This window comes from Ranitomeya variabilis, chromosome 3, assembly GCF_051348905.1.
Source record: "Ranitomeya variabilis isolate aRanVar5 chromosome 3, aRanVar5.hap1, whole genome shotgun sequence".
NCBI classification, from domain to species: Eukaryota; Metazoa; Chordata; class Amphibia; order Anura; family Dendrobatidae; genus Ranitomeya; species Ranitomeya variabilis.
Window position 1 is genome coordinate 548,776,980 of NC_135234.1, and position 144,179 is coordinate 548,921,158.

A 144,179-nucleotide genomic window follows, 5' to 3' on the forward strand; every position below is an offset into this window, starting at 1 on the left:
GGGTGCTAGTTCTGCTGTAGTAAACTAATAAGAGGCTGTTCAGCGTACCTGATATAGTGTGGAAAAGCAGCTAGTTGGCGCGGTGCACTACATATAACAGTGAGCTTAGTGCAGTACAATTCAAATAATTAGCACCCATTTCTACCCTGAAAGGTAGGTGTGGGAGAGACTGTTCAGCAGCATTTTGTGGCTGGTCTGCATCTTTCTAGGAATTGAGAACATGATATTCAGACTTCTCATATGGTGGCCCTGGATCAGCCATCCACGGAGTCTTCATACTTCATTTTATATAACCCATTAGATGGACATTTAGTATAACACATACACATCAGGTGTTTCAGTTTTATTTTCTCCACCGATACATTAATAAATATTGCAGATTATTCAGTAAAGACATTTTCCCCTATAACAGAATGTTTCTTTATCAAGTTTGATGTTGCGGTATCACAGTAAAAATTTTTTGAGAATTTCAAATTTTCTACAGTAGCCAAGTTTGACCGTGGCGTAACTAGCAGAATTTGAGAGGATTAGGCATGGGAAGTACAGTACAACACATGTGAGCGAGGCTCTAAAACGCTCATTCACATGTATCAGATTTTCCCATGAATATGAAAGGTAAAATGGTAAGAAAGAACACTGGACAATCTCTTTCATAATAATAAGTTAACTGGTGATGCACATGGACAACTGTAAGGACAAAATGTATGGTCTAATCCATTTATGAGTTTATTTGTTCTTCAAGTAGAATTCCAGCACATTAATGGACGCTGTAAAGAAATTATGTTTAAACAGCTCAGACATGTTCTACACAGACAGAACGCGGAGAAAAAAGCCACCGCGCAATGTCCAGATCCATTAAATCAACTACTGCAAACACATCTATAACCGATATCATCCATGGTAATGGGTCCACCGTCTGAGGCACATTTGGCAACTGTCAACATCTGCCCACAACGTAACAAACACAATTACGTAGGCAAAAAAGAAAAAGAAAAAAATGTATACGGTAAGACACAAGCCCCCACCAGTCGGACTGGATTAGTAGGAAATACATTGTGAAGGAATTACTGAGGGATCCATACTTCTCATCTCCATCATGTAACTTTGTCATTCAGTTTTTCTTTTAGCTGTAGTTAATGAGCCTCAAAACAATAATTAATTACGGTAAGTCATGAATTAAGCGACATCTTATAGCTATAAAATAAATCGGGAAATGTCACCCTGCCAAACACACATGGAGATGGAGGAGCTATACAGCCAGGTGTGTGCAATGTGCGCACATGCCTCTCCCCGCCTGTGGAGCCCTTTACAAAAACTAGACAGAGGCTTTTAGCTCATCAACTGCAAGATTTCTGATCAGGTCTCTTGCATATAAGCAGAGTTACGATCCAGGCACAATATGCCATAATCACATGCTAAGGCTGCCTAATCACCAGTGTTGGACCGGTCACATGCAGTGGCTTCGCACACTGCAACAACTGCTGGAAGCAGGAAAAATATGGTAACTGTTAGGTGTGTGCCTGCAGCAATACAGGCGGCGCTGTCCTGCCATCCCGCAGTCCGCACTGTGTGCCAGCTGACGTTCTACCTGGCAGCAGTGACTGAACTGCACCATGCACATGAGACTTGGCACACTTAATGACAACTCTTAGCCATGTCACATTTTCGAGACATTATTTAAAGCAGTCAAAGAGGCTTAAAAAAAAAAAAAAAAAGTATAAAACCGCATGATAAATTCAGTACATGCTCTGTACGCTAACTCTTTGGTGCTTACTACAATTCTCCCACTTTGTCTTGCCGCTGTGGTAGATTACTGACAAGTACATCAGGATCATGATTAAGATGTAATTAAGACTTTCATGATATTTGACTCTTCGTTATGAGATTCCCAAACACTGAGTAATAAATCTTCAATATAACACTACAATCTGACAACACATTGGTAATGGGGTGCAGGAACACCCTGAGGAACTACACAAAGGCTTATTAGCCCCAGTGCGGGCATGCTGGATCATAAAGATCGGGGACATAGATCTACACATACATCTACCCTCATTTCATACGTTTGGAAAGTAGCGTAATGTATGCAGCACTTCCTTTGTGAACGGCTTAGTTATGAAGTCTTGGCACAGCTTGATACTGTCACTTAAATGTAACTTGGTATCCCTGATCAGTCCTTAAATGACTACAGTCTTTGGAGTTGTCCCTTTTTACAGATCATTCCTGAATGAAAAAAAATTCACTATTTCTCCAGAAATGCTGTCATTTGCAAAGATCGGGAAGAAAAAAAAAAGCTGAACACTACTTCAAGTCTGTCTTCAGTACTCAGAAAATAACGTTTTCTTGACAACATATTCAAACAAGTAATTGTCTGGTTGACTTTACTGCACTTGACTGGAAGCCTGCACAGCAGCCATTCCACGCAATCTCCTGGGAACGTTGTACAGCTCTGTAACAAAACATTTCATTTTCTTTGCTAGCAAGGTGCGTGAGAGTGCCACCACTTTAGTCTAGTTGAAGTTGAATTTGAAATTAAAAGGTCCTCCTGAGCCGAATGGATTAAATCCCTGCCACTGGTTCCATCGATGGAAGTGTCCTCCACCCCCTCCTTGCTGGCTCTCAGGGTCCAAGGGGTCTTCACCAGCATCAAATCGACTTCTCTTCTCTATAAAAATAAAACAAACACCACAACATTTAGGACTTCAAGAAACTCTCATAACCGCATAAACTATAACACACACATGAAAACCAGCAGTTCTGCTGTTTAGCTGAGAAACATATACCCAGCATACATACATCTAATGCTGTGAATTATGCAGTTTTACATAACACATTAAACAAATAAATCCACAACATTCTTTCCATCTCATTCCCATTATCGAGCCACTCAAGGGGCTAATATCCTGTGTATATGGAAAAATTAGTAATGCCACAAAAGCAGTAGGAAGCCCGGATAATGCAGTAACCTGATGCATCAGTGATCATAACAAAACAAGGTCACCTGGATCTGTTAACACTTCTTTGGCAGATGCAATATCAATGAATTTCTTCTCTGCCTTCTTTTTTTCCTCCTCATTTAGGAAGTTATCTGGGTGCCATTGCTGAGCCAGCTTTCTATAAGCTTTTATGATTTCTTGTTTCTTGGCATTCCTGTGGATTTCCATGAAAAAGGGAAGCGTGAAACAGCTTTCATATTCGTACAGTCATCTCTTAATACCACCAGACTAGGAAATGACATGCTCTGCAAGTAACCAGTACAAGATAAAACTAATTTGGATTCAAAACATTCACACACTGCAGAATCGTTCCTCTTCTCTCAATTATTGCACAAACACTTGTTTTCGTACAAGTCTATAAACCGATCTCACAAGCTACAGACACCATTCTTTGTCATTGCTGCCCCTTAAAGATGACCCCACTTTCAACAAGCAAAGTTCCTTTAAGATGTAACCCCCCCCTCTTTTCTATTAGGATTGATATGGCAATATGTTGTCCAAATGTTAAAAAAAAAAAAAAAAAAAAAAAAAAAAAGTGGTATCACACCATGTGTCGTACAAGGGTATGACCAGCTTTGGTATCATACATAGCGCCCTGATCTCAACATCAATGTTTTTGTCTTGGTTTATACAGTGGGGGAAAAAAAGTATTTAGTCAGCTACCAATTGTACAAGTTTTCCCACTTAAAAAGATGAGAGAGGCCTGTAATTGGCATCATAGGTAGACCACAACTATGAGAGTCAAAATAAGTAAATCCAGAAAATCACCTTGTCTGATTTGGCAAGACTTTTTTTGCAAAATATGGTGGAAAATAAGTATTTGATCATTAGCTAAAGTTCATGTTAATATTTTGTTATACAGTGCCTACAAGTGTTATTCAACCCCCTGCAGATTTAGCAGGTTTACACATTTGGAATTAACTTGGCATTGTGACATTTGGACTGTAGATCAGCCTGGAAGTGTGAAATGCACTGCAGCAAAAAAGAATGTTATTTCTTTGTTTATTTTTTTTTTAAATTGTGAAAAGTCTTTTCAGAGGGTCATTTATTATTCAACCCCTCAAGCCACCAGAATTCTGTTTGGTTCCCCTAAAGTATTAAGAAGTAGTTCAGGCACAAAGAACAATGAGCTTCACATGTTTGGATTAATTATCTTTTTCCAGCCTTTTCTGAATATTTAAGACCCTCCCCAAACTTGTGAACAGCACTCATACATGGTCAACATGGGAAAGACAGAGGAGCATAGCAAGGCCATCAGAGACAAGATCGTGGAGGGTCACAAGGCTGGCAAGGGGTACAAAACCCTTTCCAAGGAGTTGGGCCTACCTGTCTCCACTGTTGGGAGCATCATCCGGAAGTGGAAGGCTTATGGAACTACTGTTAGCCTTCGACGGCCTGGACAGCCTTTGAAAGTTTCCTCCCGTGCTGAGGCCAGGCTTGTCCGAAGAGTCAAGGCTAACCCAAGGACAACAAGGAAGGAGCTCCGGGAAGATCTCATGGCAGTGGGGACATTGGTTTCAGTCAATACCATAAGTAACGTACTCCACCGCAATGGTCTCCGTTCCAGACGAGCCCGTAAGGTACCTTTACTTTACAGTTTGCTCATGATCACTTGGAGGACTCAGACTGACTGGTTCAAGGTTCTCTGGTCTGATGAGACCAAGATCGAGATCTTTGGTGCCAACCACACACGTGACGTTTGGAGACTGGATGGCACTGCATACGACCCCAAGAATACCATCCCTACAGTCAAGCATGGTGGTGGCAGCATCATGCTGTGGGGCTGTTTCTCAGCCAAGGGGCCTGGCCATCTGGTCCGCATCCATGGCAAGATGGATAGCACGGCCTACCTGGAGATTTTGGCCAAGAACCTCCGCTCCTCCATCAAGGATCTTAAGATGGGTCGTCATTTCATCTTCCAACAAGACAACGACCCAAAGCACACAGCCAAGAAAACCAAGGCCTGGTTCAAGAGGCAAAAAATCAAGGTGTTGCAGTGGCCTAGTCAGTCTCCTGACCTTAACCCAATTGAAAACTTGTGGAAGGAGCTCAAGATTAAAATCCACATGAGACACCCAAAGAACCTAGATAACTTGGAGAAGATCTGCATGGAGGAGTGGGCCAAGATAACTCCAGAGACCTGTGCCGGCCTGATCAGGTCTTATAAAAGACGATTATTAGCTGTAATTGCAAACAAAGGTTATTCCACAAAATATTAAACCTAGGGGTTGAATAATAATTGACCCACACTTTTATGTTTAAAATTTATAAAAATTTAACTGAGCAACAAAACTTTTTGGTTTGTAAGATTTATGCATCTGTTAATAAATCCTGCTCTTGTTTGAAGTTTGAAGGCTCTAACTTATTTGCATCTTATTAAACCTGCTAAATCTGCAGGGGGTTGAATACTACTTGTAGGCACTGTATATCCTTTGTTGGCAATGACAGATGTCAAACGTTTTCTGTAAGTCTTCACAAGGTTGGCACACACTGTTGGTGGTATGTTAGCCCATTCCTCCATGAGCTTTGATATTTTGGGCCTGTCGCTGGGCAACATGGACTTTCAACTCCCTCCAAATGTTTTGCTATGGGGTTGAGATCTGGAAACTGGCTAGGCCACAACAGGACCTTTTAATACGCTTCTTACGAAGCCACTCCTTCGTTGTCCTGGTGGTGTGTTTGGGATCATTATCATGCTGAAAGACGCATAAACATTTCATCTTCAATGCCCTTGCAGATGGAAGGAAGTTTGCTCTCAAAATCTCACGATACATGGCCCCATTCATTCCTTAATGTACACGGATCAGTCCTCCTGGTCCTGCTTTACAGTAGGTATGGTGTTCTTTTGATGCAACTCTGCATTCGGTCTCCTCCAAAACACGACGAGGTTTGTGTCTACCAAACAGTTAGACTTTGGTTTCATCAGACCATATGACATTTTCTCAATACTCCAAATCCAAATGCTCTCTAGCAAACTTCATACAGGCCCAGACGTATGCTGGCTTAAGCAGGGGGACACGTCTGGCACTGCAGGAGTCCCTGGTGGCGTAGTGTGTTACTGATGGTAGCCTTTGTTACGGTAGTCCCAGCTCTATGCAGGTCATTCACTGGGTCCCCCCATATGGTTCTGGGATTTTTGTTCACCGTTCTTGTGATCATTTTGACCCCACGTCGTGAGATCTTGCTTGGAGCCCCAGATTGAGGGAGATTATCAGTGGTCTTGTAGGTCTTCCATTTTCTTATTATTGCTCCCACAGTTGATTTCATCACACCAAGCTGCTTGCCTATTGCAGATTGAGTCTTCCCAGCCTGGTGCAGGGCTACAATTTTGTTTCTGGTGTCCTTCGACAACTCTTTGGTCTTCATCATAGTGGAGTTTGGAGTGTGATTGTTTGAGGTTGTGGACAGGTGTCTTTTATACTGATAAGTTCAAACAGGTGTCATTACTACAGCCAATGAGAGGAGGACAGATGAGTCTCTTAAAGAAGAAGTTACAGGTCTGTGAGACAGAAATATTGCATGTTTTTAGGTGACCAAATACTTAATTTTCCACCATATTTTGCAAAATAAATCTTGCCAAATCAGACAAGGTGATTTTCTGGATTTGTTTTCTCATTTTGACTCACATAGTTGTGGTCTACATATGATGTCAGTTACAGGCCTCTCTCATCTTTTTAAGTGGGAGAACTTGCACAATTGGTCACTAACTAAATACTTTTTTTCCCCCACTGTATGCAAAGACAGATATGTGCAAGTCTACATCCACGGAAGATCTGTGATTAGTTCTCCAAGACGTTTGGAACAAATTCCCTGCCAAGTTCCTTCAAAAACTATGTGGACATGTACATAGGATTGATGATGTTTTGAAGGCAAAAGGTTGTCATACCAAATAATATCTTGATTTAAACTTCTGTTGTTACTTCAGGTTACATTTTATTAATTGATAAAAAGTATTCAACACCTTTTAAAGTATTTTATCAGCATAAAACTTTTGCAAAGTACTGTACATACCTTTTGGGCTCACTATGAACTTGCAGCAGCCTTTTCTTAGAGATCAATAGGATATTTCTAAACATCCATTATGTGACCCGGAGATATTAAAGATCATACCTTTTTACCCCCAGGATCTTATAGTAATCCCTTTTTTGCGATTGCTTGAGGAGCCTTTGTGCTTTTTCTAGACCTTCTCTTATCTGCTTATCATTTTCGCTGTTCTGCTGTGCAGTTTCATAATCCCGAATAGCTGTGAGAAGAAACATGAAGAATGGTAAGGAAGCTCAATACATCTCCCCATGTTATATCAGCAGCAGAGCCGCTGTAAAGCAGCTCCGGCAGTAGCAGCTCCTGCTGACGTTGCTGCTCACCAGCAGAACCCTCCTGATGCTACATATGTAGCGGATGTGCTCATCAAGAAATAAGAGGCACTGTCCTACCACCCAGATCTAAGTCTAAGCCAAGCACAGATTTGCACATTTCACTCCCCGAGAAGAAAATTAAAGGCGATATTTGATATAAATCCCCAGTATTTTGTTGTCTTCTATGTGACATGTAACCACCATTTCTCTACTCCGTTCTATTTTAGGCCTTCGACACCAAGGTGTCTTAAGTAAGACAAAGTATTTGCATCAGATGATTTCTAAGCAGATGTTCCCTCTCAGCAAGTGTTACATTTGTCTTTTGTGCAGTTTCCCAGCAAGACAGCAGGAGGTGGCAACCAATTTATATTACTTAGACACTTGACAGCTCAGTGCAAATCTGTCCTGAAGTATGACATGAATCTGCAAACATTACATCTGAAATCCCGGTAATAAAAAACCGAAAGGGCACAAGAAAAAAATAAATCTGAATTTCTTGCGAGTAGAAGCTTTTTTTACATGCTGGAGCCAACATCAACATGCATCAGTGTCAAAACTAGCTTTCCTGGGAGGCTTCAAGCAATACCTATAAATATGTCGTATTCTCCACCAACAACTGATTTGATAAACGGCAAAGCAAAAAAAAAAATGGTGTTCATCATCAGGTGGAGATAAGCAGATGCTCTTGCTGACATTTACCACTTGTCAGCAGCAGGTATGCCGAGGGTTTTGACAAGTTAATATACTGTCCAGTTACTTCTAAGCGAAGTACGAATCCGGTACTTCATTTGTACTAAGGGGGTTTAATAGAAGAATAAGGCGCCGAGCTCTGTTCCATCTGCGGCCGTGTCAGCACAGACACACAGGTGTTTAGCAGTCATTTAACACATAGAAAGGCTTCTATTTCTACAGTCTGGAACATCCGAATGCTGTCAGACAGCACGGAGTATCTCAAAGCTCAGCGCACAGGCAAGTCTACAGGGGGAAACAATGGGAAGGCAGCAGGAGATGGGCAGGAACATCCGGAGCCCTACTGGTCACAAGAGCAGTGATCTTATGTCCCACACCCAGAGGAGCAGACTGCCACGTGTGCATGCAGATATGTCTACCCCACAGATGCCAACGGCACCTGGCGATCACCATCCGCCACACAGACGTTGCACAAAGCAGCACATGGCTGATTGCTGCTCCATTCAAATTTGGGACACAACACCCAACTTTTTTGTGCTCAGTGGTAGTCAGAGAAGTAGTGATATCTCATCACTGGGACCACTTGCCGCCCCTACTAGGAGAGTGGACTGGTTGTGATACTATGGAGTTAATGGTATAAATCAGAGGTCTCAAACTTGGCCGGGTAAATGGGCCACAAATAAATGAGAAAATTGTCTGCATTGCTTGTGAGACAAAATGACGACATTTTTCAGTGATGCCATTTTTCTTTTCTACATTACTTTTTTCATCACTTTATTCCATTATTTGTGTTTCAGGACAATGAAAATGCTTTTTTTTTTTTTTTTTTTTTTTTTTTTTTACAGTTTTTATTGTAAATGTTATGGAACAGTATTATAGCTTGGGTCACTCTGAACTTAATACCAAACATGCACTTTTTTGGCTTTCTTTAATTTTTTTACATAAAACAGCGTTTTTAGGGGCAAGTTTTTTTTTTTGTTTTTTTTTTAAAGTTATTTAGACTCTATATGGGACCCTATATCTGTACTCGCGCGATCACTGATCTAATATCCTGTAGTACAGAAGTGCCGCAGGCTACTAGAGCTGTCAATTTTACATGGACACTTCGCCTTTTAGGCCCCTTTCACACATCAGTTTTTTGCCATCAGTCACAAAAAGTTGACCCGACGGATCTGTCGCAGATTGCGAAAAACTGATGCGACGGATCCGACTAGCTGATCCGGCTAATTGGATCCTGAAAAAAAATAAATAAATAAAAATCGGAGCATGCTCAGTTAAAAAAAAAAAATGGAATCCATTGCTGGATTCCATCATTTGACGGATCCGGCACCCATAAGCTTCCATTCGAGCAAACGACGGATGGTGATGAATCCGCCGCTGTCCGATTTTCCGATGTACACAAAAAACGTTACTTTGTCCGTTGTCTCCAAAACGGAGGACACACAATTTTCAACGGATCTGGCGAACTACGGATGAAACGTGAGGCCATCCATCGCTAATACAAGTCTATGAGAAAAAAAAACGGATCCGGCGGCATCAGTCACTGGATTTATTTTTTTTCAAAATTCGACGGATTGCGACTGATAGCAAAAAACTGATGTGTGAAAGGGGCTTTAGACACTGCTTATTGCAGGACCTTATGGGCCACTAAAAGGTTATTTCTTGGCCTCTGGTTGCCATGGCAACGACACTTCACATTTGAAGAGTGTCAATAGGCTTAAATAAAGAGCCACCAAATAAACATCTAAATGCCAATGTCAGGAGGTACGTAAGGAGTTAAATGGCAGCAATCTGTGCTAACATTTACCGTAGCCTTCACAGCAAAGTGACAGCTATGACACCCTCTCTACTTGTGAGTCTGGAGCCATCATCTACATCAGGGGTCCCCAACCTGTAGCTTGAGAGCCACATGTGGCTCGCAGTCCCATGAATTGAGGCTCACGGCTGTCTGCCAGCTTGGTGCATTAGCTCCAGACTTAGTAAACTAGTATGAAGAGCACATCTCAAAATGGTGAACTTTGTGAGTAGCCCTGCACCGAAGAGCAGGTCTAGGTACACATCTACTGGTCTTGGGGGTTTAGAGATAATTTACGTATGGTACACTGGAGACAAGATGATACTACCAGTCGGAGGAGGTGATTGAAGATGGATGTGACTGTGTTGGGAGTGCGTAATGGAAGAATGCTGGATGTGGTGGGAATCCCTGGATCTTGGTGTACTGCTTCGGGGTGATTTGTATGGAAAAGCTTTGGTTATCATACCCACAATGGGGGCTTTGGTTGCCACTACTGTGAGGGGAGACAGGAGCCGGATGTGGCTCGCGACCCTCTTGCAGAGCTGAATGTGGCTCTCAAGGTCAGAAAGGTTGGGGACCTCTGATCTACATGTACACTGGGTATCCTCCTACTTCATTGCACACATATGGTGGATGCCGGTGTCGGGAAGGAGTTAAATAAAACCCTCCTCTCCATATTCGCCTACCACCAGCGATCCAGCAGTCCGGGAAGGAGAGGCCTCCACTCTGACACACCGGCATGATAGCATTGAAGGGGACAGGCATGCCCTTTCTTCGGATGTCTCGGAAATACCGTGCCTCTTGGGCCACAGATAACAACAGGAGCAGCTTGTTTAAAACGCCTGGTAAAAATAAACTGAATGTTTCTCGAAAAAGGGATTGTCCACGTTTGGAGAACTTTGCGACATTTGTAAAGGCTCTCAATTGCTAAAAAAATTTTAGCCACTTAAATTGGAAAATAAAACACAGTTTTGCTTCTACAGCCTCTGTCTATTGCTGGCTGCAGAATGAGTGAATAGAAAATCAGTGCGAATTGTTAGTTTTACCAGTGGGCACGTTTCCAGTGAGGAAATAGTGACTAGTTACTGTAGGACCGCCCTAATGACCATTGAAAGCGGCACGGTGTCATTTTTATCTTCAGTTTCTCCATCCCATCAATGGTCACCATCTGTAGAGCAGGACAGCCATCTAGGATGGCACTTTTGAGTCTTTTACATCCTTGCCTTGATGGAATAACCACAGCTTGCATGACAGGTGCCCTATAATTTGTACAGGAACTACATGAACTAGAAGTAACTTTCTGTACTCTGATCAGGTTCTCTTCGACTACACCTCAAACGTCTACCACGTTCTGCGCCAATCATGAAGGCTCCATCAGAACACTATAACACACACTAGAAGGTCTACCTAGTTTTCTAAAATCTCCACTAAGGAGCAGAGTCCCCTGCCAAAGGGGACAGTATGTAAGGTGCTGGGCAGAGTTGCGCACCTTAAGAGAAGACCACCACTTTTAATATTACAGCCCGCACTTGTCAGTATATAACCCACAGCTCTTCACGGGAGCTACAAACACATCGTATATTCTGCCTGGGAACATGGACAGAAAGAACAGCACAGACCTTCAGATCACGAATAATAAATTCAGCTATGCTGATCCTATTTATCTAGTCTCAAGAAGCGGCTGAGGAAAAAAAAAAAAATTCTTGTGATCACCTCTAATAATTCACAATTTGAGAGGTTATTTCTGTGCGAATTATCTGAAGGTGACATAAATCCTGTCTTATCCTGACTTACATGCCCATTCCTCAAAGCAGAGCGCGGCTGGAGGGTGCTAAACTAGGTGTCCCATATAAACAGCTTTTTGACTTGATTTAGTGACAGCGGAGGCGACAAATATATCCGCCAAAGCCAGTGTGAATCATTTATAAAGGGACTGATAATAATAATAATAATAAGCGTTTGCTCAGAATGAACAATATACACTTATACGGGGAGAAGCCGCATCCTTGTGTAGCAAACATACCGGAGAAATGATTAGACATGGCTTGCATACAAGCCGAAGAAAAAGGCTCAAAGCCAAATAAAGATCCATTATGCACAAATACGATTTGGCATTATGCACACAAATCCCATGAGTAAGCCAGTCACAATTTTCCTAACGAGAATCAATCAGCTTAAAATTCAAATGTCAATACGACATCTTTCAAATTAGCATATCTAGCCGGCTGGGAGCGTTAACCTTTTCCTTCAACATCGAGGATCAGGCCTCTGCGCAGAGAATCTGACGGCACTTTCGGAAGAGACAACCAACCATTAGAAGGCCTCGTGTAGGGGACGTCCCCAGTCCGGCCTTCCCGCGTTACGCTATGCATAGCATGCACTCAGGGCTCAGTCAGACATTTGGTTTGCTTTTTCAAGTGGTTTTGCAGCGCCCCAGAGTCCTGGTCGTGCAGTATTGTCGCTCCGCCGCTAAGGGGAGTGATGGTACGTCTGATTGTACTAAAAGAGTTCACCTGACCAGGTATCACAGTCACACATTACACTTCACACTCCGGCCACCAGGGGGAGAAAAAGGTTCTATGTATTAGGCCACTCCTCACACTCTGGTAAAACTGGGGGTTGGATAGGAAGTTAGAGAGAAGCTGACTGGGTTTTGCCCAGGCAACATCCAGTGAGAGGAGAGCGTTACTTGGGAAGATTCAGGGGGGTCCCTGTCAGGGGTGGGATCCTGACAGTGGCCTAGCAAAAGGACAGATCGTTACAGAGCCGTGCCTGCACCTCACTTCGGCGGCATCTTAAGAAAGGACACGAAGCGAGGTATATTGTGGAGAAGTGAGAAACGAGGTCACAGCACAAAGGCGATAAAACCAGAAGGCGTCGTGCTCCAAGATCAGCAACATCCTTCTGAGGCGCGTAGCCGGCGGCCGGAACGCCGAGGAAGTAATAGGCTCTACGCATTACTTTGAACTACGGCAGGGCAGTTAACTTTAGGTTGGCTGTCTCACCTTTACACCTAATGAAGACAACGGAGGCAATTGTGGGAGAGGGGCGTCTCTAGGGTCCCTATAAAATAACTCCAGGCCTACCCCGTCATATGGGTGCGTCCTATCCATATCATCTGGGGGACGGAGAGAAAGAACAGAAACATACACGACAGTTGTGAGGACTATCCCGTGGTGCTCAGCAGGGAAGTACTACAACTCCCAGGCACTAGTAGGAAGGCCACTGATTTCCACCTGCAAAGGGAACTCTTGATGCGCTTTCGGACCGGCCGGACTCAGCCAGCCCTGTTAGCAGTGATCTGGATTGTGGATGCTGAAGTCTACAGTAAAAGATAAAGAGACTGCAACCCTGTGTCCTCGTTATTCATCACGCCTTGCACCACTCACCATCACCTTTAATTGGACGCCCCTTAGCAGGGCCACCGACCGGGTCTAGCCACCCTGACATCCCCAGGACCGAGACAGAGAGACCCGGTACCGGGTACCCCGTTGCCGTGCGTCTGGGGGCACTCCAGTTTCATCAGTGGTTTTGTTCAGCATTTCATCAGGTTTTCACCCAAGTATCATCAGAGTTTCTTCAGTTTATCGTATGTGAAAAAAACACAACTTACTCCATCAAAAACAGACAACACTTGGATGGCATTTGCGAGCCATCAGATTTATTTTTCAAGAACTCATCGACTTGCAGATCAATATCAGACAGCGTCTCTAATTTTTTGTGGGTCTCAAAAAACACATGGCCATGTGAACAGCACCATAGAACTCGTGCCTAGTATAGTCTACCTATAAAAGCACGGCTAGAACCCTTACGAGAAGAACGGACGTCTGACACTGAATGAATAGCAGTTATACCAGCTTCCCTTTGGGAAGAATCTCAGGGGGAGCAATTGTCTTTTCACGTCCAAGGGTAATATGTTGATGTAGTTACAGCATTTTTCAAGGCAGCTGATAGATTGGGAATGCATCCACCCTTACACTGTTGTGAGACGTCTGTACAATCGGGTCTGTACAAGGAGTGGGCACCACCAACAATAATCAAAGATAAGAAAGGGGGTGCAACTTATGGCGCCCAAGGGGCTACAATGAATGCAAGAAAAAAAAAATTGAATTGAAAAAATTGATTATGGAGATGTATTTAATTTCTATATTACATTGTCATTGCTTATATACTATATCACCTTCCATCATTGTTCCTCTATATACATGGTCCATGCTGCCTTATCATTATTGTATGGACAGGCTGTCCTCTGCATAGGACGCTTACTAAGTAGGGACATTTCATTTCTATACCACGTCACTGTTTTAAAAGTCTTTCACGTTCATATATAATATATTCAGTGACTGACTAGTTAGCAGATTGGTTAATACTTAAGGTACCGTCACACATAACGATTTCGTTAACGATATCATTGCTTTTTGTGACGTAGCAACGATATCGTGACAGCGACCAACGATCAGGCCCCTGCTGGGAGATCGTTGGTCGCTGCGAATGATCAGGACCTTTTTTTGGTCGCTGATCACCCGCTGTCATCGCTGCATCGGTGTGTGACGCCGATCCAGCGATGTCTTCACTGGTAACCAGGGTAAATATCGGGTTACTAAGCGCAGGGTCGCGCTTAGTAACCCGATGTTTACCCTGGTTACCATTGTAAAAAAAAAAAAAACCACTACATACTTACATTCCGGTGTCTGTCACGTCCCTCGCCGTCAGCTTCCCGCACTGACTGTGAGCGCCGGTCGTAAAGCACAGCGGTGACGTCACCGCTGTGCTGTGCTTTACCCTGGTTACCCGGGGACTTCGGCATGGTTGGTCGCCGGAGAGCTGTCTGTGTGACAGCTCTCCAGCGACCACACAAGGACTTACCAACGATCACGGCCAGGTCGTATCGCTGGTCGTGATCGTTGGTAAATCGTTAAGTGTAACGGTACCTTTAAGGGTTTGATACCATTTAATTATTGGTTTATACTTGAGTTCATATTGATTTATTTATTCACTTGTACATTTATTTGTATTCACCGCATTCCTCATTGTTCGATTTTCAATGTAAATTTATCCTCAATTTTTTCATTCTGTTGGGGGGTATTTACTTTACTGTGTCTGCCTATATTCACTATACAGTCATTCATTTGGTTATTGTGTTCTTTTAAAGGTTTTTAACCATGTGGGAACTTACGTTTTCTAATAAAGCCTTGTTATTTTAATCTTTTTGGTGTGTATGCGCACTACATTTGGCGCCTTTTTTCCTTTTCTTTCAAGTCTGTACAATCCTATCCTTCCTCTGTGGGTCAGCAATCGCGTCATCGAGTCATGGAGTCTGTGTCGGTGACAATTTTGGTGGAGTTGGTATAAAATGGACTGACTCCGAAAATATATAATAAATTGGGTACGACAGTACAGTGCAGGGTGTGCTGAAATTTTTTTGTTTAGAATTTGGGAAAGTTATGATGAAATGTCCTATAAATGTCTGTTTTAGGCGAGATGAATCTGTGCTGCACTTTATATACATGCTCAGTAGTGACCAGCACTGTGGGGTCTGAGTCAGGGAAATTGAGGAGTTGAAGTTTTGGCTTACCGATTTCACAGCCCTGCTTTGTCCCCTAAAGGTGAAATGACACTTCCCATCAAGCTATACAAGCCTGACAAAAAGTATACAGATTTCACAGAAACAATCTATTTGCTTTGTAGATTCATCTGTCACGAGTGTGTCACTCCAACCTGGGAGATCTGGGGGTAGAAGATCACTGCATATTGGGAATCTCAGATTTTACATTTAGCCTGTGTATTTGGAGCCCATATTAAATGAATTTGGTTTCCTTTGGTGCTGAGGAAGTTAACTCTTTCTATGCTGGTCAGAAACAAGCAGCTCCATTTCAGCTGCTTCTGACCTTGGTGTTTACTTGGTCTATGCCAATGCCACAGATGAAGAGATGCCCCTATCTGCATGAGAGAGGGCATAGTTTCAGCATGCGGTGCAACTATCACATCGTCCCAAACTGTCGACCCTCAAGAGCGCAAACTCCTTGGTCATCAGGATGCTGGGAGGCAGAGGAGCAGTGGGCTCCTGAAGAATGATCCTGAGACAACCCCTCCAAGAAAAGGAATTATATACAAGAAAGTTTCTCAAATAAATTATAACCCAAAATATAACTTAAAAAAAAAAAAAAAAAAAAAGGAAACACTGCCCTACTTAGGATATTTTCTTTAAACAAATATAAGTATATTTAATGCAATATTTTCTGCAGCACCTTACAATGCAGTGCGTAAATGGCCAAGCAGTATCAGACATTTCAGAGTAACACATAATTCAGCAACTCAAACAAGGGGAGTGAGGATCCGGTTTGTCACCACCTGGATTTTCCTTTAATGCTGGGTGTCTGACCAATACATATTAGTGATGGTTTATTAATTCATTTAGTTCTAATTAGTGAGCTTTATAGGAGAGGTCAATGATTGCATTGGGCAATTAGGAGTGGTTAAGCATATCTATATAGTCACATAGGAAGGAATAATCTGTACTCTCGGTCAATACAAGAACTAGTGTCAATGGTTCACCCCATCTTATATACAGATTTATTGGCAATGGAGTTTTTAGCGTCTACACCGGATTACCGCTCTGCCCACCTTAGTATACACACTCGGCAGCTCATCTCTTTACCGTGTCTCCCTGCAGGACTCGCTCCTGCGTACAATTAGAGGTTACAGCCGTTGCAGTTGGCCTCAAATAATTTGTTATTCTGACCAAGATGAGAATTGTGGTTCATTAAAATGGTGGATAATCAAATCAATGTGATCACCCAGCCTCATTTCACAGATTGAGAAGTGATGACCATACGGATGCCTGCAACTGTGACAGGGTGTCTGATAAAACAAGGTATTAATCCTGTTTGTTGAATACACTGGAGAGAAATCTAAGAAAACAAGAAAGAAATTAAATGATAGACTTACCTTCTTCGTACATCTCCTCCTGTATGTACGCTTCTGCTCGGTCCTTCAGTGCATTCACATTATTGGGTTCTTGCTGCAGGAATTCTGTGCACTCTTTAATGGCTTCGGGGGGCTGCTGATTCTGGAAAGAACAGGAATATAGTACATTTCCTATAGTGAGTAGTGTATTGCAGAAAGGCATTGATAAATCTTATTACCACAGTGATACATTTAGAAGGGTATACGTTCTAGGTCAGCCAAACACCAGTCATAGCAACGGAGACTAATACTACTGGACTACGAGGCTACATTGACCCTTACCTAGGCTGCATAGACCATACACAGGAGAGTGCCCAGAATACGTGACAACAGGCTGACTGGGTACCAATGTGAAATTAGCAGGTACACTGGCTGCTTGTGAAGGCAGATGTCAGGCAACACAGAGCGGAGGAATCCAGCCGGCGTCTGCTAGTGCTGCCGCACGTTTTGCAAGATCGTAACTGTCAGCGGGAGAATGTGACAGTTATCACACTGGTACATAAAAAGCAGATGTGTCAGGCCGAAAGAAATAGAGGAACAGACGAGGAGGTATAATTACATGATATCCGTATCATTTTCTTGGTCATTAAAGGGAATCTGTCACCATGTTTTTGTTACAGCATCTGAGAGCAGCATAATGTAGGGACAGAGATCCTGATTCCAGCAATGTGTCATTTACTGGGCTGAGAGTTGTATTTTTTTCCTTTCTTTTATAAAAGGCCTGTTTTATTTCCTACAGATCTACAAGTTCTATGAATGCTGAGGTCTGTAGAACCTAGTCTACTCCACTGATTGGCAGCTTTCTGTGTACACTGTGCATAGGCAGAAAACAGTCAGCGTGGTGGATGACACTGCAGGAGATTTATTAGTCTACTGATAGTGTCCTTCTAATAATTGTGTGCGCTCATCTCCCCATCTACACTGTGGTGCAGTACAGCCGCTGTGATCTGCTCTCCCTGAAGACTTGCATATGTGACACCCCAGGGTCCTGGTTGTCACAGTGGCATTGCTTTCCTCAGTGGGAGAGTGATGTCACGCTTGGAAGCAAGGGAACATCTCTTCTATCAGGTAACCACAAAGCACACATGTTCACACTCCAGGCCAGAAGGGGGAGCCCTGACCCAGTTTGTGGGTGGCTCCTCAAAATATATTCTGGCTGGAGAAGTCAGTGAGTTAGTCACTCTGTCAGAGGGACAGAGAAGGCCAGACAGCAGACTGGAGCAGTCTGAGGCCGGAAGGAGAGTTGGAAAAAGCCAGAGAGGAGCTTGTCACGGATCTTCAGCTGAGGCAGAGCTGGTATGAAAGGAGAATAGCTGAGCAGACGTGGGGGTCTGCAGCTCCTAGCGGGAAGAGGAAAGGAGAGAGATGTGTGAGGGGTCGTGCAGCCAGAGGTGCTGCAGCTCCTGGACAGGAAAACAGAGAAGGAAGAACAGCGTATAGTGAGTGTGCAGGAGAGCGAAGTGCAGGAGAGTGACACCAGGGGAGCATAGCAGCGTTTGGGCTACCTCCCTGGCTGAGCTCAGATTCCAGTAGCCGGAAGACCGAGGTTGTGTCAGACTCTAGGAGGCACAGCAGAAACCGGCAGGACAGCTGGATTAGTACACGTAACCTGTCCGCCCTAATACCAAGGAGACAGTGACAGAGCCCGGGTCGTGATAGAGACCCTGTGAAAAAGCTCGAGTCACTTGTCATACGGGTTAGTGTCCCACCTTTATGGAGGATAGAGAGAATGGTGAGGACCTTGATTGAAGCCACAGGCAGCAAGGGACTACATCAAAGCGCTGGTAGGAAGGCTTCTAAAGGGCACTTTGAACTCGCTTCCAAGCCAGCCGGACCCTGCTTGTACCTGTGATCTGATGCCCTGGACTGTGGCTGCCTGAAGCCTTCGGTAAAGCCTTCGGCAGGTAAAGAGACTGCAAACCTGTGTCCTCCGTTTCTTTATACACTACCCACCATCACCAGCTACACACCGGGAGCCCTGGGGACCCAACTTCACCTGTGGGAAGTTATACCATCTAGCTGCCATAACATCACCCCAGAGGACCCCTTTAAGCAGTGTCGGTCCCCACAGGTGGCATCACGAACACAAACTTTATTAAACCCTTAAAAAACATTTCCCTTTATTTGGGCGCCCAGGGCCACGGACCGGGTCGCAGCCACCGTGACATCCCCTTTAAGTACCGGACCCAGTACAAAGTATCCCACGGCCCTGGAGGGCGACTCACATACTTCCACATCCACTCTTTTTCTATACATCCTCCTTCCTCATCATGCCGCTGCATCCACACTAGCAAAACGGTACAAGATGTGAATTGTAAGCAACTTTCCCAATATTCTAATTTTGCATTTAGAGAAAACTGAACGCTAAAAAAATAAATAAATAAAACACCAATACAAAAAAAACAAATGTCACGACACTGGCCAGCAATGTAGATCACCTCGCTGCTTGTCAGAAAGCTTACAAAAAAAGGCTACAGTCTGTCACAGATGCTGCAGCTATAAAGTTTGCTATAATGAATGACAAAAAAGGAGAATTTTTGTGTACTCACCGTAAAATCTCTTTCTCTTAGCCTCTAATTGGGGGACACAGGACCATGGGTGTTATGCTGCTGTCCACTAGGAGGCGACAATATACATAATCTAAAAAAGATTAACTGTGGCTCCTCCTCTGCAGTATACACCCCTGGACGGCATCAGCCTTCTCCGGTTTTGTGCAAAACCCGGAAAGGGCAACAGGGTGGGAGCTGTGTCCCCAAATTAGAGGCTAAGAGAAAGATTTTACGGTGAGTACACAAAAATCTCCTTTACTCTGTCGCCTCATTGGGGGACACAGGACCATGGGACGTCCTAAAGCAGTCCCTGGGTGGGAAGCAATGGACAAATATTGTGCAGACAGGCCCCTATATTTAGGGCACCACCGCCTGCAGAACACATCTACCCAGGCTCGCATCCGCTGAGGACAGGGTATGAACCCTGTAGTGTTTAGTAAACGTGTGTAGGCTAGTCCAAGTGGCCGCCTTACACACTTGTTGTGCCGAAGCCTGGTGCCGAATGGCCCAGGAGGCCCCTACTGCCCGTGTAGAGTGTGCCGTAATACCGGCTGGAAGAGGAGAATTCTTAAGGCGGTAGGCCTCTTGTATGGTGGATTTGATCCACCTGGCAAGGGTAGCTTTGGAAGCTGGCAGACCCTTGTGGCCGCCTTCCGGAAGGAGGAAAAGAGAATCAGACCTCCGGAAGGACGCAGTTCTAGACACGTATATACGCAATGCCCTGACGAGGTGAATCGGGACCGGACAAAGGGATGGTAGTGAAATTTCCTCATTGAGGTGGAAGTTGGACACAACCTTCGGAAGGAAGGATGGGACCGTACGAAGAACTACCTTGTCCTGGTGAAAGACCATGAAGGGCCGTCTGCAGGAGAGTGCTGTCAGTTCAGACACCCAGCGTAGCGAGGTGATTGCCACCAGGAAAACCACCTTTTGGGAGACAAGGCGGAGCGGGACCTCCTTAAGGGGTTCGAAGGGTGGTTCCTGCAATGCTGTCAGGACCAGGTTGAGGTCCCACGTTTCTAGTGGTCGTCTGTAGGGGGGAACCAATCGGGAAACCCCCTGAAGAAAAGTCCTTACTTGCGGCTTGGTAGCAATGCGCCTTTGAAAAAGCACAGAGAGGGCTGACACCTGGCTCTTAAGCGAGCCTAATGACAGCCTGGCCTCCAGACCCGATTGGAGAAAGCCAATTACTTTGGGTAGGGAATAAGGGAGTGGGGTCTGGCCACGAGATTTGCACCAGGTAAAGAAAGCTTTCCAGGTACGGTAATAAATCTTGGCAGAGGCTGGCTTCCGTGCCCTGATCATGGTTCCAATGACGTCTGGCGAGAGCCCTGCCTGGGTTAGAATCCAGGTCTCAAGGGCCACGCCGTCAAATTGAGAGCCCCTGAGTTCTGGTGGTAGAACGGGCCTTGTGATAGAAGATCATGGCGGTCGGGGAGACGCCAGGGGGTGTCTGCTGTAAGTTGTACTATGTCGGCGTACCATGTACATCTGGGCCAGTCCGGTGCAATTAGGATGGTTGGAACTCCCTCTTGTTTGATCTTCCTCACCACTCTGTATATCAGGGGGAGAGGTGGAACTGGGTCCAGTCCTGAACCAGAGCGTCTGCTCCGAGCGACCGCGGATCGTGTGTTCTGGCCATGAAGTTGGAGACCTTGGCATTGAAGTGGGATGCCATTAGGTCCACATCCGGGGTCCCCCAGCGATGGCAGATCTGGCGAAAAATTTCGGGATGGAGAGACCACTCTCCAGAGTCTATTTCTTGTCGGCTGAGGAAGTCTGCTTCCCAGTTGTCCACACCTGGAATGTGGACCGCCGAGAGAACCGACCCTGTGTCCTCCACCCAGTGGAGGATATGTGACACTTCTCGCATCGCCTGGGTCCTGCGGGTCCCCTCCTTGGTGATTCACATATGCCACAGCCGTGGCATTGTCCGACTGTATTCTGATGTGAGAGGCTGCAAGTAAGTGATGGAAAGCCCTCAATGCCAGGAGGATGGCACGAATTTCCAGGATGTTGATGGGCCTGGTCGCTTCCACTGGGGACCACTTGCCCTGTGCCCTGTGGTGTAGGTGCACTGCACCCCGTGGTGTAGGTGCACTGCACCCCAACCCGTCAGGCTCGCATCGGTGGTCAGAACTTTCCAATGACCTGTGAGAAAGGATTTCCCCTTTGCTAGCGAGGTTGGCTTGAGCCAGCAGTGCAGGGACCTCTTGGTTGACAACATTAGCCGGAACTCCCTGTCGAGAGAGAAAGGGTTCTTGTCTCAGGACTTGAGGATGGCTAGTTGGAGAGGCCTGAGACCAAACTGGGCAAATGGGACGGCTTCTATTGCTGCCCCCATCCTGCCGAGAACTCTCATGGCAAACCGGAAAGATCGAGGGGTTTGCGGAGGAGGGTGCGAACTCCTAGATGGAGAGCCAGTGCCTTGTCCTTGGGAAGGAGCACTAGACCCCTGGAGGTGTTGAATAGCATTCCCAGGAAGGTCAGAGACTGACTCGGGGTTGGTGATGACTTTTGTAGGTTGACTAACCAACCCATGCGACTCAGAGTGTCGATTGTGATTGAGACGCTGAGCTCGCAGTCCTTGAAGGTGGGAGCCTTGATGAGTAGATCGTCCAAGTATTTAACAACTACTATGCCTCTGGAGTGCAGGACGTCCATGGTGGCTGCCATGACTTTGGTAAACACTCTGGGAGCCGTGGCGAGTCCAACAGGAGAGCCACGAACTGGTAGTGGTCCTGGTCGATTGCGAACCTGAGAAATCTTTGATGAGCAGGTGCAATCTTTATATGCAGGTATGCACCTTGTATGTCTATGGAGGCGAGATATTCTCCCTTCTCCATGGACGCAATGATGGACCGAAGGGACTCCATGCGGAAGTGACGGACCCGTACGTATTTGTTGAATTGTTTTAGGTCTAGTATGGGCCGAACGCTGCCTCCTTTCTTGGGAACTACGAATAGATTGGAGTAGAACCCTCGGAAGCGCCCGGCCATGGGGACCGGTACTATGACTCCTGCTTGAAAAAGCGAGGAGACCGCTTTCCGGAAGGCACGAGCCTTGACTGGTGGTTTTGGGGGGACAGAGAGGAAGAATCGGTCCGGTGGGTTGGAGGTTAAGTCTATTTTGTATCCAGAAGACATTAGTTCCCTGACCCACCTGTCTTCTGTAATAGGCAGCCAGACTTGATGAAAGAGCAAAAGTCGGCTGCCTACGGGTGTGGTGTCTTCCGGGGTCCGTGAGTCATGATGAGGAGAAAGTCTGAGATTTTCCTCCTCTAGGTTTAGACTGGGCTGCTTTTGACTGCCAGATCTTGTCCGACCTTTGCGTTGATCGTGAGTTGTTCCTGCGTGGGGAACGGTTACGATTTTGTGCTGGACGCAAGACGGACCAGCCCGAAGAATTCCGAAAGGATCGGAATCGAGTTTGGTTACGCTTCTTGTAAGTAAGTGTGTTTAGGTTTTAGTTGGGGAAGAGAGGTACTCTTACCCCCGGTGGCGTTGGATATCATTGTGTCCAACTGTTCACCAAAAAGACGCCCACTGAGGTAGGGGAGGTGCGTGAGGGACTTCTTTGAGGCTGCGTCGGCTTTCCATTCGCGCAGCCAGAGGATACGCCGAATTGTGATGGCGTTTGATGCTATCCCCGCTACACCCCTTGCTGAATCCAGAGCTGCATGAAGCATGTAATCTGCTACGACTGCTATTTGAACCGCTTGGTCCGACAGCTCAGGAGCGGATGCTTGGAGAGCTTGTAAATTTTTGGCCCAGGCCAGAATGGCCTTGGCAGCCCAAACTGAAGCGAACGCGGGAGCCAGGGATGCCCCTGCGGCCTCGAAAATTGAACGAGCCATGCGTTCTACCTGCCGGTCTGCTACGTCCCTGAGGGTTGAGCTATCTGGCAGTGAAAGAAGGGTCTGTGCTGCTAGTCTAGAGACTGGGGGGTCCACTTCGGGTGGGTCTGTCCACTCCTTGGTATCCTTCTGTGGGAAGGGGGTACCTCGCCTCCAGATATTTGTGATTAGCTAATTTTTTCTCAGGCTGTGAGAACTGCTTTTTAAGATCGCCTTAAGCTCTGGGTGGTTAGAGAAAACCTTAGGCGGCTTCAGAGGTCCTTCAAAGGAAATCTTGTGTTCTGGGGCCTCTGGTGGTGGATCAGAAATGTCCAGCACCTGATGGATGGAAGAGATTAAGTCCTCAACTAGCGCAGTATTGCTAGGGGGGATTGGGATCAGGGACCCCTCCGTTTCCTTGTCGGAGTCACAGATGTCTTCCGAATCCTGTGTATCACTGAGGCGTCCCCTGCTGGGTGAGCTGGGGAGGAGGCCTTCTCTGGTCAGGGATTGCGGAGATCTGCGTTCTCTGTCCCTGGAAGGGGATGGTCTAGCTGACCTGGAACTACGGTGTCTCTCCCTAGAAGGGGATGACCGAGTGCTATGGGATGACGTAGATGGACTGTGGGTCCGCTTGCGTCCTGACTTAGACGTGGATGTGCCAGGGTCGTCCTGTCCCTGAGCCAAGCTCTCCCTTTGCTGGGTAACGGTCATAGCCGAGGCATGACTCTGCAGAGCCTGAAGCAATGTGGAGGTTAGGTTATCTATAGACTGCGTCATAGATTGCGACATCTGAGTGACCCATTCCGGCGTGGCATTAGACACCGAAGCATTGGCAGGGGCCTCTTGGGGCTCTGACACAGTAGTCTGAGTGCAGTCCTGGCAGTGTGGGTAGATACTGCCACTGGGGAGAGTGGTCCTGCAGGCTGTGCAGAATGCATAATAGCAGTCCTGCCTGGTTCTCTTGGACCTTGAGCCCGGCATAGTGCACAGATTGCAGAAGGGCTGCTATGCAGAGGACGTTACAGGGGTATCTATGCAGAGAACCCTATAGGAGAGCCTTATAGGGAATATGGATTCACAGCCCAGTAAAACAACCCAGCTGTGATCTTACCCCACCAGTTTGCCCCTAGGTCCAGCGCCGAAGATCCACAGTCCTGTGCCCCCCGGAGACTGGCTGGCCTTATCCTGGTTCTGCTGACCGGGAGATGCAGGGTTAATCCTTGCTGCAGTAGAAATGGCTGCCAGGAGAAGAGGCAGGGGGAGAAGAGCTGAGAAAAAAGGCGGCAAAGCTGTGTAAAAACGCACCCTTTCTGCCTCGATCTGCCCCCTCTATGACACTGTAGAGTGTCATATTTGTCATCCGGGGGGGCGGAGAGGAGGCGGCGGCTTCAGCTAGGCTGAAGCCGGGGCCTAAACTAGATGCCTAATGCCCAGAAGGGCTCCAGGCCGGCGCGAAAGTCCGGGAGGGGGTCGGATGTGAACCGGACCCCTCCGGATTTAAAAGGCAGGATAGCGGTGGGGCAGTAATCGGAAGGGGGGCCCAGTGAGGGATCCCCCTGAGTCAGTATAGAGCTGGTGCTGCCGCAGAGACAGGGGCACAGGGAGCCCTGTGTGTCTGTGCCATGCCTGCCTGCACTCCCCCCGGCCCCAACAGGAGCCCGTAGCTGAGCTGGGGTCCCTGGATGCAGGCGCAGTGTGCTGGCCCAATGCTGGGAGCTGCAGAGTGCTGCCTATACAGGCCCTACCTGAGGCGTCTCAACCTAATACCCCCAGAGGGGGATTAGGGAGGGTGCTGTTGTCACCTTCAGGGGCCTTTATCCTCGCCTCCACCTCAACCCAGAAACCAAAAGGAATTGGGGAAGGAGGATGGGTCTCGACTTCGAACCAACACCCGAGGGACTGGGGAAGGAGCAACATGGGAAATCGCCATCTCTATTTCAACCGGGCACCCCGTGATAGGGGGCCGAGGAAAGAGCCATGCCAGGAATCTCACAGGAGACCCACTTTTCTTCATCTGTAATCCGTCGGAAAAAAAGGGAGTAAAAGAAAAAATCTTAGGTGTGCCACCTATGCGACACTAAGCAAAAACTGGAGAAGGCTGATGCCGTCCAGGGGTGTATATACTGCAGAGGAGGAGCCACAGTTAATCTTTTTCAGATTATGCATAGTGTCGCCTCCTAGTGGACAGCAGCATAACACCCATGGTCCTGTGTCCCCCAATGAGGCGACACAGTAATATAGAACTTTAATGGTAATTAAGATAGCAATTTATGGAAAAAGTGGTGGGAGTGAGAGGTAGGTAACAGGGCACATCTCATTTTATAAACCAGGGGTGGGGAATGTTTTTTCTGCGAAGGGCCATTTGGTTATGTATACCATCCTTCGGGGGCCGTACAAACTCCGGCCACAAAGTACATCCTGACTCTGGCACTGGTGTCAGGACGTAATCTTTCATTGCATGCCCTTCAGTGTTCAGTAGTGAGCACTGTGTGTGTGCGCTAACAGAGCAAGAAGAAATTAATGAGCTGGTTGTAATCACAATACACCTCTCTGCCCAGGAATGCGGTCCCTGAGAATCTGCTCTCGGGGGCCTGATAAAAGGTCATCGAGGGCCGTAAATGGCTCTGGGGCCTGAGGTTCCCCACCCCTGTTATAAAGAGTTACAACACACTTTTTCTTCAATGAATGAACCTCACCATGTTTTTCAGCATAGAAGATAAAAGGGCTGCTGCTCACTGTACAACTCCTTATAACTGGGTCCAGGAGGTGGAAAGAATAATGAAATACTTCGCTCCCCCACTTTCGGCCCTACTCCATGCTCATGGCTACTGGGACAAAATGTGAATGCTGCAGCCGATCAGAGGCTTTCCAGCATTAGAGCCATCACTGTATGGTCACCGTACTTGGTCATCACTTACTTTTGAGTAACAGTGACACAGACGTTCCTGAACCAGTGCAGAGTAAATGGGGACATTGGGCTCAGTTTTCAAAACGGCTCCATATTTACCAATGGCATCTTCGTACCTGCAAGAAAATTCCTTAATATTTAAATCCAGACCGAGTAAAATCTAATAATTCTGTACAATGGGATCTACACCATCCATGTTCTGCACCAGAGTAAGCCTCCTCTGTTATATATGTATATCTAAGCTTTCTAGTTCACTTCCAATAAGACACAGCTGATGTGTTAGACATGGGACATTTCCTATGGTGATCGGCCATGAAGCCCGTGCACCTTCCTGATGGAACCACATATCGAGTGTTCACACAGTCTCATCAGGTGTGGAGACTGACACCAACTTTGGTTTTCTCAGTTTGCAGCACCAGTGTTTTTAGAGGTTTTGGTCGGATGTTTCTATGGTTACTGGAGTACAATTAGCATTTCATGCGTTATTTTTTATTGACAAATATATATCAAGTTTATGCCAAGACGTAATATTTACTGCATTGTCCCTTATTTTTCAAGACTCCTGCACTTCATCCTGACATGCTGGATATCAGTTCTGGGCCAGATCCTGACTGATGGTACCCTATTCTCATCTAATCAGGGTCTGGAGTTTATCAGAATTTGTGCGTTTGTCCACCTGCTTTAAGGACTAACAATAGGTTCTCAGGGGGACTGAGATCTGGTGGGGACAGTCCCGGCAATAAGCCCCAAATATATAAAGCTTTTGGGAAAAGTTGCTCTTGGAGGACCTTTAGATACCATGCTTTATTCAGAACAGTATTACTAGCAGGGTTGCCAACTTCACTTTTTATTTTTTATGGACAGCTTATTGAAAAATCAGGGACAGAATTGGTAAACCATAATAAATTCTTATGATCATCAGTGATCCATGTCTACAGCCCATAATTCTGATGTGTAGACATCAGCTGTAGTCAATGTAAAATGATAATTATGGTCAAACTAATCTGTATAAGTGTCTTGAGCTTCAAATGAATCACTGACGCATTACTTTTTAAGGGCAGAGAAAAAAAGTGCCCTATATTTACGGACAGTCCTGGCATTTCTGGTGGGTTAGCAACTCTGCTTCCCAGGCATTTCATTCTTGATTCTTTTCCTAAATAAACATTGGTCTGCCATGGCTAGTAGTGAACTACAAATACCCGGATTGTCAGGAGGGGGCGCCATCACTAGAATGGGTGTTTTGCTTTCCCACCCACCATTTCTCTTCATTGTACGATTACAGCAAGGAGTCTGAATGAAGCAGCAGTGGAGGATGTGACCTAATACTCCAATGTCTCCAGCAGTGCCACTGACTCTGGATGGAGAAGTAACAAGAAAACTCAAGCACTGCTCCATTTAATGCGCTGTTCATTGTGGTTGTATACAAAGAAAAAAAACAGGCTGCTTGAGGCCCGATTCTGAATAATGAAGACTGAACAAATGAGTCCCCAGGGATCAGACATTTATCTACCGTATATACTCGAGTATAAGCCGAGATTTTCAGCCCATTTTTTGGGGCTGAAAGTCACCCTCTCGGCTTATACTCGAGTCATACCCAGGGGTAGGCAGAAGAGGGGGAGCAGGGGCTGTCTAATTGTACTCACCTGCTCCTGGCGCGGTCCCTGCACATCTTTTCCCCGGCGTCGGCAGCTTCTTCATGTACTGAGCGGTCACATGGTACCACTCATTACAGTAATGAATATGTGGCTCCACCTCCCATAGGGGTGGAGCCGCATATTCATTACTGTAATGAGCGGTAACGGTGACCGTTCAGTACAGGAAGAAGCTGCAGCGCCGGGGAAAAGACATGCAGGGACCGCGCCAGGAGCAGGTGAGTATAACGGGGAGGGGAGCGCAGTGCTGCGTGATATTCACCTGCTCCTCTTTCTGGCGCCGCTCCGTCTTCAGCGTCTTCTGCAGTGACGCTCAGGTCAGAGGGTGTGGTGACATGGTTAGTGCGCGCCCTCTGCCTGAACGTCAGTGCAGAAGACGCTGAAGATGGAGTGGCGCCGGAACGAGGAAAGGTGAATATAGCAAGTGCCGGAGGCCTGAGCGACGGAGAGGTGAGTATGTGATTTATTTTTTTTTATCGCAGCAACGGCAAATGGGGCAAGTGTCTGCATGGGGCATCTTATGGGGCCATAACATTTGTGCAGCATTATATGGGGCAAGTGTCTGTATGGGTCCATAATCAACATTTGTGCAGCACTATATTGGGCAGGTGTCTGTATGGAGCATCTTATGGGGCAATAACGTTTGTGCAGCATTATATGGGGCAAGTGTCTGTATGGAGTATCTTATGGTGCCATAATCAACATTTGTGCAGCATTATATTGGGCAAATGTGTCTATGGAGCATCTTATGGGGCCATTATTAACCTTTATGCAGGATTATATGGGGCATATTTTAATATGGAGCATCTTATGGGGCCATCAAAAACTGTATGGAGCATTGTATGGGGCTCCTGATTCAATATGGATATTCAAAAACACTTAACCTACTGATGTCTCAATTAATTTTACTTTTATTGGTATCTGTTTTTACTTTTGACATTTACCGGTAGCTGCTGCATTTCCCGCCCTAGGCTTATACTCGAGTCATTAAGTTTTCCCAGTTTTTTGTGGCAAAATTAGGGGGGGGGGGGGGGGGGGTTGGCTTATACTCGAGAATATACGGTATCCTGTGGATAATAAATATCCATAGAAGGACAAGCCCTTTAAAAGGAAATTGTCATCACCAGGCTTTTCCGATATGACAAAGGCAGTACTCGTTAACCCGCATATACTGCATTCTAATATGCTATATATATGTCCCCAATCCAGCCTGCAGGACAAGAAAGAGACCTATTACACTCGCCTACGTGATGGTCCTGTCCAATGGACGCTGCTGGTCTTGGTGCCTCCTCTTCTTGCAATCACAGTCCTCCTACTCCATGCTTTGTATGGATGACGCATCCTATGTCATCCACACAAGGTCCAGCATTATGTTTCCGAGTAGGAGTACTTCTCCCAGCCCTGTCGAGAGCAGAGCAAAGTACGGCAATACACACGCGCAGGAAAAGGCCAAAGTGCCGGCGCATGCACACTGCAATACTTTGCCTTTCAAGGACGGAATGAAGTACGCCTGAGCGGGAGCGCGAAGCTGGACACTGTGGGGATGATGTAGGTCGAGTCCCACACAAAGCAGGGAAGGAAGATGGCCCAGTCCGCCAAGTATAATAAAAAGCTTTGTTTTTCTCATCTTGCAGGCCAAATTGGGGCCATACAGTTGTGTGAAAAGTGTTTGAACCCTTCCCGATTTCCTGTTCTTTTGCATGTCTGCCACAGGTAAAGGGTTCAGATCACCAAATAAGTATTTGACAAAGATAACACAAGTAAACACAAACTGCAGTTTTTAAATGAATGTCCTTATTAGTAAATAAAAAATAAACTCAAACCTACAGGGCCCTGTGTAAAAAAGTGTTTGCACCTCCCCACTCCCCTTAAAATGCAAATTAATTGATTTATCATATCTTAGAGAAGTGGAGTTCAAATTCTCCAGCCACACCCAGGCGTGATCACTGACAAGCCTGTTATCAATCAAGAAATCACTTAAATAGGACCTGCCTGACAAAGTGAAGTATACCAAAATACACTCAAAGGCTAGAGATCATGCCGCAATCCAAAGAGATTATCGAAAACGTGAGAAATTAAGTAATTGAGATGAATCAATGTGGAAAACGTTATAAAGCCATTTCTAAAACTTTGGGACTCCAGCAAACCACAGTGAGCTATTATCCACAAATGAAGAAAATATGGAACAGTAGTGAACCTTCAGAGAGTGGCCGGCCAAACAAAATTACCACAAGAGCAAAGCGACGAATCATCCAAGAGGTCAGAAAAGACCACACAACAACATCCAAAGAACTGCAGGCCTCAATTGCTTCAGTTAAGGTCTGTGTTCATTACTCCACCATAAGAAAGACTGGGCAAAAATGGCCCGCATGGTTCAAAGATGCTCCAAGAGTTCCAAGATGAAAACCACTGCTAAGGAATAAGAACATAAAGGCTTGTCTCAGTTTTGCCAGAAAATATCTTGATGATACCCAAGATTTGGGGAGAATACTCTGTGGATGGACAAGACAAAATTTGAATTTTTGGAAGGCGTATGTCCCATTACATCTGGCATAGCGGTAACAGAATTTCAGGAAAGGAACATCATACCAACAATATAATATGGTGGTGGTAGTGTGTCAGGACCTGGAAGACGATGTGGTAAATTGAACGATGAATTCTGCTGCCAACCAAACAATAGTGAAGGAGAATGTCCATCCATCTGTTTGTGACCTCAAGCTGAAGTGCACTTGGGTTATGCAGCAGGACAATGAGCACACCAGCAAGTCCACTTCTGAATGGCTTAAAGGGATCCTGTCACCCCGTTTCAGTATGTGCACAGCTCAGGCCCTATTTAACGGTATTTTTATCTCATACTGAAAAAAATGGGGTGACAGGTTCCCTTTAAGAAAAACAAAATTAAGACCCTGAAGTGGAAAAGTCCTGACCTTAATCCAAGAGAGATGCTGTGGTATGACCTTAAAAAGGCAGTTCATGCTTGCAAACTCTCCAATGTGGCTGAATTACAACAATTCTAAAATGATGAGGGAGCCAAAATTCCTCCAGAGCGTTGTAAAAGACTCATTGCCAGTTATCACAAACTCTTGATTGCTGCTAAGGGTGGCTCAACCAGTTATTAGGTTCAGGGGCAATCACTTTTTCACACAGGGCCCTGTAGGTTTGGATTTCACTTTCCCTTACTAATAAAGACCTTCATAAAAAAAAAATGCATTTTGTGATTACTTGTATTATCTTTATCTAATATTTAAATTTGTTTGGTGGTCCGAACATTTAAGTGTGACAAACATGCAAAAGAATAGGAAATTACTTTTTCACACAGCTATATATTCAGCATATTAGAATGCAGTATATGAGGGCTTACAGGTACTGGCCTTATCTCATATGGGGAAAAACCTAGTGATGGGTTCTCTTCAATCACAAAAAAAACAATGTATCATAATTTTGATCATTCACGATTTAGTAGGTTAATGAATTTTCTAAGATGCTACATTTATAGTGTGAACTGACGAGTTGTCATGTTTGTGTTACATGCAGATTCTTCCTTTTGAACTATACATGGCAGAAATTAGCAGTAAATCCATGTCATAAATGAATTCTCAAAAGTAGTGTTTTTTTCCACTGTTAATTGTGCTTTGTAAATCTAAAGTTTGTGGTCGATTTTCTGTTAATGTTCTGTAAGGAATCCGCCATGTGTGAACACACTAATGTACACAGAAGTTTTATTTCCATCCGCATCATGTACCTTCCTTCCTGTATAAGCTCTTCGGCGGTCTGAATCTGTTTGTTCAGCTTCTTCACTTGTTTATAATGCGAAAAGCAATCTTTGTGGTCAGGATCAAGTTTTAAACACTCCCGAATTTCACTGAAAATTAAAAGATACATTTTTATGAATTACCCAATTATAATTACAGAGCCAACAAATTAAGGCAATACAAATTATAAATCTATACAATGTTCACTGAAGATGGAAGCGAAGAATTGTCTATAGCCTTAAAGGCGATGGCCACTACTTACATGTCCCTTTCATGTGAACGAACTGCCATAAATAAGCAGTTAACCAAATACTTTGCTGTGTCAAATCTTTTATCCAAGAAGTATCGTTTCTCCTTCCAGAGAGTGACACGTTAAGCATGTCAAGATGAGGAGACTTAAAGCTGCAATGCTCCTCTGGGAAATATGCAAATTGTCTCTTCAGAGAGGAAGAGGACTAAACTTTAGTGCCACCTATTGGAAGGTAGCAATCCCAACAGTCAAGGACTGCGACTTCCAATAGGTGGCACTAGAGTTCTAGTCCTCTTCCTCTCAGAAGAGACAATTTGCATATTTCCCAGAGGAGCATTGCGGCTTTAAGTCTCCTCACCTCGACATGCTTAACATGTCACTCTCCGCAAGGAGAAACGATACTTCTTGGATCCTGGTCAGACGCCTCTCCATCAGCCAAACAAGATCTCCACTTTGCACTGACGAGGGGCAGTACCCCGAAACAGTGTCTGCAAATTGAGATTCTGGTTTGGCTCTTATCCCAAGTCATGTGATAAGGCTCGTTAAAGGGTCGACATTAACTGTTAGGATTGCTACTTCCAATAGGTGGCAGTAGAGTTCTAGTCCTCTTCCTCTCAAATCTTTTAGTAACCTGTGCTGCTCTCGTCACATATCTCTGGCTAAGAATCGCCTGACTTCCTGTGATGTGGTGTCAGATTCTTTATCACTTCCGGGCTCTGAAAACCGATGGGGTGGGCGGGGCTTGCTACATCAGTGGGCGGGGCTGTATTCAGCAGAGCTCACCGTTTCTGTTAAAGCTGCCAACTCTCCCTGCAGGCCCAGCTCTCCCATAGATTTGTATGTCTACACATGCACCCCGCTGTATTCACTTTATAAATGTGAGAAAATATTGTTCACTGCTGGAGACAAAATTATGGTTCTGTACACCCCGAGGTAGTTTAACAATGACTAGTGTACAGCATGCAAAATATCTCTGTGCTATTTGCATAATGAAGACAACTGCTTAAAAGCAACAACGTGATTTAATTGCTAACAGTATCAGAACATTTTAACAGTACCTTGTAGGAAAATAATGGCTGTATTGCAGATTAAATAATAAAAAACAAGGTTGCTAAATAGAGCATACTAAATGTTGAGAAATCCTTCTATATTCTTTCTAAACACCCTTTTTCAGTGATCACTTTGTTTCTCCGTTCATACTGCACTCACACACACACAAATGATGATACACCATTTGAAAGGTAAACTTGCCCCCTTCAGCAAGAAATTAGCCAAACAAACCACACATCTACGATGCGATCACAAAATATAGTTTAAACATTAATTTTCATAAACCTGTAGTAAGGAAAAATGACCTGCAGGTGGCACCACACTACCCAAAGCACACTACCACAAAGCTGCTTACAGACATCACAAACAAATCCTAACATTTGCCTTGAGGGCTTTCCAGCTTGCCAAACTTCTTGCCCAGCCGATTTCAGGCACATTGGAGGATTGCACACTTCACTGCAGGTGAGTCACATATGCAAACACATTTGTATACATGCACTGCCTATTCAATTTCACACTTTGCTCCGTTTATACTCCGACACACACAAATGATACACCATTTCAAAAGGTCAAATTACCTGCAGGTGGCATTTGCCTTGGGGTCTTTCCAGCTTGCGGAAGTGCTTGCCCAGCCTATTTTAGGTAAATTCTAGGATTGCACACTTCACTGCAGGTGAGTCACATATGCAAACACATTTGTAAACATGCACTGCTTTTTCGGCGATTAGTTTGCCCCACACACACAAATAATACACCATTTGAAAGGTAAACTTGCCCCTTCAGCAAGATAAGACACAAACAAACCACACATTCACGATTTGATCAATAAATGCAGTTTAAACATTCATTTTCAGAAACCTTCAGAAAAAAAACCTGCAGGTGGCACCACAACCTCAAGACATTTTTTTGGCCTCTATTTATCAAACCAATTTATTGTATTACCAATCTACATATATAAATAACTCTCACAAGAAGTGAACCAGAGAGGAATAGAACAGTAAACTATTCAGAAAAAAAAAAGTATGTGGGGATCTTTAGGAGCATTATCCTTAATCATTTATGGCAATACCAGTAACTGAGTCAAGGTAGTGGAGAACCTTTTTAAAGAGGACCTCTTACTGGTTATAAATGTCATTTTTGTACCTGTTATGAAAGACGGTGTTCTTCTGAGTCACAAGATTTTGATGTAATTTTTTTTGCCTCTCCATTTCAGATCTATAAACTACAGATGGGTTAATCAACTTGCAAGACCCAGTCCAGCGTCCACATCAGTAACAGGAGGACATCGGATGGGAACCCTGCAAACTGACTCCTACCTGTTAGCATCCATGGCTCGTCTTTCAATTAGCAAGCCTGGCTCATCACTTGTGGGTCACATTACAACAATCGCGTGTGGCTGACTAATCAAAAGAGGAGGTAGGGATACTGGCAGGTAGGAGGCAGTCCACAGAGCTCCCGTCCAGCAGCTACACATCACTGATGCAGCCACTTGACTGCTTTCTGCACTTCAGTTTGCACCAACATAAATCCATAGCCTTTGTACATAAATCTAGTCTTTTTCGCCAAGGGGGTTTGGTTCTCAACCCTTCTGTATTGGAGTCATGCCCACTTGACTAAAGAATAGATTTACATACAGGGGAAGGGAGAGCTATATATCGGGAATGGAGAGGCGCAGGGAAACCACCATAATCAGGAGAATAGTGGAATTTATGCCAGGTGAAAAAATATATATTATTTATTGAAAATGACAAATCCTCTTTAAACCAGAATATGTCATTTGAAAATAATTGTTTTTAATGGGGGATGTATTTTTTGTAAAATATATACAGATTTTTTTTCTTATTCATATTATGATTTGTATACTTATTTCCTAATCCTTCAGAAAATCCACATGTACATTAGCAGGAATAAACTGACTCAGTCTCTATGCTTTTTATTGATGTATTTAATAAGCATGTGCAAAAGTCATTTTGAACAGAGGTGTAATCTGTCACTGTAATCCTGCCTGCTGGAACTTCCACTGATTCCGAGAACAGAGATCCCCTAGATTCTTGTGTGAATATGTGACCACTAATGCATCCTCTTCTATAGGAGTGACAGCTCAACGTGCCCCATCAGTTCCTAAAAGTGAATGGAGCATATGCTGTGAATACACACTACTGCTCCATTCCCTTCAGCAGATCAGGACAACCAGCAACCATGCATTTATCATAAAGGGAATAATGAGAACACCCCTTTAAATGTCACAGCAGCAGTAGACGTCACTTTAAGAAATGCAGCAATAAAGCAGATCAATGTGCAAACAAAGAAGAGACCCACCTGAGCGACATCTCATGGTCCCCCAGATTATAATATATGCGGCTGACTTTGTAGAAGGCTGCGGTATTATCGCTCTTCAGTTTAGAGGCAGCTTTCAGGTCACTGATGGCTTTCCCGGGCTCGCCTTGATTGATGTAGCATTCTGCCCTCAGCTCTCGCAATTCTGCATCCCACACACAAGTCTTAAAGAAAACAAAACCGGCATTATTCACCTATGCAGAGCGCTGGTAACATCCCAGCATACATCTAATCAAGGATCAGCACAATACTGGGAAAAAAACACTACAGCGTCTTTATAACTTGCGAGTAATTACTGCAATGTCAGAGAAGCAAAAAGAGACGCACTCAGGAAGGGACCTTGAGAAAAAAAAAAAAACATTGGGACAAACAAAAACAACAATTTGAAAGTTTCTCCATTTCACACATGAACCACTCAAGGTCTATTAGCTAAATGCAGCTCACATTTCCTCCGGAGACTCGCGGCAGCCGCCGATGTCTAGGAATCAGGCCGAGTGCAGAATAAATGATAGATATCAAGAGAATGCAATTATGGATACAAGGGAATATCTACAAATAAATATTAACTACACAAAAAATATGCAACTAGAGATGAGCGGCTGGATGTGGAGGACTCCGGCCCAGTATCCAGTTCAGTGGTGCCCGGCGGCTATACGGGAGGCCCGCAGATCTCTTACCTTAAGACGTCTCCAGTGCGGTGTTTGATTGGCCAGATGACAGTCAGCCCTGACAAATAAAATGGTCGCCAGAAGGTAAGATTTGCCGGTCTCCCACCTATCTGTCGGGAACCAATCAACTGCATACTGGACCAGATTCCACTAACAGATCCGCTCATCTCAAAGTGCAACCAGTGAAAACCTTCCGCCACGGGGCAATGTTATCCAGCAACTGATGGCCACTTACCTCTAAGACCACGTTCAGCAAGCTTTCTGCAGTTGTGAAATCTTTTTGGTGGTAGGCGGCTATTCCTTGGGAACGCATGCGTTGAATTTCATCTGACTTTGCGAGTTGCGCGGTGGCTTCTTCCTCTTCATGATCACTTGGATTAGACTTCAGCTTTAAGAAAACAACAAAGATCAAAGCAGAAAGTGAGAAAATCTAAAAAATAAAAAAAATAAATGTCTGATCATGATTCACACAGCACACTATGTGGCAAATATCAACAAGGCTCCCAAAGTTAGGATTCCTCAAGATAATATTAAACAAAGGAAAAATTAACATAATCGTGCAGTTGTCATGTAGGCTTCCCAATAATAAAGCCAAAGGGGAGGAGGCCGGACTGGTCTCTGGGAAAACATGCATGAAACATCCAGGACTGGATCCATACACTGAAACATTGCAGCCCATTGGTCTAAACTGGGACTACGGGATTTCAAGCTTTATTTGGAACAAGACGTTGCTACAAAGCAGCGAATCTATAAGGCTATGTGCACACGTAAGAAAAGAGGTGCAGAATTTTCTGCACAAAATCCGTATCTCCTGGCAGAATCCGCAGCCACAGATTTGCCGCGGTTTTTATGCGGATTTTGTGCAGTTTTTATGCGGAATTGCTGCGGATTTTGTGCGGATTTTTAATATGGAGGGGTGCAGAAACGCTGCAGATCCGCACAAAAGAGGTGACATGCACTTCTTTGAAATCCGCAGCAATTCCGCACTCATTTTTCCACACCATCTGCACAGCTATTTTTTTTTACCCATTGACTAACATTGTACTGTACATCACAGTGCGGTTCTGCAGCGTTTCTGCACGGAAATATCCGCTGCGGATTTGCAGCAAATCCGCATCGTGTGCACATACCCCAAACGTGAAAAGAATTGTAACAACCCCGGGGATTGGTCATGCTCAGGTTATAAATAGAGGGAAGGAAAATAGAGTGGTCAATCAAAGGAGAGAGAAAACAAATAGGTGGGGGAAGTTGCACGGAATGTTTGGCCACACCAAGGGTGCACAGAGCGCCTGTACTTCGTTTGAATAGTCATTCTGTGCCGATAGTCTCTTTTTAAGGCCGAGGTCACACTTGCGTGTGCCATGTGAGAAACTCGCACGAGTCTCTCGCATCAATACCCGGCACTGCCGCTGGCACTTGGGACCGGAGAGTGTGGCTGCATGTATTTCTACGCAGCTGAACACTCCGGTCCTGAGTGCCGGCGGCAGTGCAAGGTATTGATGCGAGAGACTCGTGCGAGTTTCTCACATGGCACACGCAAGTGTGACCTCGGCCTTAAAGGTTAAGATGACGATACTTAGCTCAAGGTGATCTCCTTTGCCGAGAACCTAATGTGTTTCCTCTATGATAGCTTACATTTATACGGGTAGGTAGGATCCTGCTGTCAGGGAACCTGTCACCCCTCAGGCGTTTGTAAGTAAAAGAGCCACCTTGTGCAGCACTAATGCTGCATTCTGACAAGGTGGCTTTTTAGTTACAAACGCCTGCACACGCTGAAATAAACACTTATAAAATGTGCCCCCACATACCCTGAAATCGCCAGGGAGGCGGGCCTTTCCTTCCTAATTAGACGCAGCACAGCCGTCACTCCGGAGCTGTGCGCGCCGCCTCCTTTTGCTGCATTAGCGTCCCCGCCTCCTGCGCTGTTTTTTTTTTCCGGGCATGCGCAGTTGCGCTGCCCTTCGTACTTACAGCGCAGGCGCCTGGACGATAACGCAGCAAGAGGAGGCAGCGCGCACAGCTCCTGAGTGACGGCTGTGCTGTGTCTAATTAGGAAGGAAAGTCCCACCCCGGGACGATTTCAGGGTATTTGGGGGCACATTTTATAAGTGTTTATTTCAGCGTGTGCAGCGTGTGACTAAAAAGCCACCTTGCCAGAATGCAGCATTAGTGCTGCACAAGGTGGCTCTTTTAGTTACAAACGCCTGAGGGGGTGACAGGTTCCCTTTAAAACTACCACAGGCTGATGGGTGGAGTGCTTGGTGAGATGCATATGCATACATATATACATACTCACAATTATATATCGCCTTGTCATGGCTGCTGGACACAAGAATTGGCCAATTTATGTGCTAACTATTTTAATTTTCACCTATTTCCCAGAGCAGTACTGAAATTCTAATTTCATAGATTTCATGTTTGCTGCTATAGCGCTGCAGGCTGCAGCTTACATTTGTTATATATGGAGGTGGTTACTCTTCGCTTACACCTGTTCACACCCGTTTTCTGTTTGAACGTGGTGTTTAATCTTGGATATCCTTTTAAAGGAAGTCTGCCAGCACAAACTGACAGTATAAACAAAGCAAACAGTCCCTATGAAAATCCCACCTTAGTGTTGTAATTTCTGCAGAAACTAAAGTTTAATCATACATGCTACCGATTTTGTACATTCTCTTCATGTGTGTGGCTTTCCTCCTACACTACAATCAAAGTGATAGGGAATGTAGATTGTGCGCCTCAATGGGGACAGTGCCGATAATGTCTGTAAAGCGCTGCGGAATATGATGGCGCTATATAAGGGAGTAAAAAATAAATAAATGAGGCTGCTAGGTGCACCTTGGGCACCATTCCACCCACTGGTTTTGCATGTGCTCGCCTACCTCACTGGCAACTGACAGCACTGGCTTGCCTTGAGCCACCCACCCCAGAGAAAGCACAGACAAATGCTGTCAGTTTGGACTGAAGGACTCCCTTTTACCCCTTAGTGACAGAGCCAATTTTGTCCTTAATGACCAAGCCAATTCTTATAATTCTAACCACTGCCACTTTGAGGTTAAAGCTCAGGAACACTTCAATGGATCCTGCTGATTCTGAGATTGTCTTTTTTGTGACACATTGTACTTCATGTTTCTTCGATGTGACTTGCGTTTATTTATTAAAAAAAATAAAATGGAAATTTGGCAAAAACTTTGCAAAACACAATTCTTCTGCCCTTAAATCAGTTATGTAATACAAAATAGTTAATAAATAACATTTCCCACATGTCTATACTTTACATTAGCACAAATTTGGAAACATAACTTTTGTTAGGACGTTATAAGGGTTAAAAGTTGACCAGCGATTCCTCATTTTTCCAACAAAAATTTACAAAACGCTTTTTTTTTTTTTTTTTTGGACCACCCTACATTTGAAGTGAGTTTGGGGGGTCAATAGGACAGAAAATACCCCAAAAAGACACCATTCTAAAAAAATGCACCCCACCCCTCAAGGTGCACAAAACCACATTTTACTTTTTTCACAAAACATTTACTTTAGACCAAAACTTTTTTATTTTTTTTTTAATTTTCACAAGGGTACCAGGAGAAAATGGACCACAAAATTTGTTGTGCAATTTCTCCTGAGTACGCGATATCCCGTATGTGGGGGAAAGCCACTGTTTGGGCGCATGGCAGGGCTCGGGGGGGGAGCACTATTAGACTTTTTGAACGAAAAATTGACTGGAATCAATGGCGGGGGCCATGACGCATTTGGAGACCCCTTGATGTACTTAAAGAGTGGAAGCCCCCAATTCTAACTCCAACCCTAACACACCCCAATCCTAACTCCAACCGTACCCCAAACCAACAACCATAACCCCAAAACCACCACCGTAACCCTAGCCCAACCCTAGCACTATCCCTAACCCAACCCTAGTTCTAACTAAGGGGGTGATAAAGGGGGGGTTTGATTTACTATTTTTTTTTTTTATTTTGATCACTGTGATAGGGTCTATCACAGTACAGTGATCAAAATTAACCAATAGGTAAAATCTCCTATTGTTGCCGGGTGGCGGCTGGGAAGATGACGTGGAGGGCAGGGTGACCCCATTTCGCTCTCCTCTGGTATGCTAGATCACATCACAGGAGAGAGAAACGAATGGGAAACCTGACTTTTGTGATCGCCGTTATTTGGTGAAAAACCCAGAGACCCCGGAGATTTTCCGACGCTGGGGGGCGCCACACCCTTATTACTCAGCACCATTAAAAAGCGGATCTGAGGAATAAGTATCTTTAACTACTGCTGGTAAAAGGCGTATCGGTGGTCGTTAAGGGGCTAACAACCTCAGACGTGCTCCACTGTGTGCTCAGGGCTATTGTGGCTTCTCACTTAGGTGAGCAGCAATAAAGAAGATTCTTATCTCGATCTATATTTCACTTCACCCTCCTGTTCCATGTAACATAACCTAAGATTAGAAAGACCTTCAACCGATCAGGGACTGCAGCCATAGTACCCAAGTAGTTTCATAGTTAAAGAACTAAAAGGCGTGAAAACAAAAATCTATAGGAAAAAGCCTGTCTCCTACCTCGCCTGCTAGTTTTTCTGTAGTGTCCCTGACCTGTTTTAATCCTTTCCGATATTAGGCTTAGAGTCTTACTAGTGCTTAGCGCTCTCAGGGGACAGGTGTCCTCTTTGGTTGTTCTTTTTCAGACTGATCTGGCTTCTCAACACAGGTCAGAATTTTTCTCCAAGGAGTGGCGCATACTAGTCCACGGTACTGGTCTCCCATTGATCCGTGGGGTCTTAGTCTTTTTTTGGAGGCTCGTCAGTCCCCACCTTTTGAGTTACAGCTTTCTTATAAATGGTAGCCTTTCTTACAGCCATTACTTCCATCAGGAGGGTATTGGAACTGGCAGCTCTCTCCCATCACGCTCCTTACCTCATCCTCCACCAGGATACGGTTGAGGCCGGTTCTGTCCTTCGTCCCTAAGGCGATTACGGCTTTCAACCTTAAGGAGGACATTATTTTCCCTTAATTTTGCACAGCATCCTCTCATCCAATTGAGAGTGCCTTGCACAAGCTAGATGCCGCCAGGGCCGCACGGCACTATTTATTGGCTACCCCTCCATTCAGGCAGCTGGACTCCTTATTTGTTATACCGGAAGCCCCTTACTTGCCTCTAAGCAACTGTTGCGCATTTAATTAGAATGGCCATTACTGAGGCTAATAAAGCAATGACTAGCACCCCATTTTAGGATTACGGTACACGAGCGGTGGGGGGCTTCCTGGGCTGTTCGGCACCAGGCAGCTGCTCTACGACTGTAAGGCAGCTAATTAGCCATCCATACATACCTGCTTCGGCAGACGCTCGCCTTGGCAGGAAGATACTGCTGGCGGCAGTTACCAGGGCGGCAGTTTCATAACGAGTGGAAAACATAATAATGTATAACATTTAGTTCTCATTCCCACCACAGGGACAGTTTTATGATGTCTCGTGGTTCTGGGTCCCCCAATAAAGCAACCGATAAATTAAGATTTTTGGAACTGTAAAAATCTCTCTTCATAGGGGGACGTAGCACCCACCCTCGGTTGGCCAGTCACATGTGCAATTATGCTGGTTTTTCTTTGTAGATGTAATTGGATTTTTCTTTTCAAGATTTTTTTTTTTTTTTTTTTTTATTCCTTTTGCTTCTCCTACTGCTTTCTCATTAACCTGATGCTAGCAGGCGAGATATAGTCTGTTGGCCAGGAGCCAACCCTGACTGCATATTCTAAGATTAGAATTAGTGATGAGCGAACGTGCTCGGATATAGTGTTATCGGAGTATGCCAAGTGACTTCGGTGTGCTCGAAAACTATGTACGAGCCCCAGCGGCTGCATGTCTGGCAGCTGTTCAACAGCCTTAACATATGCAGGGATTGCATGACCGCTGTGGAGACTCAAACATATTATCTGTTAACACATGAGCATGCTCAGATAACACCTGCTCATCACTATTAGCCATTTTTGTTTCTGGAAAAGCTGAGCAACAGACATTTTGACAATACAGCCGTGTGCCAGCATTCACAAGAAACATTTTCTGACTGTCCATAGGCTGTTTTTTTTTTTTTTTTTTTTTTAGACACTTTGAGAACTTGGTGGGAAAGCACGTGCCTGTCACCCAGCTTTCCAAGGAATAGTGTTTGCTGGGTGAGCCGGATACAGTGCCATCATTCAATCCTCCATATAGTCATGGAACAATACAATCTTCTGCAAATCCACACACTGATGAGTGGCCATTGCACTTTTTCAGGCAGAAAGTTCTTTCAGCCATTTCATACTCTCCATTGGAATATTAGGAGACATGTTGCATCGCAGCAGAATGAATGACATTAATCTGTAACATGACATCCATGGATTTGTCGACACTTCGGAGGCTGCATTGTGCCATACATCAAAGTATGAAGAACCCTTTTGCCACAGGCAGGTTAGATGTGATATCTGGGAGAGCCGGCAGGCCGCGGGCTTCATAAACCAGGGCCACTCAAAGCCAACTTAAAACAGAAGAAATAAAACCCCTCTGTCCGAGGCCGGCTTATTGCTCAAGAACAAAAGCACAGAAGAAAAACAAGTTCTAAGACCCTAGCAAGAAAAATTACTAAACTTTGATTCATTACAAAGGTCTTTGTCCACACAAAATCAAGAAACAGGTATATTCCCGCCAAGTAGTAAAACACAAGCAACAAAAGTTTTTTTCATTAAAATGTCAGAATGTATTCATGATAAATATTTCCCAAATTTGTTGGTTTCTCTGCCCTGGGGGAATACAGCAAGTAATAAAAGAAATCCAACAATAAGTACATAGTTTGATTTTCAACACCCTCCGATAAATACAGATCTGTATAATTGGACCTGTTACTGTAGTTCGGCTGACAGACCGGTGATCACTATAGGTCACTGGAAAGAAGAAGTATCAGACCAGTGCAGCAATCTGCAGAGCGGTGCAGCCACTAGGGTTCTGGCGCCATCTGCTGGAAAATAATGCAAACTGCACCATGCGGAGAGGAGATACTTTTAAAATTCTTTCCACATGGGTGATGCATAGTTTTGTACATATATAGAAAGAAGCTGGAATATTATCAAAAAGATGAAACAAAAGTCAACAGTCTCCAGTCAATTAATCTTGAAAACACAAAAGGAAAAAACACATTAACAGATTCGTAGCGTTATCGACCAAAGTCATAATATTGCCGTCCGAGCCAAAAAAGACATTCTGTTCGAGGTGTTAGAGTCAGATATAAGACTGCCTATTCATGTAACATCCCCCACTGGTGAGAGGAGGCCATCAGGGAATATGGGGAACGATGTGGAGTAATGGAAGGGGTCCGGGAGGGAAGGATTTTTTACATATAGAAACTAGTAGTGGAAAACCCCTTTCGGGCTCTATACACACACAGCATCTTTATGAAATGAGTAAGAGATTGCTTTAAAATATAAAACAAAAATGGTCTAATAATATATTTATTAGCATGAACAGTCTAAGGCCCGACTCATTGCCTTTTTTTCTTTTTTTTAAGGTTTTCTACTTTGCGGGCAGAATTGAGATTGCAGATTTTTCACCCAATTCATCAATTGTGACTAGATAAACAGTCTCAAAATTTAGCGAAATTCACACCAGTCCTTCATGTCCCCTGGTATAATTTTGAGCACGATAATATTTTGTCACATTTTGTTTTGTGCCATTTTGCAGAACGTGTGATTTTTTTTTAGTCAAAAATTGCAAAAATAATTCAAGGAAGAAGAAAAAAAAAAAAAGAAGATGATTTATGAATATGCATCAAGTTAATAAGGCTGGTTTCACACTTGCGTTTTGATCTGCAGCGTTTTTAAAAAAACGCATGTGGTGAAAAAACGCATGTAAACGCAGCAAAACGCCGCGTTTTTTAGACGCATGCAGAAAAAAAAAAACGCGGCGTTTTGCCGTGTTTGCGTTTTTTAAACGCATGCTGAGAAGTGTGTGACAGCTGCCAATCATCAAAATCAACTAGAAAACCCACTATAAACAGAAATAGCTAGGGTTAGGGTTAGGATCCCTAGTAACCCTAGGGTTAGGGTTTTCTTGTGTTTTCTTGTGTTTTTCTATAAAAACGCATGCGTTTTTAACGCAAGCAAACGCATGTGCTTAAAAACGCATGCGTTTACATAGACAGCAATACATTGTTTTGCCGCGAATAAACGCATGCGTGTTTTTGCAGCAAAAAAACGCCGCTAGAAATTACTACAGGTTGCATTTCTGCAACTAAACGCACGCGTCAAAAAACGCATGCATTGCCGAAAACGCATCAAAACGCATGCTAAAAAACGCATGCGTTTTTAATGTTAAGTATAGAAAAAAAACGCATGCGTTTTTTAGCGCTAAAACGCTGCAGATCAAAACGCAAGTGTGAAACCAGCCTTAATCGCATGTGCCATTTTGGAGAATTTGGAACCAGAAAATGCAACTAAAACCACAAGACAAAAAAGCAAAGTGACTTCGAGACGCACCCCCATGAATATTTCAGTAAATGTGAATACGTGTATAACGTAGTGCGAGTGTAGCAGTATACTCACCCATTGCCGCCTTCTCCGGGATCCAGCGCTGTTCTGCGTCACCTGGAAGAGGCTTTTACAGTGTAAGTCTATGGAGGGTCAGAACAAGGCTCCATAGGCGTACATTGTAAGAGACTTCCGGCTCACGGATAGAGGAATGGGGCGGTGATGAATTCTGGAGAAAGCAGCAGTAAATGAGTATGTTAATACACTCGCACTAGATACACATATTTAATGGAAAAAAATATTAATTGGAGTGCTTCTTTATAGCACCACTCCAGCATTTGTTTTTCTTTTGTTTTAGCACTGGAGTGGTGTCACTAATCTAAGTTCCCTGCCCCCACTGTTATCCGTACAAGCCGCTGTCATGATCTTTTATAGGAGCCGTTCCGGTCAGTCTCCAGCAGGCTGTGACCTGACGGATCGCTCCAGTGTTTGCTGGGTAATCCCGAAGAAACTACTCGCTGTAACTCTACGACAGCCAGGACCAGGCCAAAACAAGTCTCTCAGACTTACACTGAGATATTGTGACCGTTACCTCAGACATCCAGTCAGTCAGAAGTTGCGATCACAAGATGGCGGTGCGGGACCAAAGCATTGCTGGAAAGAGATGAAGATGGTGTCTGGCACGGCCGGGGTCACACTTGCGAGTGTAATGCGAGTCTCTCGCCTCAATACCCGGCACTGCCGCCGGCACTCAGGACCAGAGCGTGCGACTGCATGTATTTCTATGCAGCTGAATGCTCCTGTCCGAGTGCCGGCGGCAGTGCCGGGTATTGAGGCGAGAGACTCGCATTACACTCGCAAGTGTGACCCCGGCCTAAGCATAATACTGGCAGCAGGAAAGCACTGAAATTTAAAAGAAAAAAAAAAATGCTGAAGTGTTGATTTACAAACCCTGCAAATGACGAGTTACTTTATCATCCTGGTGGAATTAGTGAAAAGCTTTCATACATATTAGGTTTCTATCTAATCAGCCCATATTCACTGTACAAACGTACGGTCAGCCCAACTTCCTAGCTCTGATCACACCAGCCTCAAATATTCCAGGTTTTAGCTTCACCAGATGACGGGTGGAGGAACGTGGCATCATGAGAGACCCCCATTGTGACCAGTGTACAGTACCTCATGTGCTTAGGAGACATGGCATTCTCTAGTCCTGTAACCCCTTCCTCATGTACAGCACCATGGAATTAATGGGGCTATATAAATAATAATAATAATAGTCCAGGCCACTATTGTCCTACTCGGAGGTTTTACAGAAATACAAATACCAGAGGTCTAAAATCCTATTACTGCACTCTCACTTCCTAGATAATATCTAGCCCCATTTCCACAATGTTCTCATATCCAGATCAACACAAACAGCAGCCGCCATCGGTCAGCAGAATAGCAGTATAGGACAGCCTAACCTCTGGGCCAACATCACTCCTAACACAGAGCGGGGGGGGGAGAAACCCAAATAGTTCAACTAAAACCATGTCCTTAGGCTAGGGTCACTGTATTTTCTCTCATGCCAGAGAATCGGGCTGGTTATGGTAATTACGCTCTGATGAAAACTCTGATCAGAGTGTGATCCAATTTTTTGGTTTGAAAAAAATCTCCACTCCATCTTCTCCATTCTGTTAGTTTGTAAAAATCAGACTGCACTCATTAGGACAGGTTCTCAAAGTGACCGGTTAATGCTAGGATATAGCATAATTTTATGATTCGGGGATCTGACTTGTGGATCCCCATAATCCTAAGAATGAAGATTCCAAATTCCCCTCTAAGTTTTCCTGTACAGCTCTACTCCTGGCTTCCTATCTGCACAAATAAAATACAGCCAGTCACACTAACGTAAAGGGAATCTGTCAACAGGTTTTTGCTATATATTCGGATCGCACCATAAGGCTAGGTTCACATTGCGTTAGGGCAATCCGTTAAGCGCATAGCGCTAGCGGATTGCGCTAACGCAATGTATCTATAGGGATCTCGTTTGCCGATCCCGCTAGCGCAGATCCCTGATCTGCGCTAGCGAGGAACGGACCTCGGGCGCACCTCGGACTCTGCAAGCAGCGTCCGAGGTCCGTCAGAAAATGACGGCACATCGCTAGCGCATGCCAAAAATGGCATGCGCTAGAGATCAGATTCACATTGCCATCAATGGGTGCGCTAACGGACCCGTTGCATGGCGTTAATTGCGACAATTTTGCCATGCAACGCAGTCCGTTAGCGTTAACCCATTAACGCAATGTGAACCTAGCCTAAGCCTCTTTCACACGTCAGTGTTTCCAGTATATGTGGTGACAGTTTTCACACGTACCGGAGACACTTGCACATGTAGACCTCTGTGCATGTATCAGTGTGTTTCCACGGACCGTGTGCTCATGGGCAAAGCACGTTGACATGTCCGTTTTCTTAAGAGCAGCACAGGCTGCTAAATGTCCCATACACGCTGACACACGGCTGACATCTGTGTCACCAGTGTGACACGTACTGTTCCCCTGCGCCGGGTGCTGAAGACAGCTCACAGCACTCTCCCCTGCTCGCAATGCCATCAACGCTAGAAGGGAACAAATGTCGAGAGTTGTATTCAGCTGATAACGTCAAGAGCAGGCAGCGGCTGATGAGAGTTTATCAGTAACCGCCTGCACTATGAATACATAGAAGAAAAAAAAAAAAAAAAGAGACGTGGGGTTCCCCTGTAATTTTGATAACCAGTCAGGCAAAACTCACGGCTGCAGGCCGCAACCCTCAGCTGTTAGCTTCAGCAAGGCTGGTTATCAAGAATAGATGGATCCCAATGATGTAGTTTTAATTATTTAAATAGATAATTAAAAACACTGGCTTGGGGCTCCCTCATATTTGACAACCAGCCAAGCTAAAGCAGTCAGCAGGGCCTGGTAAGGGGCCATGGATATTCCCCCCCTGCCCCACCAGACTAAAAATTCCATCCAGCAGCTGCCCAGAAAAGTCACATCTCTTAGATGCGCCATTTCTGGCACTTTGCCAAGCTCATCCCACTTGTCCTGTGGAGGTGGAAAGTGGGGTTCATATTTGTGGGGTTATGTAACCTTTGAATTGTCTGGTGACATCAAGACCACGGATTAGTAATAGAGAAACGTCTATAAGCCATCTATCCATTACTAATCCTATAGTTATATTGTAAATAAAGACAGCCAGAATAAAGTATTTTATTAGAAATAAAACAAAAATTACACTTTTACTTTATTTGAAAATAACAAACAGTTATACTCACCGCCTAATTCCACTGAATCCTCAGTCTTCTCTAATAAAACAAAAAGACAACAATATCCCTCATCTATCCGTCATTTTGTCCCACTCAGTAATCCATGTCTGGGGGATAGACCGTTTTCAACCTGGACGGTGCCAAGATGCGACCGCCAAGGCCAGGAACCACTGGGGAATGAGCTGCTGCGAGCGCAGCATCAGCGGTGACGTCATCCAGGTTACCACCGGTCACTGAGGCTGTGTTCCCAGCCGGGCTGAACTGCTGTGACCTCTGAAATCCCCGCTAGCACCGTGAGACATTTAGAGTTTTGTTTTATTTCAATTTTACTGTATTTTGTTTTATTTTTATTGCTAGCAGCACACTATTAGCAACTAAAAATTCAATTTTTTTGCTCTGCACACAGCTGAATTTGAGCGGCACAAAATTAGTAGGTGAAATATGGCGTGATGAATCACATTACTCACAAAAGAAATAATTATTTCAGGATGTGGATGAGGCCTGCATGACAAAGAAAATATGCTCCAAACAATTTCAAAGTGAGATGTCCCCTACTGTATGACGTTAGCAACAGATTTTTAAGTTTTTTGTGTGGATGAGGCCTATATAACATTGACTACATGTTCCAAACAATTTCTACGTGAAATGTCCCCTACTGCATTACGTTAGTAACAGAATAATTTTGGGGGGCCTGTAGAAGCCTCTATAATGTAGACATGATGCTCAAAATAATTTCAAACTGAGATCTCCCCTTCTGTATCACGTAACATAAAAAAAAAAAAAAAAATTATATATCTATATAGATATAAAGCTGCCAAGTTGTGCATTCACAGGTGTGTCATTTAACCTTGCGGTTACATTCTGTGCTTTTTGATCTCGGGTGCTCTTCCCATGGCCGGGAGAGTGAGTAGCGGAGCTAAAGTGAGCAGGTAAAGACAACGGCTGGTTCGTGCTGTGTGAGCACTTCTACGGGTGCCTTCTTCTTATTACTCATTTCAAGTGGAGATTATATATATATATATATATATATATATATATATATATATATGTATGTATATGTATGTATATATATGTATATGTATGTATATATATGTGTATGTATGTATGTATGTATGTATGTATGTATGTATGTATGTATGTATGTATGTATGTATGTATGTATGTATGTATGTATGTATGTATGTATGTATGTATGTATGTATGTATATATATATATATATATATATATATATATATATATATATATATATATACACACACACACATACATACATACATGCGTGAGGTCTGCAGACAGCTTCATACCACCGCCACAAAATGACAATGTGAGATAAGGCGGGGTGAATGACATTTAGCAACAAAAAAAGAAAGAAAAAAAAGATTTTTTTTTTTTCATGAGTTATGCACACTTGACATTCACGGCCACTAAATAACAAGATGAGATATGGCATGGTGAATCACGATAGCAACTGCCCCAAAAAATATTTCTCCATGCGCAACAGCTCAAAACACAATGTCAACACAGCACTAAATGACAAGGTGGGATACAGCAAGCTGTTTCACATTTAGCTAGTGAAAAAATATTATTTAGAATGCTATACTCGTGCATAGAGCACGATAGAAGCAGTGCACAACAACATACTTGTAGGACACGTGCCCTGCGAGCTTTGTCTGTGGACCTCAGTAATGGCAAAAAATGCTGGAAGGTAAATTTTACAGCCACACTGGATACTATCTAGCTACACTATCTGACTGATATACAACCGCCTATCTAACTAGCTACAATCTTGCTGCTAAGACTGCCAGCATCAGGAGCAGCCTCTCAGCGCTGTAACAGTGTCAAAATGGTGCTAAAACAAGATGTCCACTATTTATATGGAGAGGGACATGTGATTTCAGCAGCCAATGACAAGCTGTTGTGTCAGGACAGTGTGGATGTTTCCTGTGCTCCGATTGGCTAGCTGCATTGAGCACACAAAGTTAAGAAGAAAAAAAAAAAATTACTGTTTACAAAAACACCACGCCTCTGAGCTCTGCAATTCCCCTACTCTCATCAAACACGTGCCAAACGCTCATGATACACCACCATATCATAGCCAAAGTGCTGAAAATACTTTAGTGGCAACGCAAATATTTTCCCGCTCTTTTTAATGAATGTTACTGATTTTTACCGATTTTATAAAATTTTGCTAGGGTTTCCGATCACGAATCCGAATGTGCCATATTCGTGCAGAATTTATGTTTAGCGATCGATTCCCGAACAAATTCGCTCATCACTACTCATTACTTGCACATTAGCAGACCAGTAATAAATCTTGGACAACTAATCCTGACACGTGGTCAGCATGCTCTTCGAAGATGTGCTAACAGACAAGATGGTGGCTGCTGAGGGGACATTGGCACTGCACAATAATCCTGAAGGAGCGTTCTAGTAAATGCACATATAGACATATTAAGCTTTGTCTTAATCAACACTGAACGATCATCATGAACAAGTATTCCCAGGAACGCTTCTTTCACCATAATCGTGTAGTCTAAAACAGGATGCCGATCAGCCAAAGAGCTAAATGCTCCATCGTCGGGTGAAATGATCTTGTGGTTTGCACAGGTCATCATTCTCAGCAACACGTTGTCCTGTGCAAACATGACCCGCACTGCCGATAACAATGGCAGCCTATACGCACCGAAGGGTCTACTACAGACCAGTGCACATCTGGCCTGTGTAATCAGGGTATTAAACACCTGACGCCCCGCAAACATGGTTCTGGTGGGTGGTACAGTGTAAATGTGCCCTTAGACGGGCCAACACCCATCAGATGCGCAGTGACCAGTTGATATCGATCATTCAGTAAAGATATTACACAGGACAATGAGCTGCCGAGAACAACAATCTTTTTGTGCTCTTCTTTGTCGGGTGATCGGCAGCTAGCTGACTTTGCACGATTGTCGCGAATGAGCTTTCCGAGGGATCCTTAATTGTGCAGTGTAAATGCCCCTTAAGAGAAGAAACCTGTGCTGCGCTTAGACATTTTCCAGCTGTCTGCCTTCACTCCATGCAATTGTCTAGTGATTTACCTCCTCCCTTCCGATGTCACTTTTGATCTGCTGACATTCTGCGGGCCTGAGAAGAATGACCTAGATGTTCTAGGAGACACGCAGCCCACCACTGCCAGGGACATGTTTAATGGAGGATCTCAAAGTTAAGATATTGAATTTTCCCCAGGTAATTTCTTGTTTTGAAGACTTTGGAGAACTTTTCCTCTGTAAGTGATGTCTGTTGTTGCTGCTCTTCTTAATCTAACTATCATTCCTTGGTAATGATTTACAAAAGATGGTGACATGATTACAGGGAAGAAAACGCCGGGAAACACTTTATATTTGGTGCCTTTCCCTGATTGATTAACCATTAGTATAACAGACTACATAAAGTAATACTAGTCTGCACCAAATAAAAAGAATCTAACTCGCATCCTCCGGGTTTATCATGTATTATTAACCAGACAACGTATGAGGAACCAAATACAGCGTAAACAGAAATTACTGTACAAGCAACACATACCTTCCACTCCATCATAATGGCACTGACAATACCACGATCACCAGAATATACAATAAGCTAGTTACGTTTGTCTTGTTATATAGAGGACTTGGCCGATTTAGCATTCATTTAGCAAAGTGGAGTGAATTAAATTAACAGCCAGACAAATCGTAACCCAACTTCCTTAAGGGTACTGTCACACAGTGCCATTTTGATCGCTACGACGGCACGATCCGTGACGTCGCAGCGATCGTATGATTATCGCTCCAGCGTCGTAGACTGCGGTCACACGTTGCAATCACGGCGCTGGAGCGATGCCGAAGTCCCCGGGTAACCAGGGTAAACATCGGGTTACTAAGCGCAGGGCCGCGCTTAGTAACCCGATGTTTACCCTGGTTACCAGCGTAAACGTAAAAAAAACAAACAGTACATACTTACATTCCGGTGTCTGTCCCCCGGCGTTCTGCTTCTCTCCACTGTGTAAGCACAGCGGCCGGAAAGCAGAGCGGTGACGTCAGACGTCACCGCTGTGCTCGCTTTCTGGCTGGCCGGCGCTCACACTGCAGAGAAGCTGAGACGCCGGAGGACAGACACCGGAATGTAAGTATGTACTGTTTGTTTTTTTTACGTTTACGCTGGTAACCACGGTAAACATCGGGTTACTAAGCGCGGCCCTGCGCTTAGTTACCCGATGTTTACCCTGGTTACAAGCGAACACATCGCTGGATCGCTGTCACACACAACGATCCAGCGATGTCAGCGGGTGATCAAGCGACGAAAGAAAGTTCCATACGATCTGCTACGACGTACGATTCTCAGCAGGGTCCCTGATCGCTGCTGCGTGTCAGACACAGCGATATCGTATGGATATCGCTGGAACGTCACGAATCGTACCGTCGTAGCGATCAAAGTGTGACGGTACCCTAAGAAATAAAAACAATCTGGTAAACCTTTCACAATTTTAAAAAGGGGGAATCTAAGAGTATTACCATAAACTTTGGATCAAAAGTAAAAGAAAAAAAAAAAAATCTTATGCTTAAGACCCTTAGTCTTACAGTCCGTCGCTCGCTGCCACCTTTATGATCAGCCAGGGTCTTACACCAGTTTCACCAGCTGGATCAGGGCATCTCTGCAGCCCGTAATGCTGGTTCTGTCTCATGATTGCTATTTGCACTCCGATTGTAATAACTATAGTGTTAATAATACTTAGGCTATTCTAATATTAACCTATTAAACACTAACAGTAATAGATTTCCATTTTCCCTAGTCTAAACCCTTGTGCTTCCTATAGTCTGAAAAATAAATATATTTATACCTGCGTTTATTCAATGGAACAATGCAGGCGAAATCTAAAATAGTCAATAATAATAATTTGACAAACCTTCATAGACTCCCAGTTCATTTCCTACAGGCTGATTACAAGGCCCAGCAGTAGCATAAGGGTACTGTCACACTCTGCAACTTTCCAACGATCACGACCAGCGATACGACCTGGCCGTGATCGTTGGTAAGTCGTTGTGTGGTCGCTGGAGAGCTGTCACACAGACCGCTCTCCAGCGGCCAACGATGCCGAGGTCCCCGGGTAACCAGGGTAAACATCGGGTTACTAAACGCATGTTTACCCTGGTTACAAGCGAACGCATCGTTGGATCGGTGTCACGCACACCGATCCAACAATGACAGCGGGAGATCCAGCGACGAAAGAAAGTTCCAAACAATCTGCTACGACGTACGATTCTCAACAGGGTCCCTGATCGCTGCTGCGTGTCAGACACTGCGATATCGTATGGATATCGCTGGAACGTCACAGATCGTACCGTCGTAGCGACAAAAGTGCCACTGTGTGACAGTACCCTAACTGACAGAAAGAAAAGGCTTTATCATGCCCTTATCTCAAAGATCTTCAGCAATGATAAGTGTTTGTGGGCAGATCTGAGTATTCTGTTCTTCTATTGTAAAAGCAAACTTCACATTGACATTACAACACCCTGTAGGATTTTAACACTGAGCCCAGGATAACTTGTACTGCAGGTTTGGGGAGGTTAAAGGGTCTCCAAATCGTTATTTTGTGCAGGCAAAATACAGGAGCAGGGTGCACAAAAGGTGTGACCAATTTAATTACACCTTCCCACCATCTTCTTTGGCTGACAGCTCTGGCTTCATAAGGCCAGAGAAGTGTGGTGATAAATGGAAGCAATGCAGGTGGGAAGGTGTATATAAATGATTGGCCCTGCCATGATCCATGATGCACCGAGAGCCTGTACTTGGTTGAGCAGTCATTCTGTGCAGATAATAGCCCTTTAAATGGAGTCTGCCATAACACAATGACTGTAAACCAAATACAGGTTCCCGATGCATCATGGCATGGCCAAACATTTAATTGCACCTTCCCAACTACTTGTTTTTCTCCCCTCCATCTACACCGCCCCATCTTCCTTGATTGACAGCTCTGGCATTATATAGACAGCGCAAAATGGGAAACAAGTATCGTATATAGTCATGTATAAGTCGACCGAGTATAAGCAAAGGCCCCTAAAGTTGCCACGGAAAACTTATTGACTCCAGTATAAGCTGGGTATGCATTGTCCCCTATTCCCTATCCTGGTATACATGGCTCCTTATCCCCCCTTCCTTGTATGCATGGCTTCTTATCCCCCCTTGTCATTGTATGCATGGCTCCTTATCCCCCCTATCCTGGTATGCATGGCTCCCCATCCCTGTATGCATGGCTCCTTATCCCCCTCCTTGTATGCATGGCACCCCTGGTCCTTGTATGCATGGCTCCCCATCCCTGTCCTTGTATGCATGGCTCCTTATCCCCCCTGTGCTGAAAATCTCAGCTTATACACAAGTGTATACGGTAAGTGGGAAGGTGCACTTAAATGTTTGGTCACACCAAGCGTGCACTGAGTTCCTGTACTGGGTTTGAATAATTATTCTGTGCTGACAATCTCCCTTTAATTACTTCATGACCGCCAATAGACTATAAACATCTGGGCGATCTGCATTCGATTCTGCAGTGATGCCCTAAATAGCAGCTGAAAAAGATTGTGCAGTTGTAGCAGCCGAATATTAGACAGTCGGGCTCCATAGAGAATGCAGAGAGGGTTTATTACCTTCTCTATGACCGTGTACACAGCGCTGAACAAACGCTGCATATACTGACTAGGCAGCTCTGACACCGCTTCTTTATCAGTAGACAGTGATCACTGTATATAGCGAGGGAGTGAAAGCTGCTCGGTTCTAGGAGACCCAATCAGCTCTGCAATGCAGGCAAATGGCTGAGCTTTCCCTGTAACTTGGGCTAATATACCTGCTCCAGTTACAGGGGAAAATAAAGCGTGCTAACAAAATAAAACAGATTTTATGTAACTGGTCTGGTCTTAAACTGGTTAAAGAGGATGGACCTGTCACCAGAGGGTCCAGTTTTTGCTGTTACTTTATTCCTACTGCTCCCCTGTGGTTTTATTTTATTTTTTATTATTTTTAACATATTGCTAATTTTTATTGTCTTAACCAAGGGGGCATAGCTCACAGTATTCTCTGGGGCATTTTTTTAGGCTGTTCTACATTATTACCCTGCGAGTCCCTTGTAAAGGCCATAAAATGTCCACTAAGTGAAAAGTCCATATATTTCTATTACTGTATAGCAAATTACAAAAATCCTGAATACTCAGGGGAACAGACGGAATAAAATAAAAGAAAAATCTGGTTAAAGGACCTCTTCAAAAAGATTGTATAGAAGTAGAAAAATATGGCTGCTTTTTCCCCCAAAACAATAAATACCACTATCCATGGTCTGTGCCTATTGCCATGGAGGGAACTGCAATACTGCACAAAAGCCATGGACAGGAGTGTTGCCATTTTTTTGGAGGAAAGCAGTCATGTTTTTTTTTTGTTTTTTTTATAAACCCTGATAAACCTCCGTATTTAGGAATAAACGTACCACTTTTTTAAAGTCCTCTTCTGCTTCATCCAACTTCCCTTGTTTCAGTAGTAATTGTCCTCTCTGTAATCTTGCCTTTTAATAAAAAAATAGATTACTTTTAGTCAAAGTCCCAAGTGATCCTAATTAAATTATAACCAGAAACTAAGGTGTCAATATAAATGTACTGTAGTGGTGTAATATGCACATTGGCTCCATTGTGGGGCACAACTGAGCAGTGTCCACATCTCATTTCGGTCACATCCACCATTACTTGAATACTCCCTAGCTCTGTGTCACATATTTAAGTAAAGGCTTAAGCCTTGTGAAGTGGCGATTGCAGACAGAAGAATACGCAGGAGGAGGCCGTATCTCCTGCCCTGCAGTTCAGTATGGTGGCGGTACGTACTGATGTGAAGTCTGGTTTCAGCTCAATCACTCGACTCAAGTCAGGAATCGCGGCTTTCGATTTGCCCATGGCCAGGTACGCAGTCGCTCTTCTGTAGTATGCTAGGTAGTTATCTGGATCACCATCTAAAAAGAAAACAAAGAGAATTACAGCAAAACATGGAGCTGAAATCCAACAACACTTTGAAATGATTCTAAAGGTACCGTCACACTAAGCGACGCTGCAGCAATACAGACAACGATGCTGATCGCTGCAGCGTCACTGTTTGGTCGCTGGAGCGCTGTCACACAGACCGCTCTCCAGCGACCAACGATGCCAAGGTCCCCGGGTAACCAGGGTAAACATCGGGTTACTAAGCGCGGCCCTGCGCTTAGTAACCCGATGTTTACCCTGGTTACCAGTGTAAAACATCGCTGGTATCGTTGCTTTTGGTGTCAAACACGACGATACACGCCGGTCTGACGACCAAATAAAGTTCTGAACTTTGTTCAACGACCAGCGATATCACAGCAGGATCCTGATCGCTGCTGCGTGTCAAACTATCGCTATCCAGGACGCTGCAACGTCACGGATCGCTAGCGATATCGTTTAGTGTGACGGTACCTTAAGCCATAGTATAGAGCAAGTGCGATACGTGTGCAGCGGAATATATGAGGCCTCATTGCTAACAAGATCCACCACGGAGGTCACGTGGAGGAGTGGAGAACACGTTCAGACACCACTAGAATGGACCGAGTACAATAACCAGAGGCGCACCATGGGTAAGCCGCACTGGAAAGGGCAGGAGAACCTGTAAGACTTCGATATTAGTACGTGCCACAACAAATCTGTTAAACAACCCCCTTGTAACTGTACTGTGACATGTACGGTCACCATAGACAGCATTAGCTTCATCATCTGCCCAATACTCACCGATAGCGGAGTGGAAATGGGATAACGCATCGGCAAGTTGCCCAGCCGCTAACAACTTCTTCCCCATTTCAAGGTGTTGGTCAACATCTGCGTTTATTCCGCATTGCACACCTGCGTGAGAGGATATTAGCACATTACATGATAATCATGGTGCTGGAGGACATGGCCTCTGCTCCGGAAGCCCCGACACGGCCACCATTATTACAATCTGTACTGGTGTTTAGGGATCATGTCATGTGGTATCTGATCTGCAGGCAGGAGACACACAAACACCAGAAATTTCACTAAATAAAATACTAAATATACAGAATCTTTTCCCACAAATTAATATATCATTCTGCTCAGCTTCTCTTTACCCTGCTGTCCACAGGTCAGACTGTAAATAGGCGACAGCCAAAAATAAAGACATTCTGCCCTTCCCTAGTGAATAGGGCTCTGGATGTGCTCTCCCTGGCTTATATGCTATTATTGCTAAAATAGAATATTTCAGCCACCAGATACACATACGCTGCGCCTTCTCCATGGCCTAGCCAACACTTCCCATCTCAAAGACATTTTTGCACTTTAAAGCCACTTTGGTATTCGTCAAATTACTGCTCTCTTTCAATTCTCCATTTCTTGTTAACATTTAATTCAGTTAAGCTGAAGATAATGTAAAAGACGTTCATGTATTTAGCAGGTTCTCATTAAAGAATTGGTCACTTCACTTCTCACCAGCCTGAACGCACGGCGTCAGTAAAACAAGATATGCTTTCTATAATTAATGACACCCAATATCTCCGAGGGTTAGGCAGGGAGGTATCACTGCGTAGGTAAGAACTACCCCAGATGGAGCGTCTGTACACACAAGCAGAAGCTAACAATTGGCATATGGGCACCGAGAAGTCTTCTCATTAGCTGCATTACACTTCCAGTACCTGCGGGCTACTACACGAGTACTAACAACCCCAGCAAAACTACTACAACTATTCACAATGAAGAGGTTTTAATCAAACCATGGTGTAGACATCTGCCAGAAGATCAGAGCTCTCACATGACAATGGAAGTACAATATTTTCCAGCAGTGTCTATAAAATCCAAATTTGACACAATCCGTGGATATATCCATAATCAGGGAACATGTTTGCATTTGTGGGAAAAATTGCAAAAGTTTTGGTACCTGGCAACTCACAGGCAATGCATTATCTTGGCGAGTTATGGATATATTATTGTGTGGCATGTATAGATTGCTTGAAGGATGCTCGGCAAGATGACGGCCATATTGTTTCTCTACGAGGATCCTGTGGACAAATGTGGGCGACAGTAGAAATATGGCCTAAAACTGGTTTGGAATTGAATCTAATCAGCTCTCCCTCTGTTACCTCAGTAAAGGGAGGAGTGAGGGGTCCCGTGAGACCCTTTATAACATCTCATCTACCAAGTTTAATTGTCAGATCCCAGGAGAAGTAACGAGTATTTCCCGCGGTGTTCTCCTCTGCCAAAAACGCTCACAAATCCAATTTATTGGACGTATCTGTAGTTTATCCCTATTAATTTTAATTTATTTTTTTACTTCTATGTGCGGCTTTTTATGATTTAATCTTTTGTAACCTTTTTAAGCACTGTACTATTTTTGTATACTAAATCTAAAATGTAATAAGTTTGGTACTTGCTGCTCTAAATGCACCAACAAACCCTGAATAGGAAGAGTGTAGCGTGGTTGGGTTACCCTGTGTACGTCAGAGCGCAAGAAGATTACCCATCAGGTGTGTGGAAAGCTGGGTGGCAGGTGTACCCCAGTGCAAGTGTCTCACTGGCCGATCAAAACCGCTAATAGTGGAAGCGAGAACAGGCTGTGGGTGCGAGAGACGGCCGTGGGTGCGAGAGACGGCCGTGGGTGCGAGAGACGGCCGTGGGTGCGAGAGATGGCCGTGGGTGCGAGAGACGGCCGTGGGTGCGAGAGACGGCCGTGGGTGCGAGAGACGGCCGTGGGTGCGAGAGACGGCCGTGGGTGCGAGAGACGGCCGTGGGTGCGAGAGACGGCTGTGGGTGCGAGAGACGGCCGTGGGTGCACACGGCTCATTGTCAGCCTTTTGCGATAGGTAAGTGGACGAGTGAGTGTGGGACGTGGGGCCCCCATCAGCAGCAGCACAGAGGAACGCGTGTTGCCAGTGAGTGCTGTTCCTCACATTCTGCTATTTCAAATTGCTGCAAAAACAATTAAGTGGTTATAAAAGAAAAACTGAGACTGCCATGCTAGAAAAGTAAACCCCAGAGAAACATGCAGGTAGCATTCGTCTTGCTGGTCACATACAATCGTGAGGTACACGGCCACAGTGTGGATAGAGAACCATATTCCCATTGGGAAAAAGAAAAATAAAAAAAAAAAAGATTCTGTTTTTCTATACAGTTGAATAAAGACAAGATGGAGGACAGAAGAGTGGATTTTTCGCTCCTGAATAGAGGCACATAGAAAAAGACATTGGCACGGACCCCGGACGCTACCGGACAGCCCTCCCCCTGGCGTACAGATACTACCGGACGGCACAGGTCCCCGACGTACTGGCGCTGCCGGATGGCACGGCCCCCGACGTACTGACGCTGCCGGATGGCACGGTCCCCGACGTACTGACGCTGCCGGATGGCACGGTCCCCGACGTACTGACGCTGCCAGATGGCACGGTCCCCGACGTACTGACGCTGCCGGATGGCACGGTCCCCGACGTACTGACGCTGCCGGATGGCACGGTCCCCGACGTACTGACGCTGCCGGATGGCACGGTCCCCGACGTACTGACACTGCCGGATGGCACGGTCCCCGACGTACTGACGCTGCCGGATGGCACGGCCCCTGACGTACTGACGCTGCCGGATGGCACGGCCCCTGACGTACTGACGCTGCCGGATGGCACGGCCCCTGATGTACTGACGCTGCTGGACGGCACAGGTCCCTGACGTACTGACGCTGCTGGACGGCACAGGTCCCTGACGCTGCTGGACGGCACAGGTCCCTGACGCTGCTGGACGGCACAGGTCCCTGACGCTGCTGGACGGCAGTGACAATGCCCCTGGGGTACAGACCCTACTGGATGCCTTAGGCACTGCCACTGGAGTACAACACGGAGTAATGTGGAGGGTCCATGGGGAGCCCAGCCGGGCAGGTCAGGACTGTACCATACCAGCCTGCGGGCAACAGGACCGCACGGCCCAGTGGAAGGACAGCCTCTCCTCTTACCTTCATACTGTAGATCAAACAAGACAAGCAGGAAGGGGAAGAAGGACAGCAGCTTGCGGGCGCAGGCGCTGGGGGCCACCATGTCTGCACAGCGTACGGACTCCGCTTGTCCCCGGGACACTGACAGGGATCTGTCCTGCTCCACTTCAACTAGTTCCCAGTAAGTTGAGCCCTGGTCGTGGTGAGCTGCAATTGGATGGAAAGCCACAAGCCCCACCCCTCTTCTCCTATTGGAGAACGTGGAGCTTTGGCCGCTCAGAGGGGAGGAGCTTAGTGTGCCCGCCCTCTACCCTGCTTCCGGCACGTTGCTTTGCTGAGCAAAACACGCCTGCTCCGGCTCATACTACCGACGTGTGCCGACGTCATGGCCGAGCGGTCCCCTGGTGCTGGTGCAGTGCACACAGGCGGCCCTCCGTGAGGCGCCATGGAGCAGCGATGTTCCGCTGTGTGCACGTGTGGTCACGCCGCTGTGCGCCCGGAATACGGTATTGCTGGCAGCAGCAGCAGCAGGTGTCCATTACAATCACTGACCACGTCAGACATTTCCTGACGGTGCTGCAGGAACAGCTGGTGTAGTGCTCGGTGCTCTGCTCTTACAGGGACCGCGTCCCAAGTGTATCGTGGTGCGGCCAATCATTTAAAGGGAACCTGTCACTCGTTTTTTGAAGATGAGCTAAAAATAGCGTTAAATAGGGGCAGAGCTGGGCGTTACATTAGTGTCTTTGTGTGCCTTTATTACCCACCTATGCTGCCGAAATACCTTTGTAAAGTCGCCGTTTTCTGCTGTCACTCACGCTGGTCTGGTCCTATGGGCGTGGTGACAGCGCTGTTTCTCCCCCAGAATCCTGCTCATCATTACGTTGGTGGCGTAGTGGTGTGCGCATGTCCAAAAGGCGAATCCACTGCCCAGGTGATGAAAAACAGCGCGATCTGCGCTATTCAGCCGTTTACCGGTGGGCGCGGCCATCGTTCCTGTGGCCGCGCGTGCGCAGATGGAGCGCTCTGCTGCCCAGGGCAGGGAAAATGGCTGCGGGATTCCGCGCGTGCGCAGATGGAGACCGCGGCGGCCATTTTCCTGAAGCCTGGGCAGCAGAGCGCTCCATCTGCGCACGCGCGGCCACAGGAAAGATGGCCGCGCCCACCGGTAAACGGCTGAATAGCGCAGATCGCGCTGTTTTTCATCACCTGGGCAGTGGATTCACCTTTTGGACATGCGCACACCACTACGCCACCAACGTAATGATGAGCAGGATTCTGGGGGAGAAACAGCACTGTCACCACGCCCATAGGACCAGACCAGCGTGAGTGACAGCAGAAAACGGCGACTTTACAAAGGTATTTCGGCAGCATAGGTGGGTAATAAAGGCACACAAAGACACTAATGTAACGCCCAGCTCTGCCCCAATTTAACGCTATTTTTAGCTCATCTTCAAAAAACGGGGTGACAGGTTCCCTTTAAAGGGGCTGTCCACTTCTAGGGCTGAATGTGGCTAGACCAATAACACCTGCACTCGCCTCCCATGGCAGCACTGTTGCATTCTGTAATGCTGTAGATAAGCCCCTGATGTAACCTGAAAGATGAGAAAAAGAGGTTAGATTATACTCACCCAGGGGCGGTCCGGGTCCGATGGGCGTCGCCTTGTCCGGTGCCTCCCATCTTCATACGATGACATCCTCTTCTTGTCTCTTCCTGCTGCAGCTCCGGCGCAGGCGTACTTTGCGCTGTTGAGGTCAGAGCAAATTACTGCAGTGCGCAGGCGACGGGAAAGGTCAGAGGCCCGGTGCCTGCGCACTGTAGTACTTTGCCCTCAACATGTATGCCATGTACAGAGCTGCTGTATGTAATGGCACTGGTGGTCCCTGTATTACCTGTACACTGACACTATATACAGAGCTGTGTATAATGTCACCGGTGATCCCTGTATTACCTGTACACTGACATTATATACAGAGCTCCTGTGTATAATATCACTGGTGGTCCCTGTATTACCTGTACACTGACACTATATACAGAGCTCCTGTGTATAATATCACTGGTGATCCCTGTATTACCTGTACACTGACATTATATACAGAGCTCTTGTGTATAATATCACTGGTGATCACTGTATTACCTGTACACTGACACTATATACAGAGCTCCTGTGTATAATATCACTGGTGATCCCTGTATTACCTGTACACTGACATTATATACAGAGCTCCTGTGTATAATATCACTGGTGGTCCCTGTATTACCTGTACACTGACACTATATACAGAGCTCCTGTGTATAATATCACTGAGGATCCCTGTATTACCTGTACACTGACACCATATACAGAGCTGCTGTGTATAATGTCACTGGTGATCCTTGTATTACATTCACGCTATAGACTGTATACAGAGCTCCTGTGTATAATATCACTGGTGATCCCTGTATTACCTGTACACTGACACTATATACAGAGCTCCTGTGTATAATATCACTGAGGATCCCTGTATTACCTGTACATGGGTCATTCCATGTCAAGTGAACCAATAATTTTTACCACTATATTTTTAATTCTTTTGAGATTTTGTTATTTGGTAATAGTGTGTCAGAGAATGCAAAATGTGAAGGAAAAAAAATTCTAGATATTTTTTTTTATTTTTTATTGATTTTCAAAGTTCAGAAAAAGAATTTTGGTGTTGCCTGCCTTTACATTTCTCCCCATAACTCAGGCTAGAAAAGAGATAGAGAAACAAAATAAACACCATTCTACTCAGAACTGTACAGGCTTTCACCAGATATGTCACAAGAGTATCTTTAATAATATTTTACCTATGCGAACGCAAGCGCAAAACTTTAAAATGCATTTCCGAAAAAAACTTTTACCGTATATACTCGAGTATAAGCCGACCCGAGTATAAGCCGACCCCCCTAATTTTGCCACAAAAAACTGGGAAAACTTATTGACTCGAGTATAAGCCTAGGGTGGAAAATGCAGCAGCTACCGGTGAATTTCAAAAATAAAAATAGATGCTCCATACTGTTCATTATGGCCCCATAGCTGTGCCATATAGTGCTCTGCACCATTATTGCCCCATAGCTGTGCCATATAGTGCTCTGCACCGTTCATTATTGCCCCATAGCTGTGCCATATAGTGCTCTGCACCATTATTGTCCCATAGCTGTGCCATACAGTGCTCTGCACCATTATTGCCCCATAGCTGTGCCATATAGTGCTCCGCACCGTCCATTATTGCCCCATAGCTGTGCCATACAGTGCTCTGCACCATTATTGCCCCATAGCTGTGCCATACAGTGCTCTGCACCATTATTGCCCCATAGCTGTGCCATACAGTGCTCTGCACCATTATTGCCCCATAGCTGTGCCATATAGTGCTCTGCACCATTATTGCCCCATAGCTGTGCCATACAGTGCTCTGCACCATTATTGCCCCATAGCTGTGCCATATAGTGCTCTGCACCATTATTGCCCCATAGCTGTGCCATATAGTGCTCTGCACCGTCCATTATTGCCCCATAGCTGTGCCATACAGTGCTCTGCACCATTATTGCCCCATAGCTGTGCCATACAGTGCTCTGCACCATTACTGCCCCATAGCTGTGCCATATAGTGCTCTGCACCATTATTGCCCCATAGCTGTGCCATACAGTGCTCTGCACCATTATTGCCCCATAGCTGTGTCATATAGTGCTCTGCACCATTATTGCCCCATAGCTGTGTCATATAGTGCTCTGCACCATTATTGCCCCATAGCTGTGCCATATAGTGCTCTGCACCATTATTGCCCCATAGCTGTGCCATATATATAATGCTCTGCACCATTATTGCCCCATAGCTGTGTCATATAGTGCTCTGCACCATTACTGCCCCATAGCTGTGCCATATAGTGCTCTGCACCATTACTGCCCCATAGCTGTGCCATATAGTGCTCTGCACCATTACTGCCCCATAGCTGTGCCATATAGTGCTCTGCACCGTTGCCCCATAGCTGTGCCATACAGTGCTCTGCACCATTGCCCCATAGCTGTGCCATATAGTGCTCTGCACCGTCCATTATTGCCCCATAGCTGTGCTGCTGCTGCAATAAAAATAATAAAACACATACTCACCTCTCTTGCAGCTCCTCGGCGCCATCTTCCCGGCGTCTCTCCGCACTGACTGATCAGGCAGAGGGCGGCGCGCACACTATATGCGTCATCGCGCCCTCTGACCTGCACAGTCAGTGAGGAGAGACGCCGGGAAGATGGAGACAGCGCCCGGCGTGTGGAACGAGGACAGGTGATTATGACATACTTACCTGCTCCCGGCGTCCCGCTCCTTCCCCCGGACATCTGGTCTTCGGTGCCGCAGCCTCTTCCTCTATCAGCGGTCACCGGCACCGCTTCATTAGAGAAATGAATAGGCGGCTCCGCCCCTATGGGAGGTGGAGCAGCCTATTCATTTCTCTAATGAGCGGTCCCACGTGACCGCTCAGGGGAAGAGGCTGCTGCACCCGGAGACCGTGTGACAGGCAGGGGGAGCGCCAGGATCGCCGGGACTAGGTGAGTATGCATCAGCGCCCTCTCCCCCTCACCCGCCGACCCCACCGCCGACCGTGACTCGAGTATAAGCCGAGGGGGCACTTTCAGCCCAAAAATTTGGGCTGAAAATCTCGGCTTATACTCGAGTATATACGGTAATTTAAAAATTTAAAAAACTGCACATGTGCCTGTTATCCTCCTAGCCACTTCTGCACCAAAATACAAGCTGGGATCGTGATGGGATCATATTTTAAAAAATAAAACTATTACAGTGTCAGTTCAAAAATCTTGATTTCAGGTCTGTTCAGCCTGTGGTGTAGAAGTGTGGGGTCTGTATTTACCAAATAATCCATGATTGTTAGATATTACTGTATTATTTTATTATGTTACAGAGTATTAGAAGCAGGAGAGGACAGAGGAGAAGCTTTGTTAGGGCTGAGGATGACCAGGGGTAGACGGTGACTGCAGAGCAGATGACCGGCCGGCAGCTCCAGCCTCCACAGACCGTATTCACACCTAATCTTATCACCCAGGCAACTCCTCAAATGGAGGGAGAAAAATACTCTTAACATCCAGTTCATGTATTGTTCAAACCAGGACTACGAAGAGGAGGAGAGATTGTTATATCGGTTACAGGAAGCAGAACCCATCACAGGGACTCCGCAATACCGGACTGTCATCCCATGTAGTGGAAATAAAGACAGTGACGTCCATGACGTGGTAGAAGGCGGCACAAGATCGGCAATGGATGCCACAACTGGCTATGTGACCTGTGAATATGATCGGCGCTGGCGGCTACTGACTCTCCAAAGATTGTGAAAATGAAGACGTAGAAAGGACTTTTCTGCACCTTCTGGTCCAGCGCCGTTCTTTGTGTATCCAAGAAAATCAGACATTGTAAAAGTGAACAAAAATCAGATATTAACTCAGGTGGAGCCGAGCACCATGACAGCCGCACATACTCTGACACAGAAGGAAACGGCCATTGCTAGTGAGCGCTTATGGACAAGATCACATTTCACCCACTAGAAGGGACACATTGGTGATAACAGGCCAGTGTAAAAACCTACTATTAATTGTTTGATTAGTTCATACTTTATAGTACGAGGATTTAACTACTGGACTATTCTTAAACACCTCATAAATGACATGTTTAGTGATATAGTAGAAAAAAAATAGTTCCATGTATAAATAGGTGGTAGAAATATTGGTTCTTTTAATCTGGTTTTTAACATATTATTAGGATCAGACTGTATTTAGAAAATCACACTTGAGGATATGATCACGTTTTTTCTTTTGGCTTGTTCAATGAATTCAGGTTGAAAATGCTGAGCAAGTTGTTATGATGATTAAGCTGTATTTATTCTGGCACTTTGGTATTTTTTTTTTGCGTTTCTTTATTGTTACATATAAATGCTGAATGCAATAAGTTGTAATTTGAAAAGAAAAAGGGAAGAAACTCACACAAACATAAAATCAGATGATTCAAGGCTTAAAAAAATACAAACTTGATAGGTCCCAAGTTGAATCCCTGTACAAATATAAACAAGGACACAAGTAACACACATGCATGCTTTCACAATTTTATAACATACGTTTTTTTCAGAATTGCGCATCAAAATGTTTAATTTGATTTCACCAAAAGAAAATATAAAGAAACATAGTCTTGTGACATATCAAATGAAAGCCGCTACCGTTCTGAGAAAATTGATGCCTCTCCCACCTCTTTATCTTAATTCTAGCCCGAGATATGATAAAAAATGTAAAGCCATACCAGGCCAAAATCTGCGCTTTTTTAAAACTTTAAAAATCTGTAAAAAATTAACTGATGAAGAAAAAAATTCTAAACTTTTAATTTGTAATTAACTAAAGTTGTACTTCATAAAAACAAAAAATAAAAAAAATCTAAAGACGTAAGATAAAAAAAATATTCATATTTGGATCACTTGATATGGAATGACCCACATTGACACCATATACAGAGCTCCTGTGTATAATATCACTGAGGATCCCTGTATTACCTGTACACTGACATGATATACAGAGCTCCTGTGTATAATATCACTGGTGATCCCGGTATTACCTGTACACTGACATGATATACAGAGCTCCTGTGTATAATATCACTGGTGATCCCTGTATTACCTGTACACTGACACTATATACAGAGCTCCTGTGTATCATATCACTGGTGATCCCTGTATTACCTGTACACTGACATTATATACAGAGCTCCTGTGTATAATATCACTGGTGATCCCTGTATTACCTGTACACTGACACTATATACAGAGCTCCTGTGTATAATATCACTGGTGATCCCTGTATTACCTGTACACTGACACTATATACAGAGCTCCTGTGTATAATATCACTGGTGGTCCCTGTATTATCTGTACACTGACACTATATACAGAGCTCCTGTGTATAATATCACAGGATCCCTGTATTACCTGTACACTGACACCATATACAGAGCTGCTGTGTATAATATCACTGGTGATCCTTGTATTACATTCACACTATAGACTGTATACAGAGCTCCTGTGTATAATTTCACTGGGGATCCCTGTATTACCTGTACACTATATACAAAGCTCCTATGTATAATGTCACTGTTGGAGTTTTTCCAGCTGGTGGACCACCACATTATGGGTGTCATCGTGGGCCAGTTGAATGGCCACCAAGGTCTCCCGTTCTGACCCCCTTAGACTTTTATCTTTGGGGTCATCTGAAAGCAATTGTCTATGCTGTGAAGATACGAGATGTGCAGCATCTGAAACAACGGATACTGGAAGCCTGTGCTAGCATTTCTTCTGCGGTGTTGCTATCAGTGTGTCAAGAGTGGGAGAAGAGGGTTGCATTGACAATCCAACACAGTGGGCAGCACTTTGAACACATTTTATAAGTGGTCATAAACTTGTAAATAGCTCACAAAAGAATAAAGTAATGTTAAAACCAAGCACACCATTGTTTTTCTTGTGAAATTCTCATGAGGTTTGATGTCACATGACCCTCATCCCATTAGAAAAAATGAAGTTGGATCCAAAATGGACAACTTTAAAATGGCCGCCATGGTTATCAACCATCTTGAAATGTTTTTCCCCTCCCATATACTAATGTGCCACAAACAGGAAGTTGATATCACCAACCATTCCCATTTTATTTAGGTGTATCCATTGTGATGCAGTGACCCCTGTTGCAGCTAAGGGGGCGCTGTGTGTGCGCTTCAGGATGCGCTTGGAGGCACAATTATGATGGTGAATTAGGGGCTGATATTATTGTAAATGGCCAGTATGTGTCGCAGAGGTTCTCTGCGCTGTAAGCCTAAAATGATATGGTTATGCTGGGCCTTATAGTTCCACAAGTGTGTGTTGTGTTTACATATAAGGGAGGTTAATAGGGTTAGCTGGAGAGCTGGGTGGATCTGGCTAACCACACACATCTCTCTAGTAAGTTTTTATACATTTCATCCAGCTAACCCCTAGTCGTACTGTGACCGCTGGTATTGGAGTGTCTGCCATGGGTAACTGTTGTGAATTCGGTTTGTGGGCTCCCCCGGTGGTCTGTTATGGTAGTGTCTCTTATGTGCCTTCCTCCATCTCTGATTACCTGTCGCCACCCTCTAGGGGAGTTTCCTATTTAAGGCTGCTTGGCTGTTAGTCATATGCCGGCCAACAATGTGCTAGTAGCATTCTGTTGCATTCACCTGCTTCAAGTCCCAGTTCAGCTAAGTTGAATTTTTGTTTCTTGTTTTGCTATTTTTGTCCAGCTATCTGCAATGTGACCTTTCAGTGCTGGAAGCTCTTGTGGACAGAAAATTACTACTCCAGTGGCATGAGTTGTCACTGGAGTTTAAAGTAGTTTCTGGATGGTGTTTTTGAATAGTGTTTTTAGGTTGACCGTGAAGTAACACTTTCCTGTCCTTCTGCTATCTAGTAAGCGGACCTCACTGTGCTAAATCTGCTGTTCATCCTACGTATGTCATTTCCTCTGAACTCACCGTCAATATCTGTGGGGGGCTACTGTCACCTTTTGGGGTTCATCTGGAGGTAAGGCAGGCCTGTATATTCCTCTTATAGGGGTAGTTAGATCTCCGGCTGGCGCGTGGTGTCTAGGGCATCGTAGGTACATCCCCCGGCTACTGTAAGTGTTGGGTCAGGTTCAGGTCACGGTCGACCTTAGTTTCCATCACCCGAGAGCTAGTCTGTTTTGTATTTTTATTCCCCTGGTCATTGGGGTAACCATAACAGTTTGGCCGGCCGCTAAAAAATCTATGTGTTAAAATATGCACTAAAGCAGGAAGGAGGAGAAAAGGTTTTTTTTTTCTGTGTTTGAAAGTGCACCTTAGTTTGCTCATTTGTATTCCTTGCTTAAACTGCAGTCTTCAGCCTTTTTTTTTCTCCTCTCCTCTTAACCTCTGAATGCTTGGGTTACACCCATTTGAATCATGGATTCACAGAGTTTAGTTGCAGGTTTGAATAACCTTGCGACAAAAGTACAGAACCTACAAGATTTTGTTATACGTGCTCCAATGTCTGAACCTAAGATTCCTCTGCCTGAATACTTTACCGGAGACAGATCCCGGTTTTTGAGTTTCAGGGAAAATTGCAAATTGTTTTTGTCTCTGAGATCTCACTCTGCTGGTGATCATACTCAACAAGTTAAAATTGTTATCTCTCTATTGCGCGGCGACCCACAAAGTTGGGCATTTGCATTATCGCCAGGGGATCCTGCGTTGTTAAATGTAGATGCGTTTTTTCAGGCTTTGGGGTTGCTTTATGAAGAGCCTAATTTGGAGATTTTGGCTGAGAAAGCCTTGATAGCTCTTTCCCAAGGGCAAGATGAAGCTGAGATATACTGCCAGAAATTCCGTAAATGGTCGGTGCTTACTAGATGGAATGAGTGCGCTTTAGCAGCTAATTTCAGAGAAGGTCTCTCTGATGCCGTGAAGGATGTCATGGTGGGGTTCCCTGTGCCTACAGGTCTGAATGATGCCATGAAATTGGCTATCCAGATTGATCGGCGTTTGCGGGAGCGCAAATCTGTGCACCATATGGCGGGGTCTTCTGAGGAAAAATCTGTGCACCATATGGCGGTATCTTCTGAGCAAAAATCTGTGCACCATATGGCGGTGTCTTCTGAGCAAAGACCTGTGCACCATTTGGCGGTGACCTCTGAAAAGGCATTAGAGCATATGCAATGCGATCGTGTTTTTTCTAGAGGCGAACGTCAAAATTACAGGCGCAAAAATGGATTGTGCTTCTACTGTGGAGATCCAGCTCATGTTATATCAGCATGCTCTAAACGTATAAATAAGCTTGATAAAAAGGTTGATAAATCTTTTTCTACAGGTACCTTGCAGTCAAAATTTCTTTTGTCCGTGACATTGATTTGTACCTTATCATCTGTTACTGTGAATGCTTATGTGGATTCTGGCGCCGCTCTGAGTCTCATGGATTGGTCCTTTGCCAAGTGTTGTGGGTTTGATTTGGAGCCGTTGGAAGTTTCTATTCCCCTGAAGGGTATTGATTCTACACCTTTGGCTAGCAATAAACCACAATATTGGACACAAGTGACTATGCGTCTTACCCCAGACCATCAGGAGATTATTCGTTTCCTTGTATTATATAACCTACATGATGTCTTGGTGCTTGGATTACCATGGTTACAGATTCATAATCCCGTCTTGGACTGGAAATCTATGTCTGTGTTGAGCTGGGGATGTCGGGGTATTCATGGGGATGCACCTTTGGTTCCTATTTCTTCATCTACTCCCTCTGAGATCCCAGCATTTCTGTCAGATTTTTATGATGTCTTTCAAGAGCCTAAAGTTGATTCTCTCCCTCCCCACAGAGAGTGTGACTGCGCTATTGAATTGATCCCCGGTAGTAAGTTTCCTAAGGGTCGCTTGTTTAATTTGTCTGTGCCCGAACATACTGCTATGCGGGAGTATATCAGAGAATCCTTGGAAAAGGGTCATATTCGCCCCTCGTTGTCTCCACTAGGGGCAGGATTTTTCTTTGTAGGTAAAAAGGATGGTTCATTGAGACCTTGTATCGACTATCGACTTTTGAATAAGATTACAGTTAAATACCAGTACCCGTTACCTTTACTGACTGATCTGTTTGCTCGCATAAAGGGGGCTAAGTGGTTCACTAAGATCGATCTACGTGGTGCGTATAATTTGGTGCGGATTAAGCAGGGGGATGAGTGGAAGACCGCATTTAATACGCCTGAAGGCCATTTTGAGTATTTGGTAATGCCTTTCGGTCTCGCAAATGCCCCTTCCGTTTTTCAGTCCTTTATGCACGATATTTTCCGTGAATATCTGGATAAGTTTATGATTGTGTATTTGGATGATATTCTTGTTTTTTCGGAGGACTGGGAATCTCACGTTCAACAGGTCAGGAGAGTTTTTCAGGTTTTGCGAGCTAATTCTCTTTTTGTAAAGGGCTCAAAGTGTAGTTTTGGAGTTCAGAGAATTTCCTTTTTGGGATATATTTTTTCCCCTTCATCTATGGAGATGGACCCTGTCAAGGTCCAGGCTATTTGTGATTGGATGCAACCTACTTCTTTGAAGAGTCTGCAAAAGTTCTTGGGTTTTGCTAATTTCTATCGCCGATTTATAGCGGGTTTTTCTGCCATTGCTAAACCTTTGACTGATTTGACCAAAAAGGGTGCTGATGTTGCTAATTGGTCCTCTGCGGCTGTGGAGGCCTTTCAAGAGCTTAAGCGCCGCTTTTCTTCCGCTCCTGTGTTGCGCCAACCTGATGTGTTACTTCCGTTCCAGGTTGAGGTGGATGCTTCAGAGATCGGAGCAGGTGCAGTTTTGTCGCAGAAAGATCCTGACTGCTCAGTAATGAGACCATGTGCGTTTTTCTCCCGAAAGTTTTCGCCCGCTGAGCGAAATTATGATGTGGGAAATCGGGAACTTCTGGCCATGAAGTGGGCGTTTGAGGAGTGGCGTCATTGGCTTGAGGGTGCTAGACACCAGGTGGTGGTCCTCACTGACCACAAGAATCTAATTTATCTTGAGTCGGCCAGGCGTCTGAATCCTAGACAGGCGCGCTGGTCGTTGTTTTTCTCCCGATTTAACTTTGTGGTGTCATATCTGCCTGGGTCCAAGAATGTGAAGGCGGATGCCCTCTCTAGGAGTTTTGAGCCTGACTCGCCTGGTGATTCCGAACCTACCGGCATCCTGAAGGATGGGGTGATATTGTCAGCTGTCTCCCCAGACCTGCGGCGTTCTTTGCAGGAGTTTCAGGTGGATAGGCCTGATCGCTGTCCGCCTGGTAGACTGTTTGTCCCTGATGATTGGACCAGTAGAGTTATCTCGGAGGTTCATTCTTCCGCGTTGACAGGTCATCCTGGAATTTTTGGCACCAGGGATTTGGTGTCTAGGTCCTTCTGGTGGCCTTTTTTGTCTCGAGATGTGCGCATGTTTGTGCAGTCTTGTGATGTTTGTGCTCGGGCCAAGCCCTGCTGTTCTAGGGCCAGTGGGTTGTTGTTGCCCTTGCCTATCCCTAAGAGGCCTTGGACGCACATCTCTATGGACTTTATTTCTGACCTTCCGGTTTCTCGTAGGATGTCTGTCATCTGGGTGATTTGTGACCGTTTTTCTAAGATGGTTCATTTGGTACCTTTACCCAAATTGCCCTCCTCCTCTGAGTTGGTTCCTCTATTTTTTCAGAATGTGGTGCGTTTGCATGGTATTCCTGAGAATATAGTGTCTGACAGGGGTACTCAGTTTGTGTCTAGATTTTGGCGGACGTTCTGTGCCAGGATGGGTATCGATTTGTCTTTTTCGTCTGCATTCCATCCTCAGACTAATGGCCAGACTGAGCGTACTAATCAGACCTTGGAGACTTACTTGAGGTGTTTTGTGTCCGCTGATCAGGATGATTGGCTTGACTTTTTGCCGTTGGCAGAGTTTGCCCTTAACAATCGGGCCAGTTCTGCCACTTTGGTTTCTCCATTTTTTTGTAATTCAGGGTTTCACCCTCGGTTTTCGTCCGGTCAATTGGAGTCTTCGGATTGTCCTGGAGTGGATGCTCTGGTTGATAGGATGCATCGGATTTGGGGACAGGTTGTGGACAATCTGAAGTTGTCCCAGGAGAAGACTCAACAGTTCACTAATCGTCATCGGCGTATTGGTCCTCGTCTTTGTGTTGGGGACCTGGTGTGGCTGTCTTCTCGATTTGTTCCTATGAAGGTCTCGTCTCCTAAGTTTAAGCCTCGGATTATCGGCCCTTATAGGATCCTGGAGGTTCTTAATCCTGTGTCCTTTCATTTGGACCTCCCAGCATCTTTTAATATCCATAATGTTTTCCATCGGTCATTATTGCGGAGGTATGAGGTACCGGTTGTTCCTTCTGCTGATCCACCTGCTCCTGTGTTGGTTGAGGGTGAATTGGAGTATGTGGTGGAAAAGATCTTGGACTCCCGTGTTTCCAGACGGAGACTTCAGTATCTGGTTAAGTGGAAAGGTTATGGCCAGGAGGATAATTCTTGGGTGACAGCATCCGATGTTCATGCTCCCGATTTGGTTCGTGCATTTCATAGTGCTCATCCAGATCGCCCTGGTGGTTCTGGTGAGGGTTCGGTGCCCCCTCCTTAAGGGGGGGGTACTGTTGTGAATTCGGTTTGTGGGCTCCCCCGGTGGTCTGTTATGGTAGTGTCTCTTATGTGCCTTCCTCCATCTCTGATTACCTGTCGCCACCCTCTAGGGGAGTTTCCTATTTAAGGCTGCTTGGCTGTTAGTCATATGCCGGCCAACAATGTGCTAGTAGCATTCTGTTGCATTCACCTGCTTCAAGTCCCAGTTCAGCTAAGTTGAATTTTTGTTTCTTGTTTTGCTATTTTTGTCCAGCTATCTGCAATGTGACCTTTCAGTGCTGGAAGCTCTTGTGGACAGAAAATTACTACTCCAGTGGCATGAGTTGTCACTGGAGTTTAAAGTAGTTTCTGGATGGTGTTTTTGAATAGTGTTTTTAGGTTGACCGTGAAGTAACACTTTCCTGTCCTTCTGCTATCTAGTAAGCGGACCTCACTGTGCTAAATCTGCTGTTCATCCTACGTATGTCATTTCCTCTGAACTCACCGTCAATATCTGTGGGGGCCTACTATCATCTTTTGGGGTTCCTCACTGGAGGTAAGGCAGGCCTGTATATTCCTCTTATAGGGGTAGTTAGATCTCCGGCTGGCGCGTGGTGTCTAGGGCATCGTAGGTACATCCCCCGGCTACTGTAAGTGTTGGGTCAGGTTCAGGTCACGGTCGACCTTAGTTTCCATCACCCGAGAGCTAGTCCGTTTTGTATTTTTATTCCCCTGGTCATTGGGGTAACCATAACAGGTAACATAACTAGCTTTCCTATATTAGACCCCGTTGCTATGTTCGGCTTTATGACATCACAGAAGCGTTGTCTACGAGTCATGGAATGTTCAGCAAGAACGGTCAGTGCGAGGCAAACAGAGGTAGAGAGGAGAGCTGAGCACTAATCCAGAGAGAGTTGTATCATACTTTTTTCTTTATTATAGTTTTTATTACTTAATTTCTTTGGGAGCGTTTTCTACCATCCACACATACCTTGTGTGTGTGGAGGGGAAGGCAGCCTAATGGCTGCACCCGTAGCTGGAGGAAAGATCCAACCACGGAGACGTCTTCCACATGCCAGGACATCCCCATACAGCCAGAGGCCTGAACACCACCAAAGGCAAACTGGCTTTACTGGATATCTGATGGCAGCACTTAATCATATCGTGCAATTTTTTAAATGCCTGTTCAAAACACCAGAACAGGAAACGGGCCGATATATGAGACTGAAAAGTTCACCACCTGAAACAGGTCTATATGTAAAACTGAAAGGGTCACCACTACAACCTGCAGCAAACATCAGCGCAGAGCCAGAGGATATGAGGAAATGCCTGAAACTCACCAAAACATCAGGTGAAGTACAGACAACAGCCACGTTGCCCAGGAGTCCATCTACCTGGAAGAAGCCAACGTTATCTCAAACACGTATAGTCTGCAGTATGCCTTACTCGTATCCACCGCGTATTAAGGTGACTCCTAATCAAGCCTACAATTCTGTGCCAAACATGCCAGTCAGCTATGCTGCTAGAAGTAACATGGAAGCCATGCTGATGAGCTCTCAGGAAGTACGCTTGACCTACAAGAAAGAAATAAGGGCAACCTTCCAAGCACCAGGAATGTCATTCTCCTGGGAAGAGAAAGTCGCAGCCCAATATCATTTAGTGAGAGGAGAATGTAGTGGCAAGTGGTTTGCAGCATGCCCACCATAACATCTTCTGTACGGCTGCTGCGCAGACAGATTTTCTGGTTTTGACTATGGATTGCTCTATGGATTATGTTTTTGCTCTGCCGCCTGCCCTGACCTTTGCTTGTTTCCGGTTATGTTTTTGCTCTGCCGCCTGCCCTGACCTTTGCTTGTTTCCGGTTATGTTTTTGCTCTGCCGCCTGCCCTGACTTTGGCTTGCGCAATGAATTATGTTTTTGCTCTGCCGCCTGCCCTGAGAGACAACAAACCAAGTGGCACAGAAACCCACATCCGACTCAACCAGCACTTTTGCTGAAGGTACTGTATTTTCCTCTGAACTTTTATTGGGCGGGTACAACATCTCAAATACAATAGAATGATGTGGGGGTCAAACCATTCAGGAAGCCTCAAATCAATAGCCCAGGGGTCTCGAATCAGCCACATAATTGCTTCAGGAGGAATGGGGTGCAGCACTGGCTTCATATGTACCCTGCCGCTCTTGTCAAAGTCTATGAAAATAACCAAACACAAGGCTGAGTGCTCAGATCTTTTTGGACTTCCACAACAGTGAATGGCCATCTCTCCGTCATAGTTCCCCAGGTCTGATGCGGGTCTCACATCTGGGACCTGCGCCTATCAGACATTTATAGAATATTTTATGGATTTGACAAATATATGGGAAAACTCCTCTTGTTAATAGTCTGCCTCAAATCTCTTTAGCTGTTTGCAGTGGTATGTAGCCATAGCAAATATGGGGGAAGGATTCCTGAGAGGGGGAAGTCCATATACTATGCCCATATTCTGCTGACATCTGCCCTAATAAAGCTTATGGTCAGGGAGTGCACTGATGAGACAGACCCTTTAACTACATGTTCTGTTCCACAAACTAATGTTGTGCATTGCAATAGCCGCCGATAGATTTTTTTATTTCATAAATTGATTAATTTCCATAATTTCCATGTGACTTAAATATGAGTGGCTGAGCAAAGGGTCTGAATACTGATGACCATGTGATATTTCAGTTTTTCTTTATTAAATTTGCAAAAATTACTACATTTGTTTTTCTCAGCCAAGATGGGGTGCACAGTGTACATTAATGTGAAAAAAATAAACTTTTTTAAATTTACCAAATGGCTGCAATGAAACAGAGAGTAACAAATGTAAAGGGGTCTGAATACTTTCCGTACCCTCTGTATGCTATTCGGTTTCCCAACCATTTCCCACTTTTACTAATCTATGTATGTGCCATAACCTGACCATGTGACCAATTTTTACAGCAGCCAGGAAGGTTGTCACCTCGGGCTTTCTTGCGATGGCGCAACCCACTGTGGGCCTTCAGCATCCTACAAAAGATGGGTAACAACTGTGGGCTCAGTAAAGGCACATGTGGCTAATCACCCGGCTCTTCCCCCTTAATTGGGTGGGATTTGACTTTTGCAGCAGTTTTCATATATTGAAATTCAGTGGCACAAATCTGCAGGAACTCTGCAATAAAACAGCATTGCCGTGCGGCCCCGTAGCCTGGAGTCCCCCTAACAAATAGCCGGGGAGGGTCAGAGCTCGCAGTCAGACCTTAGAACAAGAGTTAATAGTTTTATTTCTTCTGTCTTAAAGGAAAAAAAGGCTAAAATGACTTCTACAAGAAAATTGCCCCCAAGTTATCCCGCCTGCTGTACCACCATCATAATTTACAAGAACGTCCCTGCATCGTGCTAGGAAAACGGAAACAAGGAGTAAAGAGAGAAGTTCCTTATGGCTGCATGGAGTAATGCAGAAGATCGCCAAGTCTGCAGGGACAACAGAGACTTTACCAAGAAGGGAAACCAGGATTTAGTGTTGGCACCAGTGTGAGAAGATTTATGCAACAGGACTGAAGTTCTGGAACAGATATCAACCTAACAAAATACATTGTAGACAAACCTAATTTGCTAACTATTCATTTCATTGCCTTCCATATTACCATGAACTTTCCTTAAATCCGGTATTTAATAATCCACAATGACATATACTGAATGTTTGCTGCCCTTTAGGCCTCATTCAGATGTCTGTTTGCTGGGATTTTCACGGATAGAACACAAACCCATTATTATCTATGGGGCTGTCCACATGTTCATGTTTTTTTGCTGACCCTGTGTCCTAGCAAAAATCATAAAAACGTGTGTTTTTTTTAATCAGAAGATGCTGCAGCAGCAGAGAATGAGGATAGGTGAATATTTGATTATTTTTTATGTATGTAGCGATATATGGGGCCATTATACTGTATGGAGAAATATATGGGGCCATTATACTGTATGGAACAATATATGGGGCCATTATACTGTATGGAGCAATATATGGGCCATTATACTGTATGGAGCAATATATGGGGCCATTATACTGTATGGAATATATGGTGCCATTATATATTGTATGGAACACTATATGGGGCCATTATATGCTATATGGAGAAACATATGGGGCCCATTATATTGTATGGAGTAAATATGGGGCCATTATACTGTATGGAGCAATATATGGGGCCATTATACTGTATGGAGCAATATATGGGCCACTATACTGTATGGAGCAATATATGGGGCCATTATACTGTATGGAACAATATATGGGGCCATTATATATTTTATGGAACACTATATGGGCCCATTATATGCTGTATGGAGAAACATGGGGCCCATTATATTGTAAGGAGCAAATATGGGGCCATTATACTGTATGGAGCACTACATGGGGCCCATCATACTGTGTGAAACATTATATGGGCCCATTATTCTGTATGGCCCATTATACTGTATGGAGCACTATATGCAGTATGAGCTCCCATATAGCCTCCTATATACAGTATGATCCCCCACATAGCCTCCTGTATACAGTATGAACCTGCACATAGCCCCCTATATACATTATGAACCTGAACATAAAATCCTTTATACAGTATGAGCCAACATATAGCCCCCTGCACACAGTATGAGCCCGCACATAGCCTCTTGTATACAGTGTGAGCCCCATATAGTTTGCCATATACAGTACTCACATCGCATACACATAATAATTTAAAAAAAGATACTTATCTCTCTCCCATTGCCCTGGTGATTTTCTCTGGACCCCGAGGTTCCACTTCTAAATGCTAGCACGCTGACATCATCCTCACTCTGGCACGTCACAGCACAGCATGTCACAGCTCCTCTAGAGCTGCACTACCATTTGTCATACACTGTGTGCAGAATTGTTAGGCAAGTTGTACTTTGATCACATGATACTTTTTATACATGTTGTCCTACTCCAAGCTGTTCAGGCCTGAGAGCCATCTACCAATTAAGTAAATCAGATGATGAACATCTCTGTAATGAGGAGGGGTGTTGTCTAATAACATCAAAACCCTATATAAGGTGTGCTTAATTATTAGGCAACTTCCTTTCCTTTGGCAAAATGGGTCAGAAGAGAGATTTGACAGGCTCTGAAAAGTCCAAAATTGTGAGATGTCTTGCAGAGGGATGAAGCAGTCTTGAAATTGCCAAACTTTTGAAGCGTGATCACCGAACAATCTAGCGTTTCATGGCAAATAGTAGCCAACAGGGTTGCAAGAAGCGTGTTGGGCAAAAAAGGCACAAAATAACTGCCCATGAATTGAGGAAAATCAAGCGTAAAGCTGCCAAAATGCCATTTGCCACCAGTTTTGCCATATTTCAGAGCTGCATCGTTACTGGAGTAACAAAAATCACAAGGTGTGCGATACTCGGGTACATGGCCAAGGTAAGGAAGGCTGAAAAACGACCACGTTTGAACAAGAAACATAAGATAAAACGTCAAGACTGGGCCAAGAAATATCTTAAGACTGACTTTTCAAAGGTTTTATGGACTGATGAAATGAGAGTGACTCTTGATGGGCCAGAGGCTGGATCAGTAAAGGGCAGAGAGCTCCACTCCAACTCAGACGCCAGCAAAGTGGAGGTGGGGTTCTGGTATGGGCTGGTATCATCAAAGATGAACTTGTGGAATCTTTTCGGGTTGAGGATGGAGTGAAGCTCAACTCCCAGACCTATTGCCAGTTTCTGGAAGACAACTTCTTCAAGCAGTGGTACAGGAAGAAGTCGGTATCGTTCAAGAAAAAACATGATTTTCATGCAGGACATTGATCCATCACATGCCTCCAACTACTCCACAGCATGGATGGCCAGTAAAGGTCTCAAAGAAGAAAAAAAAATGACATGGCCCCCTTGTTCACCTGATCTGAACCCCATAGAGAACTTGTGGTCCCTCATAAAATGTGAGATCTACAGGGAGGGAAAACAGTACACCTCTCGGAACAGTGTCTGGGAGGCTTGTTATGATCCGGTGACCTTGGAGCCGCATGAAACTTTCTCTGGAGTAGGTGGAAACTATACTGACCGCAGATCCTGAACTAACACCGCAACTAGAAGTAGCCGTGGGGTGTGCCTAACAAACCCTAGACACCTCGACACAGCCGGAGGACTAAATACCCCTATAGATGGAAATAGGAATACTACCTTGCCTCAGAGCAGAACCCCAAAGGATAGGCAGCCCCCACGAATATTGACTGTGAGTAGGAGAAGAAAAGACACACGCAGGCAGAAAACAAGATTTAGCAAAAGAGGCCACTCTAGCTAAATAGGAAAGGATAGGACAGAATACTAGGCGGTCAGTATTAAAACCCTTCAAAAAATATCCACAGCAGATAATACAAAAAGTTCCACAATCTAACTAAAGACATGGAATGTATATCTGCCACTCCAGAGAATCCAACAAGACTCAGAAAATACTGACACAATCTAAGCTGGACAAGAAAACACAAAAGAATAGCACTGAATCAAGAAGCACACAGCATGTGACCCACAGAAACAAAACCAGACACTTTGCTGATTTGGCAGAAAGGCAGGAGGAACCAGGCAGAGGTCCAACACCTCCCAACAACAATTGACAACTGGCAAGGACTAATGAATCCTGCACACCTAAATACCCCAGTCAGAACTGCAATCAGCAGAAACACCTGACCAGGACTGAAACCCAGGGACAACTGCATTACCACCTACCACCACCGGAGGGAACCCAAAAGCAGAATTCACAACAGAGGCTGTGGTGGCTGCTGCACACAATGTTGATCGTAAACAGATCAAGCAACTGACAGAATCTATGGATGGAAGGCTGGTGAGTGTCTCCAGAAAGAAAGGTGGCTATATTGGGCACTATTTTTGGGGGGTTTGTTTTTGCATGTCAGAAATGTCTATTTCTAAATTTTGTGCAGCTATATTGGTTTACCTGGTGAAAATAAACAAGTGAGATGGGAATATTTGGTTTTTATTAAGTTGCCTAATAATTCTGCACAATAATAGTTACTTGCACAAACAGATATCCTCCTAAGATAGCCAAATCTAAAAAAAAACCACTCCAACTTCCAAAAATATTAAGCTTTGATATTTATGAGTCTTTTGGATTGATTGAGAACATAGCTGTTGATCAATAAGAAAAATAATTCTCTAAAATAAAACTTGCCTAATAATTCTACACACAGTGTAGTGTGTGTCACTAGGACAGGGCTGCAGTATGATCATGAGCTTACACTATAGGGTGTGACACTAGGACAGGGCTGCAGTGTGAACATGAGCTTACACTATAGGGTGTCACTATAACAGGGCTGCAGTGTGACCATGAGCTTACCCTATAGGGTGTCACTAGGACAGGGCTGCAGTGTGACCATGAGCTTACACTATAGGGTGTCACTAGGACAGGGCTGTAGTGTGATCATGAGCTTACACTGTAGGGTGTCACTAGGACAGGGCTGCAGTGTGATCATGAGCTTACACTATAGTGTGCCACTAGGACAGGGCTGAGTGTGAACATGAGTCTACACTATAGTGTGTCACTAGGACAGGGCTGCAGTGTGCACATGAGCTTACACTATAGGTTGTCACTAGGACAGGGCTGCAGTGTGATCATGAGCTTACACTATAGGGTGTCACTAGGACAGGGCTGCAGTGTGATCATGAGCTTACACTATAGGGTGTCACTAGGACAGTGCTGAGTGTGAACATGAGCTTACACTATAGGGTGTGTCACTAGGACAGGGCTGCAGTGTGACCATGAACTTACACTATAAAGTGTCACTAGGACAGGGCAGCAGTGTGAACATGAGCTTACCCTATAGGGTGTCACTAGGACAGGGCTGCAGTGTGATCATGAGCTTACACTATAGGGTGTCACTAGGACAGGGCTGCAGTGTGATCTTGAGCTTACATTATAGGGTGTGTCACTAGGACAGGGCTGCAGTGTGATCATGAGCTTACATTATAGGGTGTGTCACTAGGACAGGGCTGCAGTGTGATCATGAGCTTACACTATAGGGTGTCACTAGGACGGGGCTGCAGTGTGAACAAGAGCTTACACTATAGGGTGTCACTAGGACAGGGCTGCAGTGTGAACATGAGCTTTCACTATAGGGTGTCACTAGGACAGGGCTGCAGTGTGAACATGAGCTTACACTATAGGGTGTCACTATAACAGGGCTGCAGTGTGACCATGAGCTTACCCTATAGGGTGTCACTAGGATAGGGCTGCAGTGTGACCATGAGCTTACACTATAGGGTGTCACTAGGACAGGGCTGCAGTGTGATCATGAGCTTACACTGTAGGGTGTCACTAGGACAGGGCTGCAGTGTGCACATGAGCTTACACTATAGGTTGTCACTAGGACAGGGCTGCAGTGTGATCATGAGCTTATACTATAGGGTGTCACTAGGACAGGGCTGCAGTGTGATCATGAGCTTACACTATAGGGTGTCACTAGGACAGTGCTGAGTGTGAACATGAGCTTACACTATAGGGTGTGTCACTAGGACAGGGCTGCAGTGTGACCATGAACTTACACTATAGGGTGTCACTAGGACAGGGCAGCAGTGTGAACATGAGCTTACCCTATAGGGTGTCACTAGGACAGGTCTGCAGTGTGATCATGAGCTTACATTATAGGGTGTGTCACTAGGACAGGGCTGCAGTGTGATCATGAGCTTACACTATAGGGTGTCACTAGGACGGGGCTGCAGTGTGAACAAGAGCTTACACTATAGGGTGTCACTAGGACAGGGCTGCAGTGTGAACATGAGCTTTCACTATAGGGTGTCACTAGGACAGGGCTGCAGTGTGAACATGAGCTTACACTATAGGGTGTCACTATAACAGGGCTGCAGTGTGACCATGAGCTTACACTATAGGGTGTCACTAGGACAGGGCTGCAGTGTGACCATGAGCTTACACTATAGGGTGTCACTAGGACAGGGCTGCAGTGTGATCATGAGCTTACACTGTAGGGTGTCACTAGGACAGGGCTGCAGTGTGATCATGAGCTTACACTATAGTGTGCCACTAGGACAGGGGTGAGTGTGAACATGAGTCTACACTATAGTGTGTCACTAGGACAGGGCTGCAGTGTGATCATGAGCTTACACTATAGGGTGTCACTAGGACAGGGCTGCAGTGTGATCGTGAGCTTACACTATAGGGTGTCACTAGGACAGTGCTGAGTGTGAACATGAGCTCACACTATAGGGTGTGTCACTAGGACAGGGCTGCAGTGTGACCATGAACTTACACTATAGGGTGTCACTAGGACAGGGCAGCAGTGTGAACATGAGCTTACCCTATAGGGTGTCACTAGGACAGGGCTGCAGTGTGATCATGAGCTTACACTATAGGGTGTCACTAGGACAGGGCTGCAGTGTGATCTTGAGCTTACACTATAGGGTGTCACTAGGACAGGGCAGCAGTGTGACCATGAGCTTACACTATAGGGTGTCACTAGGACAGGTCTGCAGTGTGATCATGAGCTTACACTATAGGGTGTCACTAGGACAGGGCTGCAGTGTGATCATGAGCTTACACTATAGGGTGTCACTAGGACAGTGCTGAGTGTGAACATGAGCTTACACTATAGGGTGTGTCACTAGGACAGGGCTGCAGTGTGACCATGAACTTACACTATAGGGTGTCACTAGGACAGGGCAGCAGTGTGAACATGAGCTTACCCTATAGGGTGTCACTAGGACAAGGCTGCAGTGTGATCATGAGCTTACACTATAGGGTGTCACTAGGACAGGGCTGCAGTGTGATCTTGAGCTTACACTATAGGGTGTCACTAGCACAGGGCAGCTGTGTGACCATGAGCTTACACTATAGGGTGTCACTAGGACAGGTCTGCAGTGTGATCATGAGCTTACATTATAGGGTGTGTCACTAGGACAGGGCTGCAGTGTGATCATGAGCTTACACTATAGGGTGTCACTAGGACGGGGCTGCAGTGTGAACAAGAGCTTACACTATAGGGTGTCACTAGGACAGGGCTACAGTGTGAACATGAGCTTACACTATAGGGTGTCACTAGGACAGGGCTGCAGTGTGAACATGAGCTTACACTATAGGGTGTCACTAAGACAGGGCTGCAGTGTGGACATGAGCTTACACGATAGGGTGTCACTAGGACAGGGCTGAGTGTGACTGCGGCGCCCCAGTGTCCTGGTCGTCGCAGTGATGTCATTATCCTTTTAGGGGAGAAGTGATGTCATATCTGAAGGCAATGAAAGACAACCACATTCAGGTATCACACACATGCAATATGTTCACACTCCAGACCAGAAGGGGGAGCTCTAAGCCTGTTTAGGGTGAACTCCCCTATTTATCATCCTGATCTGGAGGGAAAGAGGTTCAGGGTTCAGTTCCTGTCAGGCAGAGAGAAGGAGAGGAGCTCTGCTGGCATGAAGTGCTGCAACTCCTGGGAAAAGACACTAAAAGGTGATCATACTGCAGAGAGTGTGCAGGAAAGCAGAGCACGGGAGAGGAATACCAGAGGGAGAACAGCCAGGAACAAGCTGCTCCTTTCTGAGACGCAGAAACACTGAGGGAGAAACTGTCTCCAAGCCTTGCTCCAGAGACCGGCAGGACAGTCAATTCCAAGTTGGCTGCCCGACCTTAATACCTAAAAAGACACAGTGGCAACTTGCGGGTGCCTTGTCGTCTCTAGGGTCCCTATAAAAAGCCTCAGGCCATCAGTCATACGGGTTTGTCCTATCCATACCATCTGGGGGACAGAGAGGAAGAAATAACATCTAGAACATCTACAAGAGTTGTGAGGACCTTACCGGGAAGCTCAGCAGGGAGGTACTACAACACACAGGCGCTAGTAGGAAGGCTACTGATTTCCACCTGGATAAGGGGACTCTGGATTTGCCTTCAGACCGGTTGGACTCTGCCTGCCCTTTCATCTGGTGCTCCGGGCTGAGGATACCATCTGAAGTCTTCAGTAAACAAGGTAAAAGACAGCAAACCTGTCTCCTCGTTCTTTACTGCACCTTGCCCATATATAAACTCTTTTACTGGACTCCCCTGAGGGCCACGGACCGGGTCAGCCACCATGACATCCCCCGAACCGTAGGACCTGGTGCCGAGTACCCTATTGCCCTACTCTGGGGGCGATCCATTTTGGCGTCATGAACAGGATCTACTTAAGCCTGAAAAATCGGGTCATGTGCGCCTAAGAACTGTGACAGAACTGTATGTGAACTGTGATTTGCTTAAAGACTGTGTGTTGCAAATTGCTGCCAAAATCCGCCATTGCCGCGCCGTGTGGAGCGCGAGGGGAGGAGCCATAGCTTCGTGGGTGGAGCCAGCCAAAAAGAGCGCGAAGCAAGAAGATGGGTGCCGTCTTGCTACCTGGAAAGCCGGAAGTGGAGACGCCGTGCAGCAGAGCCTCCAGGAGAGACGCTGCAAAGTGCCAATTGCGGGGAGGAACCCCGACTTCCACCAGGTTAGCAGAGGGGAGGAGCGGCCATGTCCGATCTGGGAGGGGAAGTAGCGGCGGTCCCAGCCGCGGATTTGGAAATGCCTCCAGGCCCTGCAACAGGCGCAGCCGCAGGCCTTGTACCGCCACCCGCAGAGTTTGCCGCTCCCATCAGCCAGCCGGACACTGCCACGGCTACAGCGGCCATAATGCCCTTCTCCATGCCATACATACCTGGATCAGCCTGGCTCCTGCGATACTCTGGAGAATCGCATACATTAACTGACTTTAAAGAAGGGATCTGCAGCCTGCTTGAGTTTTATCCCCTGACAGAGCCTCAGAAAGTTCACATGGTAACAGGCCAACTGTTTGGAGCGGCTCTGAGAGAAGTGAAGTCCTGGCCTGCTGCGGATAAGAGAACTGCGCAGCAGGTCTTTGCAAAGCTTAAAACCACCTTTGACACCTGCACCGCTACAGAAATTAAATTGACGTTCTATGGGTGCAAGCAGAGGCCGCAGGATAGCTTACGGGACTATGCCCTTAATCTCCAGGAGGCACTGCGGGCAATCAAGCAGGATGATCCAAACAGCATGCAAGATGAGGATAAACTCTTAAAGGAGCGGTTCATCGAGGGGCTCCTGTGCAGTCACCAAAGGGCCCAACTGCACCTCCTGGCCATGCAGAATCCTGACCTGACCTTTGCGCAATTTAAAGACAAGGCCATCCAAGTGCTACAGGAGCGACAGCCCAGCCTTACAGTACTTCCTAGGCATCAAGCCCTCACGTACCACCAGGAGGTGGTGCCAGATCCTCAAGTTTCTGCCGAGGCCGATGCCCAGATCCTGGAAGACGATTCCCCTGCAGGACTACGCCTCCAGATGCAGGAGCTGACCAAGAGCGTTGCTGCCTTAGCGTGGACCGTGCAGTCCCTACAGGAGGCCCCCAAGGAGAAGATCAAGCTGGCTTCCAGACCGGAGGATGTTCCCTGGCAACGGCAGAGGAGGATCCCGCCAACCAGAGGCAGAGACGACGATCGCTTTCATCAGGACGGATGACCCATCTGCCGCCGCTGCAACCAGGTGGGCCACATTGCAAGGTACTGTCATTTAAACGAGCAACCCCTGGGGCAGAGGGCCAACCCCCAGGAGTAGGACGACCAGGCCCGCAAAACTGGAGAGCCAAGTACATTGGAAGACGACCTGTTCTCCCCATTGGTGATCGACGGTATTCTCATGAACGCTCTGTTGGACACCGGTTCTCAGGTGACAACTATGCCTTACATCCTTTATAAACATTATTGGGAGGACACCGACATTACTCGTGGCCCTGATGATGATTTCACCATAATAGCTAGTAACGGTCAGCCATTGCCACAAGTGGGGTACAAAGAGGTCACCATTAAAGTGGGGCGGGTAGAATTGAAAGCCCAAGGAATTATGATTGTTGATATTGACCGACGTGAATGTAACCCCATGATGACCATTGGTACTAATATCATAGAAAATTGTCTTGCAGAGGTTATTGTCTTGTTACAGCAGGTGGCAGAAACAGCTGGTTACAGTGAACAGCGTGCCTTGCAGAAAGAAATCCGAGCTCTAATGCAGAGACAGCAGGTAGAACTGACTGGTGGAGAAATTGGCCGTGTCACTGTGAGTGATTCAATCCCCATTGCAGTACCCCCCAGGAGCGAAATGTTAATATGGTGTCGAGCAGCAATAGGCCTCAGAGGTAAAGACTATCAAGCCCTGGTAGAACCTGTGTATTCAGAAAGTAGGCCCACCCTCCTGACAGCCAGAGGAGTGGTTGAAGTCCGCAAGGGGAGGGTGCCAGTACGTGTCCTTAACTGTGGAGAGGAAGAGGTCCACCTAACCAAATATGCCACACTTGCCAAATTGTTTGCTGTTGATAATAATGTGATACAGGCAACAGAACCCTTGGTCCCGTCCAACCAGGCGGAGGACAATGGCTCTGCAGGACAAACGGAAGATTGGTGTCCGGAATTGCACGTAGGCACTGACTCTACCCCATCACACCAAAAACAAGGGGCTTACAGGGTGGTTCATGAGTATGAGCGGGTATTCAGCAAGCACCCCCTAGATTTTGGGCAGGTAAAAGGGATTCAACGTCATATCCCCACAGGAAATCATCCACCCATTAACGGGAGATACCGTCCTGTACCCCCAGCTCATTATCAGTGTGCCAAAGACATGTTGCGAGAGATGAAGGAGGCTGGGGTAGTTAGAGACAGTTGTAGCCCCTGAGCAGCTTCATTAGTCCTCGTCAGAAAGAAGGATGGCACGATGAGGATGTGTGTTGATTATAGGCAGATAAACCGCATTACACATAAAGATGCATACCCACTGCCCAGAATAGAAGAGTCCTTAGCTGCTTTAAAATCTGCTAACTACTTATCTACCTTGGATCATACTGTGAGGGTGATCTCTTAAAGGGAGATCTATATGATTGCTTGTACCTGACCAAATATAAGCTGAGTGCTAGCTTAGAGGCTCAGAATGCATCAGACACACAGAGACTGTTACAAACTCCGCTCTCAGCAATGGCTTATTCACAACTGCTGCTTTATTCTGAACAAAGGAACATACTGAACACAGGAAATGGGGTAGGTCGCACAACTTCAGAATAGTTAGCATCACTCTGATTGGTTCATTCCAAGTTTCATTTCCAACTTCACTTCCATATATGGTATTCAGTTTCTTTGTACAATATTCAGTAACATCTTCACATTCCAGAAGTTCCTTCCAGTGTGCTGCTGATCAGGAAATAGACTCCATTTTGCTACACAATATCTGAACTGACTTATATAAGGTTTAATAATTGATTTCATTAGACATTTTCTCCTTCACAGTCCCCCCTAAATCAATTATTAACCTGATGTCACAATATAATATGACCCAATAGGTGATCGCTCAATGAATGCACAACACACAGAAAAAGGGATGGAAAATGGGCAAAGGAAGGCCTTACCGATAGGGAAATGGGGAATGGTCACCACCTGAATTTAACCTGAACCTGTCCCTGCACTGCCCTAACGCCCTAAGTGGGTCCTTCCCCCCACCGCCGCCAGGAACCTCGTCCCTCACTGATACCTTACTCTAACCTGACTAGTGCACTGGCCGGCAAGGGACGCTAGCCTCACCACTGCAGATAATACACACAAGGGACAGTGACAAACACAAAAAGACAAGGAGAAAACACAGTATATGGATTGTGACATCTGAGCTGTCCATTAGATGTCATTGTTAAGCTTTTACCCCCCTTGATACAGTCTTTATTCATGTGGAAATCAGATATATATATATTTATCCCTGTTTAATAAATCGAATTGGTCTTCAGGGGTTTTATAGTAGAATCATTGCCATCACCATCTTCTTGGAAAACCAGCATAGGGGTTGGCTGTCCACGCTCTTGTTGACCATCTGTTTAACACAAGGAAATATACAACAAGAAACCACAGACATGAAAATAAGGATTACCATAATAATTGTACCAATCTGTGTCAACGATTTCTGCCATTCCGCCATTCATTCAAACCAAGTATCCTAAAGATCAGCAATTCCTGATTTATTCTTAAGTTCCTCAGATAGGGATTCAAGTTTTTTTTATAGCTAAGGTAACCTTTCCATTCAGACCTGTGTTATCGAGGATAAAGTTACAAGTTTCTCCAATCATTTTATATACCCCTCCTTTCTCTGATAGTAACATATCCAACGCCATCCAATTTTGGAAAGCCATAGTGGATGTAGCTTCCAACTGTTCAGCTATCCCATTTAATGCATCCTTAGTATAATTTATGAATCTTTGTTGGTTATAATATATGTAGTTATTCCAATCTACGTTTTTATGGACAGTTACAATAGGGATTATAGACTCAAATACTGCTTTAACCTGGTCCCTTGCTTTAAACTCATCAGGGACCCCCCTTTGGTACCCCTATAGCATCAATATACACCTGAGGGTCAAAGCTTTCTTTGGGGGCAATTCCCCTTTTCATACGTTGGGGCTGTTTCTGATTAGTCAAAAGCAAACCTTCAGGGATAAGATGAAAAGGCATGATGGCCTTCCGCGTAAGTAAGGACTTCCCTTTATTACTCTTTTGTTTGAAGGCAGGGGTCGGTTTATATCCCCACCCTTTATCACTTGTATCCCATCCTACAGATGTCCAAGAACCACAGTTTTTATTTCTTCTTTCCCAATTACCACAAATAAAGATTACAAACTGTTCTGTCTTTCCCGAGAGTCGTGACTCTTCTGGCTCCCCACACCCACTTCCCTGTATTATATCACAGGCATCAAACCCATAAGTAGCCACCACTATACTCGAGGAATTGTACCAGAAAATAATAATTCCCTTTTCTTTAGTTACAGCTACCTGTTACCCATTTCCTATACATAACAACATTAGGTAGATGATGGCAAGGATATGTATTACTCGGGTGGTTGGTCCACTTTTTTGCAATGTGAAGCGTGGATCCATGTTGATCTCCCTTCGAGTTTCACTGAGATAGGCATTGTCAGGAGAACTTGGTACGGACCCTCGTATCTGGTATCAATAGGTGATTTTCTAGTGAACCTTTTAACCAGGACGAAGTCCCCGGGTTGCAAAGTGTGGGTAGACTCGTCTTGGTCAGGATCTATTTGCCATAATCCATCTTGACCTTTCAGTGCCTTCTTGCTGATCCATTGGTCTATTTCCTCAGGCTCCATTTGGTCCTGATGTATCTTTAGTTTGGTCACGGGAGGTAGCTGTGGTTCATCATTTTTCCGCATAGCTTTGTTTTTACTTCTTGTAACCACATACACCCCTACTTCCTCTTTCCCTGGTTCCCACAGGGCTGCCTATTTTGCCATCTGATCTGCAAAGTAGTTTCCTTTTGCTTCTGCAGAGCCCAACTTGCCATGAGCCTTGGTCTTAACGATTGCTAAACGATAAAACACACTGGCGCTACTAAAGAATCACCCAAAGTGCTGCAGGTATTTAGGCAGATCCATGCATAAGCTGCCAAAGATACAAGTAAACCAACTTAAAATATTAAATTCCGCGCTACAGGGGTGTAAGAGCTAGTTTGGACCAAACTGCAAGTTGGCTCCCAATAGACCTTAGCAACACTAGCTTAACAAAATGTAATAAATGTTCAGTGCCAGTGTCCAAACACTCGTCGATTACCAATAATCCTACCTATGATTGAAACAAATCGCAATTAGGTGCGCTGAATTGAACTGGGGTAAACAGATCATAAATCACATACCGCGGTGGTGCTGCTGCTGACTTGAGTTAAGTGTAGTCCCAGATGCACGCGGTACTCCTCAACGGTGGACTAGCGTCTGCTAGTTAGGGTGGTCCTCGAAGCGGTGGCAACCAGATGAGCACACCGATTAACAGTTGTCCAGACCGAAGGCAGGCAGCGTGTGACGTCACAGGCCTACGGAGTCTCACTAGGGCCCTGTGACGTCACACGCTGCCTAGCAGCGCCGGCCATTCCTTCCAGTACAACCAGGAGCGTCTCCGTCCGGGACGTTTCCTGGCTCTGTACTGTGTACTAGCACCCGGTCCCCCGTCTGGACAACTGTTAATCGGTGTGCTCATCTGGTTGCCACCGCTTCGAGGACCACCCTAACTAGCAGACCCTAGTCCACCGTTGAGGAGTACCGCGTGCATCTGGGACTACACTTAACTCAAGTCAGCAGCAGCACCACCGCGGTATGTGATTTATGATCTGTTTACCCCAGTTCAATTCAGCGCACCTAATTGTGATTTGTTTCAATCATAGGTAGGATTATTGGTAATCGACGAGTGTTTGGACACTGGCACTGAACATTTATTACATTTTGTTAAGTGTTGTGAATTTGGATTCTGGGCTCCCCCGGTGGCCGCTTGTGGAATTGGACTTGTCATCCTCTTTCCTGTTTCACCTGATTCCATCAGTAGTGGGTGTCGCTATTTAAGCTCATTTCTCTGGTGGTTTCTTGCCGGTCAACAATGTTATCTGATGCCTCTCAGTGCTTGTTCCTGCTTCTGACAACTACTAGATAAGTTGGACTTTTGTCCATGTTTTGTTTTGCCTATTTGTTCCAGTTCACAGCTGAAGTTTTGTTACTGTGTCTGGAAAGCTCTCGTGGATCAGGGATTGCTACTCTGGCGTTATGAGTTAATGCCAGAGTTTAAGGTAATCTCTGGATGGTGTTTTGTTAGTGTTTTTCTGCTGACCATGAAAGTATACTATCTGTCTTCTGCTATCTAGTAAGCGGACCTCAAATTTGCTAAGACTATTTTCCTGCTGCGTTTGTTGTTTCATCTGAACTCACCGTCATTATATGTGGGGGGCTACTGTCTTCTTGGGAATATTTCTCTAGAGGTGAGCCAGGTCTTATATTTTCCTCTGCTAGCTATTTAGGTCTTAGGCCAGAGCTGGGCATCTAGCGATAAATAGGAAATGCTACCTGGCTATTTCTAGTTGCGCGGCAGGCTTAGTTCATGGTCAGTATAGTTCCATCTTCCGAGAGCTTGTCCCTCTATAGGCTTGCTATGATCTCTGCCTGCAGAGATCATGACAGTTTGACCGGCCAATAAAGTGTTAAAGACCCAGGTTGAGAAAGGAGAGTGATAAGAAGTCTGCTGGAATTTTTTTTTTTTTTTTTTTTTTTTTTCCTCCAGTCTGCCTTGCTGCAGTCTTTTTTCTCTCCCTCCTCCTAATCTCTGTATGCTCTGTGTGCACCTGACAATAATGGATCTCCAGAGTGTAACTGCGGGTTTGAATAATCTCATCACGAAAGTACAAAATTTACAAGATTTTGTGGTACATGCTCCGGTATCTGAGCCGAGAATTCCTTTGCCGGAGTTCTTCACAGGGAATAGAGCTAGCTTCCAGAATTTCCGAAATAATTGTAAGCTTTATTTGTCCCTGAAGTCTCGTTTAGCTGGAGACCCTGCTCAGCAGGTTAGGATTGTGATTTCCTTGCTCAGGGGTGACCCTCAAGATTGGGCCTTCTCATTGCCAGCAGGGGATCCTGCGTTACGCGATGTGGATGCGTTTTTTCTGGCCTTGGGCTTGCTTTATGAGGAACCTCATTTGGAACTTCAGGCAGAAAAAACTTTGATGGCACTATCTCAGGGGCAAGACGAAGCTGAAGTTTTCTGCCAAAAATTCCGTAAATGGTCTGTGCTTACTCAGTGGAATGAGTGCGCCTTGGCGGCAACTTTCAGAGAAGGTCTCTCTGATGCCGTTAAGGATGTTATGGTGGGGTTCCCTTTGCCTGCAGGTCTGAATGAGTCCATGACAATGGCTATTCAGATTGATAGGCGTCTGCGGGAGCGCAAACCGGTGCACCATCTGGCGGTGTCTATGGAAAAGACGCCAGAAAGTATGCAGTGTGATAGAATTCTGTCCAGGAGCGAGCGACAGAATTTTAGACGGAAGAATGGATTGTGTTTCTATTGTGGGGATTCTACTCATGTTATATCGGCATGCTCTAGGCGTACAAAGAAGCTTGATAAGTCTGTTTCCATTGGCACCATTCAGTCTAAGTTTATTTTGTCTGTAACCCTGATTTGCTCTTTGTCATCCATTGCCACGGACGCCTATGTTGACTCTGGCGCCGCTCTGAGTCTTATGGATTGGTCCTTTGCCAATCGTTGTGGTTTTGATTTAGAGCCTTTGGAGACTCTTATTCCTCTGAAGGGGATTGACTCCACCCCATTGGCTAATAATAAACCACAATACTGGACACAAGTAACCATGCGTATCAATCCGGATCACCAGGAGATTATTCGTTTCCTGGTACTGTATAATTTACATGACGATGTGGTACTGGGATTGCCATGGTTGCAGTCTCACAACCCAGTCTTGGACTGGAGAGCAATGTCTGTGTTGAGCTGGGGATGTAAGGGTATTCATGGGGACGTACCTTTGGTTTCTATTTCGTCGTCCATTCCCTCTGAAGTCCCTGAGTTCCTTTCTGATTATCAAGACGTCTTTGACGAACCCAAGCTTGGGTCGTTACCTCCGCACCGTGAGTGCGATTGTGCCATAGATTTGATACCGGGTTGTAAATATCCAAAGGGTCGTTTGTTTAATTTGTCTGTGCCGGAACATGCTGCTATGCGGGAATATATAAAGGAGTCTTTGGAAAAGGGACATATTCGTCCATCTTCTTCTCCCTTGGGAGCTGGGTTTTTCTTTGTCTCAAAAAAAGACGGCTCTTTGAGACCATGTATTGATTATCGGCTTCTGAATAAGATCACTGTTAAGTATCAATACCCATTGCCATTGCTTACTGATTTGTTTGCTCGTATAGAGGGTGCTAAGTGGTTCTCTAAAATTGATCTTCGTGGGGCGTATAATTTGGTGCGGATCAGGCAGGGGGATGAGTGGAAGACCGCATTTAATACGCCCGAGGGCCACTTTGAGTATTTGGTCATGCCTTTTGGTCTTTCTAATGCCCCTTCAGTTTTCCAGTCTTTTATGCATGATATTTTCCGCGATTTTCTGGATAAATTTATGATAATATATCTGGATGATATTCTGATTTTTTCTGATGACTGGGACTCTCATGTCCAGCAGGTCAGGAGAGTTTTTCAGGTTCTGCGGTCTAATTCTTTATGTGTCGAGGGGGCTAGGCATCAGGTGGTGGTATTGACTGACCACAAAAATTTGATTTATCTTGAGACTGCCAGACGCCTGAATCCTAGACAGGCGCGCTGGTCTTTATTTTTTTCTCGCTTTAATTTTGTGGTGTCATACCTACCGGGTTCTAAGAATGTTAAGGCAGATGCCCTTTCTAGGAGTTTTGACCCGGACTCTCCTGGTAATTCTGAACCCACAGGTATCCTTAGGGAGGGAGTAATTTTGTCGGCCGTTTCTCCTGATCTGCGGCGGTCCTTGCAAGAGTTTCAGGCGGATAGACCGGATCGTTGTCCGCCTGATAGACTGTTTGTTCCGGATGATTGGACCAGCAGAGTCATCTCTGAGGTACATTCTTCTGCATTGGCAGGTCATCCCGGAATTTTTGGTACCAGGGATTTGGTGGCAAGATCCTTCTGGTGGCCTTCTCTGTCACGAGATGTGCGAGTCTTTGTGCAGTCATGTGACGTTTGTGCTCGGGCCAAGTCTTGTAGTTCTCGGGCTAGCGGACTGCTGTTGCCCTTGCCTATTCCTAAGAGGCCTTGGACACACATCTCGATGGATTTTATTTCAGATCTGCCTGTTTCCCAGAAGATGTCTGTCATCTGGGTGGTCTGTGACCGTTTCTCTAAAATGGTCCATTTGGTTCCTCTGCCCAAGTTGCCTTCTTCTTCTGAGTTGGTTCCTCTGTTTTTTCAGAATGTTGTCCGATTGCACGGTATTCCTGAGAATATTGTTTCTGACAGAGGTACCCAATTTGTGTCTAGATTTTGGCGGGCATTCTGTGCTAGGATGGGCATAGATTTGTCTTTTTCATCTGCTTTTCACCCTCAGACTAATGGCCAGACCGAGCGGACTAATCAGACCCTTGAGACATATCTGAGGTGTTTTGTCTCTGCTGACCAGGATGATTGGGTTGCTTTTTTGCCATTGGCAGAGTTCGCCCTCAATAATCGGGCCAGTTCTTCCACCTTGGTGTCCCCGTTTTTCTGTAATTCGGGGTTTCATCCTCGATTTTCCTCCGGTCAGGTGGAATCCTCGGATTGTCCTGGAGTGGATGCGGTGGTGGAGAGATTGCATCACATCTGGGGGCAGGTTATGGACAATTTGAAGTTGTCCCAGGAGAAGACTCAGCGTTTTGCCAACCGTCATCGTCGTGTTGGTTCTCGGCTTTGTGTTGGAGATTTAGTGTGGTTGTCTTCTCGTTTTGTCCCTATGAGGGTCTCTTCTCCTAAGTTTAAACCTCGGTTCATCGGCCCTTATAGAATATTGGAGATCCTTAATCCTGTTTCTTTCCGTTTGGACCTCCCTGCGTCCTTTTCCATTCATAACGTTTTTCATCGGTCGTTATTGCGCAGGTATGAGGTACCTGTTGTACCTTCAGTTGAGCCTCCTGCTCCGGTGTTGGTTGAGGGGGAGTTGGAGTACGTTGTGGAGAAAATTTTGGACTCTCGTGTTTCCAGACGGAAACTCCAGTATCTGGTCAACTGGAAGGGTTACGGCCAGGAGGATAATTCTTGGGTCAATGCATCTGATGTTCATGCTTCTGATCTTGTTCGTGCCTTCCATAGGGCTCATCCTGGTCGCCCTGGTGGATCTGGTGAGGGTTCGGTGCCCCCTCCTTGAGGGGGGGGTACTGTTGTGAATTTGGATTCTGGGCTCCCCCGGTGGCCGCTTGTGGAATTGGACTTGTCATCCTCTTTCCTGTTTCACCTGATTCCATCAGTAGTGGGTGTCGCTATTTAAGCTCATTTCTCTGGTGGTTTCTTGCCGGTCAACAATGTTATCTGATGCCTCTCAGTGCTTGTTCCTGCTTCTGACAACTACTAGATAAGTTGGACTTTTGTCCATGTTTTGTTTTGCCTATTTGTTCCAGTTCACAGCTGAAGTTTTGTTACTGTGTCTGGAAAGCTCTCGTGGATCAGGGATTGCTACTCTGGCGTTATGAGTTAATGCCAGAGTTTAAGGTAATCTCTGGATGGTGTTTTGTTAGTGTTTTTCTGCTGACCATGAAAGTATACTATCTGTCTTCTGCTATCTAGTAAGCGGACCTCAAATTTGCTAAGACTATTTTCCTGCTGCGTTTGTTGTTTCATCTGAACTCACCGTCATTATATGTGGGGGGCTACTGTCTTCTTGGGAATATTTCTCTAGAGGTGAGCCAGGTCTTATATTTTCCTCTGCTAGCTATTTAGGTCTTAGGCCAGAGCTGGGCATCTAGCGATAAATAGGAAATGCTACCTGGCTATTTCTAGTTGCGCGGCAGGCTTAGTTCATGGTCAGTATAGTTCCATCTTCCGAGAGCTTGTCCCTCTATAGGCTTGCTATGATCTCTGCCTGCAGAGATCATGACAGTTAAGCTAGTGTTGCTAAGGTGTATTGGGAGCCAACTTGCAGTTTGGTCCAAACTAGCTCTTACACCCCTGTAGCGCGGTATATAATATTTCAAGTTGGCTTAACGATTGCTACTGTCTTCGGGAGCGTCAGAGCCTCCATTAGCTGGCGAATTGCTTCGGCATTCTTCACAGGGATCCCAACTGAGGTTTGGAACCCTCTAGTGGCCCACAGTCGTCCAAAATCATGGGCAATTCCAAAAACATATCTGGAGTCTGTGTAGATGTTAACCACCTTCCCCTCTGCAATCCTGCAGGCTTCAGTTGCAGCTTTGAGTTCGGCTTCCTGTGCTGACATTGAAGGTGGCAAGGATCCAGCTGAAATAAGTTCTTCTTGGATCACTACAGCCCATCCGGTGTGAAATCGTCCAATATCATCAGCATATCTGGATCCATCTGTATACACCACAAGGTCGGCTCCTGGTAGCGGTGTTTCCGATACCCTAGGTAAATGTTGAGTCTCTGATAGCATGTGCTCCAGACAGTCATGATTGAAGGGACCTAGTTCATCTGGTAAAAGGTCATTTGGAGGGTTGGTGGTTTCTGGCCATGGGTGGTCGAGGTCCACTGAATCCCCCCTGGAAAGAGGAAGTAGGGTGGATGGATTCAACTGATACACATCTGCACTTTCATTAGGCTCTGGAATGGATGAAAACACATGTTTATGCACCACATTAAGTCTTTTTCTGCAAGGCCTGGACATAGGCTGTAGTACTTATGGGAAGTACAGACCAGTCTTTGGGGTACTACCAAGCAGGATTTCAGAAGGAGATAAGCCTGTCTTTCTATTTGGATTGCGTCTGACTGAAGCGAGTGCAAGAGACAAGCACTCTACCCAATTCTTTAATTCTTTCATGTGTCTGTCATAGCCTTCTGAATTTTTAAGTTTAAGTGTCATTTTAGCATTAATTAGCACATTTTACTGGATGGACTTCCGGCCAACCAGAGAACAGATCTACACATACTAGGACATATTTACACACTCCTACCTTGGGTAGCTGTATGTAGTCAGTCTGCAGTCTCTGAAACGGGTAGAGAGGCCTGAGTGTCGCTTTCTTAGGGATTATTTTTATTTTTTTACCTAGGTTGTGCTGTGCACAGATGAGGAATGACTGTACGAGTTTCGCCGCTACGTAACTGAAACCAGGAGCGATCCAGAAGGCATTTACCATGGTACACATGTGACATTTTGAGGCGTGACTGGGGCCAATGTGTTACTTGCGCCATAATTAGGAACAGGGACCTTGGTATATACAATTTATCCTTATTCTCCCATACTCATTTTGAGTTCAGCTCAGCTCCCATTCTCCCCCGTGTTCCTTCTCTGTTTGGGCAGCTGGAGGGATTTCAGGACATCTAGGCTCAGTGTGGCTGGAATACGCTGACTCCTCGCCACCGTCCACTGCTCCCTAGGCCGCCTTGCTGCTACTTTAGCAGCCTCGTCCGCCCTTCTGTTGCCCTCTACCTCCAGGGAGTCACCATTTGTGTGTGCTTTTACCTTGATTATGCCAACCTGGACTGGTAACATCGATGCCTCCATTAATTGTTCCACCAGCTCTGCATTGTTAATGGGCTTACCGGCTGATGTAAGAAACGCTCTGCTTCTCCAGATAGGGCCTGAAGGGGGCGCTGGTGCCATCCAGTGCAGGTATAATACTCATTGAGGGCATGGCCAAGACTTATGGGGTCGTAGCATTTGGGGCACTGGACAAGAGGCACACTATGCACATGAATGGTGGGGGGGCATAACAAAGGATACAATCCTAGCTTAGAAATAGGTTTAATAGTTCCTATGTGCCAACAGGGGGCACCACATACAGGACAGGTCTCCACCCAAACTAAATTCTAGTTCCTACATACACAACATGTTCATCCTCTAAAGACAATGGGAAAGGGGTGGAGACAAACTGGGAGCAGCACGGCGTTCAGCACCATCTTGTTTCATACTTTCTTATACTAAAACTTATCACCATGTTTTTCTTCCTGCACATCACCTCTAATTGCACAGGTTTTTTTCCATAATATCTCAGACTGATCTAACAAGCCAGCATCATTTAAAGATCCTCTTTTTTTACTTCAATACATTTCCAGAAAACGCTCATTAAATCAGTCACCCAACTTTCCTTAGACAGACAATTTTCTGTTCTGCACCATGCTAAACTTAGTTGCAGCAATTCCTCATCGTCTAACTTCCTTTCTTTCCTTTAATAACTCCCTGCCATTCTAACTACTGTAATCTGCCTTTCTCGGGGAATACACATATTTTCATCAAATCACCTCATATTCTATATATATACTTCTTCCCCCCTCTGGCAAAGACTATCATACAGCAGTCTTATCTACCATCATCACATTCCCTCCTCTTTTACGGAGCTGCAAAAACGTATCCATTTTCTGCTGGCTTTAGACAAACAAAAAGACGGAGTTGTTATCCAGTCACCAGAAGTCCCAGCCCAAATCTATGAACCGCACAGAGAAAGAGTCGTGTTTGCTGAATTTAACGCTGTGTCTCCCCTCGGCCTGTGCCGAGTTACCTGGTACCACACAGAATTTGCGCACACCCCAGCACCAACACAAAATCTCGCCGTGCGGTCACAGACAGGATGGCTAATTCTGGAAGAGGGACAACACTCTCAGACACACATAACCAGACGGACGGACAAACAAAAACTGACCGTCCTCTGTAACTGGGATTTCTATCTCAGACCTTGTGCACAATGCTAGGGTTCAAAGAGATTTCTACCGTTTTTTGCACTACGTGGTTCGACCACCCGTGATTCTATCATGCCATGCTCCGCACCCCAGACTTCTAGGACCAACTTTGCTCTCACCGTATCATAGACAACCTCCTATCCCCCTGCCTGCTACACACAGGCAGCAGACTCAATACCCCAGAACACAGTGCTGGTATGACACAAGACATGCAGCAGGCTACAAGCAGTCAATCACGGTTTGTGTTCCTCACAGCCAGTAGCCGTGGGTTCTTTTAAGGCCACCAGGTGTACGTATCCCACATCCACCGTGTCAGGGCGGCACAGACACTCGGCAAACACGAGTACAGAACACAGAGAATGGTTCGAGAAACACAGGCAAGTACTACAGATTCATAAAGGAATCAGCAGACTTACCGTGTTTTTATGGAGGTGATCAGTCTCCTAGTCGAACCACTCTGGACGCTCTTCCTCGATCCATTCCGGGTGTCAATGTCTGGGAAATGTACATCCTCAATGGTCCGCGCGTTGGGAGCCAAAATGTGAGGGTGATCTCTTAAAGGGAGATCTATATGATTGCTTGTACCTGACCAAATATAAGCTGAGTGCAAGCTTAGAGGCTCAGAATGCATCAGACACACAGAGACTGTTACAAACTCCTCTCTCAGCAATGGCTTATTCACAACTGCTGCTTTATTCTGAACAAAGGAACATACTGAACACAGGAAATGGGGGAGGTCGCACAACTTCAGAATAGTTAGTATCACTCTGATTGGTTCATTCCAAGTTTCATTTCCAACTTCACTTCCATATATGGTATTCAGTTTCATTGTACAATATTCAGTAACGTCTTCACATTCCAGAAGTTCCTTCCAGTGTGCTGCTGATCAGGAAATAGACTCCATTTTGCTACACAATATCTGAACTGACTTATATAAGGTTTAATAATTGATTTCATTAGACATTTTCTCCTTCACAATACCAGTGGGTACTGGCGGTTTCCCGTAGCAGAGGCGGACAAGGAAAAGAAGGCCTTCACCACACCGATGGGTCTCTGTGAATTCAACTACATGCCATTCGGACTGTGCAACGCCCCAGGAACGTTCCAGAGGATGATGGAGTGCTGCCTTGGACACAAGAATTTCGAAACCGTCCTGCTGTACTTGGATGATGTCATCGTCTTTTCCAAAACCTATGAGGACCACCTGAAGCACCTAGCAGAGGTGTTCGAAGCTCTGTCCAACTTTGGCCTAAAGGTAAAACCGTCCAAATGTCATCTATTAAAGCCTGTACCTGGGCCATGTGGTGAGTGCCGAAGGGGTGGCCCCAGACCCTGACAAGGTCACTGTGATCAGAGACTGGCCGAAGCCCAGCAACCTCCATGAAGTCCGGCAGTTCCTCGGGTTGGTAGGCTACTACAGGAGGTTCATCAAAGACTTCACCAAGAAAGCTGTGCCATTACAAGACCTGTTGGTGGGCCATTCCAAGAAAACCAAGGGTAAGAATACCTCATTTGACTGGAATGACAGCCTGGAAGGATCCTTCACTTGTTTGAAGTTGGCGCTGACGGGAGAAGAGGTGCTGGCCTACCCTGAATATGACCAACCGTTTGTGCTGTATACGGATGCCAGCAACATGGGACTGGGAGCCGTATTGTCCCAGGTCCAGAAAGGCAAAGAGAGGGTAATTGCTTACGCCAGCAGAAAACTTCGTCCCACTGAAAGGAACCCTGACAACTACAGTTCCTTTAAGCTGGAGTTCCTCGCCATCGTTAGGGTAGTAACGGAGAGGTTCAAGCACTACCTGGCCTCAGCAAAATTCACCGTCTTCATGGACAACAATCCACTGACACACTTGGACACAGCGAAACTTGGTGCCTTGGAGCAGCGGTGGATGGCCCGGTTGTTCAATTATGATTTCACCGTCAAGTACCGGGCAGGGCACAAGAATGTGAATGCTGATGCGTTGTCCAGGATGCCCAACTTGTCAGAAATGGGACAGGACTCAGAAGCACTCGAAGAAATAGAGTTGCCAGCTTCCCATCGCCCCAAGGCTACTCAGTATTCCCATCATGTGAGGAACAGGCGCAGGAACTAGCAGGACGCCACGCTGAATCCCCTGCCCAACCATGGATGGGCAGAGACTCAGGACAGTGACCCTGCAGTCCGTTGGGTGAAAGAGCTCCTGACGCAGGTGGATCGCCCGCACGTCAGGGCAATGGGGTACTCGGTACCGGGTCCTTCTCAGTTCTGGGGATGTCATTGTGGCCTGACCCGGTCCGTGGCCCTTTGAGGGGCGTCCAATTAAAGGTGTAGTTTTTACGGTGTTCGTGACGCCACCTGTGGTACTCGGTCAGGGTGACGGACGCTGCTTAGGGGTCCGCTGGGATGATGTTATGGCAGCAAGATGGTATACCTTCCCACAGGTGAAGTGTATCCCCAGGGCTTCCCAGAAGTGTAGATGGTAATGGTGGACGATGTGAGGCGCAGGGAATAATGAGGACACAAAGTTGCAGTCTCTTTACCTTTTACTGGAAGCTTCAGCATCCACAGTCCAGGGTACGGACCACAGGGTAGGCAGAGTCCGGCCGGTCCGAAGGCAAATCCAGAGTCCCCTTATCCAGGTGGAAATCAGTAGCCTTCCTACTAGCACCTGTGTGTTGTAGTCCCTCCCTGCTGTGCAACTCGGTAAGGTCCTCACAACTGTCGTGGATGCTTCTGATGTCTTCTCTCTGTCCCCTAGATGGTATGGATAGGACAAACCCGTATGACTGGGATGGCCTGAGGCTTGTTTACAGGGACCCTAGAGACACCCCGACCCCAACAATTTGCCACCGTGCCTTCTTAGGTATTAAGGTCGGGCAGCCAACTTGGAATTGACTGTCCTGCCGGTATCTGAAGTAATGCTGTAAAAATTATAGGGGATAACTCAGGAGACTCTTTGTGTGGAACAAGACAACTACAGGACACAGTTTTATAAGTGGTAAAGTCTATATTATCACACAGTGATTCAAACAGGTGTAGAGAGAAACTCAAGTCCACAACACTTGGTGCAAATAATAAACGCAGCTTAGCAGTCTATAGGAAACTTCAGAGGAAAATGCAATCAAGCAGAAAGTCTATGAAGCACAGTTATTCTTGAGGATACTTGACACGAATAAATCCTTGTCTTAGTCCAGACACAGATAGATATGCTTATAAGGCAGTTCAAATCATATCTTAGCTCAACCAGGGAGGCCTGGTTAATAGTCTCAGGTTATTGCAAAGCAGCAACAGCTTACATGTCCAGCAAATGCAGATTGAAGTAAACACGAGCAGCAGATGAAGGAGGATTACTGGAAACTTGTGTATGCAGCAGGAACTCAGAGCAAAGTAGCAGGATCACCACACAGGTTCACAGGAGCAGGTGTATAGCCAGGGAGTAATCAGAGGTCAGGAGCTGGATGCAAGGCAGAATACTCTAGCACAGACTGAAGGCTGGGGTGGAGTTTTATAGCAGGAAGACACAGTGCACTTGAGACCAAAGACGCCATCTTGGAAAAGGGCAGTAATGCACAAAAGGTAAAAAATGTTCAGAGTCCTGACATTACTCCCTCCTTAGAAGCGGCCTCAGGATGATCCTGGACCTTGTTTCTCAGGGAATCTCTGATGAAAACGAGAAATCTTCTGTTGGGAATTGATGTTTTCCACAGGTTCCCAAGAGTCTTCCTCAGGGGGATATCCCTGCCATCTTATCAGATATTGGAGCCGATTCCTGCGAATCCTGGAATCAATAATTTCCTCCACCACAAATTGTTCTTGCCCATCAATCACCACAGGCTGCGGAGGTGGCACAACACATCCCTGGAAGGTATTAGGAGATACAGGCTTTAGTAAAGAAAAACTGGGTGTACCTTCATTGTCCTAGGCAGCTTCAGCCGGCAGGCCACAGAGCTCACAATACCGTTGATCTTGAAAGGGCCAATGAATTTCTGTCCAAGCTTTTGTGAAGGAACGTTTAACTTCAGATTCTTAGTTGCTAACCACACGGAATCTCCTACCTTGAACATGGGTGCAGGTTTACGGAATCTATCAGCCGATCTCTTATAACGTTGTTGAGCTGTTCAGATTCCTTCAGAACCTCCAGATTTTGTCTCATCGCAGTCAGCCTTTCCTCCACTGCCGGAACCAGAGAATTAATTGGAGACCTAGGTAAAATACACGGATGATAACCCTGCTTGGCAAAGAAAGGTGTAAATTTAGTGGAGGCGCTCTGAGAATTATTATATGAAAATTCGGCTAACGGCAACAACTCCAACCAATCATCCTGGAGATGGCTGACATAGCATCTTAGATATTGTTCCAGCGTCTGGTTGGTACGCTCAGTCTGACCATTTGTCTGGGGATGGTAAGCAGAAGAGGGACAGACATTAATATTGAGTGCAGAGCAAAATCCCTTCCAGAATCTTGAAGTGAACTGTACTCCACGGTCAGAGATGATCTCATCCGGAACCCCATGCAACCTAAAGACATTCTGTATAACCAAGTTCACTGTATCTTTAGCTGAGGGGAGGCCAGTGCACGGAACAAAATGAGCAGCGTTATTCAGGCAATCAACTACCACCATGATTGTATTCATGCCCCCCGATGTAGGCAGCTCCACAATAAAGTCCATTGATATAGACCCCCAAGGGCCGGACGGAACAGGTAATGGTTGTAGAAGACCCGTAGGTGCCACATGAGGAGTCTTGTAACGGGCACATACCTCGCAAGAGAGAACATAGTCCTTGGTATCCTTCAGGCAAGTTGGCCACCAGAAGAATCGGCTCAGGAACTCTTGTGTCTTCTGTACCCCCCTGTGACCAGCCAACTTGGAGTCATGTACCAACTTGAGGATCTGCAGACGGACGACCTCAGGGACATAGATACGTCGATCTCTGAACAACATGCCACCCTTAAAAACAAGATTAATATCCACAGGTGGGTTGGCCAGAAATACATCACCTTCATAGGTCTCCCTGCACTTCTTCCACAAGTCCTGATCGTGGATAACGCTGATGAAATTGGCATCAGATAGAATGGTCTTGGACGGGGCTCCAGGTACGGAATCCGCAGCATGGATTCGGGATAAATCATCAGCCTTCCCATTACGAGAACCTGGACGGTACGAGATAACAAAGTTAAATTGATTTAAAAATAAGTGCCAACAAGCCTGACGAGGAGAAAGACATCTTAAGCCGATCAAAAGCTTCTTGAGCCTGTGATGACCACTTAAAGGGCTTTTCCTTCTTTGTCAAGGAAGTAATGGGACGGACAATATCAGAAAAATTTTGAATGAAGCGTCTGTAGAAATTTGCAAAACCAATAAAACGTTGGACATCCTTAACGTTCTTGGGAACTGGCCAGTCAAGGATAGCCTGAATCTTACCAGATTTCATGTTCAGCCCCTGGGGAGAGATGATATAACCTAAGAACTGCATCTCAGAACGATGGAACTCGCATTTCTCCGGCTTGATATACAGTTGGTTCTCTTTCAGATGTCTTAAAACAGTTTTGACATGTTCTTCATGTTCCTGTAGAGAGTCAGAAAAGATTAGTATATTGTCCAAATAGATCACTAATAATCTTAATAATAATCTTTATTTTTATATAGCGCTAACATATTCCGCAGTGCTTTACAGGTTGCACACATTATCGTCGCTGTCCCCATTGGGGCTCACAATCTAAATTCCCTATCAGTATGTCTTTGGAATGTGGGAGGAAACCGGAGTACCTGGAGGAAACCCACGCAAGCACAGAGAGAACATACAAACTCTTTGCAGATGTTGTCCTTAGTGGGGCTTGAACACAGGACTCCAGCGCTGCTGTGCTATCCACTGCGCCACCGTGCTGCCACTACAGCATGTCACTTGTGCTGTCACTAGAAACTGGTCCAACAAATCTCTGAAAATTTCATTAGCAAGATGTTGAAATGTTGCAGGGGCGTTACAAAGCCCGAAGGGCATGACAAGAGATTCAAAGTGTACATACCGGCATCTGAATGCTGTCTTCCACTCATCCCCTGGACGAATACGCACCAAATTATAAGCCCCAAGGACTCCAGCGCTGCAAGGCTGCTGTGCTATCCACTGCGCCACCGTGCTGCCACTACAGCATGTCACTTGTGCTGTCACTAGAAACTGGTCCAACAAATCTCTGAAAATTTCATTAGCAAGATGTTGAAATGTTGCAGGGGCGTTACAAAGCCCGAAGGGCATGACAAGAGATTCAAAGTGTACATACCGGCATCTGAATGCTGTCTTCCACTCATCCCCTGGACGAATACGCACCAAATTATAAGCCCCACGAATAGTGTTGAGCATTCCGATACTGCAAGTATCGGGTATCGGCCGATACTTGCTGTATCGGAATTTCCGATACCGAGATCCGATACTTTTGTGGTATCGGGTATCGGGTATCGCAACAACATTAATGTAATAATGTGTAAAAAAGAGAATTAAAATAAAAAATATCGCTATACTCACCTGTCCGACGCAGCCGGGACCTCAGCGAGGGAACCGGCAGCGTTGTTTGTTTAAATTTCGCGCTTTTACTTGGTTACGTGAAGTCCCGGCTTGTGATTGGTCAGGGCGGCCATGTTGCCGGGACGCGGACCAATCACAGCAAGCCATGACGAAATTACGTCACGGCTTGCTGTGATTGGTCCGCGTTCCGGCAACATGGCCGCCATTAACCAATCACAAGCCGTGACGTCACGGGAGGCTGGACATGCGCGTATTTTGAAAAGCGCGCGTGTCCAGCCTCCAGTGACGTCCCGGCAACATGGCCGCCATTAACCAATCACAAGCCGGGACGTCACGGGAGGCTGGACATGCGCGTATTTTGAAAAGCGCGCGTGTCCAGCCTCCAGTGACGTCCCGGCAACATGGCCGCCATTAACCAATCACAAGCCGGGACGTCACGGGAGGCTGGACATGCGCGTATTTTGAAAAGCGCGCGTGTCCAGCCTCCAGTGACGTCCCGGCAACATGGCCGCCATTAACCAATCACAAGCCGGGACGTCACGGGAGGCTGGACATGCGCGTATTTTGAAAAGCGCGCGTGTCCAGCCTCCAGTGACGTCCCGGCAACATGGCCGCCATTAACCAATCACAAGCCGGGACGTCACTGGAGGCTGGACACGCGCGCTTTTCAAAATACGCGCATGTCCAGCCTCCCGTGACGTCACGGCTTGTGATTGGTTAATGGCGGCCATGTTGCCGGGACGCGGACCAATCACAGCAAGCCGTGACGTAATTTCGTCACGGCTTGCTGTGATTGGTCCGCGTCCCGGCAACATGGCCGCCCTGACCAATCACAAGCCGGGACTTCACGTAACCAAGTAAAAGCGCGAATTTTAAACAAACAATGCTGCCGGTTCCCTCGGTGAGGTCCAGGCTGCGTCGGACAGGTGAGTATAGCAATATTTTTTATTTTAATTCTTTATTTTACACATTAATATGGTTCCCAGGGCCTGAAGGAGAGTTTCCTCTCCTTCAGACCCTGGGAACCATCAGGAATACCGTCCGATACTTGAGTCCCATTGACTTGTATTGGTATCGGGTATCGGTATCGGATTGGATCCGATACTTTGCCGGTATCGGCCGATACTTTCCGATACCGATACTTTCAAGTATCGGACGGTATCGCTCAACACTACCCACGAAGATTCAGTTTAGAGAAAACCTTAGCATGGCGGACTCTTTCCAGTAATTCAGGAATCAGAGGCAAATGGTAACGGTTTCGTACGGTTACCTTATTGAGTTCATGATAGTCAACACAGGGTCTCAGGGTCCCATCCTTCTTCTTTACAAAAAATATAGGTGCCCCTGCTGGTGAGGAAGAAGGACGTATGAAGCCTTTTGCCAGATTTTCATCAATATACTCCTTTAAGGCTTGAAGCTCAGGTGCTGCCAAAGGGTATACATTACCAAAATGAATGGCTGCCCTGGGAAGCAGCTCAATGGGACAGTCATAATGCCTGTGTGGAGGAAGCTGATCTGCATTCTTCTTGACACAGATGTCAGAGAACTCTTTATAAGTGGGAGGTAAAGAAAATACCTGTACATGTGGTTCCGTAGCCGTGGACTCAGGGACAGCTTCTGTTAATGCTGAGTTGCTCCATGTTGGGAAGATAATCTCCTTGGTCTCCCAGTTGATAATTGGGTTCTGAGAATGCAAACAAGGAATGCCTAAAATCACAGGAAAATGAGGAGAAGAAATTAGCAAGAAAGAAAGTTGCTCCTGATGATTAGGCTCCAACAAAATTTCAAGGGGTACAGTCTCCTCATCCACAGGCCCAGAGATTAAAGGTGACCCATCCACTGTTTCCATGGTAATTGGAGAGGCTCTTTGCTGAATTTTAATACCATGTTCCTTGGCAAATGCGATATCCATGAAATTGCCACCTGCACCAGAGTCAATCATAGCTGCACTGGAAATCCACTGTCCTGACCACAGGATCTTAATAGGGAGAGAACAGTGAGAGTTCTTTTCCTTCAGCTCCTTGGGGGGTGAAGTAATAGAAAGTGAATGGAATACAGCATTTAAAGGCAGGCTACATTCAGAGATGTCAGATTCATCATCACAGTTGTCATACTCCCCTACTGCTGCTAGCACCTTGTTAGGCCGTCTAGGACACTTAGGACAATTGATCAAGAAGTGGTCAGACTGGCCGCAGTAGGAACATAGACTTTCACGAAGGCGATGCTCCCGGCGCTCATTGATCTCGCGCCTCTGAACGGAATCAATTTGCATGGGCACCTCCTCCACCTCCCGAGAGGTTTTACCTGCAGGCTCTTTGGAAGGCAGGGAAAAGTTAGAAACACGGTTATATGCAGCAAATTTCTCCTGCCTACGTGTTATGACCCCAATGGCAGAGGGTCTCTGCAATAAATACCAAGTCTGCAAACACAAAAAACCAGCTCATAGGGCAGTGGTAACTGGGCTGACCGTATAGCTAATCCTAGCACCACAAATAGCAGCAGCCGGGGAACGTGCCTACGTTGGTTCTAGACGTCTCGCGCCAGCCGGAGAACTAACTAACCCTAGAAGGGAAAAGATAGACCTTTCTTGCCTCCAGAGAAAAGACCCCAAAAGTTGGATACAAGCCCCCAACAAATAATAACGGTGAGGTAAGAAGAGAAGACAAACGTAAGAATGAACTAGGTATTTAGCAAAGAGAGGCCCACTGACTAATAGCAGAATATAGTAAGATGACTTATACGATTAGCAAAAACCCTATCAAAAATATCCACGCTGGATATTCAAGAACCCCCGAATCGTCTAACGGCCCGGGGGGAGAATACCAGCCCCCTAGAGCTTCCAGCAAAATCAGGAATCACATTTAGTACAAGCTGGACAAAAAATAAGAGCAATACAAATAACCAAAAAACAAGGAAGCAGGACTTAGCTTAATTTTGCATGAACCAGGACCAGCAGACAGGAGCAAACAGAAAGGACTGATTACAACGATGCCAGGCACCAGACTGTTGTGAATTTACCTTTTGGCTCCCTCTAGTGGCTACTAGTGATTTTACTCTGGGTATGTCTATCATCCCTTGTATGCTCACCTGGGTCGTTAGGTCAGGGGTGTTGCTATATAAGCTCCCTGGACCTTCAGTTCAATGCCTGGCAACGTTGATATCAGAGCTAATCTGTAGTGCTCTTGTCTACTGATCCTGGTTCCTGCGTGATTAAGCTAAGTCCGCTTTCTTGCTTTTTGCTATTTGTTTTTGTTTGCATTTTTGTCCAGCTTGTTCATTATCTGTATCCTTTCCTTGCTGGAAGCTCTAGGGAGGCTGGAGTTCTCCCCCCGGCCGTTAGACGGTTCGGGGGTTCTTGAATCTCCAGTGTGGAATTTTGTTAGGGTTTTTGTTGACCATATAAGTTATCTTACTACATTCTGCTATTAGTAAGCGGGCCTCTCTTTGCTAAACCTAGTTCATCTCTGTGTTTGTCATTTCCTCTTACCTCACCGTTATTATTTGTGGGGGGCTTGTATCCTACTTTTGGGGTCTATTCTCTGGAGGCAAGAGAGGTATTTGTTTTCCTCTTCTAGGGGTAGTTAGTCCTCCGGCTGGCGCGAGACATCTAGCGAACAACGTAGGCATGTTCCCCGGCTACTTCTAGTGTTGGCGTTAGGAGTAGATATATGGTCAACCCAGTTACCACTGCCCTATGAGCTGGATTTTTGTACTTCGCAGACTTGCTGATATCTCTGAGACCCTCGCCATTGGGGTCATAACAGTTTGCCAGGCCCGTATTAAATGTTAAATGCATTGCAGAAGCGGGATTATAAGAAAGAAAGTTCTGAGGTTTTTTTTTTCTCTCTCTCATTTTTTTTTTCTTTTCCCCTTTAACTCTGAGTGGCTTGTGTTTGCTGCAGACATGAATGTCCAGGCCTTGATTACAAGTGTGGACCAGCTTGCTGCTCGTGTGCAGGGCATACAAGATTATGTTATCAGAAATCCTATGTCAGAACCTAAGATACCGATTCCTGAACCATTTTCCGGAGACCGATTTAAATTTAGAAATTTCAGGAATAATTGTAAATTGTTTTTGTCCCTGAGACCCTGTTCATCTGGAGACTCCGCTCAGCAAGTTAAAATTGTTATTTCTTTTTTACGGGGCGACCCTCAGGATTGGGCCTTCTCGCTGGCGCCAGGAGATCCGGCATTGGCTGACATTGATGCGTTTTTTCTGGCGCTCGGTTTGCTTTATGAGGAACCCAATCTTGAGATTCAGGCAGAAAAAGCCTTGCTGGCGATGTCTCAGGGCCAGGACGAGGCCGAAGTGTATTGCCAAAAATTTCGGAAATGGTCCGTGCTGACCCAGTGGAACGAGTGTGCATTGGCTGCAAATTTTAGAAATGGCCTTTCTGAAGCCATTAAGAATGTGATGGTGGGTTTTCCCATTCCCACAGGTCTGAATGATTCTATGGCCCTGGCTATTCAAATCGACCGGCGGTTGTGGGAGCGCAAAACCGCAAATCCTCTCATGGTGTTGTCTGAACAGGCACCTGATTTAATGCAATGTGATAGAATCCTGACTGACTAGAAATGAGCGGAAAATTCATAGACGCCAGAATGGCTTGTGTTACTACTGTGGTGATTCTACACATGTTATCTCAGCATGCTCTAAACGTCTTACTAAGGTTGTTAGTCCGGTCGCCATTGGTAATTTGCAACCTAAATTTATTCTATCTGTAACTTTGATTTGCTCACTGTCATCGTATCCTGTCATGGCGTTTGTGGACTCAGGTGCTGCCCTGAGCCTTATGGATCTGTCATTTGCCAAGCGCTGCGGATTTGTGCTTGAGCCATTGGAAAATCCTATCCCTCTTAGGGGTATTGACTCTACGCCATTGGCAAAAAATAAACCGCAGTTTTGGACACAGGTTACCATGTGCATGACTCCCGAACATCGGGAGGTAATACGTTTTCTTGTTCTACATAAAATGCATGATTTGGTTGTTTTGGGTTTGCCATGGTTACAGACCCATAATCCAGTCTTGGACTGGAAGGCTATGTCAGTGTCAAGCTGGGGCTGCCATGGAATTCACGGAGATTCCCTGCCCTTGTCTATTGCATCTTCTACGCCTTCGGAAGTTCCGGCGTATTTGTCTGATTATCAGGATGTCTTCAGCGAGTCTAAGTCCAGTGCACTGCCTCCTCATAGGGAATGTGACTGTGCAATAGATTTGATTCCTGGCAGTAAGTTTCCTAAGGGGAGACTGTTAAATCTGTCGGTACCTGAACATACCGCGATGCGTTCATATATCAAGGAGTCTCTTGAGAAGGGGCATATCCGTCCTTCTTCTTCCCCTCTTGGTGCGGGATTCTTTTTTGTGGCCAAAAAGGACGGATCTTTGAGGCCTTGTATTGACTATCGGCTTTTAAATAAGATCACTGTCAAATTTCAGTATCCTTTGCCGCTGTTGTCAGATTTGTTTGCCCGGATTAAAGGTGCCAAGTGGTTCACCAAGATAGACCTTCGTGGTGCGTACAACCTTGTGCGCATTAGGCAGGGCGATGAATGGAAAACCGCATTCAATACGCCCGAAGGTCATTTTGAGTACTTGGTGATGCCATTTGGGCTCTCTAATGCACCTTCAGTTTTTCAGTCCTTCATGCATGACATTTTCCAGAAGTATCTGGATAAATTTTTGATTGTTTATCTGGATGATATTCTGGTTTTTTCTGATGATTGGGACTCGCATGTGGAGCAGGTCAGGATGGTTTTTGAGATTCTGCGTGAAAATTCTTTGTTTGTAAAAGGCTCAAAGTGTCTCTTTGGTGTACAGAAGGTTCCCTTTTTGGGGTTCATTTTTTCCCCTTCTGCTGTGGAGATGGATCCAGTCAAGGTCCGAGCTATTCATGATTGGACTCAACCCTCGTCAGTTAAGAGTCTTCAGAAGTTCTTGGGTTTTGCTAACTTCTACCGTCGTTTTATCGCAAATTTCTCTAGCGTTGTTAAACCGCTGACGGATATGACCAAGAAAGGCTCTGATGTAGCTAACTGGGCTCCTGCTGCCGTGGAGGCTTTCCAGGAGTTGAAACGCCGGTTTACTTCGGCGCCTGTTTTGTGCCAGCCTGACGTCTCACTTCCCTTTCAGGTTGAGGTGGATGCTTCGGAGATTGGGGCAGGGGCCGTTTTGTCGCAGAGAGGCCCTGGTTGCTCTACTATGAGACCTTGTGCCTTTTTCTCTAGGAAGTTTTCGCCGGCAGAGCGAAATTATGATGTGGGCAATCGGGAGTTGTTGGCCATGAAGTGGGCATTTGAGGAGTGGCGTCATTGGCTCGAGGGTGCTAAGCATCGTGTGGTGGTCTTGACTGATCACAAAAATTTGATGTATCTCGAGTCTGCTAAACGCCTGAATCCTAGACAGGCCCGCTGGTCATTGTTTTTCTCCCGTTTTGACTTTGTGGTCTCGTATTTACCAGGTTCTAAGAATGTGAAGGCCGATGCTCTGTCTAGGAGCTTTGTGCCTGATGCTCCTGGAGTCGCTGAACCTGAGGGTATTCTTAAGGAAGGAGTTATCTTGTCAGCTATTTCTCCAGATCTGCGACGTGTGTTGCAGAGATTTCAGGCTGGTAGGCCTGACTCTTGTCCACCTGACAGATTGTTTGTGCCTGCTAAATGGACCAGCAGAGTCATTTCCGAGGTTCATTCCTCAGTGTTGGCAGGGCACCCGGGAATTTTTGGCACCAGAGATCTGGTGGCTAGGTCCTTTTGGTGGCCTTCCTTGTCAAGGGATGTGCGGTCATTTGTTCAGTCCTGTGGTACTTGTGCTCGAGCTAAGCCTTGCTGTTCTCGTGCCAGCGGGTTGCTCTTGCCCTTGCCTGTCCCGAAGAGACCTTGGACACACATCTCTATGGATTTCATTTCGGATCTTCCGGTGTCTAAGGGCATGTCTGTCATCTGGGTGATATGTGATCGTTTCTCCAAGATGGTCCATCTGGTTCCTTTGCCTAAGCTGCCTTCCTCTTCTGATCTGGTTCCTGTGTTCTTCCAGAACGTGGTTCGTTTGCACGGCATTCCTGAGAATATTGTGTCGGACAGAGGATCCCAGTTTGTTTCCAGGTTCTGGCGATCCTTTTGTGGTAGGATGGGCATTGATTTGTCGTTTTCCTCCGCTTTTCATCCACAGACTAACGGACAAACAGAACGAACTAATCAGACTCTGGAGGCGTATTTGAGGTGTTTTGTCTCTTCTGATCAGGATGATTGGGTGACCTTCTTGCCGTTGGCTGAATTTGCCCTTAATAATCGGGCTAGTTCTGCCACCTTGGTTTCGCCATTTTTCTGCAACTCCGGTTTCCATCCTCGTTTTTCCTCGGGACATGTGGAGCCTTCTGACTGTCCTGGAGTGGATTCTGTGGTGGATAGGTTGCAGCGGATCTGGAATCATGTGGTGGACAACTTGAAGTTGTCACAGGAGAAGGCTCAGCGTTTTGCCAACCGCCGCCGCGGTGTGGGTCCCCGACTTCGTGTTGGGGATTTGGTATGGCTGTCTTCTCGATTTGTTCCTATGAAGGTCTCCTCTCCCAAATTTAAGCCTCGATTCATTGGTCCTTACAGGATATTGGAGATCCTTAATCCTGTGTCCTTTCGCCTGGATCTTCCGGTGTCGTTTGCCATTCACAACGTATTTCATAGGTCCTTGTTGCGGCGGTACGTTGTGCCTGTGGTTCCTTCTGCTGAGCCTCCTGCTCCGGTGTTGGTTGAGGGCGAGTTGGAGTACGTGGTGGAGAAGATCTTAGATTCTCGTCTCTCCAGGCGGAGGCTTCAGTACCTGGTCAAGTGGAAGGGCTATGGTCAGGAGGATAATTCCTGGGTGGTCGCCTCTGATGTGCATGCAGCCGATTTAGTTCGTGCCTTTCACGCCGCTCATCCTGATCGCCCTGGTGGTCTTGGTGAGGGTTCGGTGACCCCTCACTAAGAGGGGGGTACTGTTGTGAATTTACCTTTTGGCTCCCTCTAGTGGCTACTAGTGATTTTACTCTGGGTATGTCTATCATCCCTTGTATGCTCACCTGGGTCGTTAGGTCAGGGGTGTTGCTATATAAGCTCCCTGGACCTTCAGTTCAATACCTGGCAACGTTGATATCAGAGCTAATCTGTAGTACTCTTGTCTACTGATCCTGGTTCCTGCGTGATTAAGCTAAGTCCGCTTTCTTGCTTTTTGCTATTTGTTTTTGTTTGCATTTTTGTCCAGCTTGTTCATTATCTGTATCCTTTCCTTGCTGGAAGCTCTAGGGAGGCTGGAGTTCTCCCCCCGGCCGTTAGACGGTTCGGGGGTTCTTGAATCTCCAGTGTGGAATTTTGTTAGGGTTTTTGTTGACCATATAAGTTATCTTACTACATTCTGCTATTAGTAAGCGGGCCTCTCTTTGCTAAACCTAGTTCATCTCTGTGTTTGTCATTTCCTCTTACCTCACCGTTATTATTTGTGGGGGGCTTGTATCCTACTTTTGGGGTCTATTCTCTGGAGGCAAGAGAGGTCTTTGTTTTCCTCGTCTAGGGGTAGTTAGTCCTCCGGCTGGCGCGAGACATCTAGCGACCAACGTAGGCATGTTCCCCGGCTACTTCTAGTGTTGGCGTTAGGAGTAGATATATGGTCAACCCAGTTACCACTGCCCTATGAGCTGGATTTTTGTACTTCGCAGACTTGCTGATATCTCTGAGACCCTCGCCATTGGGGTCATAACACCAGACTAAGAATTCAGGAAGTTCATATAGCAACACCCCTGGACTAACGACCCAGGTGGGTGCCAAACTAGGGAAAGACAATCTCAGAGTCATACCACTAGTGACCACAAGAGGGAGCCAAAAAAGTCTAATTCACAACAGTACCCCCCCTTTAAGGAGGGGTCACCGAACCTTCACCAAGACCACCAGGGCGATCAGGATGAGCAGCGTGAAAGGCACGAACTAAATCGGCCGCATGCACATCAGAGGCAACCACCCAGGAATTATCCTCCTGACCATAGCCCTTCCACTTGACCAGATACTGAAGCCTCCGTCTGGAGAGACGAGAATCCAAGATTTTCTCCACCACGTACTCCAACTCGCCCTCAACCAACACCGGAGCAGGAGGCTCAACAGAAGGAACCACAGGTACAACGTACCGCCGCAACAAAGACCTATGGAACACGTTGTGAATGGCAAACGACATCGGAAGATCCAAGCGAAAGGACACAGGATTAAGGATTTCCAATATCTTGTAAGGACCGATGAAGCGAGGCTTGAATTTAGGAGAGGAGACCTTCATAGGAACAAATCGAGAAGACAGCCATACCAAATCCCCAACACGAAGTCGGGGACCCACACCGCGGCGGCGGTTGGCAAAACGCTGAGCCTTCTCCTGTGACAACTTCAAGTTGTCCACCACATGATTCCAAATCTGCTGCAACCTATCCACCACAGAATCTACCCCAGGACAGTCAGAAGGCTCCACATGTCCCGAGGAAAAACGAGGATGGAAACCAGAGTTGCAGAAAAATGGCGAGACCAAAGTAGCGGAACTAGCCCGATTATTAAGGGCAAACTCAGCCAACGGCAAGAAGGTCACCCAATCATCCTGATCCGCAGAAACAAAACACCTCAAATAAGCCTCCAAAGTTTGATTAGTTCGCTCCGTTTGTCCATTAGTCTGAGGATGAAAGGCAGACGAAAACGACAAATCAATGCCCATCTTAGCACAAAAGGATCGCCAGAACCTGGAAACAAACTGGGATCCTCTGTCAGACACGATATTCTCAGGAATGCCGTGTAAACGAACCACATTCTGAAAGAACAAAGGAACCAGATCGGAAGAGGAAGGCAGCTTAGGCAAAGATACCAAATGGACCATCTTGGAAAAGCGATCACATACCACCCAGATGACAGACATGCCCTGAGACACCGGAAGATCTGAAATGAAATCCATGGAAATGTGTGTCCAAGGCCTCTTCGGGACAGGCAAGGGCAAGAGCAACCCGCTGGCACGAGAACAGCAAGGCTTAGCTCGAGCACAAGTCCCACAGGACTGCACAAATGACCGCACATCCCGCGACAAGGAAGGCCACCAAAAGGACCTAGCCACCAAATCTCCTCAAATGCCCACTTCATGGCCAGCAACTCCCGATTGCCAACATCATAATTCCGCTCAGCAGGCGAAAACTTCCTAGAGAAAAAAGCACATGGTCTCATTACAGAGCAACCAGGGCCTCTCTGCGACAAAACGGCCCCTGCCCCAATCTCAGAAGCATCCACTTCAACCTGAAAGGGAAGTGAGACATCAGGCTGGCACAAAACAGGCGCTGAAGTAAACCGGCGCTTCAACTCTTGGAAAGCCTCCACGGCTGCAGGAGCCCAGTTAGCAACATCAGAACCTTTCTTGGTCATATCCGTCAAAGGTTTAACAACGCTAGAAAAATTAGCGATAAAACGACGGTAGAAGTTAGCAAAGCCCAAGAACTTCTAAAGACTCTTAACTGACGTGGGTTGAGTCCAATCATGAATAGCTCGGACCTTGACTGGGTCCATCTCCACCGCAGAAGGGGAGAAAATAAAACCCAAAAAGGGAACCTTCTGTACTCCAAAGAGACACTTTGAGCCCTTAACAAACAAAGCATTCTCACGCAAAACCTGAAACACCATCCTGACCTGCTCTACATGCGAGTCCCAATCATCAGAAAAAACCAGAATATCATCCAGATAAACAATCATAAATTTATCCAGATACTTCCGGAAAATATCATGCATAAAGGACTGAAACACTGAAGGAGCATTAGAGAGCCCAAAAGGCATCACCAAGTACTCAAAATGACCTTCGGGCGTATTAAATGCAGTTTTCTATTCATCTCCTTGCTTAATGCGCACAAGGTTGTACGCACCACGAAGATCTATCTTGGTGAACCACTTGGCACCTTTAATCTGGGCAAACAAGTCCGACAACAGAGGCAAAGGATACTGAAATTTAACAGTGATTTTATTCAGAAGCCGATAGTCAATACAAGGTCTCAAAGATCCGTCCTTCTTGGCCACAAAAAAGAATCCCGCACCAAGAGGGGAAGAGGATGGACGGATATGCCCCTTCTCCAGAGATTCCTTGATATACGAACGCATTGCGGTATGCTCAGGTACAGACAGATTAAATAATCTTCCCTTAGGAAATTTACTACCCGGAATCAAATCTATAGCGCAGTCACAGTCCCTATGAGGAGGAAGAGCACTGGACCTGGACTCGCTGAATACATCCTGATAATCAGACAAATACTCAGGAACTTCCGAAGGAGTAGAGGAAGCAATAGACACCGGTGGGGAATCACCATGAATTCCCTGACAGCCCCAACTTGACACAGACATTGCCTTCCAATCCAAGACTGGATTATGGGTCTGTAACCATGGCAGACCCAAAACGACCAAATCATGCATTTTATGCAGAACAAGAAAACGAATCACCTCCCGATGTTCAGGAGTCATGCACATGGTTACCTGTGTCCAAAACTGCGGTTTATTTTCCGCCAATGGCGTAGCATCAATACCTCTAAGAGGGATAGGATTTACCAATGGCTCAAGAACAAAACCACAGCGCTTGGCAAACGACAGATCCATAAGACTCAGGGCAGCACCTGAATCCACAAACGCCATAGCAGGGTAGGAAGACAATGAGCAAATTAAAGTCACAGACAAAATAAATTTAGGTTGCAAATTACCAATGGCGACAGGGCTAACAACCCTTGTAAGGCGTTTAGAGCATGCTGATATAACATGTGTAGAATCACCACAGTAAAAACACAACCCATTCTGCCGTCTATGATTTTTCCGTTCATTTCTAGTCTGAATTCTATCACATTGCATTAAATCAGGTGTTTGTTCAGACAACACCACCAGAGGATTAGCAGTTTTGCGCTCCCGCAAACGCCGGTCAATTTGAATAGCCAGCGCCATGGAATCATTCAGACTTGTAGGAATGGAGAAACCCACCATCACATTCTTAATGGCTTCAGAAAGGCCATTTCTGAAATTTGCGGCCAGAGCACACTCATTCCACTGAGTAAGCACGGACCATTTCCGAAATTTTTGGCAATACACTTCAGCTTCATCCTGGCCCTGAGAAATAGCCAGCAAGGCTTTTTCTGCCTGAATTTCAAGATAGGGTTCCTCGTAAAGCAATCCGAGCGCCAGAAAAAACGCATCAATATTCGCCAATGCCGGATCTCCTGGCGCTAGCGAGAAAGCCCAATCCTGAGGGTCGCCCCGCAGGAAAAGAGATAACAATTTTAACTTGCTGAGCTGAGTCTCCAGACGAACGGGGTCTCAGAGAAAGAAACAATTTACAATTATTCCTGAAATTCCTAAACTTAAATCGATCTCCAGAGAACAGTTCAGGAATAGGTATTTTAGGTTCAGACATAGGACTACTGGTAACAAAATCTTGTATGCCCTGCACACGAGCAGCAAGCTGATCCACACTTGTAATCAGAGTCTGGACATTCATGTCTGCAGCAAGCTTAAGCCACTCAGAGGTAAAGGGGAGGAAGAAAGAGAGGAAAAAAAAAACCTCAGAATTTCCTTTCTTATTATCCCACTTCTGCAATGCATTAAACATTCAACCTTGGCCTGGCATACTGTTATGACCCCAATGGCAGAGGGTCTCTGCAATAAATACCAAGTCTGCAAACACAAAAAAACAGCTCATAGGGCAGTGGTAACTGGGCTGACCGTATAGCTAATCCTAGCACCACAAATAGCAGCAGCCGGGGAACGTGCCTACGTTGGTTCTAGACGTCTCGCGCCAGCCGGAGAACTAACTAACCCTAGAAGGGAAAAGATAGACCTTTCTTGCCTCCAGAGAAAAGACCCCAAAAGTTGGATACAAGCCCCCAACAAATAATAACGGTGAGGTAAGAAGAGAAGACAAACGTAAGAATGAACTAGGTATTTAGCAAAGAGAGGCCCACTGACTAATAGCAGAATATAGTAAGATGACTTATACAATTAGCAAAAACCCTATCAAAAATATCCACGCTGGATATTCAAGAACCCCCGAATCGTCTAACGGCCCGGGGGGAGAATACCAGCCCCCTAGAGCTTCCAGCAAAATCAGGAATCACATTTAGTACAAGCTGGACAAAAAATAAGAGCAATACAAATAACCAAAAAACAAGGAAGCAGGACTTAGCTTAATTTTGCATGAACCAGGACCAGCAGACAGGAGCAAACAGAAAGGACTGATTACAACGATGCCAGGCACCAGACTAAGAATTCAGGAAGTTCATATAGCAACACCCCTGGACTAACGACCCAGGTGGGTGCCAAACTAGGGAAAGACAATCTCAGAGTCATACCACTAGTGACCACAAGAGGGAGCCAAAAAAGTCTAATTCACAACACTACGCTCAGTAAGGCGAATGTCTATGCGCACACAATGCTGTATAAATGTCTCTAGCTCTTGTAGTGACTCAGAGCGGGCTAGTTCATCTTTTACAATCCTAGACAGACTCCTTTTAAAAATAGGTAATTGTGCATAACTGTCTCAATTGGTATCTACCGCTAATCTCCTGAATGCAGTGGCATACTCAATAACAGAACGTTTAGCCTTGCGTAAAGACAACAAAGCAGATTCAGCGGGTGCACGGCGATTAGGGTCATCAAACATTAATGACATAGCAGCCAAGAAATCATCCAAGTTATTTAACCGTGGGTCACGAGACTCAATCATCGGATTCGCCCAGATGAGCGCTCGTGAGGTCAGTAGCATTATTATTACACACAGTACTTTGGATCTATCAGTAGGAAAACGGTCAGCATGCACATCAAAATATAGCATACATTGATTCACAAAGCCACGAAATTTGTCGCGATCACCATTAAATCTGAATGGGGGCAACTTAGGTGGGCTAGCTGGTGGCGGTTGCCAAGAGGGTAAAGTCACTTGTGCAGCTATTTGCGTGCTTAAGTCCTGAAAAGCCCATCCATACTGGGACTCTATGCCAGCAAGTTTGTTTTCATGGGCTGCCATGTGGTTGCTCAAGTCCTGAAAAGTTTGTCCAAACACTTGTTGATTGTGTTCAAAGCTTCCAAACTTCTTTTGCAGACCTTCTGCATCTTTCTGCAGTGATCTAATTATGGAAAACACCTGCTCTAATCTGCTTTCTGCAGTCATTGTTCCAGCAGTCTCTTTTTTTTTTTGAGGCTAGAGACAAACAAGACAACTACAGGACACAGTTTTGTAAGTGGTGAAGTCTATATTATCACACGGTGATTCAAACAGGTGCAGAGAGAAACTCAAGTCCACAACACTTGGTGCAAATAATAAACGCAGCTTAGCAGTCTATAGGAAACTTCAGAGGAAAATGCAATCAAGCAGAAAGTCTATGAAGCACAGTTATTCTTGAGGATACTTGACACGAATAAATCCTTGTCTTAGTCCAGACATAGGTAGATATGCTTATAAGGCAGTTCAAATCATATCTTAGCTCAACCAGGGAGGCCTGGTTAATAGTCTCAGGTTATTGCAAAGCAGCAACAGCTTACATGTCCAGCAAATGCAGATGGAAGTAAACACGAGCAGCAGATGAAGGAGGATTACTGGAAACTTGTGTATGCAGCAGGAACTCAGAGCAAAGTAGCAGGATCACCACACAGGTTCACAGGAGCAGGTGTATAGCCAGGGAGTAATCAGAGGTCAGGAGCTGGATGCAAGGCAGAATACTCATATGGTTGTGCTGAAGTCTGTATCCTCCATGTTTAAAGTTTGTGAATAAAAAAACCTCTTTTTTACGGACTCGGTGAAGCTGGACATTCCTTTCTTTTTTTTGGACTTTACATGCCTGGACACAGCGGGTACGTGCTCCCGAGGTTTGGTTCTTGCATCACGGGTGAGCTGGTTTATATTCCTTCTCTCAGAATACTCTAGCACAGACTGAAGGCTGGGGTGGAGTTTTATAGCAGGAAGACACAGTGCACATGAGACCAAAGATGCCATCTTGGAAAAGGGCAGTAATGCACAAAAGGTAAAAAATGTTCAGAGTCCTGACAAATGCGTAGCGTCAATTACTCCCTCGGTGTTCCGGCCACGGGCTACGCGCCTCAGAAGGAGGCTACCTGTCTCGGGGCAGAACTCCTCCCGGTGTTTTCTCCTTGTGCTGTGACTTTGTTTCTCACTCTCTACAACACAGTTCGCTGCGTGTCCTTTCTTTGGATACTGCCGCACGTGGGGCAGGCGCAGCTCCGTAGCTTTCTATCCCGCTAGGCCTCTGTCAGGATCCCACCCCTGACAGGGACCCTCTGTCTGCAGCTCAGATGTTCCTCCTTTTCCCCCTGTCTGCCTTACAGGTACTCACTGGGTCAAACCCAGGCAGCGTCTGACTAACTTTCTATCCAAACCACCAGTTTTACCCTTCTGTGAGGAGTGCCCTACTAGATAGGAGCGTAGCTCCCCCTGTTGGGTTGGAGTGTGAAGTGTGGTGTATGTTTGGTGATACCTGGAAGGATGGACTCCTTTATTACCTTCAGACGCAATATCACTCCCCCTGGTGGAAGAATGACATTACTGCAGCAACCAGGACTCTGGGGCGCTGCACAGGCAGGTTCGCACCCTGGCCCGGAGGATCCACAAGAGATGCAACAGCTGTGGAAGGGGAGAGGCAAGCTGTTTATCTACGATGGTAAGCTGTGCCAAAGAAGCATCGATCCACGCACCCATGCGTTGGTATGGCAGATAGTAATCCCAAAGCAAGATGCGCCAATGGTTCTGGAAGCGTACCACGATGGAGCAGGACACTTTGGATGGAGGAAGTTGGAGAGTGCTTCGTGGAAGGTTCTACTGGATTGGCATGAAGAAAGCCATTGAAAAGTGGTGCCGAGAGTGTGGCCCATGTAGCCTACGCAGGAAGGACCGTGACAGCCAAAGGGCTCCACTGCAGCCTATCATCACCAAACGACCGCTCAAACTGGTCGCGCTAGATCATGTGAAGCTAACACCCAGCCGGTCAGGCTATGTCTACGCCCTAACCATCGTAGATCAGTACTCTAGATTCCTGGTAGTTGTGCCTGTCAAAGATCTGACAGCAAGGACAGCAGCCAAAGCCTTCCAGCAGTACTTCTGTAGACCACACGGGTACCCGGAAAAGGTACTGACTGATCAAGGACCAGCCTTTGAAGCGAAAGTGTTCCAGGAATTCTGCAACTTATACGGGTGTAAAAAGATCAGAACTACACCGTATCACCCCCAAACCAACGGGATGTGCGAAAAGATGAACCAAGTGGTAATCGACTTACTGAAGACCTTGCCTGTGGAGGAACGGTACTTATGGCCAGCAAAGTTGCCCGACTTGGTAGACATGTACAACCACATCCCAGTGAATTCCACCAACTGTACCCCAGCATACCTGATGAGGGGAAGATCCAGCAAGTTACCTGTTGATCTAGACATGGGGTTCTAACCCCAGAAGATACCTCGCCAGATGCAGATTGGGATACAGAAAGGCAGCAAAGGTACCACAAAGTACAGGAATGCGTGGAAAGAAGTCTAGCCCAAGCCAGACAAAGACAAGAAAGGGACTACAACCAGCATGCTCCTGCAGTTCCCTTGTCACCAGGTGAACAGGTACTCAAACAGAAAAGGAGACTGCACAAACTTGACGACCAATGGGAAGCAGAACCATATACTGTCCTTCCATCCGACTCTGACAATACAAAGGTCTGTCTCATCAGCAAAGACGGAGTAAAATCTTTGACAGCAATATCCAGGGACCACCTCAAAGTATACCCTGACAAGTTGAGAGATAGAGGAACTGTCAGGACTCTGAACATTTTTTATTACCTTTTTGTGCATTACTGCCCTTTTCCAAGATGGCGTCTTTGGTCTCATGTGCACTGCATCTTCCTGCTATAAAACTCCACCCCAGCCTTCAGTCTGTGCTAGAGTATTCTGCCTTGCATCCAGCTCCTGACCTCTGGTGACTCCCTGGCTATATACCTGTGTTATGACCTGGTGGTTAAAAGGCCACACTGATATGACCTGGTGGCTAAAACGCAACATGGGACGAGCTCTGAGAAGGTGGTATCTCTACTGACCGCAGTCCCTAATCCTAACAACAACACTAGTAATAGCCGAGGGATGTTCCTGACTCTCCCTAGACACCTTCACAGCCTAAGAACTAACTCCCCCTAAAGAAGGAAATAGAAAGCTATCTTGCCTCAGAGAAAACCCCAAAAGGAAAGACAGCCCCCCACAAATATTGACTGTGAATGGAGAGGGAAATGACGTACACAGAAATGAAATCAGATTTCAGCAAAGGAGGCTAATACTAAACTTGATAGACAGAGAGAAAAGGATACTGTGCGGTCAGTATTAAAAACTACAAAATCCATGCAGAGTTTACAAAAATGAACTCCACACCGACTCACGGTGTGGAGGGCAAATCTGCTTTCCCAGAGCTTCCAGCTAGCCTGAATATGACATAGTGACAAGCTGGACAGAAAGAGACATATTTGCAGAGCAATAGAGTCCAAGCAAATGGACAAACAAGAACTAGCAAAAACTTATCTTTTGCTGACAAGGACAGGCCATATGAGAAATCCAAGGAGAGAACCAAATCCAACCAAGAACATTGACAGCTGGCATGAACTAAAGCCCAGAGCATGTTTAAATAACAAACCCAGACAAGGCGATTAGTGAAGGCAGCTGCTACAGCTACCTAAAGGAGCAGCAGTTCCACTCGAAACCACCAGAGGGAGCGCAAGGGCAGAACTCACAAAAATACCATTAGCAACCACAGGAGGGAGCTCCAGAACGGAATTCACAACAGTACCCCCCCTTGAGGAGGGGTCACCGAACCCTCACCAGAGCTCCCAGGCCGATCAGGGCAAGCCAAATGGAAAGCACGAACCAAATCGGCAGCATGAACATCAGAGGCAACAACCCAAGAATTATCCTCCTGGCCATAACCCTTCCACTTGACCAGATACTGAAGCTTCCGCCTCGAAAAACGAGAATCCAAAATCTTCTCCACCACATATTCCAATTCCCCCTCAACCAACACCGGAGCAGGAGGATCAACGGAGGAAACCATAGGTACCACATATCTCCGCAACAAGGATCTATGGAACACATTATGAATGGAAAAGGAAGCTGGAAGGGCCAAATGAAAAGACACCGAATTGATAATTTCAGAAATCTTATAAGGCCCAATAAAGCGAGGCTTGAACTTAGGGGAAGAAACCTTCATAGGAACATGACGAGAAGACAACCAGACCAAATCCCCAACACGAAGCCGGGGACCAACACACCGACGACGGTTAGCAAAACGTTGAGCCTTTTCCTGAGACAACGTCAAATTGTCCACCACATGAGTCCAAATTTGCTGCAACCTGTCCACCACAGAATCCACACCAGGACAGTCAGAAGGCTCAAGCTGCCCCGAAGAAAAACGAGGATGAAAACCAAAGTTACAAAAGAAAGGCGAAACCAAGGTAGCCGAACTAGCCCGATTATTAAGGGCAAACTCGGCCAACGGCAAAAAGGTCACCCAATCATCCTGATCAGCAGACACGAAGCATCTCAAATAGGTTTCCAAGGTCTGATTGGTTCGCTCCGTTTGGCCATTTGTCTGAGGATGGAATGCTGAAGAAAAAGACAAATTAATGCCCATTCTAGCACAAAAGGACCGCCAAAACCTAGAAACGAACTGGGAACCTCTGTCAGACACAGTATTATCCGGAATATCATGTGAACGAACCACATGCTGAAAAAATAATGGAACCAAATCAGAGGAGGAAGGCAACTTAGGCAACGGTACCAAATGGACCATCTTAGAAAACCGGTCACAAACAACCCAGATGACAGACATCTTCTGAGAAACAGGAAGATCAGAAATAAAATCCATGGAAATATGCGTCCAGGGCTTCTCAGGGATAGGCAAAGGCAAAAGCAACCCACTGGCACCGGAACAGCAAGGCTTAGCCCGAGCACAGGTCCCACAGGACTGCACAAACGAACGCACATCCCGCGACAAGGAAGGCCACCAAAAGGACCTAGCCACCAAATCTCTGGTACCGAAAATCCCAGGGTGACCAGCCAACACCGAACAATGAACCTCAGAAATTACCCTGCTAGTCCATCTATCAGGAACAAACAGTTTCCCCACAGGACAGCGGTCAGGTTTATCAGCCTGAAACTCCTGAAGTACCCACCGCAAATCAGGGGAGATGGCAGAAAGAATCACCCCCTCCTTGAGGATCCCAGCCGGCTCAAGAACTCCCGGAGAATCAGGCAAAAAACTCCTAGAAAGGGCATCAGCCTTCACATTCTTAGATCCCGGAATATACGAGACTACAAAATCAAAACGTGAGAAAAACAGAGACCACCGAGCTTGTCTAGGATTCAACCGCTTAGCAGACTCGAGGTAAATCAGATTCTTATGATCAGTCAAGACCACCACGCGATGCTTGGCTCCCTCAAGCCAATGTCGCCACTCCTCAAATGCCCACTTCATAGCCAACAACTCCCGATTGCCGACATCATAATTACGCTCAGCAGGCGAAAACTTTCTGGAGAAGAAAGCACATGGTTTCATCAAAGAGCCATCAGAATTTCTCTGAGACAAAACGGCCCCTGCCCCAATCTCAGAAGCATCAACCTCAACCTGAAAAGGGAGAGAAACATCTGGCTGACGCAACACAGGGGCAGAAGTAAAACGACGTTTAAGCTCCTGAAAGGCCTCAACAGCCGCAGAGGACCAATTCATCACATCAGCGTCCTTCCTCGTCAAATCGGTCAGAGGCTTCACCACACGAGAAAAATTAGCAATAAAGCGGCGATAAAAATTGGCAAAGCCCAAAAATTTCTGAAGGCTCTTTACAGATGTAGGTTGAGTCCAACCATGAATAGCCTGGACTTTAAAAGGGTCCATTTCAATAGCCGAGGGAGAAAAAATGAAACCCAAAAAAGAAACCTTCTGAACTCCAAAGAGGCACTTAGACCCCTTCACAAACAATGCATTAGCACGAAGGACCTGAAATACCATCCTAACCTGCTTCACATGAGACTCCCAATCATCGGAGAAAACCAAAATATCATCCAAATACACAATCATGAATTTATCCAGATAATTCCGGAAGATATCATGCATAAAGGACTGAAATACCGATGGATCATTAGAGAGCCTGAATGGCATCACAAGATATTCAAAATGGCCTTCGGGCATATTAAATGCTTTTTTCCATTCATCACCTTGTTTAATACGCACAAGATTATACGCCCCTCGAAGGTCGATTTTAGTAAACCAACTGGCACCCTTAATCCGAGCAAAAAAATCAGAAAGTAAAGGTAAAGGGTACTGGAATTTGACAGTGATCTTATTGAGAAGGCGATAATCTATACAGGGTCTCAAGGAGCCATCCTTCTTGGCAACAAAAAAAATCCCGCTCCCAACGGTGACGAAGACGGGCGAATATGCCCCTTCTCCAAGGACTCCTTAACATAACTCCGCATAGCGGCATGCTCTGGCACAGACAGATTGAAAAGTCGGCCCTTAGGAAACTTACAGCCAGGAATCAAATTAATGGCACAATCGCAGTCCCTATGAGGAGGCAGGGAACTGGACTTGGGCTCATCAAATATATCCTGGAAATCCGACAAAAACTCAGGAACTTCAGAAGAAGGGGACGAGGAAATGGACATCAAAGGAATATCACTATGTATCCCCTGACAACCCCAACCAGTTACAGACATAGATCTCCAATCCAGCACTGGATTATGTACCTGTAACCATGGAAAACCCAGCACAACAACATCATGCAAATTATGCAACACCAAAAAGCGAATATTTTCCTGATGTGCTGGAGCCATGTACATGGTTAACTGTGTCCAGTACTGAGGTTTATTCTTGGCCAATGGCGTAGCATCAATCCCCCTTAAGGGAATAGGACTCTGCAAAGGCTCAAAGGAAAAACCACAGCGCTTGGCAAATTCTAAGTCCATTAAGTTCAGGGCAGCGCCAGAATCCACAAATGCCATAACAGAAAAGGACGACAAAGAGCAAATCAGGGTAACAGACAAGAGAAATTTAGGCTGTACAGTACTAATGGTAACAGACCCAGGGACCCTCTTAGTACGCTTAGGGCAATCAGAAATAGCATGAGCAGAATCACCACAGTAAAAACACAGGCCATTCTGACGTCTGAATTTCTGCCTTCCTACTCTAGTCAAAATCCTATCACATTGCATAGGCTCAGGACTCTGCTCAGAGGACACTGCCATATGGTGCACCACCTTGCGCTCGCGCAAGCGCCGATCAATCTGAATGGCCAAAGACATTGACTCATTCAGACCAGCAGGCGTAGGAAACCCCACCATAACATCTTTAAGGGCTTCAGAAAGACCCTTTCTGAAAATCGCTGCCAGGGCATACTCATTCCATTTTGTGAGCACAGACCACTTTCTAAATTTCTGGCAGTATACTTCTGCTACTTCCTGACCCTGACACAGAGCCAGCAAAGTTTTTTCTGCCTGATCCACAGAATTAGGCTCGTCATACAGCAATCCGAGCGCTTGAAAAAATGCGTCATTATTGAGCAATGCAGGATTTCCTGGCTCAAGGGAGAATGCCTAGTCCTGCGGGTCACCACGCAGCAAAGAAATAACAATCTTCACCTGCTGAATGGGGTCACCAGAGAAACGGGGTCTCAGAGCAAAAAACAATCTGCAATTATTTTTAAAATTCAAAAATTTAGATCTATCCCCAGAAAATAAATCAGGAATAGGAATTCTAGGCTCTAATACCGGAGTCTGGACAACATAATCTTGAATACTCTGTACCCTTGCAGCGAGTTGATCCACGCGCAAGGACAGACCCTGAACCTCCATATCAGCACCAAAATCCTGAACCACCCAGAGATTAAGGGGGAAAAAAGGACAAAACATGCTACAAAGGAAAAAAAATGACTCAGAAATTTCTTTTCCCTCTTTTGAGATGCATTTAACACATTGTGGTCCAGCTGTACTGTTATGACCTGGTGGTTAAAAGGCCACACTGATATGACCTGGTGGCTAAAACGCAACATGGGACAAGCTCTGAGAAGGTGGTATCTCTACTGACCGCAGTCCCTAATCCTAACAACAACACTAGTAATAGCCGTGGGATGTTCCTGACTCTCCTTAGCCACCTCTTCACAGCCTAAGAACTAACTCCCCCTAAAGAAGGAAATAGAAAGCTATCTTGCCTCAGAGAAAACCCCAAAAGGAAAGACAGCCCCCCACAAATATTGACTGTGAATGGAGAGGGAAATGACGTACACAGAAATGAAATCAGATTTCAGCAAAGGAGGCCAATACTAAACTTGATAGACATAGAGAAAAGGATACTGTGCGGTCAGTATTAAAAACTACAAAATCCACGCAGAGTTTACAAAAATGAACCCCACACCGACTCACGGTGTGGAGGGGCAAATCTGCTTTCCCAGAGCTTCCAGCTAGCCTGAATATGACATAGTGACAAGCTGGACAGAAAGAGACATATTTGCAGAGCAATAGAGTCCAAGCAAATGGACAAACAAGAACTTTTGCTGACAAGGACAGGCCATATGAGAAATCCAAGGAGAGAACCAAATCCAACCAAGAACATTGACAGCTGGCATGAACTAAAGCCCAGAGCAGGTTTAAATAACAAACCCAGGCAAGGCGATTAGTGAAGGCAGCTGCTACAGCTACCTAAAGGAGCAGCAGTTCCACTCGAAACCACCAGAGGGAGCCCAAGGGCAGAACTCACAAAAATACCATTAGCAACCACAGGAGGGAGCTCCAGAACGGAATTCACAACATACCTGCTCCTGTGAACCTGTGGGGTTATCCTGCTACTCTGCTCTGAGTTCCTGCTGCATACACCAGTTCCAGTAATCCTCCTTCATCTGCTGCTCGTGTTTACTTCCATCTGCATTTGCTGGACATGTAAGCTGTTGCTGCTCTGCAAGAACCTGAGACTATTACCCAGACCTCCCTGGTTGAGCTAAGATATTATTTGAACTGCCTTATAAGCATATCTATCTGTGTTTTGGACTAAGCAAGGACTTATTCGTGTCAAGTATCCTCAAGAATAATTGTGCTTCATAGACTTTCTGCGTGATTGCATTTTCCTCCGAAGTTTCCTATAGACTGCTGAGCTGCATTTGATATTTGCACCAAGTGTTGTGGACTTGAGTTTCTCTCTGCACCTGTTTGAATCACCGTGTGATAATATAGACTTTACCACTTATAAAACTGTGTCCTGTAGTTGTCTTGTTCCACGCAAAGAGTATCCTGAGTTATCCCCTATAATTATTACAGGAACAGATCCAAGAACGTCTCCACCCGTGGAATAGTTGAAGGTGATACACACTGTTCTTGGCGATTTTCCCTAGTCTTGGACTCAAATAAATCAGGCCACCATGGTACCTGTTTTGACGTTTCGTCAGCCAAAACCGCCGTAACCAAATGTGATGCCAGATCATCTGGAGCCAAAAGAGACTCTGCACCAACAGATTCCAATAGCCGACGCGATCCCAGCCGTAACTCATCCACAGCAGATCCCAACAGAGAATGCCATGCCAACAGTTGAATCGGCAAGTCCTCCCTCTGCTGTCAGTGAATCTGCCATGCCCACAATTAGTAGCAGCAGTCCTGAGAGCTCCAGCATAACAGTGCTACCTAGACTCACTAGAAGTGTAGCCAGAAGACAGTGCACTACACCAGCGAGAGCAAGCACAGCGGACCCTGTTAGGTCACTAGCAACCCCTGCACTGTGGAGGTCTACGCGTAGCACCAAGAATCAAACCGCAATTCGCTACAAAACTTGAAAATATTAATGGTTGCTGCTGTTTATTTGAAAATGTTTGTATATATATATATATCTTTGTTACAGGTTTAAAATGGACAATGGAGTAATGGACAGTGAATTGCTCCAAAACTTCCATTATACTTTTAAAGGGATCCCTTTGTTTACCCGGGATCCTTGCTGTTTCAAGTTTGCAATCACTGAACTGGGAATCATGAACTGTGCATGACCGAGACTTTCGCAACGTTCAAGTGTCCTCACCTCTCATAAAGGGAAGCACTACTTTTGCATAAGTTGTTCATAGCATTTCAAAATTGTATGTCTTTTGCTAATACGTATTGTTGTTCTTCTTTTCCCAGTCCCGGAGTACTGGATTTAACAGGGGGAGAGTGCGGCACCCCAGTGTCCTGGTCGTCGCAGTGATGTCATTATCCTTTCAGGGGAGAAGTGATGTGATGTCTGAAGGCAATGAAAGACAACCACATTCAGGTATCACACACATGCAAAATGTTCACACTCCAGACCAGAAGGGGGAGCTCTAAGCCTGTTTAGGGTGAACTCCCCTATTTATCATCCTGATCTGGAGGGAAAGAGGTTCAGGGTTCAGTTCCTGTCAGGCAGAGAGAAGGAGAGGAGCTCTGCTGGCATGAAGTGCTGCAACTCCTGGGAAAAGACACTAAAAGGTGAACATACTGCAGAATGTGTGCAGGAAAGCAGAGCACAGAAGAGGAATACCAGAGGGAGAACAGCCAGCAACAAGCTGCTCCTTTCTGAGGCGCAGAAGCCGGTACCAGAAGCACCGAGGGAGTAACTGTCTCCAAGTCTTGCTCCAGAGACCGGCAGGACAGTCAATTCCAAGTTGGCTGCCCGACCTTAATACCTAAGAAGACACAGTGGCAACTTGCGGGGGCCGGGGCGTCTCTAGGGTCCCTATAAAAAGCCTCAGGCCATCAGTCATATGGGTTTGTCCTATCCATACCATCTGGGGGACAGAGAGGAAGAAATAATATCTAGAACATCTACAAGAGATGTGAGGACCTTACTGGGAAGCTCAGCAGGGAGGTACTACAACACACAGGCGCTAGTAGGAAGGCTACTGATTTCCACCTGGATAAGGGGACTCTGGATTTGCCTTCAGACCGGCCGGACTCTGCCTGCCCTGTCATCTGGCGCTCCGGGCTGAGGATACCATCTGAAGTCTTCAGTAAACAAGGTTAAAGACTGCAAACCTGTCTCCTCGTTCTTTACTGCACGTTGCCCATATATAAACTCTTTTACTGGACACCCCTGAGGGCCACGGACCGGGTCAGCCACCGTGACATCCCCCGAACCGTAGGACCTGGTGCCGAGTACCCCATTGCCCTACTCTGGGGGCGATCCATGACCATGAGCTTACACTATAGGGTGTCACTAGGACAGGTCTGCAGTGTGACCATGAGCTTACACTATAGGGTGTCACTAGGACAGGGCTGCATTGTGATCATGAGCTTACACTATAGGGTGTCACTAGGACAGGGCAGCAGTGTGAACATGAGCTTATACTATACGGTGTCACTAGGACAGGGCTGAGTGTGACCATGAGCTTACACTATAGGGTGTCACTAGGACAGGGCTGCAGTGTGAACATGAGCTTACACTATAGGGTGTCACTAGGACAGGGCTGCAGTGTGAACATGAGCTTACCCTATAGGGTGTCACTAGGACAGGGCTGCAGTGTGATCATGAGCTTACACTATAGGGTGTCAGTAGGACAGGGCAGCAGTGTGACCATGAGCTTACACTATAGGGTGTCACTAAGACAGGGCTGCAGTGTGATCATGAGCTTACACTATAGGGTGTGTCACTAGGACAGGGCAGCAGTGTGAACATGAGCTTACACTATAGGGTGTCACTAGGACAAGGCTGATGTCTCAATTAATTTTACTTTTATTGGTATCTATTTTTATTTTTGAAATTTACCAGTAGCTGCTGCATTTCCCACCCTAGGCTTATACTCGAGTCAATAAGTTTTCCCAGTTTTTTGTTGCAAAATTAGGGGACTCGGCTTATACTAGAGTCGGCTTATACTCGAGTATATATGGGTATATACCAGAATGGGTCAGGATAAGGCACATGTATACCAGGATGGAGGGTGCATATATATAATTTATTCAGGATGTCAGGGGGTCCACTCCAAATCTTGCACCGGGGACCATCATACTCTAGTTGCGCCACTGACTGTATGTATATGTGTATATAATATAAATATATATATACTCTATATACACACAATTTACTCAGGATGGGGGGCCCCGGTCCAACTCTTGCACAGGGGCCCATCAGACTCTAGTTACGCCACTGGCCATACGTGATGAAATAATGGACTATGTGTAAGTCGGTGATATGCAACCTGGCTCACGGAGTGGTTTATGATGTTTCAATAAATTGTATGGACTGTTTTATGTGAAAAAAAACATGCCTGACTACGTTAATCCGCTGCCGAGCGAGTGTTCCCCAACACAACAAACAGTAGGCGCAACGCCACACCATATAAATGGCCCACCCTGTATATATATTTATATATACGTAGCTTTGTCGTCATAAAAGGAGGGGACCCAGACATTTCTTACACAGGGGCCCCAAGCTGTCAGTGTCAGCCCCTGGGCTGTGCTGTGCCGTGTGCCTTTAATTAAATGTGTGTGCCGCCGTCACTCTGTACCTGGCTCCTCCTAACAACTTTTTTTGTTGTCTTTACTTCTTTTCACTGTATTTATTGCTCCCTAAGCTGTACTACATACAGGGGCTAATGATGCAGCAGAACTTTGAACTTTTTGATGCTTTTTTTTTTCTTTCACATTATAGCCATCTCTGGATAGCATAAAAAAACACATGTAAAATTGCAGTGAGGTCTCCAATTGTGGAATTGAGGCATTCCTTTACTAAAAAATGCACTCGAAAAAACTGCACCAAAAAAACGCAATTAAAAGTTTTGGTTCTTTTGCTGCGAATACCTATGGACAAAATACAGCACTTCTGCATGCGTGAACATGGCCCAAGAGTGACTCTGGACAATTTGTACATTCTACACCACGTTCACACTTGTGGTTATTTATTTTTCGATCACTACTTGAAATTACAAATTAAAACAGATTGACCTGAACCAATTATATGGAAAAAATATATTGGCACAAATGACAAAGTTAGAGGTAGGTGGAAGGTCCTTAAAGATGATTTCAGGGAATTAGGCTGCAAGCTGAAAGCAAGGACCTCCAACGTTGTATTTTCCGAAATACTGCCTGAACCACGTGCCACGCCAGAGAGGCAACGGGAGATTAGGGAGGTTAAGAAGTGGCTCAAGAATTGGTGTAGGAAGGAGGGGTTTGGGTTCCTGCAGAACTGGGCCGACTTCTCAGTGGGCTACAGGCTCTATGCTAGGGACGGGCTGCACCTCAATGGGGAAGGTGCAGCTGTGCTGGGGGAGAAATTGGCTAGAAGGTTGCAGGAGTGTTTAAACTAGGGATTGGGGGAGAGGGTATTCAATTTATAGGAGGGGAAGATAGGGCAGATAGAGACCTGGGCACAAATAAGGAAGTTGGGGGTGGCGGTGGCATGGGGGGTGGGGTTAGAACAGTTAATAATTTAAGAAAGAATAGAGGTACAGAGAGGAACATCAAGTGCATGTATACTAATACCAGAAGCCTCGCCAACAAAATGGACGAATTAGAATTAATGTTGTTGGAGCATAATTATTACATGGTGGGGATATCTGAAACATGGCTGGATGAGAGCCATGACTGGGCTGTTAACTTGCAGAGCTATAGCCTTTTCAGAAATGACCGTACAGATAAGCGAGGGGGAGGGGTGTGTCTGTATGTAAAATCGTCCTTAAAACCCATCCGGCGTGATAATATCGGTGAATTTAATGAAAATGTAGAGTCCCTGTGGGTGGAGATAAGGGGAGGGGGAAAAAATAATAAATTACTGATAGGGGTTTGTTATAAATCTCCAAAAATAATGGAAGCAATGGAGAATATCCTCGTAAAGCAAATAGATGAAGCTGCGACTCAAGGAGAAGTCATTATTATGGGGGACTTCAACTACCCTGAAATAGATTGGGGAACAGAAACCTGCAGTTCCAGCAAAGGTAATCGGTTTTTGACAACTATGAGAGACAATTACCTTTCACAACTGGTTCAGGACCCAACAAGGAGGGGGGCACTGCTAGACCTTATATTAGCCAACAGGCCAGACCACATATCAAATATAAGGGTTGGGGGTCATTTGGGGAATAGTGATCACAAAATAGTACGTTTTCGTGTATCCTTTAATAAGATGTGTAGTAGAGGGGTGACAAGGACACTAAACTTCAGGAGGGCAAATTTCCAATGGATGAGAGATGATCTTAGTGCAATTAACTGGGACGATATCCTGAGACATAAAAAATACACAAAGAAAATGGGAGACGTTTATTAGCATCCTGGATAGGACCTGTGCACAGTATATACCGTATGGGAATAAACATACTAGAAATAGGAGGAAACCAATATGGCTAAATAGAGCTGTAAGGGGCGCAATAAGTGACAAAAAGAAAGCATTTAGAGAATTAAAGGAAGTAGGTAGTGAGGAGGCATTAAATAAATACAGAAAATTAAATAAATTCTGTAAAAAGCAAATCAAGGCAGCAAAAATTGAGACAGAGAGACTCATTGCCAGAGAGAGTAAAAATAATCCCAAAATATTCTTTAACTACATAAATAGTAAGAAACTGAAAAATGAAAGTGTTGGCCCCCTTAAAAATAGTCTGGGGGAAATGGTGGATGAGGAAAAAGCCAATATGCTAAATGACTTTTTTTCATCAGTATTTACACAAGAAAATGCCATGGCAGACAATATGATCAGTGATAACAAAAATTCCCCATTAAATGTCACCTGCTTAACCCAGCAGGAAGTACGGCGGCATCTAAAAATCACTAAAATTGACAAATCTCCGGGCCCGGATGGGATACACCCCTGAGTACTGCAGGAATTAAGTACAGTCATTGATAGATTGATAGACCATTATTTTTAATCTTTAAAGAGTCCATAATAACAGGGTCTGTACCACAGGACTGGCGTATAGCAAATGTGGTGCCAATATTCAAAAAGGGGACAAAAACTGAACTCGCAAATTATAGGCCAGTAAGCTTAACCTCTACTGTGGGTAAAATCCTGGAGGGCATTCTAACGGATGCTATACTGGAGTATCTGAAGAGGAATAACCTCATGACCCAGTATCAGCACGGGTTTACTAGGGACCGTTCATGTCAGACTAATTTGATCAGCTTCTATGAAGAGGTAAGTTCCGGACTGGACCAAGGGAACCCAGTAGATGTAGTGTATATGGACTTTTCAAAAGCTTTTGATACGGTGCCACACAAAAGGTTGATACATAAAATGAGAATAATGGGGATAGGGGAAAATATGTGTAAGTGGGTTGAGAGGTGGCTCAGGGATAGGAAACAAAGGGTGGTTATTAATGGAGCACACTCGGACTAGATCGCGGTTAGCAGTGGGGTACCACAGGGGTCAGTATTGGGCCCTCTTCTTTTTAACATATTTATTAATGACCTTGTAGGGGGCATTCAGAGTAGAATTTAAATATTTGCAGATGACACTAAACTCTGCAGGGTAATCAATACAGGGGAGGACAATTTTATATTACAGGATGATTTATGTAAACTAGAAGCTTGGGCTGATAAATGGCAAATGAGCTTTAATGGGGATAAATGTAAGGTCATGCACTTGGGTAGAAGTAATAAGATGTATAACTATGTGCTTAATTCTAAAACTCTGGGCAAAACAGTCAATGAAAAAGACCTGGGTGTATGGGTGGATGACAAACTCATATTCAGTGGCCAGTGTCAGGCAGCTGCTACAAAGGCAAATAAAATAATGGGATGTATTAAAAGAGGCATAGATGCTCAAGAGGAGAGCATAATTTTACCTCTATACAAGTCACTAGTTCGACCACACTTAGAATACTGTGCACAGTTCTGGTCTCCGGTGTATAAGAAAGACATAGCTGAACTAGAGCGGGTGCAGAGAACAGCGACCAAGGTTATTAGAGGACTGGGGGGTCTGCCATACCAAGATAGGTTATTACACTTGGGGCTGTTTAGTTTGGAAAAACGAAGGCTAAGGGGTGATCTTATTTTAATGGATAAATATATGAGGGGACAGTACAAAGACCTTTCTGATGATCTTTTTAATCATAGACCTGAGACAGGGACAAGGGGGCATCCTCTACGTCTGGAGGAAAGAAGGTTTAAGCATAATAACAGACGCGGATTCTTTACTGTAAGAGCAGTGAGACTATGGAACTCTCTGCCGTATGATGTTGTAATGAGTGATTCATTACTTAAATTTAAGAGGGAACTGGATGCCTTTTCTTGAAAAGTATAATGTTACAGGGTATATACACTAGATTCCTTGATAGGGCATTGATCCAGGGAACTAGTCTGACTGCCGTATGTGGAGTCGGGAAGGAATTTTTTTTCCCCAATATGGAGCTTACTCTTTGCCACATGGGTTTTTTTTGCCTTCCTCTGGATCAACATGTTAGAGCATGTTAGGTCAGGCTATGGGTTGAACTAGATGGACTTAAAGTCTTCCTTCAACCTTAATAAATATGTAACTATGGTTATCATTTATTCTAAAACTAGATGAAATAATTCAGATAAATCCATGCGCATCATGAGTGATCCATGTTACCGGGAAGTGAAGAGTAAGCAGCTGACAATATATAGATCACATTGGATCACATATGAGGCTACAGAATTATACAAGTTTGAAAATATGAAATAGAAAGATTTGCCTGTAAACAGGTAAAAAGAAAACAGACAGTTACTTAAAGCAATAACTTGTGCTCTAGTAAGTTTTTATACATTTCATCCAGCTAACCCCTAGTCGTACTGTGACCGCTGGTATTGGAGTGTCTGCCATGGGTAACATAACTAGCTTTCCTATATTAGACCCCGTTGCTATGTTCGGCTTTATGACATCACAGAAGCGTTGTCTACGAGTCATGGAATGTTCAGCAAGAACGGTCAGTGCGAGGCAAACAGAGGTAGAGAGGAGAGCTGAGCACTAATCCAGAGAGAGTTGTGTCATACTTTTTTCTTTATTATAGTTTTTATTACTTAATTTCTTTGTTTGGGAGCGTTTTCTACCATCCACACATACCTTGTGTGTGTGGAGGGGAAGGCAGCCTAATGGCTGCACCCGTAGCTGGAGGAAAGATCCAACCACGGAGACGTCTTCCACATGCCAGGACATCCCCATACAGCCAGAGGCCTGAACACCACCAAAGGCAAACTGGCTTTACTGGATATCTGATGGCAGCACTTAATCATATCGTGCAATTTTTTAAATGCCTGTTCAAAACACCAGAACAGGAAACGGGCCGATATAGGAGACTGAAAAGTCCACCACCTGAAACAGGTCTATATGTAAAACTGAAAGGGTCACCACTACAACCTGCAGCAAACATCAGCGGAGAGCCAGAGGATATGAGGAAATGCCTGAAACTCACCAAAACATCAGGTGAAGTACAGACAACAGCCACGTTGCCCAGGAGTCCACCTACCTGGAAGAAGCCAAAGTTATCTCAAACACGTATAGTCTGCAGTATGCCTTACTCCTATCCACCGCGTATTAAGGTGACTCCTAATCAAGCCTACAATTCTGTGCCAAACATGCCAGTCAGCTATGCTGCTAGAAGTAACATGCAAGCCATGCTGATGAGCTTTCAGGAAGTACGCTTGACCTACAAGAGAGAAATAAGGGCAACCTTCCAAGCACCAGGAATGTCATTCTCCTGGGAAGAGAGAGTCGCAGCCCAATATCATTTAGTGAGAGGAGAATGTAGTGGCAAGTGGTTTGCAGCATGCCCACCATAACATCTTCTGTACGGCTGCTGCTTAGACAGATTTTCTGGTTTTGACTATGGATTGCTCTATGGATTATGTTTTTGCTCTGCCGCCTGCCCTGACCTCTGCTTGTTTCCGGTTATGTTTTTGCTCTGCCGCCTGCCCTGACCTCTGCTTGTTTCCGGTTATGTTTTTGCTCTGCCGCCTGCCCTGACCTCTGCTTGCTTCCGGTTATGTTTTTGCTCTGCCGCCTGCCCTGACTTCAGCTTGCGCAATGGATTATGTTTTTGCTCTGCCGCCTGCCCTAAGAGACAACAAACCAAGTGGCACAGAAACCCACATCCGACTCAACCAGCACTTTTGCTGAAGGTACTGTATTTTCCTCTGAACTTTTATTGGGAGCGTACAACATCTCAAATACAATAGAATGATGTGGGGGTCAAACCATTCAGGAAGCCTCAAATCAATAGCCCAGGGGTCTCGAATCAGCCACATAATTGCTTCAGGAGGAATGGGGTGCAGCACTGGCTTCATATGTACCCTGCCACTCTTGTCAAGGTCTATGAAAATAACGAAACACAAGGCTGAGTGCTCAGATCTTTTTGGACTTCCACAACAGTGAATAGCCATCTCTCCGTCATAGTTCCCCAGGTCTGATGCGGGTCTCACATCTGGGACCTGCACCTATCAGACATTTATAGAATATTTTATGGATATGACAAATACCGTATATACTCGAGTATAAGCCGACCCGAGTATAAGCCGACCCCCCTAATTTTGCCACAAAAAACTGGGAAAACTTATTGACTCGAGTATAAGCCTAGGGTGGAAAATGCAGCAGGTACCGGTGAATTTCAAAATTAAAAATAGATGCACCATACCGTTCATTATGGCCCCATAGATGCTCCACATAAAGCTGTGCCATATATACAATGCTCTGCACCGTTGCCCCATAGCTGTGCCATATAGTGCTCTGCACCGTTGCCCCATAGCTGTGCCATATAATGCTCTGCACCATTGCCCCATAGCTGTGCCACATATATAATGCTCTGCACCGTTGCCCCATAGCTGTGCCATATAGTGCTCTGCACCGTTGCCCCTTAGCTGTGCCATATAGTGCTCTGCACCATTGCCCCATAGCTGTGCCATACAGTGCTCTGCACCATTGCCCCATAGCTGTGCCATATAGTGCTCTGCACCGTTGCCCCATAGCTGTGCCATATAGTGCTCTGCACCGTTGCCCCATAGCTCTGCCATATAGTGCTCTGCACCGTTGCCCCATAGCTGTGCCATATAGTGCTCTGCACCATTGCCCCATAGCTGTGCCATACAGTGCTCTGCACCATTGCCCCATAGCTGTGCCATATAGTGCTCTGCACCATTGCCCCATAGCTGTGCCATATAGTGCTCTGCACCATTGCCCCATAGCTGTGCCATATAGTGCTCTGCACCATTGCCCCATAGCTGTGCCATATAGTGCTCTGCACCATTGCCCCATAGCTGTGCCATATAGTGCTCTGCACCGTTGCCCCATAGCTGTGCCATACAGTGCTCTGCACCATTGCCCCATAGCTGTGCCATATAGTGCTCTGCACTGTTGCCCCATAGCTGTGCCATATAGTGCTCTGCACCGTTGCCCCATAGCTGTGCCATATAGTGCTCTGCAGCGTCCATTATTGCCCCATAGCTGTGCCATATAGTGCTCTGCACCGTTGCCCCATAGCTGTGCCATATAGTGCTCTGCACCGTTGCCCTATAGCTGTGCCATATAGTGCTCTGCACCGTTGCCCCATAGCTGTGCCATACAGTGCTCTGCACCATTGCCCCATAGCTGTGCCATATAGTGCTCTGCACCGTTGCCCCATAGCTGTGCCATATAGTGCTCTGCACCGTTGCCCCATAGCTGTGCCATATAGTGCTCTGCACCATTGCCCCATAGCTGTGCCATATAGTGCTCTGCACCGTTGCCCCATAGCTGTGCCATATAGTGCTCTGCACCATTGCCCCATAGCTGTGCCATATAGTGCTCTGCACCGTTTATTATTGCCCCATAGCTGTGCCATATAGTGCTCTGCACCGTCCATTATTGCCCCATAGCTGCTGCTGCTGCAATAAAAAAAAAAAAACAACACATACTCACCTGTCTTGCTTGCAGCTCCTCGGCGCCATCTTCCCGGCGTCTCTCCGCACTGACTGATCAGGCAGAGGGCGGCGCGCACACTATATGCGTCATCGCGCCCTCTGCCTGAACAGTCAGTGCGGAGAGACGCCGGGAAGATGGCGCGACGCCCGGCGTGTGGAACGAGGACAGGTGAATATGTCATACTTACCTGCTCCCGGCGTCCCGCTCCTTCCCCCTGCCTGTCTCCGGTGCCGCAGCCTCTTCCTCTGTCAGCGGTCACCGGCACCGCTTCATTAGAGAAATGAATAGGCGGCTCCGCCCCTATGGGAGGTGGAGCAGCCTATTCATTTCTCTAATGAGCGGTCCCACGTGACCGCTCAGGGGAAGAGGCTGCAGCACCGAAGACCGTGTGACAGGCAGGGGGAGCGACAGGAGCGCCGGGACTAGGTGAGTATATGACAGTGCTCACCCGCCGACCCCACCACCGATCATGACTCGAGTATAAGCCGAGAGGGGCACTTTCAGCCCAAAAATTTGGGCTGAAAATCTCGGCTTATACTCGAGTATATACGGTATATGGGAAAACTCCTCTTGTTAATAGTCTGCATCAAATCTCTTTAGCTGTTTGCAGTGGTATGTAGCCATAGCAAATATGGGGGAAGGATTCCTGAGAGGGGGAAGTCCATATACTATGCCCATATTCTGCTGACATCTGCCCTAATAAAGCTTATGGTCAGGGAGTGCACTGATGAGACAGACCCTTTAACTACATGTTCTGTTCCACAAACTAATGTTGTGCATTGCAATAGCCGCCGATAGATTTTAATTTCATAAATTGATTAATTTCCATAATTTCCATGTGACTTAAATATGAGTGGCTGAGCAAAGGGTCTGAATACTGATGACCATGTGATATTTCAGTTTTTCTTTATTAAATTTGCAAAAATTTCTACATTTGTTTTTCTCAGTCAAGATGGGGTGCACAGTGTACATTAATGTGAAAAAAATGAACTTTTTTAAATTTACCAAATGGCTACAATGAAACAAAGAGTGACAAATGTAAAGGGTAACAATTTTTTGATTTATATTTTTTATCACATAATATATTATTATAAATTAATATTAGTTGCTGCATTATATTTATCTAGTTTTGGTACTGATCAGTTTGGAATTGCCCTGTCCTGCACATACGGGATTTATATCAAATATATTGGATCCCTTAAAAAACTCGATTGGAAGAGTTATATGAAAGTATTATTTATACATTTTATGTTCTAAATAAAAAATAAAAATAATTTGTTTTTAAATATTTTTAATAAAAACTTCTATATTTTGGTGATGTATTGTGATTGCAATTAATTTTAAATAAAAATATATTTTATGGTATTATTTCTGGTCTGATGAAATTTTTTAAGGGTTAATTTTTATATTGGTTTTCATTAGCCTATATAAGTTGTTATTTCTGGTGTCTCTTTCTGTATAGGTTTTTGTTTAAAAATGTAAAGGGGTCTGAATACTTTCCGTACCCTCTGTATGCTATTCGGTTGTGCAACCATTTCCCACTTTTACTAATCTATGTATGTGCCATAACCTGACCATGTGACCAATTTTTACAGCAGCCAGGAAGGTTGTCACCTCGGGCTTTCTTGCGATGGCGCAACCCACTGTGGGCCTTCAGCATCCTACAAAAGATGGGTAACAACTGTGGGCTCAGTAAAGGCACATGTGGCTAATCACCCGGCTCTTCCCCCTTAATTGGGTGGGATTTGACTTTTGCAGCAGTTTTCATATATTGAAATTCAGTGGCACAAATCTGCAGGAACTCTGCAATAAAACAGCATTGCCGTGCGGCCCCGTAGCCTGGAGTCCCCCTAACAAATAGCCGGGGAGGGTCAGAGCTCGCAGTCAGACCTTAGAACAAGAGTTAATAGTTTTATTTCTTCTGTCTTAAAGGAAAAAAAGGCTAAAATGACTTCTACAAGAAAATTGCCCCCAAGTTATCCCGCCTGCTGTACCACCATCATAATTTACAAGAACGTCGCTGACATCGTGCTAGGAAAACGGAAACAAGGAGTAAAGAGAGAAGTTCCTTATGGCTGCATGGAGTAATGCAGAAGATCGCCAAGTCTGCAGGGACAACAGAGACTTTACCAAGAAGGGAAACCAGGATTTAGTGTTGGCACCAGTGTGAGAAGATTTATGCAACAGGACTGAAGTTCTGGAACAGATATGAACCTAACAAAATACATTGTAGACAAACCTAATTTGCTAACTATTCATTTCATTGCCTTCCATATTACCATGAACTTTCCTTAAATCCGGTATTTAATAATCCACAATGACATATACTGAATGTTTACTGCCCTTTAGGCCTCATTCAGATGTCTGTTTGCTGGGATTTTCACGGATAGAACACAAACCCATTATTATCTATGGGGCTGTCCACATGTTCATGTTTTTTTGCTGACCCTGTGTCCTAGCAAAAATCATAAAAACGTGTTTGTTTTTTTATCAGAAGACGCTGCAGCAGCAGAGAATGAGGAGAGGTGAATATTTGTTTTTTTATGTATGTAGCAATATATGGGGCCATTATACTGTATGGAGCAATATATGGGCCATTATACTGTATGGAGCAATATATGGGGCCATTATACTGTGTGGAACAATATATGGGGCCATTATACTGTATGGAACAATATACGGGCCATTATACTGTATGGAGCAATATATGGGCCATTATACTGTATGGAGCAATATATGGGGCCATTACACTGTATGGAGCAATATATGGGCCATTATACTGTATGGAGCAATATATGGGGCCATTATACTGTATGGAATATATGGGGCCATTATATGCTGTATGGAGAAACATATGGGGCCCATTATATTGTATGGAGCAATATATGGGGCCATTATACTGTATGGAACAATATATGGGGCCATCATATATTTTATGGAACACTATATGGGCCCATTATATGCTGTATGGAGAAACATGGGGCCCATTATATTGTATGGAGCAAATATGGGGCCATTATACTGTATGGAGCACTACATGGGGCCCATCATACTGTGTGAAACATTATATGGGCCCTTTATTCTGTATGGCCCATTATACTGTATGGAGCACTATATGCAGTATGAGCTCCCATATAGCCTCCTATATACAGTATGATCCCCCACATAGCCTCCTGTATACAGTATGAACCTGCACATAGCCCCCTATATACATAATGAACCTGAACAAAATCCTTTATACAGTATGAGCCAACATATAGCCCCCTGCACACAGTATGAGCCCGCACATAGCCTCTTGTATACAGTGTGAGCCCCATATAGTCTGCCATATACAGTACTCACATCGCATACACATAATAATTTAAAAAAAAATACTTATCTCTCTCCCATTGCCCTGGTGATTTGCTCTGGACCCCGAGGTTCCACTTCTAAATGCTAGCGCGCTGACATCATCCTCGCTCTGGCACATCACAGCACAGCACGTCACAGCTCCTCTAGAGCTGCACTACCATTTGTCATACACTGTGTGCAGAATTATTAGGCAAGTTGTACTTTGATCACATGATACTTTTTATACATGTTGTCCTACTCCAATATCATGATCTCAATGGCAAGAGAACATAGCATAAGCATATATAGGAACTAGCTCTTGGAAGATGGGAACTGAGCTGACCATGAACTAAACCTAACGCACAACTAGCAGTGGCCGGGTAGCATGCCTACGTTGATTCTAGATGCCCAGCCCAGCCGGAGGACTAAATAAAGCTAGCAGAGGAAAATATTAGTCCTAGCTCACCTCTAGAGAAATACCCCGAAAGGAGACAGAGGCCCCCCACATGTATTGGCGGTGAGTTGAGATGAAATAACAAACGTAGTATGAAAATAGGTTTAGCAAATTTGAGGTCCACTTACTACATAGCAGAAGACAGAAAGGACACTTTCATGGTCAGCTAAAAACCCTATCAAAAACACCATCCAGAAATTACTTTAAAACTCTGGCATTAACTCATAACACCAGAGTGGCAATTCCCGTTCACAAGAGCTTTCCAGACACAGTAACGAAACTACAGCTGTGAACTGGAACAAAATGCAAAAACAAACATGGACAAGAGTCCAACTTATCTAGTAGTTGTCTAGGAGCAGGAACAAGCACAGAGAGGCTTCTGATAACATTGTTGACCGGCAAGCAACTAACAGAGCAGCAAGGTTATATAGCGACTCCCACATCTTGATGGGAACAGGTGAACAGAGAAGATGAAGACACCAGTTCAATTCCACCAGTAGCCACCGGGGGAGCCCAGAATCCAAATTCACAACAGTACCCCCCCCTCAAGGAGGGGGCACCGAACCCTCACCAGAACCACCAGGGCGATCAGGATGGGCCCTATGAAAGGCACGAACCAGATCGGAGGCATGAACATCAGATGCATTCACCCAAGAATTATCCTCCTGGCCGTATCCCTTCCACTTGACCAGATACTGGAGTCTCCGTCTGGAAACACGAGAGTCCAAGATTTTCTCCACAACGTACTCCAACTCACCCTCAACCAACACCGGAGCAGGAGGCTCAACGGAAGGCACAACCGGTACCTCATACCTGCGCAATAATGACCGATGAAAAACGTTATGAATAGAAAAGGATGCAGGGAGGTCCAAACGGAAGGAAACAGGGTTAAGAATCTCCAATATCTTATACGGGCCGATAAACCGAGGCTTAAACTTAGGAGAAGAGACCCTCATAGGGACAAAACGAGAGGACAACCACACCAAATCCCCAACAGAAAGCCGAGGACCAACACGACGGTGGCGGTTGGCAAAAAGCTGAGTCTTCTCCTGGGACAACCTCAAATTGTCCACCACCTGCCCCCAGATCTGATGCAATCTCTCCACCACAGCATCCACTCCAGGACAATCCGAAGATTCCACCTGACCAGAGGAAAATCGAGGATGAAACCCCGAATTACAGAAAAACGGGGACACCAAAGTGGCAGAGCTGGCCCGATTATTGAGAGCGAACTCCGCCAATGGCAAAAAAGCAACCCAATCATCCTGGTCAGCAGACACAAAACACCTCAGATATGTCTCCAGGGTCTGATTAATCCGCTCGGTCTGGCCATTCGTCTGAGGATGGAAAGCGGACGAAAAAGATAAATCTATGCCCATCCTAGCACAGAATGCCCGCCAAAATCTAGACACGAATTGGGTCCCTCTGTCAGAAACGATATTCTCAGGAATACCATGCAAACGAACAACATTTTGAAAAAACAGAGGAACCAACTCGGAAGAAGAAGGTAACTTGGGCAGAGGAACCAAATGGACCATCTTAGAAAAACGGTCACACACCACCCAGATGACAGACATCTTCTGAGAAACAGGCAGATCTGAAATAAAATCCATCGAGATGTGCGTCCAAGGCCTCTTAGGAATAGGCAAGGGCAACAATAATCCACTAGCCCGAGAACAACAAGGCTTGGCCCGAGCACAAACGTCACAAGACTGCACAAAGCCTCGCACATCTCGTGACAGGGAAGGCCACCAGAAGGACCTTGCCACCAAATCCCTGGTACCAAAAATGCCAGGATGACCTGCCAACGCAGAAGAATGAACCTCAGAGATGACTCTACTGGTCCAATCATCAGGAACAAACAGTTTATCAGGTGGGCAACGATCAGGTCTCTCCGCCTGAAACTCCTGCAAGGCCCGCCGCAGGTCTGGAGAAACGGCTGACAATACCACTCCATCCTTAAGGATACCTGTGGGCTCAGAGTTACCAGGCGAGTCAGGCTCAAAACTCCTAGAAAGGGCATCCGCCTTAACATTCTTAGAACCCGGTAGGTATGACACCACAAAATTAAACCGAGAGAAAAATAATGACCAGCGCGCCTGTCTAGGATTCAGGCGCCTGGCGGTCTCAAGATAAATCAAATTTT

At 45.6% G+C, this 144,179-nt stretch overlaps 1 protein-coding gene across 1 annotated transcript; it reads right to left on the bottom strand.

Moving 5' to 3' along the window:
• Positions 1 to 328: 328 nt before the first annotated feature.
• Positions 329 to 59,913, bottom strand: DNAJC3 (DnaJ heat shock protein family (Hsp40) member C3). Its single transcript, XM_077297154.1, has 12 exons — positions 59,582 to 59,913; positions 56,368 to 56,478; positions 55,456 to 55,580; positions 55,068 to 55,142; positions 36,042 to 36,194; positions 35,121 to 35,302; positions 31,492 to 31,611; positions 26,108 to 26,213; positions 16,785 to 16,905; positions 7,107 to 7,239; positions 3,002 to 3,150; positions 329 to 2,665 (listed from the first exon to the last, which is right to left on the bottom strand). Exons 1-12 carry the CDS (start codon positions 59,661 to 59,663, stop codon positions 2,511 to 2,513), a joined length of 1,512 nt encoding a protein of 503 aa, XP_077153269.1. The 5' UTR covers positions 59,664 to 59,913; the 3' UTR covers positions 329 to 2,510.
• Positions 59,914 to 144,179: the final 84,266 nt, after the last annotated feature.

What these genes read in the sequence shown, in the direction of transcription:
- DNAJC3 (XM_077297154.1), bottom strand. Translation starts at nt 59,663, where the DNA reads ATGGTGGCCCCCAGCGCCTGCGCCCGCAAGCTGCTGTCCTTCTTCCCC. An exon ending in AAGAGGACTTTAAAAAAGTG is followed by an intron (nt 36,195 to 55,067) that starts GTACGTTTATTC and finishes GTTTTCTTAAAG; the next exon opens with CTGAAGTCTAATCCAAGTGA. An exon ending in AAGATCCTGGGGGTAAAAAG is followed by an intron (nt 3,151 to 7,106) that starts GTATGATCTTTA and finishes GGAAATCCACAG; the next exon opens with GAATGCCAAGAAACAAGAAA.